Source organism: Hyaena hyaena, unplaced genomic scaffold (assembly GCF_003009895.1).
Source record: "Hyaena hyaena isolate Hyena2069 unplaced genomic scaffold, ASM300989v1 scaffold_359, whole genome shotgun sequence".
Taxonomy (NCBI): domain Eukaryota; kingdom Metazoa; phylum Chordata; class Mammalia; order Carnivora; family Hyaenidae; genus Hyaena; species Hyaena hyaena.
Window position 1 is genome coordinate 857,739 of NW_024080994.1, and position 143,904 is coordinate 1,001,642.

Consider the following 143,904-nt stretch of genomic DNA (forward strand, 5'->3'; position numbering starts at 1 on the left):
TGGTAGCTATTCCCTTGGTTGAGTTGAAATCTCAAATCAAAGGCTTTCACCCATTGATCCTAGTTCTAACCAGGACCATACAGAACAAATCCAAACGGTCTACCACATTATGGTTCTTAAGTATTTCCAGGCAGCTTGCTTGTGTGATCAGAAGTCACTGAGCTCAGGAATATTGTGTACTTAGCCCATGCTGGCGCATGGTAGCACTTCAAAAATGGTAGCTGTATTAGTTGTATTATCAGACTGCCTTTGAGCCATTCTTTTCTTCATAAGTCAAGCCCTTTTAGATTCACTGGTGTCTCAGAATTAACCAAAAACAGATGGACAACTGAAGATGTCCTTCCTTTACCCTCCACTACCTGAACTTTACCTTTGTTAAGTGCCAAATCATTCTTTAAGACTTGATTCAAGGTATTTTCTCTTTGAATCTCTTTTCCCTCCTCTAAGGAGAACTGATCACTCCCATTTCTTCACTTGAATTGACACTTAATACAATCTGTATTTCTTTTAGAACTCCCCCATACCCATACGCACTTCTCCCCCCCCCCCCCATTACCTAGAATGCTGAACTTCTCTTGGTATCTGTATGTCAAGCAGAATGCCTGGAACATAGCATGTGGTAAATATTTGTTAGTGGAATGATAACATTTTTGGGTGTCATGTTATACAATATTTATTTATGCTGTATTATCTCTCATGATACACCAAGACGATTCCATTCATGTCACCTAGAAATCATTTCACCCACTGCTGTGTTTGGCCACCAGTCTCTCATCTCTCTCGTCAGCAGTGGTGAGGTGGAGAGCTTTTTCTTGGGAAAGAGAAATCCATGTCTTGTTGCCTTTGCCAATGACACAAGTGTTGGGGAGCTGGGTGGCAAAGCTATTGCCACTGGCATCTTTCACATGAACCACATCAAAAGAAGCAGAGTGTCTCTATCAGCGATCACACCAGTTCTTCACAGGTTAGCACCTCCAGTCACCATACACAAGTCACCAGTGTCAAACTTGATGAAATTGGTAATCTTGCTGGTGTCCACATCATTCTGAATGGTGTTGTTCACCTTGATGAGGGAATCAAGGTAGTGGATGGGGTGAGAATCATGGGTCACCAGTTGAGGGATTCCTTTGGTTCCCACAAAGATCTTTCTCACTTTACACAACATGTACATGGCCACCCTTGGTATCAAAGATTAGACTGAAATTCTCGACAGTTTTGTCAGTGCTGACGACCTCTATAAACCAGTAGGGTAGGTTATATCAGTTTGGACCTTGCCATCCATCTTGATGAACTGCTGCATGCACATCTTCTTGATTTCATCTTTTGTTAGGGCATACTTAAATCTGTTCCTTAGGAAAATGATGAGAGGGAGACATTCTCTCAGCTTGTAAGGACTGGCAGATGGGCGAGGAGCAAACACAGAATCCAATTTATCCATAATCCAATGCTTTGCAGCTGCTACACACTACGAATGCTTCATGGGACCAAGAGCCATGGTTGCCTAGGCATGAAACGAAGACTGCCAGGTGCCTGGCTGGTTCAGTCAGAGGAGCGTGCGACTCTTGATCTTGGGGTTGTGAGTTTGAGTCCCACACTGGGTGTAGAGATCACTTAAAAAATAAAACATTAAAAAAGAAAAGAAAAGAAAAAGAGACTTCCTTCTTCCAGTGTGCTGATAAAATAGCTAGGTTATACAACTTTTATAGCTGGATGGAAATTTTAAACATTTCTTCTATGCCTCATTCCTCCATTTCAGTGATTTTCGACCTTGACTTCATATTGGAAGGTATTGCAAGTTTAAAAAAGATCCTGAGGGCTGAATTCTAGCTACAAAGATTTCGATGTAATTGGCCTGGGGTGTAGCCTGGGCATCAATATATATATATATATGTAAATTTAATTTAATTTTTTAAATAGTTTATCGTCAAGTTGGTTTCCATATAACACCCAGTGCTCATCCCCACAAGTGCCCTCCTCCATGCCCATCGCCCCCCCCCCCCCCCCCCCCCCCCCCCCTCAAATTTGTTCTCGGCATTCAAGAGTCTCTCATGGTTTGCCTCCCTCCCTTTCTCCCACTATTTTCCCCCTTCTTCTCCCCCACGGTCCTCCATTAAGTTCCTCCTAATCCTCCTATACGTGCAAACATATGGTATCTGTCCTTCTCTGCCTGACTTATTTCGCTCAGCTTAACACCCTCAAGTTCCATCCATGTTGCTACACATGGCCAGATTTCATTCTTTCTCATCTGGGCATCAATATTTTTAAGTACTATATCTTAGGCTGCTAATTCCAGTATGCAATCAAAATATTCCCTTTTTGTTGATAAGGAAATTGACTTCCAGAGGGGCCATGTGTCCTGCCCATGCTACACAGTGGGTAGAAGCGAACAAAGAACTCAGGTCTCCTGATTCCTGTTACAACATACTGTTTATCGCATATGAGCAGTACTATTCATGTTTGCCTCACAGACACCCTTCTCCACTGGGCCACTGGGGAGCAGCCCTTGGTTCATAGGCAAGTGGTGCTTACTAACCTTCCAATTTTAGGACAAAAGACTGAAAGCAGCTTTCACGATTTTGAAATATTATGAAATAGTAATTTTGTTGTGTGGAAAAACAGTATCACTTTCCTCATTGTCATTTTAGCAAAGGGAATAATCTTACCTTTTATGACAATATACTCCTCCTGTGGGACTTAATAAAAGTAACTTCATTTTGAATGAAAACAAAATGCAGTCTGTAAATTTTTTCATTTATGACCGAATTGGCCTTTGTCAGAGAAGGATGTTTACCAGCAACCTAGGATATAATGTTTAAGGCAGATTGTTGTTGCCTCCGCCCTAGGGGAGGGGGACCTGTCCTGCACCACCATTCAAATACTTGTCCAAACCTCCTAAGACTTGACTGAGTGGTATTTTTACTGATACCACTCTCCTAGGTCCAACTGAGGACCTATCAGGTCAACCCACTTACAGACAGTAGAGAGATTATGTTCTGGTTATCTATTGCCACGTGACAGATTAATCTGAAACCTGGCAGCCTAAAACATGTCTCTACTTTTGAGGAGCAGGACTCAGATGACTAATTTCTCAGTTCCAGGTGACACTACTTGAGATCACTCAGAGATGATCAGCTGGCAGTTAGGTTGCTCTGGAAGGCTCAAGATGGCTTCAGTCACACGTTTGGTTCCTGCAGGCTGGCTGGAAGGTCAGGATCATCTGGGTCTGGGGCCTCTCCAATGATGGTCCCAAGGTCTGAGGACTAGGATGACCTTCTTTTTCTTCTCTTTCTCTCCCCCTTACTTCTACTCTTTCTCCTTCCCTTCTTTTTTAATATATGGTTTAGCTTGCCAATTTTTTCTTAGATTTTTTATTGTGGTAATATATACATCACATAACATTTACCACTTTAATCATTTTAAAGTTTCAGTTCAGTAGCATGAATTCAATTCACAATGTAGTAAATCATCCGTCTACTTCCAAAATTTTTTCATTGCCCCAAGTAGAAACTCTGTACCCATTAAGCGATAACTTCCCATTTCTTCTCCTTCCCAGCCCATGGTAACTCTAACCTACTTTCTGCCTCTATGACTTTGCCTATTCTAGATTCATCATATTTTTATGTCTGGCTTAGTTCATTTAGCATACTGTCTTCAAGGTTCATGTATGCTTTTACATGTGTCAGAATCTCATTCTTCTTTAAGGCTGAATAATATTCCATTGCATACGCACCACATTTTGTTCATTGCTGATGGGCACTTGGGTTGTTTCCATCTTTTGGCTATTGTGAATAATGCTGCTGTGAGCACGGGTAGACAAATATCGCTTCAAGTCCCTGCTTTCAATTCCTTTGGGTATATACATAGGAGTAGAAGTACTGGATCATATAGTCATTCTTTTTTTTTTTTTTTTTTTTTAATTTTTAGTTGAGAGGGAGAGTGTGAGTGCCTGCACACACGAGCCAGGGAGAGACAGGGAGAGAGAATCCTAAGCAGGCTCCTTGCTGTCAGCACAGAACCCCACATGCGGCTTGATCTCACCAGCCATGAGATCATGATCTGGGCTGAAATCAAGAGTTGGACGCTTAACCAACTGAGCCACCCAGATACCCCATTTCTTTATGTTGCCTTTTGGGAGCTGCCAAACTGTTTTCCATAGCAGCTGCATCAGTTTTACACTCCTATCAGCAATGCATGAGCGTTCCAATTTCTACACATCTTCACCAACATACTTTATTTTCTGTTTTTTAAAATTAATAATCATCCTAATGGGTGTGAAGTGGTATCTTATTGTGGTTTTGATATGTATTTTCCTAATGGCTAGTGATACTGAGCATCTTTTGATGTTTACTGGACATTTGTATGTTTTATTTGGAGAAAAGTTTATTCAAGTCCTTTGCCCATTTTTAAATTGGGTAATTGTGTTGTTGTTGTTAAGTTGTTTATTTGGACTTCTTACATGACATCTAGTGGTGTTCAGAGAGAGCATTCCAAGAGATCCAGGTGGAAACTCCCTGACTTCTTATGCTTAGCTTCAGAAGCCTCACGACCTCACTTCCACTGTATTTTATAGGTCACGCAGGTTCCTGAGGTCAGCCCACACTCTAGGGGAGGGGTAGCAAAATGTCTGTGGCCATCTTTAATCTACCAGAGTATAATATTAAAATTAACTAAAACAGGGGCACCTGGGTGGCTCAGTCGGTTAAGTGTCCGACTTCGGCTCAGGTCATGATCTCACAGTTCATGGGTTCAAGCCCTGCGTCGGCCTCTGTGCTGACAGCTAGCTCAGAGCCTGGAGCCTGCTTCGGATTCTGTGTCTCCCTCTCTCCCTGACCCTCTCTCTCTTTCAGAAATAAATTTAAAAAATTAAAAAAAATTTTAAAAAAATTTTTAAAAAAATTTTTAAAAATAAAATTAACTAAAACAATCCAAATGTTTGAATAATAGTACTAATAATAAAGACTGGTGCTACAACTTTGGATTAATATGGTTTCTTTTCTCCGGAAGTCTTGAAGGGCTTTCACCCATAAAAGCCTTCACTATGGCATTTCCCCATATTTTAGATTGCTTTACTTATGATATAGAGATGAACACAGTTCCTTGATTTATAAAATCTACCCAGTTTATCTGCTCTATAATGACAGGGTGAGGCAGGAGGCCTGGGTTTCCATCTCGGATCTGCCAATAACTGGATGACGGCCTCTCTGGGAGGATGACCTAGGGTTCCCCAACTTCTGGCTTGGGTCCTTCTAGCTTGAACACATTGATGTTTTAAGAAGGAAGATGAGTTGATCAAGGATTGGGATATAGAAAATGTCTAAGTACGGAACAATTCGTTGCTTAGAAATATTCCCACATGTCATTTATTCCCTGGGACAGAGAAATGACTTCAGCTTAATGGCAATTATTATAAGATTAAAAAGTAGCATTAGTAAACAGACACACACAGTCACCATGGGAGCTGAAGCAGAGCTGAAGACGTGTCTGGAGCATTGAGGCAGAAGGGCAAGAACATAAGAAACAGAGCAGTTCACAGGTCAGCCAGGTGCAAGAGAACAAGGAATATGTTTTTTTTTTTTTTTTTAAATCAATATCTTAGTCCTAAGAGTGGTGTATAGGAACTAGATCTGCAAACAGTGGCTACAGTCGTAAAACAAAATATACAGCAATAGGATGGGGCAGGGCGAGGAGAGAGGGCACCGAACATTTGTAGCATGTGTCTTTCATATGCCCAGTGAAAGGGCCAGTTGTTTTTGCACTGAGCTTATTTGATTTTTGTGGGCAACCATAAGAGTTAGCCTTATTTTCCCTTCCCTCCTGTTTTAGAAATGAGGACACTGATGTGCAGCATTCTGGCCATCATCCCACAGAGAGAGGCCTGGGAGATATCAAAGCTCATTTTTCCTGCATCAAGCTGCCTTCAACAAGCCAAGAAGCCATTGTTCACCAAACAGGAGAACAGCATTTGGAAGGATTCTTATTAGACATTATTTCTCTCAACCTTAACACATAATCACCGGAGCGCCTGGATCGCTCAGTCGGTTAAGCATCTGCCTTCGGCTCAGGTCATGATATCACGGCTCATGGGTTTGAGCCCCGCATCGGGTTCTGTGCTGACAGCTAGCTCAGAGCCTGGAGCCTGTTTCAGATTCTGTGTCTCCCCCTCTCCTTTTGCCACTCCCCTACTCATGCTCTGTCTTTGTCTGTCTCAAAAATAAATAAAACAAAAAAATACATAATCACCATCAATTTTTAGTGATCTGCTAAGTTCTCTTGAAAAACGAGAGGAATGTATCATTTCAAGCTTGATTTGGAGGATCACTCACCAGCTGCTTCTATTTGCAAAATTTTCCACCACCGTCTGTTAATCTCAAGTAGATAAAAATGACCCTTAATGGAAGAGATCATTTTATTTTATTATTATTATTATTATTATTTAAATATTTTATTTTTTAAAAGGTAATCTCTATACTCAACACAGGGCTTGAACTCACAACCCCAAGACCAAGAGTGAAAACTCTACCGACTAAGCCAGCCAGGTGCTCTGTAAGAGATAATTTTAGTAATTTAATTCTTTTTCTTTTTAATAGACTTAAATTTTTTAAAATGTTTTATTTATTTCTGAGAGAGAGAGAGAGGCAGTGTGAGCAGGGGAGGGTCAGAGACAGAGGGAGATACAGAATCCGAAATAGGCTCCAGGCTCTGAGCTGGCAGTCAGCACAGAGCGCAACGCGGGGTTCGAACCCACACACTGTGAGATCATGACCTGGGCTGAAGTCAGACACTTAACCGACTGAGCCACCCAGGTGCCCCCTTAAATTTTTTTTAATGTTTAGTTTAATTCTTTTTTTAAAGTTTTTAAAAAAATTTATTTTGAGAGAGAGAGAGAGCATGAACAAGGGAGGGGCAGAGAGGGAGGGAAAGAGAGAACCCCAAGCAGGCTCCGTGCTGTCGGCACAGAGCCCCATGCAGGGTTTGATCTCATGAACCATGAGATCATGAACTGAGCCGAGATCAAAAGTTGGACACTTAACCGACTGAGTCACCCAGGTGCCCCGGAAAGTTAATTCTTCAAAACACATGCAAGTTATGGATGGACTTCAAGGACATCTATACTGAGATGAAAGTTTCCTGTTTCTTCCCTATCTGGCCAGGACTGCTGCTTTGTATTACTGCAGGATTATAGGCCCTGCAGCTTCTCTTAGCTCTCCCCTAGGGGAAGGGGCTTTCGTTTCTACCCCTTCCACAACAGAAGTAGTTGATCTTTGCCTCTGTCCCTAAATGGGAGACTTTGCTACCCTCTCCTGCCCCTGAGCTGCTCAAAGCTTTTTGTTTTCTATGAGAGAAGGCTTGGGGGAAGTGGACTATATTTCATACCTGTTCCTCAGTGGTACCTGATCATTACCTGCATGCCTGAGCCCCAAAGGGGATTCTCTCTAATCCCTTGCTCTTCCCCCAATCTCCCTTGTGATGATCTGGTGGATAACAGCGTAGGACTAAGTGCGATGTTCCTTATCAAAGTTTGTGATTCCCTCGTTTTCTGAACTGAAACAGCCCTCATTCAGTCTTTAAAATTTTGTTGAAAGTGTAGCGGTTTTCTTCTTACCTACCTTAATGGTGGCCATTCCTTACTTCCATGCTGTGACAAAGGTAGAAATACACGTGTTCGTTTTTTTCTTGGAGCGGTTTGCCACTCTTTGGAATTTAATTCATTCAGTTGCCTTGTGTACTCAGGACCCTAATGGATTCAAGAAAAACTATGATTTTGTAGATTATCTGTTTTTCTTGTTCTTAGGATGGGAACAATATTCTCTTGAAGCTTTCCAGATCCTAAGCAGAAGTGGAACTCTAGGGGTACCTGGTTGGCTCAGTCGATAGAGCATACACCTCTTGATCTTGGGGTTGTAAATTCGAGCCCCATGTTGGGTGTAGAGATTACTTAAAAATAAAATCATAGCTTCAAAGCCTCAAAGGACAGGCTGATTCCTCATTAGGGGCTAATTTGGCTGGTGACTTGAAGATGAGGCCAATACTCATTGACCATTCCAAAAACCCTAGAGCTGTTAAGAATTATGCTCAATCTACTCCGCCTGTGCCCTAATGGAACAACAAAGCCTGTGGGTGAAATCACACCTGTTTACAACATGGTTTACTGATTATTTTCAGCCCATTGTCGAGAACTAGTGCTCAGAAAAAAAAAGATTCCTGCACACGGGCAATGTACTTGGTCACCCAAGAGCTCTGATGGAGATATACAATGAGATTAATGTTGTTTCCATACCTGCTAATACAGCATCCATTCTGCAGCCCAGGGATCAAGGAGTAATTTTGACTTTCAAGTCTTATTATTTAAGATATGCATTTCATAGGTTGCAGATGCCATAGGTAGTGATTCCTCTGATGCATCTGGGCAAAGTAAATTCAAAACCTTCTGGAAAGGGCTTCATTTCACTGTGATTATCTGGGTTCTTTCTTCTCCTGTATGTTGGCTTTATTTTCAAGCTGGCTTTTGTCCTGGTAGAGAGATGGCTGCCGCAAGCAGAGAGGCTTTCCCTGATCTCCCTAACTAAATTAGAGCCTTCCTGTTCTAGCTCAAAGTACCCTACACTTTTCCTTCATAACACTTATCACCTTTAAATTATACACTTATTTGTCCCTGGTTCCTCTACTAGACTCTCAGCCATGTGACAGAAGGGACCACGAATTTTTCTCTGCACAGGTCCTTAGCTGGCACGTAATAGGCACTCTGTGAAAATGTGTGAAATGAATGAATAGATTCATCTCAACTTCTATTCAATAAGAGAAATCTTACTTTGATCAGTTTCAAAATTACTATCGTGCCAGGGGAGAGGAAACATAAATGTGAATACTAAGCTCAGAGCTGTGTTACAATGTGACCCCAAACTGATAAGTACCTTGCACAACAGATTAGGTACTCCAGGAATTCCATGGATTAAAAAACTCACTGTTATTGTAAATGACACTGTCAAATGTTAGTTTTGCATAAAATGTCTTGTCATTTGTAAAAATGTTCATTCCCACTTTTTTATAATATCAAGGTTATATCTCACAGCAGAGCAAAATTTAAATGCACTTACACAGACCAGGACGGTCTTGATTTTCTTATAATAAATTATCTGCATCAGAAATGCACAATCATGGAACCGAAGCTGTAAAGAGGTTTTTATATGGGCTAAAGAAATGATTATAAGGCAGAAGAACTGCTGTCATTCAAAATACACATTTTGACTTCTGGCTGTTCCAAAATTTATTTTTGTATTAATTTTGGCACAGTTTTCAATTGGAGGGATTTAAGAAGGATCAAGTTTAACACATTGACATATTTATGTCATGAAGTGTGAGTCTATCTCAAACCCAAGCATTCTGGTTAAAGATGTTCAGAAAATCCGTCTGTAGAGCACTAATTAAATTTGGTCAAATTATTTGAACAGCCTTAATGTAATTACTTTCTGTGCCTTCAGTGGGAAAAAAAGTCTCATTGTCTCGTTGTTGGATTGGCTCTGAAGTGTTGTAGTGACCATACTAACTAGCTATTGATTTTATGACTTTTTAAAAAAAGATTTTATTTGGAAGCAATCTCTACACCCGACATGGGGCTTGAACTTACAACCCCAAGATCAAGAGTCGTATACTCTACTGACAGCCAGCCAGGTGTCCCTGATTTTATTACTTTTGAAAATAAACATTTTTTTGCATTGTTGTGCAGAAACAACCAAAGTATCATATGTTTTGGTTCCTACTAGAATATGTGAAGAACTTTATATTTAATTTGATTTCATAGCCTTTTATCCAGTCTTAAGTTTTTTGAATTTACAGAGCCTGAAATTTTCAATTCAGTACTACTGATATGGAAATTAAAGATTTAAGCAATATTTGTTCCACTGGGAATCTAAAACCAGCATTTGGCAGGGTGGATGTGGGCTAATCTGTTTAGTAAAATAACTTCACTTTATTAGGAGGGTAAGCATTCATTTGGGAAAATAAATCACTGATTCAAAGGACACTGTCTTCTTCTGCCTTTCACCCATTGTTTGTCCTTATTATTTTCTATATTGTAAATAGTACTGATTAAAAGTTATAAGAATCTCATTATATGAAGAAATAAAGACAATATGTACAATTAAAGAAATAAAAATCTCAGGTCCTTACTTTACAAGGCTTATTTTCTAGGTTGTACCAAGACACAGGTAAAGCACGAGACAGATTTTTGCATGGATCTATTGGTACATTTTAGTGGGTCATCTTTATATTTCAGTCTAATTTTGTTCTGCTTATGAAAGCTTTATAGACATGTTTGAAATCATTATAACCGCACAAAACCAAAATAAGAAATGATCTTTTCATTAAAATGTTCCAGTTTTAGAGAGGCTCCTGGCTGTTTCCCAAATCTAGGTTGGGTTTTTAATATCCCATCTTAACAGAGCCAGCTTAGCCTGGTGAGATAAAAACTGACATTAGGACATCTGTGTCCGGCTGTTGTTTAAACAATAATTTTGATGGGGTGCCTGCGTGGCTCAGTCGGTTAAGCATCCGATTTCGGCTCAGATCATGATCTCACGGCTTATGGGTTCAAGCCCCGCGCTGGGCTCTGTGCTGACAGCCAGCTCAGAGCCTGGATCCTGTTTCAGATTCTGTGTCTCCCTCCCTCCCCTGCTCACGCTGTCTCTCTCTCTCCCTCTCAGAAATAAATAAAACATTAAAAAAAAACCCCAAAAAACTCCCAGTAACTTTGGATGCTGCCCACGATTTTTGTGCCTCACTTCTCCATCCATAAAATGCTTTGCAGTAGGTGTTCAGTGTTTGTTAAATGAATGGATGAAATAATAATAACAAATACTAACGTATTTGCATGCGCTAGGCACTTTACATGCATTGTGACACTTGAAGCTCTATGAAGTAGATGCTGTTATTAATTCTATAGAGGAGAAAGTTAAGCTAACTAACTTGCCCCAAATCATACAGCTAGCAATGTGTGAAATTTGAACCCAGGCCACTTAAACTCCAGGCCAGTGTTCTTAAACATGCTATGGCTGCACAAGGAGAAAGTCAACTAAAACCAGCTACCAATGCGCCAGCTATCCTTTGCCTGGTGAACTCGTGTCTGTACTTTGTCGTTTTACACCGCGTGAAGAAGGAATTCAGCAGGGCTGGAATCTCTCATGTGTAGTGTCAGCAGTTCTGGGTGCAGGAGGACTCTTTTGCCTTTTGTATCTTGAACATTGCATAACTAAGGTCCTTCTAAACAAGAGAGACGGTGTAATTGACCTCAAAATAGATACTGTCCTTTGACCCCGTTGGGGGTAAGTCAGGGGCATAGAGCTAAGTATTACTGCTGCCTTTTTCAGAAATCTAAATATAACACCCTCAGAAAGAAATCTGATATTTGGTAGAACAAATGGCCAATAGATGCTTTAGAACCAGATGGCGGTGGTTGGAGGTCTAGAGGAGGCCCCACCACAGTTTATAAAAGCTACGGAGTATCCTAATTAATATTTAGAAAGTGTATACGTGGACATTGAGGTTGAGTTTGTATGACTCTAAAAGCCTTCATTTCATTTTGAAAACAGCCAGTGCCACATAGTGACCTGATTATGTGAAGTTTGAGATGAGATTCTACGTTCTTCCCTATGGTTGAGAAATGCATTCCATATTTTGGAAACATATTGAAATCTGATTTATATAGTGAACGCATTCGAGGGCATAAACTGAATATTTTATAAAGCTGAAGTGAAGTGAGAGTAAGTCTCTTGTTGCATTGTGGGTGTCGGGGGTGTGCTGAGGCAGAGCTAACCCCGTGTGTCTTAAACAAAATTGGAGACGCATCCCCACATGTGAAAGGTCAAGGGAAACTCGCAACCCAGTAGATCAGGCGTGAACAACTGATATTATAACGAAACAGGTTTAGATCTTCCCTGTATATAAAAAAAATCTTTTAAAAAATGCAGTTTGGCTGAGAGGAGGAGAGCAGAGAGCTTACCCTAGTCAACAACGAGGAGTGGATAGGCACAGAGCAAAGGAGAGAAGTGTGAGAAAACAAACAAAAGAGATGAGATTTCTGAGTGTTTTCTTAACCAGAATCACTTATCTAAGAGAGATGAATGCTTCATGAACTCTCAAAAGTACTTATCAAAACACAGAAGACATTTTAAGTGCCCCCTCTGCCCAAAAAAGCCCTAAGCACCTCACTGCCCCCTTACCACTGCACCTCGCCCCCCCAGACTATTAAGCCTGTGATACAAGCCAGTAGGCAGCAAAATACTCTGTTAATTTTGGAAGTCTACCATATGTCATTGTAACACAACAGAATGCTGTTTTAATGGCCCTCTTAACATACCCTGTGGTATCTGAGTATTGGATGACACAGTATCTTTCTGGTTTAATTGTGCATTTCTTTGCTTCCTTTGGTTTCTGTCTGTTAAAACAGAAATGTTTTAATGTTGATGCATATAAACATAAAAACGTTGAATAGTGAATAATTATGGAACAATATAGGGTGCTCGAAACATTTTAAAAACTCAAAGCAAAGCACGCATAAGATATTTTTAAAATTTTCAGCAGGAACCTCTAAAAATGTTTTTTTGTGTTAATAATTTACCTTCCAAATTAGATTCAGGGAGACACACTTTAAGGTGGTTATTCAATCCATGTACGATGCATAATTATTAAAATGGATGTAAAAAAAAAACCAAAGTAACTAGCTCTGAAAAAACCCCACCAGTAAATAGTATTAAATTGTTAACTTATAAAACTGAGTACCATAAATGTTCAATGTGTCTTTATGATATCTCAGCACAATTACTTGTGTTTACTTAAAGTATTTTTCCTTGTAGAAAATATCTAAAGAGCAGCAATGTAATCATTTGAAATACATCGTATGCATTTAAGGTATTGTGTTTTTGGAATCAAAATCTATTAAGAATCATCTGAATGCTTGATAATGTACCATTGTTATTTATTAGGAAAAACAACAACAAAAGTATAAAATTTCTCAGTCTACTCTAAGGCAATATTAACAATAATGCAGTCAAGAGTGGGAACAAAGGACACACATCTTACTTATGATGCCGTAGAGGTAAGTATCAGCTTTCCTTCTCTCCATGTGTCCTCTTATATCCATGTTAAACTTAGAGGAAACTCCTCTTTTTAAAGAATTTAAGGCTAATGGGGGTGTCTGGGTGGCTCAGTCGGTTAAGTGTCCGACTTTGGCTCAGGTCATGATCTCACAGTTTGTGGGTTGAAGCCCTGTGTCAGGCTCTGTGCTGACAGACAGCTCCGAGCCTAGAGCCTGTTTCAGATTCTGTGTCTTCCTCTCTCTCTGACCCTCCCCTGCTCACACTGTCTCTCTTTCTCTCAGAAATAAATAAAACATTAAAAAAAAAGAATTTAAGGATAATAAATACAGAGTATGATTAATTTAATATTCTGGGTAACAAAACAATTGCCACAGGTATAAAACTCTAAGTTCTGGGGCATACATTTTAAGGAAATAGAATATAGTAAGATGACTTTAATATCAAGACTAAGTCAAATGATTGTGCTGTTTTGTACTTCCGAAGGCACTTGCGTCTTGCAGAGGTTATAGGGCCTTCTATAGAAACACGAGTAATCACTGCCTATGACTACCAAGAATTTCAGTTATTTGGGTCCGGCCAGATAGGAGCTACAGTATACACTGCAATTCTCCTTTGACTTTATACAAATAGCACTTAAGTGAAATGGTTTTCATAACTTTTCTTAACGGTCTTTTTGCAGTACAACGGGCTTTCATGCTAAATATTTTCTTCAAAACTAAAAGTCACAAAATCCTTGCAGTAACTTCTGTTCTATTTGTTAATTTACTTCTGATTCAATATACTACCTTATTAACTAATATTATAAAATGTAATACATAAGATAATAATGTATACTATATTATTAAGGCAGAGGTACATTCTATCTGTCACCTATCATTTATATATTAGGTAAAATCAGTGTAAAATTACATTTACTTTCTACACGACTGCATAGATCCTCCAACTTAAGAACCAAGTTTAAGTGAGAGATCAGTGAGGGGGAACATATCCTCTTAAACTTTAAAACTTTGGAAATTATGTATGTGTCTTACTATTTTAAAAAAACGAAAACAAAATAATTAACATTTTATAAGGGTGAAATGGGGGCAATAACATTCTATTATTTTACCACAGGTAAGAAGGCTTCTTTTTGAAAATATCTTGCAGAGTCAGAATTATAATTTTACTCAATTCTCTCTCCTTGCTTTTTTATGGTAATAACTCTTTGACTTGCAGCTATTATAGTGTGGTTGTGTCTAAAAAATATCAGAGTCATAAAAATCATCTACCTTATAAGGACATTATGACTAAGTTTAGGGAGTCTTGAAGAAGTCCTTCAATGGTTTGGAAAAACCTGTATCATGTAAGAAAATGCATTATTATGTTGATTTTAGGAAAATGTACTCAAGAGCCTAGTTTCACAGTGGTTCTTGTAAGGGAGTTGACGTTTCCTACATCAGAACATGTAGAAAACAGGTGCATGACTTCAGGGGACTTTATTTTCCCAACTGACTTAATAAGACCACGTATATCCACTTATGTTTTATTCATGGGAAGACACAGGACATGTATATTCTTGTTGATTTTAACTCAGGAGAGTTTAGGACAAAAACTAGAACCCAATAGTCTGGTGTTTCTGTGGAATTATGAAGGGAAAATAATACTAAAATTCTTGATTTTTGTGCCAGAATTTGAGACTTGGAAACTGATAACATGTCATCAGTGCTTTGAATTGACCACGGGGTAGCTTGTGCGATGGCAGCCACATCATTCTCATTTGGTTCTGTATCCAAATGTTTTTAGTGGTTTTTAATAAAAATATTTTATATACCTCGCTGGGATAACTTTTTTTTAAAATTTAAAAAAAAAAATTTTTTTTAAATGTTTTATTTATTTCTAGGAGAGAGAGAGAGAGAGAGAGAGAGACAGCGTGAGCAGGGGAGGGTCAGAGAGAGAGGGAGTCACAGACTGAAACAGGCTCCAGGCTCTGAGCTGGCAGTCAGCACAGACCCCGACGCGGGGCCCCAACCCACGAACCGCGAGATCACGACCTAAGCGAAAGTCGGACGCTTAACCGACTAAGCCACCCAGGCGCCCCTGGGATAACTTTTTAAGGTACCTCCCAATCCTCCTAGAGACTTTCTTGCTTCCACATGTTTACTTGAGTATATATCATAGCAAGAGTTCACTTTTATTGGGTGCTTACCACGTGCAAAACCTTTTATATGAGTTATCCCAATTAAACCTCACCAAAATCCTTCTTATGTAGGCCTTACTATTTTTTGTACTTTACCAATAATGAAACTGAGGCTCAGAAACGTTCAGAAACTTGCCTAGGAATCTGTTCATAAACGTCAGAAATGGGATTTATTTAGGTCTGTCTGTCTGGCTCTAAAACCTGACCTCTTTCTACTACCCCATCATCGGACTCCAGACCTTAAATTCATAACCAGTTAGGAAATATTTTGTTAAAAACACATACATTTATTAAAGATTAAACATTTCTAAATGTTTTGACAAATTGTCCTTAATTCATCGTATTAGCTAATGGGCCACCTACTTCTTTTGAGGGGTAGTTTTGTTCCTGTATATGGCGAATTCAGTTTTATTATCTATCATTCCTTTTCTGTTTTACAGATTGGATTCTAATTTGTCCTGTGATGTTCCAGATCTTTTAAAGTGACGTGCATAATAAAGTATTTTACATTTCTAGCTTCCAGTGATTTTTGTGGAAGTCCTTGTCTTTACATCATCACAGAAGATCCCCAATTTTATTTTTATGCCTCTCTGGGGGCAAAGAACTGAATTTCAGGAAATGCTCTGTCTAGAAGATACCACTCATTTAAAAAGAATTGAAATCTGAATTTGTTTTCATAATAAATGTTCAGCAATGCAGAGAAACTGCTTCTGACGAAGAAAGTAAATAAAGACAATAAAACACCAGCTAAGTCTTGGGCAATCATAATTTGCTTTACTTTACATGCTCAGGACAGGTCCCCTTATAATTTCTGCTGATTTGTTTTGCACTTATTTGCTGTTTTGTCGCTACTCTACAATTTCATGCATTCCTCTTTCATCACTCAACTACTTTATAATTTCACCAGCACAGGACCCCCTCTTCTAGCTTTTTGTTTTTGTTTTGCTTTTGTAGATACAATTTTGAAGATCTCAGTATTACAAATAAATCAGTACTCAATAACTACCTACTGAAAGAAAGCTGAAATAATCATTTGTGTGTGAAGGGAAGAATTAACACCATTAACTAGGAAATAAGCTTGCCTTATTTATTTATAAAAATTTTATTTTTAAGTAATCTCTACACCCCACGTGGGGCTCGAACTCACAACCCAAGACCAAGAGTGGAACGTTCCACTGACTGAGCCAGCCAGGCACCCTGAGCTTTATTTATTTTTGAGTCAGAGTAACAAGATGGAATTAAATACCTTTTATAATTCTAAAATCACAGTGTACTTTAAAATATGTGCCTCTTCAAGAGCTCACACCGAAGGATTAAGTTCTCAACAAACTTCTTTTCTTCATGGAAAAATCACAAGGAAGAAAAATGTTCGTTAAATGTTATAAAGGCAAAGTCTTAGGCTGTGGGTGGTGAGTATCTCATGGCTCTCAGTTACAGGTTTTTAAAATGGAAATGGAAAGAGCTAGAAACCTTATTGTCTTTTGGCACAAGGGTATCACACTTTTCCTGAGAAGCTGCTGGGTTTTGGTTTGGGGGCATGTTACCCAGGCTACTGGTCTTTCATTAGAAATCCAAGAGCATTGGTTTTACTATGTAGTTTGTCTTTCTGTATTAAATTTGTTTGTAACTATTTGCCAACTATTATGGACTCATATTATTTGGATCTGGACAATCTGGATAAACCTTTTCCATGAAAGGAACCTAAGGCATAGAGAGAGTTGCGCACCCAGAGCCTTTTGTTCTCTTTATGTCTGATTTTTCCCATCTTGAGCCTGGTTTTGGGGGCACAAGGTAAACACCAGCTTGTAGCTAGCAACAAAATTACCTCTGAAGACCCCAGAAAAGATTCATGGGTTCTCTTGGTACATGTTGGATTTATAATTTAGATACTTTTTTGTTTGTTTTGGACAATGATTGAAGTAAGGTCTTATGAAAAGGGCCCAGGATGTTCCTAAACTCCATAGCTGTCTCCCTCCCACCCCACCAACGTGCTTGCTGAATTTCTCGAAGCTGGGACAGCAATTAGACCCATAAAAATGAAGTTCATTAATGAAAACTAATTGAAAATTAATTCACCATGACTCCAGGGAAAGGGTTCGCATTTAGAATGTTGTGTTGTTAGCGAGTGAGTCTCTAATCATCAGAGCATGGCAAAATACTTCAGAATGACACATAGGTTAATGAGGTGGTGAAACGTCAGAAGAATGAAGTCTTGTAATGTTAAAATAGCCACCACACTTAAAATGGTGCCTTGCCCCTCCCTCCTCACTTCCCTTTCTGCCTTTTTCTGCCTTTTCGCTTACTGTCACTAAATAGCACATGCCACGTTGTTATTCCTTCTCTCAGCAAATCTTTCCTAGGGAAGAAATTCCACAATGATCTCCAAGTTTTGATTACTAAATATGAATTTTGCAAATGTCAACTTATCTAATCTCTAAAACTTAGAGTCCATTTCTTCATTTTTAAAATGTTTATTATGAAAACTATCAAACATATACCAAGGAGAGAATGCCATTATGAAATCCTCTCACCCAACGTCAACAATTATCTACCAGAAACCTATTTTCAACCATATTTTAGTAAACTGGAGAGAGCAAATATTTAGATAGAGTATTTTCTTGCTCACAGAATAGATATTTTGTCACAACGGGCTTGCTTTTCCTCTTTCTTTCTCATTCATTTAAAACATGGTTATTAAAGATATTGTAAGTACCAGAGGGAACTAAGAGAGATGCGACATTTATTTAGAATGTCCACCTATAGCTTTAAAAATTCCATCTCTGTCTCTTCTGAGGGATCATCTAGGATCCTCTTGAATCATTCTTACATGCAGGTAGCTTCTAATTTCATGTGTATATTTACGGGTTTTTCTTTTTCTCTGTTAGATCTCAGCTATCATTGACATTTTACTGTGTCTTTTGGTCACTTCAGGTGGGCTTGTTCTCCACAAAAACACCTATTTTCAGTTTGCTCTTAACGCAATTCATAGTTATGCTGGTATTAAAAATATTGGTAAAGTGGTGTGTGAGGGCCACCTGGCTGGCTCAGTGGGTGGAGTGTGAAACTCTTGATCTCGGGTTTGTGAGTTCGATCCCCTACGTTTAAGTAGAGATTACTTAAAAAAAAAAAAAAAAAAAAAACTTTAAAAAAAAGTGGTATGTGAAAGAATCCGATGGATCACTGCTTTTCCTCTCTATGGCATTACTATTTTTGACAGTGAGAAATTAAGGCAAGAATTTCAAAGATAAATTCTTTTTTTTCCATTTGGTTGTTATCGGCATCAATTTGTATTTCTTTTATCATCAGTCCTTTTAGCAAATCTCATCTCTCAACTTGCCTAAAATTTATTATTCAATTATTATAGCTTCAATCAATCCAAAGAAGATAATAAATACAATCTCTTTGTTATATCTTATAGAAGATTTTAAGAAAGCTATTCAAAACTACTGAACTATCCTGGAAATCTTTAGAACATTCTTTCAAGGTGGGGAATTTCAACTTACCTTCACAGTAGAGCAAGGCTCTCTTAAAATCCCTTCTTTATTTTTCACATGCACCCGTGTCTGTGAGTTTAATATCTCATTTCTCACAAGTCATTTCGGAACAATTCTGCTTCAGTATCTTCTTTAAAATTTTTTTTTAAGAAAACATTTCCTTCCATCTCACGTTATTCTGATTTTTCAACCAAATTATTTAGGTTATATTTATGGTATTGCTGTACTGGTATGTTTTGAAATAGGAACTTTTAAAATGGAAAAAAGGAAACCTGACAGAGTAAAAAGTTAAACAGCCTGTGAAAACGCCAAACACTGCTCCAGGTGGCATAAGAGATTGGTGTTGGGCTCTAACTGTAATTTTGTTATTTCTTTAATTGCTAAGAAGAGTTCTTGCGTAACTCAGGTTCTAAAAGATTTGATGTAATACTCGTCCCCATAACCTTATTAATATTAGCTCCATTTTCAGCGGGGATATGGAGATGTGCAAAAGATGCATGAATTAACTTAATTTTGAATACGTCTATTAAGTTTATCTGATCTGTTTGGTCAGATATTTTCCTCCTCTGACTGAATTTCTTCTGCATTTATAGTTATCGATTTGAAGAAACATTACATAGTCTATCTTGGGTCCTTCCTTGCCCTGCTCTGAGCTATACAAGTATTCTAAGCTTTGTAAGAAGCAGTGGGATGATAACAGAGGAACGAGGACTGGGGAACAGGAAAGAAAATAGACTTTAGTTGAGAAGAGGAGCCCAGGATTGGATGCAAGAAGCACCGCGTAAAGTTGCTTTCTCCTTCACAGTAATATGAGCTTATAAGCAGGACAAGAAACAAATGAAACATATGTACACATTTCTTGAATTTCGGCACCAGTCTTTATTTTCAAAAAGTCATCCCCATTTTCTGTGTGTCAAGTTTCTTGGCAGTGACCAATGAGGGGAATTTTAGGACATGAGCAAAGAATTTCAATGGCAGTATCAAATATAACATGTGGCTGTTGTCCTTTATTAACAACCAGTCAGTTCAGTATCTCTAATTTTCCTTAGATAGCTAACAATGGAACTTAGAGCTGAGACTTGATCTTGTAAAATTTTTTAACCACAAAAAACCCCCCACAAACAAAAAACAAAACCAAACCAAAACAACTACGCAAGAAAGAATCTTTGCCTTAATTTGAGTTTGAGCATTTCAAAGCTGGTATTTGCAAACTCAGAAAAAAGAGCCTTTCATTAATCCATGATTTTGGAAACAGTTACTCTAACCCACAACCACATACAAATACAAAAATCCTAATGGGACTATTTTCTTACTAAGCCTGTAACAGTTTACATTCACCTAATGGCCTGGGGTTATGAGCAAACTACTCAATTAGAGAATTTAGGCTGGTTGCCCACATATTTTAGAGCAAATTATCCTTTCACAAATGCAGAACCCCCTATATAAAACGCCTAACCAGTATTTCCTGTAAAAAAATACTATTCCCTAAATTCCCACCTTGAACCTACTAAGAATTTCTCTTTTTGCTAGGGCAAAGATTTTATGGAAATATTTGTTTTTATATCACATACCTTACTGTTGGTCTTCCTGTGGGCTTGTGTTTTGACCTTAAAGCAGCTACGAAATTATAATCAAGACACTTCTAAATAAGATATTTCTTTTCTGAGTACTTTTGCTAAGTACTTTAGCTAAGAACCTTAAGTTGGAAGGATTAGAGTCCTGCCAATTCTTTGATAACAGACCTTCTGCTTGGGGGATTAAATGAATTTCATGGTTATCCTTAACACTTACTATTTCTTCTTAGGCCTCTTTCATTTAAAAGGGGGTCGGTGCTTCCAATCTATAAACACCCATTAAAAGTTCTCCACCCTTTTATACTCGGCTGCTGGTCTTAATTGTCTGCAGATGGGTGGGTCACTGCATTTTTATTTCAAAGGTAGAGATTTGCAAAATGTAAACGAGCCTATTAAACTTTCTAAATCAAAACTCTCAACATCCATTAAAGGGATCCATGTGTAAACGGAGATAGAATTCAATCTGAAAGTGTCTTTTTGAAACAAACATTTTCACCCACATGTAAGTGAAATTGTATATCACCACCACTACGTTACACATGTATTCGACATGAACACTGTGTTGTTAGAGAGGTATTTAAAAATGTCGTGCGAAACTTGGAACTAAGGAAAATGTGTGTTTGCAAAAGATCATTTTTGTCATTAGAGTGGGTAGATGAGAGATGCCACATAACTTTTCCTGCATCTTCACTGTGTTGAAAAGAAGCCAAAGCATTTTTTACATTTCACACAACAAAATTTAAATTCAGCACAATACCGACCTTTAGTACTAACCAACATATTCGAATGCATGTAATGTAACATCTTAAAGCGTGACTATTTTGGGTTCACCTACTAAATTATTATCTTCCATCCTGATAAAATTCCTTTTTAGAAAGTAAACCTCAATTCGCGGTGTTGCTCTTGACTAAGAACTGAAATCTGAGCCGGTTGCTCTTGGCACTGCGGTGTTCTGGCTTATCTTGCCTCAGGGACTGACAGTTTATCTCAGATTCTACAGTTTCTTCCATCCTTCTTTCACTAGCATTTCCCCTTGGTCTTGCTTTTCATTAGCCCACCCTGATGGCTGACCACTTCGAATCTATAAGTTAAACAGAAGGAAAACACAAAAGTGTGCTTCTTTTATCTCTGGAAATCAAACGCACCACAAACTCAACTGAGTTTGATTTCTCTGGGTCTGAAAGAAAATATCCCGAGTAGCACCCAATGGTTGCTAGAATATCTGCGCTTAAAAACCAGCCTTAAATATTCTTTGCATCCTGCAATGTAGGATGCAGCGGGATGGCTTTGGAATAGTTTAGTCACTTGGGCTCTGATCCCAGTAATCTGTACCCAGTAGTCAAGTCAAGGTCCGGCATCTGACAACTGTATTTCCTTCATCTTTTCTCTAAATGCGATGGACAATTTAATTTTAGGAGAATGGTTTTCCCTAAACTCCAGTTTTAAGATACTGATTATAGTGACAATATTTAAAAGATGCTGCAGTCTTTGAGATTGCATTTGGTTTTTTTTTTTTTTTTTTACTTAATTTTTCTGTGTGACAAAAGGGAAGCAGAGGTTCGGTATCTAGATAAAACAAACAAAAATCCCAATTTAAGCTACTCTCCTTTAGCTTGCAAAAATACATTTACAAGCTCTCAACAAAATTTTACTTTTAAAAGCCATTTTAATATTTGTTATCTTTTTCTGAGTAAAATAAGCTGATGCTTTTACATGTGGATCTTATTACGTGAAAAGCTGTGTAAGCCTGCTATCGAACATAATCATATGAATTACGAACTGTGACTTTATTTCTTTTATAATCTTTGTAGTTCTTGCCATTACTTTTACATGCCTATGTCTGGCATTATGTAGCTTTGAAACTATGCCAAAAATATTTATTGTCGTATATCTGGCATTCTCATACTACGTGGCAGAGCTTGGTTTCCAAGCTGGGCAAAACTTATTAGCAGATACAGTTCTTGGCATTTGTTTGAAAAAAAAAATCATATGTAATTTTAGTACCCTCCTGAAATACAACCTTTTGCACTCTTTGAAACGTGTATGGGGCTGACATTCCAAGGCTTGAACTATCTCTTTTCCCAATTTTGAGTAATTTTTCTGTTATGAAAAATACATAAAATAGAGCAAAATAACAACAAAAGAAACCGAGAAGAATGAATGTAACTGAAAACAAGAGCCATGTGAAAAAGTCATATGGATGGTCTGTGTAAAATATTTCCTTCACATGCGTGTCCCAGGAAGCTGGGGTTGGGTCACAATGATGTAATGCAATGCTAGTACTTTGTGGTTACTTGAAGAAATAAGAATGATAAAAAGCAAAATATGTATGAATACTTTTTTTTACTAAGCTCTTTGCAGCTTGACTCGTAAATTCTTTAAAGAAGTGTTACGAAGATATTCAATTCCTGCACTTGTCTTGTATGCGCAGCCCAGCACACTGCTCTTCATGCAATTCATTTTCAAATTGTTTGTGTGTAGGTAGAGTGAACCATCAGCATTATTAAAGATGTTTTTTTTGGTTTCTTTTTTTTAATGTTTTATTTATATCTGAGAGAGAGACAACATGAGCAGGGAAGAGTCAGAGAGAGAAAGAGATACAGATTCTGAAGCAGCCTCCAGGCTCTGAACTAGCTGTCAGCACAGAGCCCGACACGGGGCTCAAACCCATGAACTGTGAGATCATGACCTGAGCCGAAGTCGGATGCTTAACCAACTGAGCCACCCAGGCGCCCCTATTAAAGATGTTTTTAAGGGATTATTAAGATGTTAAAGGATACTCCTAAAAGAAGGTAAAACCATGACTCACACAAATCTAAAATGTTCATTTTAGATATCAACTATTTTATTTATTGCATAATTAATGAGGGAAACAGTAGAATGTTATAAGGAGAATTCAGAGAACTAAATACATGTGGGTAATATGGGAAGCTAAAATACGTTTACAAAGAGATGCAAAACTGATCTACACATAGAGCAATAATCAATTGCATTCTACTGGATGTAATTTGTTTGCCTTTCTATGGACAAAAATCATTTGTATTATCTACTTTCTTTAATTTACAGATAAATAAATAATAATACTTGAACCATGCACTTTAAATGGTAAAGATGCTATTATTTGATATGTAATAGAAATTATTCTGTATTAATATGTTCATTAATTTTTTCAGTCAAACATGTTTTGAGTGCCTATTTTGTAGCATTGTATTTGATCCTAAGGATATGAAGGTAATCCAAAATTGCTCTCAGAGATCTATAGTTCAGTGTCAGAGACAGACATTCATCAAATAAGCACAAAAATGAATGTACAATTGTAACTGATCAGAGCCACAAAGGTGTCTGAGAGAAGTCTGCAGAATTCCTGGAGGGTAAAATTTATAGAACGGTAATCTCAAAGTAAGTTAGTTTTACTGTAAGTAGCATTTATATTTCCTGATTTTTGTATTTATCAAAGGAGATACTTTAAATTAGAAACCTATTGGGGCGCCTGGGTGGCTCAGTTGGTTAAGCGTCTGACTTCGGCTCAGGTCATGATCTTGCGGTCGGTGGGTTCGAGCCTCGCATCGGGCTCTGTGCTGACAGCTCAGAGCCTGGAGCCTGCTTCATATTCTGTGTCTCCCCCTCTCTCTGCCCCTCCCCAGCTTGTGCTCTGTCTCTCTCTGTCTCAAAAATAAATAGACATTAAAAAAAATACTTAAAAAATTAGAAACCTATTTTTAAAAAATTGAGTCAATTACAATTTCATACAAAAGCTAGTAATTTTGCAATACACAAATAAATCTAATAATTACATACTTCAAGTTTATCTTTCTTTTTTAAAAATATTTTTATTTATTTCTAGGAGAGAGAGAGAGACAGCGTGAGCAGGGGAGGGTCAGAGAGAGAGGGAGACACAGACTCTGAAATAGGCTCCAGGCTCTGAGCTGGCAGTCAGCACAGAGCCCGACGCGGGGCTCGAACCCACGAACCGTGAGATCATGACCTAAGCGAAAGTAGGACGCTTAACCGACTAAGCCACCCAAGAGCCCCTCAGGTTTATCTTTCAGTGTTTATGTATTTATTTTTTGAGAGAGAGAGAGAAGGGGGTGCAGAGAAAAAGGGGGATAGAGGATCTAAAGTGGGCTCTGTACTGATGCAGGGCTCAAACCCATGAACTGTGAGATCATGATCTGAGCTAAAGTCAGACACTTAACCAACTGAACCACTCAGGTGCCCTGCCAATTGTTTCTTCTAAAGTCCTCTCTCCAATTCCCCCACTATGCTCGTCCAAAACAGTTATTTGTGATATATTTGGCCTACAGAAAGATGTCACTCTTCAGTGTTTTGGTTAACTTAGAATCCATACCATCCTGGATTCTGAAATGCTCAAAGTTTCTGCTGGGTTACCCAGGGCTGAGTATTGCTGAACACATTTGTTGCCCATTTCCTCTATTCACTTAAACGTATTCCCTTTGTGTTCAAAGATCCAATTAGAAGATTACTCTAATGAAACTTACTTTGGTAATATAGAGTTAAGATACAAAAGCATTCACTTTTTAAAGTTTGTTTTGAGAGAGACAGAGAGGCAGGGGAGAGGCAGAGAGACAGGGTGAGAGGGAATCCCCAAGCAGGCTCCCCCCTGTCAACACAGAGCCCCAAGTGGGGCTAATCGCACCAAATGTGAGGTCATGACCTGAGCCAAAATCAAGAGTGGGCCGCTTAACATACTGAACCACCTACATGCTCCCATATGCATTTATTTTTTGAACAGGTTATAGATATCCCCATCACAAAAGCTAAATTTATATATATATATATATATGAATGTGACCCTAGCAAAACAACAAAAACAAGCATTTTAGTTTGTTTTTCCATAGTAACAGTGATAGGTACGATCTAAATCATTCATACTTGTCCAAATACTCCTTTTGATCTTATGTGTGAAGCTCCTAAAAATGATCCAGCACCTTTAACCCTTTACCTTGTGTCTTAGGTCGGGTTTCCTAGAAGCGGGTCATCAGATGAGGATTCATATGCAAGTGATTTATTAGGAAAGTACTCCTGGGAAGAAACAAGTAAGGGGATGTGGAAAGCAGGACCGGAAAGGGAAGACAGTCAAACAAGAATGAATGTCAGGCCAACTCCCACAGAGGGCAGCTTCATTTGTGCCTGCGTGGGAGCTCTGGAATGAAGCCATGCCTCAGAATTGTCCTGACCAGAGGGTAAGGGAGCACATCCTTCATACTTGCACCCTTGGGTGAAGCGGGGTACAGGGAAATAAGTTCTTGGGCATTTTCCAGCGTTGGCAGCATGAGATCCAGTTTCCCCAGGGCATCTTCCAAAAAGCAGCCCGTTGTTTGCTGTTCAAAGCAGAAACACACACAGAGGTAAAAAGGGATCTGAAGATATTGGGAAGAAACATTGATAGTGTTTGCAACACCCTATCTGGTCCCCTAAAATCTATTCTCTTCTTCTTTCTGGGTACGTGGAAGGCTACATACAAGGTACGTTAGGCTACATTTCTCAGCCTTCTTCGTCAAGTGTGGGCCCTGCAGCTGTGTTCTCTTCAGTGAACAGAGTGTAGGTGATGTGTGCCACTTCTGGGTCTAGGATGGCTCCATTCATATTGTCCTTTTCCTCCCTGCTGGCTGGAACTCAGAGTGACTCAGCTTATACTATAAAGATAATGACAGTGACCTAAGGTTTGATGATGCAACATGGTAGAAGGACTGCGGTCTCGGAATGACTTCACAGAGCAGAAGATGTTGATGATTCAAAGCAATCACACTGGACAGTTAGGTAAGAAGTAAACCTCTTCTTCAAACCACTTAGCTTTTGTTGGGTCTCTAGCGCAGCAGTCTGACCTTTCTCTAATTACTAGAGGAGACTTTATTCTTATCAAAATGTTATATTATAGAACCATTTTAAATTATTCTTGATTTCTCCTATTAGAATACATATTATAAGAGAGCAGAAGATTTGCCTATGTTTTTCTTGCTGGCAAAAAATGCTCAATAAATACTTATTTTAGGAATAAATAAAAGGGTAGTCACCTTGTCCTACAATAATGAAAATTTATAGAGGCAAACCATGAGAGACTCTTAAATGCTGACAAAAACTGAGGACTGATGGATGTGGGGGGGAGGAGGGATGGGCATGGAGGAGGGCACTTGTGGGGATGAGCACTGAGTGTTATGTGGAAACTAATTTGACAATAAACTATTTGTAAAAAAGAAAAAAAAAAGAAGGAAACATTACAATTGTGATTACTTTCACACAGAAACCATGGTAAAGGCTGAGAATAATGCCCAAAAAATTCAAAACAGAACACTTCTTCTCTGAAAAAAAAAGTAAAAACAAAAAACTCTTGAAAAAAAAATAATGAAAATTTATAAAAGTACATTATAATTCAGGAGCTAACTATAATACTAAGTTAGGAGTGGTATAGAACAAACGGAAAGAGTTTAATGAAAAGTAATGCAAATGATTAATGAGATAAAATAGTGATATTAAAGATGGATAGAAAATAACTTATATAATTTAAAAACGAGGCTGAAGGGCACCTTGGTAAGTGTCGTCTCATATGGGAAAGGTGATTATATAGAGGTCACTGACCAACTGTTTTCCATGCCTGCGGAGGAAAAACTAGCAGAAAAGAGCTTAAACTGACTTGACAGAAACAGTGATTAAACATTAGAAAAGGCTCCAGAGTAATATTGTGGAATCTCTGTCCCTGGTGAATTTTAAGGACAAACCATCTGTCTTAGACATTTCAGGCAGAGCCTTGAGGGAAGAGAGAGGTCTGGATTAAATGACTCCTTGATCTGGTTCCCTTTCAATTCCAGAAGTCTGTGCTACTACACAGGGCATCAGGTCTGGCAGTGACATCTTTCACTCCAGTGACCAGCAGGAGTGATTAACAGGCATCTCCTATCTATAACTTGAGAGAGTTTTTTCTCTGGGTGAGGCTGATGGCATGGAGGTGGGGGATAGGGAGAAGACAGACTAATTTTCCAAAATAACGATATTTAAAAGTGTATTTTCTACCTATACCCCTAAGATACTAATTTCCATATGATCAATACAATCTGGAAAAGTCCCACGATTTTTGACACATTTCAAGTGCTAGGTTTTGTTTAGTGAAATTCACTTTTATAGCAATGATGGAAAGATAATGTTGACTTTGAAATGATACAGAACAGAGAGGAACAATTGGTATCCATTTATGATATTTATTTACATTGGTATTGGAATACTAGCAACAATGGGAAAATGCTATTTATGAACTCTGCATTAAAATTTATACTATATTTGGGGCCCTGGCTGCCTCAGTTGATAGAGCATGTGACTCTTGATCTCAGGCTTGTGAGTTTGAGCCCCATGTTGGGTGTAGAGATTACTAAAAAATAAAATCTTTTTTCTTTAATGTTTATTTATTTTTGAGAGAGAGGTGGAAGGAGGGGCAGAGAGAGAGAGGAACAGAAAATCCAAATGGACTCTGGGCTGACAGCAGGGAGCCCAATGCGGGGCTCAAACCCATGAACTGTGAGATCATGACATGAGCTGAAGCTGGACACTTAACCAACTGAGCCATCCAGGTGCCCTTTAAAAATAAAATCTTAAAAAAAATTTTTTATACTGTGTTTATATTACTTATCAATAATCATATAAGAAAGTTGCTAAAGAAAAGCTTTCATTAGGAAAGATTTAGTCTTGGGAGTTTGGGTTTTCTGTTACTGAATAATATGGCAGCCGTTGTTTTAAAGAAAAATCTTTTTTTCATCAAGGTATATCTTTTTTCACATTTTGGCACTGAATTATAAAAAAAAAACAATTAAACTAAGGATTTATATATTGTGTGGATTTCCAACTTTACTAAGAGATAATTTTAGTGAAAATTTCCATGTTTGTTATAAATCCAAACATAAACTTTTAAATTCTTCCAGAAAAGGTAGAAAAACCTGCTTTTATATTCTAAGATGTTGTAGTGATTACTTATTTATTTAGTAAGTTAGTTAAATAGACAATATAAAGTTACAACCCAATGGCTTTTTTTTTTTTCACTGAGGGAGGAAAATAATCAAATTTAGAAGGAAATACTGACTACTCTTTATATAAAGAATCTTGAAAGTAAATGTTGTTTTTAAACATACGAAGTGACATTCAACCTCCCTCATAATTAGAAAAATGCAAAACTACAAGGAGATACCATTTTTTCAAACCTCTCGTACTGTCAAAAATAAAAATGTGATCATACGTTGCATTGTCTAGGGTGAGGGAAGAAACACATTTCCGGTGGGGATGTAATTCTGTATAGTCTCCAGGGAGAGTAGTGGGAAATATCTATTGAGAATTATAGTTACACATATCCTTTAACCCAACGGTTCCACCTGCAGAAATTCTTTCTTACAGATGTATATTGACACACAAAGAAACGGCACATGCACAAGGTTATAGACTGCGATGCTGATTGTAATTGTACAAGATAAGAAACAACCTAAATGTCCATTAATAGAAGATTAGATGAAGAATGCAGCCACTAAAACCATTGAGAATTAATTCTTAAGATACACGCAGAATAGCATATAGAATGAACTCTCTGTGCCAAAAAAAAAGACAGAAAGAAATATATCTATATATTTACAAAATATATCTGAAAAACTGCCAATAGTGGTTGCCTTCAGGGAGAGGAACTATGAATCCTGAGGCCACGGTGAGAGAGATACTTTTCTGTTTGTCCTTTTGTAACATTTGAATTTTGTATCATACACCTGTATTACCAGTTCAAACATAAACAAAATGAGGGTGTCTAGCTGACTTGGTCCCAGAAGTGTGTGGCTCTTGATCTCAGGATTGTGAGTTTGAGCCCCATAACAGTTGTAGAGATTACTTAAGTTAATAAAACTTAAAAAAAAATAAACAAAATTAGGGTGCCTGGGTGGCTCAGCCGGTTAAGAGTCTGACTTTTGATTTTGGCTCAGGTCATGATCTCACAGTTCATGAGATCCAGCCCGGGGTTGGGTTCTTAGCTGACAGTGCATAGACTGCCTGGGATTCTCTCTATTTCTCTCTCTTCCCCTTCCTTGCTTGCGCATGCACCCTTCTCTCTTTCAAAATAAATAAACATTAAAAAAATAAACGAAATAAATTGAAAAGAAATATTGTGAATAGTATAACAACTCACTTATTCTTAGTTTGAGGAGTTATTTACGTTTAATCGCAGTTATTCCAATTTCAAAAACGTAGGGTTAAGCCAATTCCAAAATTTTGTAGACTGCTCACACTTTCTGTGTGGGTTATAATTGTGGATTATAATTCATATTTAAAATATGAAAATACACCCCCAAATTTAAAAATACGCTCTATGTAAATAAAGAGCACACGTTATCATTCTTTTCTCCTTTCCCCTTAAAGTATGAGGTCCTTGAAGCCAGAGACCCTGTACCCATTCACCCTGAAGGATAAAATGGGAAAAAACCTACTTCTTTAAAAAATTGTTTTAATTGTAAAATTAATATATGTTATACATATTTCAAATTTTGTACTTGTTTTCAAACTGACCTTGGGTAACTGTCAATTTATACCTCCACTAACAGGGTATGAGAGTACACATTACAGATCACATCTCAAGTAGAATATTTGAAACATTTTACTTCACTGTCTCAGAGAAATAGTCATAAATTTGGCTAAATAATTTAGATGGCAAATAAGAACAGTTTACTGATATGTAGGTAGCATTCCTAAAGGAAGCCTAAGGTCTCTGAAGTACTCTGAAATGAGCCATTCTGCAAAGGTTGAGAGTGAAATTTAAATAGCTTCAGTGTATGAAAAAATGGAGTGGCTCATTCTGGAGTGATGTTATATCTCAACAGAAAAAAATTTTAATTTATTTTAGAGAGAGAGAGTATGAGCAGGGGAGGGGCAGAGAGAGAGAGAGAGAGAGGAGAGAGAGAGAGAATCTTAAGCAGGCTCCATGTTTAATGCAGAGTCTGTTTCGCCTTTCCATGTTTTAAGTTCAGTTTTTTTTAAAAAGATATTTTTAGAATTATTATTCTAAATGCAAATGTATCTGCAAGAAAGCATCCCTTTGCAAGCCAAAGATTTAAACTGAAGATTCACAAAAGCCTCAAGATATCAAAAACTACCTTATAAAAAACATCAGGATTTTAACTAAAGCTGTCAAAACTGTGAAGAAAAGAAAGCATTCATGAGAGCCAAGAAAACATAGATTATTAAAATTACAACAGAAGAGATAGAGATTGTGAGAATTAGGACACTTCAAAAGAGGAAACGAAAAAGCAGAAGAAATAGAAAATAGTAAAGCAAGTACAACTTGTGTAGTCAGCAAAGATTGGCAGTAGCTTTAGGTCTATGACTTCATGGACTTTATGCATGTATATATGTGTTTATTTATTGGTTAATATTTTGGAAGAGGTTTTTTTTAAAAAAAGTTTTTATTTAAATTCCAGTTAATATACTGTATGATATTAGTTTCAGGTGTACAATATAGTGACTCAACACTTCCGTACAATACTTTGTGCTCATTACAAGTGCACTTCTTAATCCCCATCACTTACTTCATCCTCCCAACCCTCCGCCTCCCTTCTGGTAACTTTAGTTTGTTCTTCCTAGTTAAGAGTTTGTTTCTTGGTTTGCTTCTTTCTTCTTTTCTCTTCGCTTGTTTGTTTTGTTTCTTAAATTCCACATAGGAGTGAAATCATATGGTATTGATGTTTCTCTTATTTTGCTTAGCATAATACTGTCTAGCTGTACCCACACTGTTGCAAATGGCAAGATTTCATTCTTTTATATGGTTGAGTAATATTCAATTGTATATATACCACATCTTCTTTATCCATTCATCAGTCGATGGACACTTGGGCTGTTTCCATAGCTTGTTTATTGTAGGTAATGCTGCTATAAACATTGGGGTGCATGCATCCCTTTGAATTAATATTTTTGTGTCCTTTGGGTAAATACCTAGTAGTTCAACTGCTGGATCATAGAGTTTTTCATTTTTTAAAACTTTTTGAGTAAACTCCATACTGTTTTCCAGTGAATAAGACATTTTTCCAAAGAAGACATACAGATAGCCAACAGACACATGAAAGATGCCAATATCAGTCATCATTAAGGAAATACAAATTGAAATTACAGTGAGATAACACCTCACAACTGTCAGAATGGTTAAAATCAACAATATAGAAAACAACAGGTGTTGGCAAGAATGTGGAGAAAGGTGAACCCTCCTGCACTGTTGGTGGGAGTGCAAACTGGTGCAGCCGCTCTGGAAAGCAGTATGGAGGTTCCTCACAATGTTAAAAAGAGAACTACCCTATGATTCATTGACTTTAACAAGGATTGTGGTCTTTCATTATGGCCTGTTACTAAAAAGTAATAACGTCATTCAATACATGTCTATTAAAGATTTTTTCCTTCAAAATTGTGATTCTAGTTCATTGCAGCACTCTCAACAATAGCCAAAACATGGAAAGAGCCTAAGTGTCCATCAACGGACAAATGGATCAAGAAGATGTGGTTTATCTATACCATGGAATACTACATGGCAATGAGAAACAATGAAATCTGGCCATGTGTAGCAACGTGGATGGCCCTTGAGGGTGTTATGCTGAGCGAAATAAGTCAAGCAGAGAAGGACAAATATCACATGTTTGCACGTATAGGAGGATTAGGAGGAACTTAACTGAGGACCATGAGGGAGAAGAAGCGGGGAAATGGTGGGGGAAAGAGAGAGAGGCAAACCATGAGAGACTCTTGAAGGCTGAGAAACGAACTGAGGACTGATGGATGTGGGGGAGAGGGGGGAGATGGGCATGGAGGAGGGCACTTGTGGGGATGAGCACTTGGGTGTTATATGGAAACCAATTCGACAATAAACTATTTGTAAAGAAAAAAATAATAAAAAAATAAAATAAAATAAAAAAACAAACTTGTGATTCTAATAATATTTAAAAGATTTTTATTAATGTTTATTTATTTTTGAGGGGTGGGGACAGAAAAAGGGAGACAGAGAAACCAAAGCAGACTCCACACTGTCAGCGTAAAGCCTGACACAGGGCTCGAATCCACAAACCGTGAGATCATGACCTAGGCCAAAGTCAGATGTTCCAACTGACTGAGGCCACTCAGGCACCCTGTTTCTAATAATATTTGTATAGAATCAAAGAGAACAAGCATATAATGGGCAAAAGAGATGTTTCTCAAAAATATTTTAAATAGTCATACTCTTGTGAGTTTATTCTAAGGCAGAAAAAGACTATAGATATTGTTTATAAATTATGTGCAACAATAATTGAATCCAGACTTTACTTACACTGGATGGGTTTTCAGACTTGAGGAATATATTGAAAGCCCTCAAAAGGTGTGATTGTTCTATGCAACACACAACAGCTAGAAATATTATGAAATTATACACATAATGAAAGTGTTAACGAATAAACCAGACACCCAATCCTGCTGCATGGTGGCAGATTCGATGCTAGATGTGTCCAGTGCTAATTAGTTGGCCATTATTGTTCTCTACTGCTGTGATTGAAAACTCTATGTATAGCTTTAAACTTTCTTTTTTTACCAACTCCAAAACGGCCTGTGGTTTTATCTGACAATGGGAAATAACCTTTGGACAATAGTAGCCTGTGGTTGAAAACACTCATGCCGTGTCATCCAGCAACATGGCTGCTATGAAGGGTGAGGAAAAGGGCTCTTAGCACCCTTTAAAGATATTAATAAGTGTGCAGGAGGTACACCATGTGCAGCTCATTCCTTTAATCTGGTAAGAGAAAAAGCTGACTCCACAGTTGTTAACCACATTGGCATTTACAACTTATTTTCCTTTCGGGGTCCTCTCATAAATTGAGTATTTTACATACATGTATCAACTTGGGTTAAAAAAAAGTCTAAGTATAATATAATGAGTTATCCATTATAAAGCTGTTTGAGCTTTGTAACACTGGCCAAAGACGTTTTATACACTCTAAAAAATATTTTTTAAAAGTGTTTGTTTTTTTTGAGAGAGAGTGTGAGCAGAGGAGGGGTAGAGAGAGGGAGAGAAAAATCCCATGCGGGCTCCATGCTGTCTGTGCAGAGCCTGATGTGGGGCTTGATCTCACGTACCGTGAGATCATGAACTAAGCCAAAATTAAGAGTTGGATACTTAACCCACTGAGTCCCCCAGGTGCCCCTAAAACATGTTTTTCAAAGATTTGGAAGAAAAACCTCAACACAAGAAAAGCAAAATCTTATATAAAAAGTTGATAAAAATAAAATAATTTTAACTATAATTCCGTAGGACACTTTGAAATGTTTCCATGAGACATTTAAGAAATTGCAATCACCTTATTTGATTTACACGAAGAGGACCATCTTTTGTCATCTTTAAACCTATTCATGAAGAACTGAGAAATTTTTCAGTTTTAATATAAAATAAGACAAAATAATATGAAACGAAGTAAGAAAAGGTATGCAATTAATCAATAGAAATTATTCTGACAAATAACAAAAAGGATTTCAAATCATCACCAAAAGCAGGAATTCACTAGAAGGAGGAGATGCATTTCAAATGGAAGTATTGCATAGGCTCTAGGATTGTCTGATAATTCAACTCTAACGAGAGGAGGGAACCATAAGAACACACTGAAGAAGGATTTAAAATTCTTGTTGATTTGACATAAAATGATTACTCTGAAAAAAGTAACATAAACTCATACATGCCATTACAACAAGGACATCGATAGTAATAGTAATAGCAATAACTATCATCGATTAAAAGAATAGTTCAAATTAATTAGTGTAAAAGAAAATGTGAAAGTCCCAGACACCTTATAGCACATATTAAAAAAAAACTAACAACCTGATAGCACTTTCTCCACATTTGACAACCATTCAAAAAATTTACATGATATTAACACAAAGCTGAAATATTTGCCAGAACTGTCAACAATGCAAAAAAGTTTTTTAAAAAAATGTTTGTTTATTTTTTTATTTTTATTGAAAATTTTTTTGTTAACTTTTTTAAAAATGTTTTATTTATTTCTAGGAGAGAGAGAGAGACAGCGTGAGCAGGGGAGGGTCAGAGAGAGAGGGAGTCACAGACTGAAACAGGCTCCAGGCTCTGAGCTGGCAGTCAGCACATAGCCCGACGCGGGGCTCGAACCCACGAACCGCGAGATCATGACCTAAGTGAAAGTCGGACGCTTAACCGACTAAGCCACCCAGGCGCCCCTGTTAACATTTATTTATTATTGAGAAACAGAGAGAGACAGAGCATGAGCATGGGAGGGGCAGAGAGAAGGGGAGACACAGTATCTGAAGCAGGCTCCAGCCTCTGAGCTAGCAGCACAGAGCCCGATGCGGGGCTCGAACCCATGAGTGGTGAGATCATGATCTGAGCCAAAGTCGGATGCTTAACTGACTGAGCCACCCAGGCGCCCCCAAAAAATGTTTATTTATTTTGAAAGAGAGAGAAAGTGCGCGTGCAAGTGGGGGAGGAGCAGAGAGAGAGAGAGGGAGAGAGAGAATCCCAAGCAGACTCCTTGCTGTCAGTGCAGACCTTGATGTGGGGCTCAATCTCATGAACCTTGAGATCATGACCTGAGTGGAAATCAAGAGTCAGATGCTTAACAGACTGAGTCACCTAGAAGCCCCACAAAAAATTACTAATCAACCAGAAGACTGAATTATTTATTTATTTATTTTAAAAAAATTTTTTTTAATGTTTTATTTATTTCTAGGAGAGTGAGAGAGAAACAGCAGCAGGGGAGGGTCAGAGAGAGAGGGAGTCACAGATTGAAACAGGCTCCAGGCTCTGAGCCGGCAGTCAGCACAGAGCCCGACGCGGGGCTCGAACCCACGAACCGCGAGATCATGACCTAAGCGAAAGTGGGACGCTTAACCGACTAAGCCACCCTGGCGCCCCGTGAATTATTTATTTTTAAAAACAAAAATGATATTACAAAATCATTGTCACATGGAAAGGTAATTAAAGAGTATGCAGGAAGAACTTCTGATGTGGCCAAGGTAGAGAAAGCCTACTAAAGCCTGTGTTTCTGATGATTACAACTAAAATCCCTTTCTAGACAAAATACAAAATGCGACTATCTGAGGACTTTGAAAAATAAAGGAAAACAGACAGACTGGGGAAGGAAGTAAAAATCCTGGGGAAGGGAGCTGGGGGTGGTTATTTTCCCATTTTCCGCCCTCTTTTTGCTCATGGTCTCAAGCCAAGGGTGGGCCCCTGGCAGAGCTGGGGCATCCATACTGCAGACAGTGAAAACTCAGGGAAATCCTTCCTGTCAAAAAGACCAGGAAAGGGATCCCTGTGGGCCAGGGTATATGGGAGTAATACTTTTTTCCCTCACCTCCTCCCCTTTTTTGTTGTTTGTGACTTAACAGAGAGCTGGCCTACGATGGAGCTGAAGTAGTAGGTTTCCTGTCTTTTTGTCCAGAGGAGTTGAGAAAAGGGATCTGAGGGTAAGAGAAGGTAGAAAGAACTCCTTTGTAAAAAATCTTTTTTTGAGGGGGGCACACCTCAGTCGGCTCAGTTGGCTAAGTGTCTGACTCTTGGTTTCTGTTCGGGTCATGATCTCATGGTTCCGTTGAAATCAAGCTCCAGATTCTCTCTCTCTCCCTCTCTCTCTACCTCCCTTCCCCTTTCTCTCAAAATAAAAAAAAATAAACTTAAAAAATCTTTCTTTTTCTCCTCTCTGCTTTGCCCCATGGGCACCTCCAATTGTAAGAATTGTGCAATAGCATGGGCACGTAGGAATCCAAGAGGAATCCTATCCTTCTGGACAGAAGATCATTAGGTAGGAAGGACCCCTGTGGGCTGGAGAGTGTGGGGAAAGTTTTGGAAGTGAGGGACTTGGAGAAGATGATACCCAAATTCTGTGATAAACCAGCATAATGCCAACCTCATTAATGTGTTGGTGAGGTGCTTTTACAATATTTCTGAGAGTAATTATGTGGGTATTTCATTCACACCAACCAACTGTCCATCTCTCTGGACACCAAATGGGTGTTCTACAATTCAATTCAGTTCTCATGCTACCTACCTGGAGTCAGCGTCAGACTCCACAGATGTAAGGGCTCAGTCACACAGGATTGCCATCACTTTAGATGTCAGTCACAAGTATTGGTTCTCCAGGTTACCCACTCTTTGTCTGACCCAGCTATAAATCAGAGGTTCCCACAACCCATCTCCCTCAGGTTCAGTAATTTGCCCAAACAGCTCACAGAACTAAGGAAATAGTTTACTTACTTTTACTAGTTTATTATAAAGGACACAACTCAGGAGTAGCCAAGTAGTAGAGATGCACAGGGTAAATTATGGGGGAGATGAGATAGCACCGAGCCGCCATTTTTAAGTGTACAGTTCAGTAGTAGTAGGTATTTTCATGATATTATACAACTTTCATCACGATCCATTTTCAAAACTTAAAAGAAATATTTCTAAATAGAAACTCTATAGCATTAAACACTAAGTCCTCATTCCCCCCTCCTACCAGCCCATGGTAACCATTATTCTACATTCTGTCTCCATGAATTTACCTACTCTAGGTACATCATATAAAATGGAATCATCCAATATTTCTTCTTTTTTGTCTGCCTTATCTCACCAAACACGTTTTCAAGGTTGACCTATGTCATAGCATGTGTCAGAATTCAATTCCTTTTTAAGGCTGAATAATATTCCATTCCATGTATGTGCCATATTTTTCTTAATCCATTCAACTGTTGATGAGCACTGGGGTTGTTTCCATTTATTGGCTACTGAGAATAGTGCTGCTATGAACATGGGTGTACAAGTATCGGTCTGAGTCCTGCTTTCATTCTTATGGGTATGTATCTAGTAGTAGTGATAATGTGTTTGTAACCTGGAGTGATAATAGCCATCCTACTAGGTGTGAGGTGGTATCCCATTGTGTTTTAATTTGCATTTCCTTAATGACTAGTGATTGTTGAGCATCTTTTCCTGCCTTTTTTGGACATTTGTATATCTTTTTTGGAGAAATAACTATTTAAGACCTTAGACCCTTCTTTGAATGATGGTTTATGTCTTTTCGTTCTTGAGTTTAGAGGTTCTTTATGTTTTCTATCTATTAGACACTTAAACAATGCATATTGTATAAATAATTTCTCCCATTCTATGGGTTGTTTTTTCACTCTTGTGATACTGTACTTCGACATATGAAAGTTTAATATTTGGACCATAGGTTTTCTTCTAAACTTTTTTTTTTTAATGTTTTATTTATTTTTGAGAGAGAGACAGCATGAGCAGGGGAGGGTCAGAGAGAGAGGGAGACACAGACTCTAAAATAGGCTCCAGGCTCCGAGCCGGCAGTCAGCACAGAGCCCAACGCGGGGCTCGAACCCACGAACCGCGAGATCATGACCTAAGCGAAAGTCGGACGCTTAACCGACTAAGCCACCCAGGCGCCCCGCATAGGTTTTCTTCTAAGCGTTTCATAGTTTTAACCCTTAAGTTCTTCGATCCATTCTGAGTTAATTTTTGGATTGTGGTAAGAAGTGAGAGTCCAAAGAAGGCTCTTTTTTAACCTGATGGAGATTTACAAAATACTTACACTAATATTGCACTAAAACTGGAAGAATGCTTTTCCCTAAGATTGGGAACAAGACAAGGATATCTGATTTTACTATTCTTATTTTCAGTATTGTATTGGAGGTACTAGATAGTGCAAGAAGTCAAGAGAAACAAATGAAAAAAAATACGGTTTGGAAAGGAAGAAATAAAACTTTCTCTGCTTAGACAATATGATTTTCTACATAGAAAATCCCAAGGATTTAAAAAAATCTCCTAGCACTAATAAATCATTTTAGAAAAGTCACAGGATAGAAGGTCAATATAAAAATAAGTTTCATTTCTACATATTACCAACTAATATTTGGAAATTAAATGTTAAAACAGTATCATTTATAATAGTACCAAAAACATGAAATAAATCTCACAAAAGTATGCAGGATCTATATTCTAAAAATTATAAAATAATGATGAAAGAAATCAAAGATCTTAACAAAGGGAAAGAAAGACTGAAAGACTGTGTCTACCGATTGAAGGATTCAATGTTGTTAATATGTCAGTTTTCCTCAAACTGATCTATGCATTCAATGCAATCCTAATAAAAATCCCAGTATGATTTTTTAAAAGAAATTGATGGATTTATTTATGTTTTCATATAGAATATGATAGCTGAAACAAATTTAATTTTTTATTTTTTAATTTTAATTTTTTAAGTTTGAGAGAGAATGAGTGTGCACAGCCAGGGGAGGCACAAAAAGAGAAAGGAAGAGAGAACCCAGTACAGGCTCTGTGCTGTTAGGGCGGAGCCGAACCCGATCCCACGAACCGTGAGATCATGACCAGAGCAGAAATCAGGAGTCAGGTACGTAACTGACTGAGCCACCCAGGCACCTAGTTTCACATTTATATGTAAAGAAAATTAAGAAAATGAACCTCACCTCATACTTTACACCTTATATAAAATTAACTCACAAAGGATCATTGACCTAAAAGCAAAGACTAAAGCATAAAATGTGTAGATGAAAACCTAGGAGAAAATCTTTGTGATCTTGGGTTAAAGATTTCTTATATCTGATACCAAAGACATAACCCATAAAAGAAAAAAAAAGATAAATTCCCTCCATCAAAATTAAGAACTTTTGCTCTTGGAAAGCAGTTAACAGAATGAATAGACGAGTCACAGACTAGAAGAAATATTTGGAAATCACATATCTGAAAATGAACAATATCTGGAGTTTATAAAGAATATTTAAAACTCAATAAAAGACAATGCCATTAAAAATGGATAATTTTTAAAAACAGATAATTCCTTGAGTGTGACCTGTTTGGGGGAATAAAGAGAAGTCTGTACAGCTGCTATACCCACAAACCCTGGAAAAGGTGTGGGTTCTGAACACATTGCTCAGGAAGTTGGTCTTCATCTTGTAGGAAAATATTGGGTCTGATTTTAGTGTTGCTATAGCATTGGGACTTTTCTAGAGTGTATGCATATATAAGGAAAACTAGTGCTTTTAAATATGTCTTCAGAAGTGAAGTTCCTTTTACACTAAAACCCCAAAATGTCAAATGTTTTAAGTTGTTCACAATTCAGCTGCATTCAGACCTGCATGGAATTTTAGTTTATATATTCTGTCTGTTATAGATGGAATAATATGGTTGATTAAGAGGTTTGGTTTAATATCTACTGTTTGGGAAAATTAGGTCTTAAGTTTTTTAAAAAATGAGTTGTGTAGTTAAGATTTCCAGCTGTCTAATATCAGAGGTTTGTCCAAGGAAATCAATTCTACATTCTTTCTCATGTATTGGTTTGTGTCTCACAGGAGCAAGTCTTTTCCTCCATCTTTATCTTCATTTTTCCTCTTTCCTCATTTCTTAGAACTTTCTTTTCCACTCTCTCATCTCTTTTTCATTCTTCCTTCAAGCTTGTGCAATCTCCTCTCCCCCCCTCCCCTGCCTCACCCCGCCCCCAAATCTCTGGCATTTTCCAATTCTCTCTTTTTATATGACATTTTTTTCTATACCCAGTCTTCCATTGGTGATCACTTTGTAATTCACCATGACTTAATATTTTTCCTGTTAGCCACTGCCTACACGTGTTTTACTGAGCTCCTCAGGGCAGAAAATTTGTCTTCCAATATTTTATGCTTTGTAAAATGCCTTGTACTCTTATGACTCCTATTAACAATAAATCTCAGTATAAATTAGCTGAATTTACATCTTCTTTGTTTTAGGTGTAAGCTTTACGTGCTTAAGGGTGATGTTTCACCAGCTACTTGATTTGTCATGTGTATCATTACTTTTTAGGTGGCATTAGAAAGCCGCCTTTTGGAATTACTGGGCACCAAGACCAGAATTTATTTTAACCTGCTTCATTTATATACATTTTGTTCCAGAAAAGCAAAAAAAAAAAAAAATCTCTCCATTGTAAGAAAATGTTCCTGTCTTTTTCAATAACTAGACTGAAATCACACAGAATTGTCTACATGCCAGGATGCCTTGTGTTCCAGTTATAAATCTTGTCTTTCAGAGCAAATAGTCTCTGGAGTTATTATTAATGACAATTGGAATCTTTAACATTAGACTTACTAAGTGTCAATATGAAAATATATTGATGTTTTCAGAGTTATTTCACACCAGTCTAGACTTCATTTCCTCACCTTTTTATCAGAGCATGGGAACCACACTTATTACACAGTTGCTTTAGGAGCATGTGATGAATGAGTCTAACTCTAAAGTGAGCAGAGGTTGGAGGAGCTGCATGGCTAATGCTGTTGTACTCCAAGCTCTTGGCTTTTAGGTCTGTGCTTTCCCTGGTTTGTTGTCCCACTCCTTCCAAGTACTATTATCTTGTCGACCAAGCCCACCTTCAGGAGGTAGCCGAGTAGCATCCAGGGTCACCTCTCTCTCGGGCAGTTTTTAGTTTGGATTCTTAAAGGCGAAACAATCTCGGCCACAGGATTTGAGGAAGGTGACCTTTCTGGTACCATCACCAAGGCTTACTTGATGAGCCCCCAAAAATATTTTCCTTAAGAAGAAAGGCGTATAGTAGTTTCTTTTGCTGCCATTTATTCTCTCACAATTCTGGGAGTCAGAAATCTAGGCACACTGTGGCTCAGCTGGTTCTCTGTTCTGTGTTTAAATCAAGGTATCAGCAGGTTGTATACATTTCTGGAGGCTCAAAGGGAGACTCTGTTTCTAGGTTCATTTAGGTTGCTGACAGAATTCGGTTCCATGAAGCTGTAGGGCTGAGTTCTCAGTTTGCCTGCCAGCTGTCAGCCAGGAGACGTTCTCAGATTCTTGAGCCTGCCTACATTCCTTGGCTTGGGCTCCTTTTTGCTCCATTTGCAAAGTCAGCAGAAATGGGTGGGGTCTTTCTCGTGATCTGAATCTCTCTGACCTCCTCTGCTGCTACTCATCTCTCTTCTCAGCTTCCCTCTTCTGCCAAATCTCACTGACTGACTCCAGCTAGAGAAATTTCCTCTGCAAGGGCTCAGGTGGCTTGACTGGGCCTGCCTAGATTATACAGGATAGTTTTTAAAAAAATGTTTATTTATTTTTGAGAGAGGGAAAGCAGGGGGAGATGCAGAGAGAGAGGAAGAGAGAGAATATCAAGCAAGCTTTGTGCCATCAGTGCAGAGCCTGATGTGGGGCTCGAACCCATGAACTGTGAGATCATGGCCTTAGGTAAAATCAAGAGTTGGATGCTCAGTGAACTGAACCATCCAGGTGCCCTCAGGGTAATTTTTAAAAAAGTAATCTCTATACCCAATGGGGTCTTGAACTCATGATCTTGAGATCAAGAGTTAGATGCTCTACCAACTGAGCCAGCCAGGGGCCCCTGTTCAGGATAATTTATATCCTTAATTACATCTGGAAAATTCCTTCACAGTAGGACCTGGGTAAGTGTTTTACTGACTAATCAGGGGATGAGAATTATGGAGGACATCTAGAATTCTGCCTACTTTAAGGTATGAGACCTGTATGATGAAAATGATAATCTTTTTTGGGGGGGGTAATGTATAAAGACCCTTGAACAAATACAGAATTATACCAAATTCCAGAAAGAAAAAACTCATGTGGAAGGATATAATTGCCCCTTAAATTAATACACACAAAGAAATTTTAATGAAGATCTAAATGGGATTGTGGGGGGGCGGTTTCTTAGTAATCTGGCTTCAAAGACAATAATAAATGAATAAAAATGACATGAGAGTTGGAAAAAAAAGTATATTCCCCAACTTATTTTGTGTCTTGTTAGTGCAATTTTAATGCCAAACCCAAAGAAGGACACTACCAGAAAGAAAAATAGAGATCAATCTCATTCTTTCTCATCTATTGGTTTGTGTCTCACAGCAGATAGTCTTTTCCTGCCTTTATCTTCAATTTTGCCTCTTTTCTTATTTTATTTTATATTGTATTCCATTCCATTCTATTATTTTATTTTATTTAAAATTTTTAAATGTTTATTCATTTTTGAGGGACAGAGAGAGACAGAGCATAAGTGGCAGAGGGCAGAGAGAGAGGGAGACACAGAATCTAAAGCAGGCTCCAGGCTCCGAGCTGTCAGCACAAAGTTGGATGTGTGGCTCAAACTCACGAAATGTGAGATCATGACCTGAGCCGTAGTCAGACACCCAACCGACTGAGCCGCGCAGGTGCCCTAGTATTCTATTTTATTTTTAAGTAGGCTTCATGCCCAGCACAGAGCCCAGTGTGGGGCTTGAACTCAATGAACCTGATATCAAGACCTGAGCTAAGATCAAGAGCCAGATTGTTGCAGGATTCTCGCTCAGAGAGTCGTGACACCGAGACTTTTCTTTCCAGGAAGCAACTTTATTTTGCCGGCACCGCTCAGTTGGGTTCGTACCCAAAAGAACTGAGCGGCCCACATCATATGGCATAGGTTTTTTAATGCATTTTCTATTTCTTTGTCTCCCATATATGGTAACACACATAAACATGCAGTCTGATTAAGTTGTTTCAGTTTACAAGAACATGGGGGATGTAGGCAGCTGGACTCCTATCTAGGTGACCTTGAAGTCTTCTCTCCTCTCTTCTTCATTTTTTTCTTTCTCCTTAGGGAGGGGTTCCTACCACAAGATGCTTAACTGACTGAGCTACCCAGGCGCCCCCTTTTTCCTCATTTCTTAAACAAAATGGGAGAGACTCCCAGATCTTAAACAAAATATTAGCACATCAAATCCAGCAATATATAAAAAGGAAAATAGACCAATGGAATAGAATCTGAAGGCCAGAAACAAATCCACACATACATGACTACTTACCTGGTTTATGACCAAGATAGTACTGCAGGGTAGGATGGAGAGGACCACCTGACAATAAGCGGTGCTGCTTTAATTTTCCACATTGAGGGTGGGGGTAGGTATGAGGATGATAGGTGCCTCCCTTTCTTCATTTATAAAAAGTTAATTTCAGGTATGCTTAGAACTAAATTTGAAAAGCAAAACAACATAAGACAATATAAGAGACTATCTTAATGATCTTTGGGTAGGAAAAGATCTCTTCAACAGGATACAGACACCACTACTCACAAAGGAGAAGAGTGATAAATGACTCCATTATGAATTTTTCATCAAAAGACAGTATTTAAAAATTTTTAAAAATGTTTATTTATTTTTGAGAGAGAGAGAGAGAGAGAGAGCAGGGGAGGGGCAGAGAGAGAAGGAGACACAGAATCCGAAGCAGCCTCCAGGCTCTGAGCTGTCAGCACAGAGCCCGACATGGGGCTTGAACTCACAAACCCTGAGATCATGACCTGAGCTAAAGTCGGACCCTTAACTGACTGAGCCACCCAGGAGCCCCTAAAAGACATTATTAAGAGAGTGAAAAGGTGGAGTGCCTGGGTGGCTTATTTGGTTAAGCATCCCACTTTGGCTCAGATCATGATCTCACGGTTTGTGGGTTCGAGCCCCGTGTCGCGCTCTGTGCTGAGAGCTCAGAGCCTGGAACCTGCTTCGGGATCTTTGGCGCCCATCTAGCTCTTCTTTGTCTCCTCTGCTCCTGGTTCTTCTCCCTCACTTTGCAACAGACCTTGATGGCCCAATTAAAACAAGAGAACAGATCATTAGCAAGTGGAAAACATTTCTTTCCTGTTAGTTTAGGAAAATATATTCTTGAGTTGAGGAGGTATATTTGCATAACTGCATAGGCCTTTAAAAAAACAGACTTTGAAATAGCATAGGATGAAAAACAAAATGGTTAAATTTCCATATTAAAAGAAATGTTTGTTTTCATTTTTTTCAAGTTTGTAAAGCGCCTGACCCAGAGTACACAAGAAGTAAACTCTGGCTCCCTGCCCTTCATCCTTTCAAGCTTAAAATGCTGTAAGTTAGGACAAGGAATTCCACAGTGAATTATCTGGTAGCTTCCAGTATATTATTCTTACCAACTAGGTCCTATGTTCAGCTTTCTACTTCACCTTATTTGCTCGCACTGTCAAAGTTTAAATGTAGCACATTCACACAATTATAGTCTTTAAAATTCACAGAAACATTATTTTAAAACGCCTACGTAACTAAAAATTAAAAAAAAATCCCACAAAAAATGTTCGCACAAAGAGTTAAGACAGGTCACAGAGGTAAAACTTTTGCTTTTGCTTGTTTTTTCTACCCTTCTCCACTGTTGCCTTGTGTGGTTCAAGTATCTTTTGTTTGTCATTTGTTTGACAATGTCATAGACTTATCATTTCCAGTTGACCAGGAAACTGAACGCTCTTTAGCCAATTTTCAAATCTGAGGTGAACGTAGCCTGGGTGGTTTATTCGCGGGCCCACGGATCATAACCTATGAAGGGCGTATTCTCGAGGTAAGAGTTTTGAAATAGAAAACTCAGCTTATGCCATACACGGGTTTGAAATCAACACCATGTTGGCCCTTGAAGCTTACCACACACGGGTGTGGTAAGCGACCTGTCATCAAATGACCCTTTTTGACGTCCCCTGGTGATAAAAGCCTCAAGCACTCTTGGGGCCTAGGCTGAATTTTCTCCACTGGCTTGTTTGGGAACTGGCCTCTTCTAAGCTGTGTGGTACTATTAGCTTGCACTGCTGCCGGCTGGTTGACAGCTGAGCTGGGACTCCTCAAGGCAGAGACCTTCCGGACGCGCTCATTTCCACCTTCAACCGCCCTCGTCTCTCTCGCGGCAGTCTAGGACCATTCTCCAGCGAGACAGGACAGAACAGGCTTGAGAAGAATAGGGGGCAGAGGAAGAGTAAGAAGTAAATGTAATTGGTAAGACTCAGAATAAATGGCAGTGTACCCCTGAAACATAACGAGTAGCACCCTGCTTAGCCGCGGAAGAATGAGACACAGGCACCCCGGGCTAACCGCCCGACTGACCCGCCCCCCACTGTCCGCTCGGGTCACAGTCACGTGACCGGGGAGCGGCGCGCGCGCCGGCCGCGGCGCCCATTGGCGGGCGGCGGAAGCGCGGGGTTTGATGGGAAGGACTTGGCGGGGCCCATCGCTCTGTCAGTGGTGGCTGCTGCCTGCTCGGGAGGCAGGCTGCGCGGTGGCCGCCGAAGCTGGCCGACCGGGACGCAAGCGCCGGGCTTTGCCCGCTTCTTGCAGGTAGAACGCTTAAAATGAGGGCAGTTGGGAGGGGTGCCGGCAAAGGGGAAGCGCGCCCCGCTTTTCCCTGGGAAAGACGCTCCCGGTTCCCCCGCTCGCCTCTCCCAGGCGCCCCCGCCTCATGCCCAGTGGCCTAAGCTCTCTGAGGCGGCGGCGGCGGCGGCGGCGGCTCGTCGAACTCCCGCCGGGCCCCGCGCTAACCAACCTCGCCGCCTGCTCTCCCTTGATTCCCCAGCCAAGTGCCAGGGGGATCTCTGGCGTGCTGAAACCCCCATTCCCCCACCTATCCCCGCGGAGGGGAGGTGGTTTCCCCGCCTTGCTCTCAGGGATTCCGGTGTGGGTGTCCGGGTTGAGCAGAGCACCGGCTCTTTGCCCCACCTATGTCGAGACGAAGGGTCAGAAGGTTCTACGCTAAGCTGTCACTGGAGTGTTCTCCCTATCTTTTTTTTCCCCCCTCCTCTGAGTTGTGCGGAGGCGCCAAGGATTGGGAGGGACCGAAAACTGTCAGTGTCATGCTGCTCGGCCCAGCCGTGTGGGCGTGGATTCCGTGCTGCTAAGAGAAGCCTCTCTTCCACCGTTGTCCTTATTTGAGAGACGGTGGGCGGTGTAAGAGTGGAGGGCAGGGCGAGGTTGCGTAGGTGGCTTGGGACAGCCGAAGGGAGAAGAGCAAATTTAGACTCCATCGATAGTTTATTTCTTTGGGGTGGCTGGGTTCGGTGGAGCATGCGACTCTTGATCTCAGGGTTATCGGTTGGGGCCCCGCATTGAGTGTGGGGATTACTTAAAAATAAAATATTTAAAGAAAATAGTTTAATTTTTTAATATTGTGTATGGGTATTGAGAGTTGGGATTAGTGAACTCCATTTTGCTGATGGTGCCCTCGTGGTAATGAAACTGGTGACTCATTGAATTTTCCTTGTTCTGCTTTTCCCAGTTGGCTTCTGGTTTGTGTCAATTGTTTTTTCCTCTCTATCTGGCTTGGGTGTCACCACTGACAGAAATGACCCCGTTCACAGCAGTATGTGTGCATCTGAGTAAGCTTGGCTTCAGGCATAGGTCCAAACTGGCAGGGAACGCTCATTTCTTGTTCTCTGCAGCCTCCATAGTTCCATTTTAGGAGGAAGTTGATTTTGAACACGTTTTTAAAAGCAAGAATGGTGCATTTAAAATGAGAATTTTAAGTTTCTCTGTCATCTGTTAACATCAGCCCAACACTATTAATAAGCTTACTTAGTGTTTATATGATAACTTGAGAGAGAATGTCAGAAAAGAAGTTCTATGACTATCAAACAGCTATGATTTAATATAGAAACCTTTCTAATTAAATAATCATTTCTTGGAAGTGTTTAGTTCAGAATGAGCATCAGCTTACCATGAAGACCAGAATTAATCAATGTATAGTAAAATTACTTTTAGAGGTGTACTTCTTTTCAGCAGTTTTATTTTTGAGCAATAAATGTGGTTTGGTATATTTCAGAGTTGCCTTTTAGTTAGGATATTTGAAAGTTAGAGTTCTAGAACAAATCACTCTTAAACTTAAATTGAATAGTACAGTATAGAGGTACTGTTGATGGTCACTGAATAGTTTCCACTTAGGTTTGGAAGTTGGTAAATATAAAAGTTAACTTGCTTTGAAAGTTAACTTGCTTTGCTGTTAAAGGCCTGTAGGATTATTTTAATGGAAGAGCCAGCAGAATATTTTGTTTTATTTTTTTAATACTAGAGTAAATGAGAGCAGAACAGTTTCATTTAAAGTACAAACTGTTGGGGCGCCTGGGTGGCTTAGTCGGTTAAGCGTCCGACTTTCGCTTAGGTCATGATCTCGCGGTTCGTGGGTTTGAGCCCCGCGTCGGGCTCTGTGCTGACTGCCGGCTCAGAGCNAGAATTTGATCTAACAAGGACATAAAACAGTTATTCTAACTACATAACTGCATTTGAGATGTTCGAGAAGTTAAGTAGACCCAAATCAGGCTTCTGGAGATGAAAACTACAAATTATTCAATGAAAAATATACTGGATGTGATAAATAGATGATTGGACATGGCAAAAGAAAAAGAGAGGGGCACCTGGGTGGCTTAGTCAGTTAAGCGTCCGACTTTCGCTTAGGTCATGATCTCGCGGTTCGTGGGTTCGAGGCCCACGTCAGGCTCTGTGCTGACTGCCGGCTCAGAGCCTGGAGCCTGTTTCAGAGTCTGTATCTCCCTCTCTCTCTGACCCTCCCCTGCTCATGCTGTCTCTCTCTCTCTCCTAGAAATAAAATAAAATAAAAAAAAATAAAGTACAAACTGTAACTGATTTTTCCAATTTTAAAATTATGAAAACAGGTACTTTATAAGTTTAGAAAGAAAGGCGTCTGTATGAGGAGTATTGTCTGTACTAGGAGAGCTTTCTGATAATAGTAATAATAGTGGCTACAGCTTATTATGTACTCACTACTTGTTGGGCACTGTGTCAAATGATATATAATTTCATTTAATTCATACAATAATTCTGTAAAGGGTAGATATTTTCACCCACTATACAACTGTGAAAACTGAGGCTTAGAGAGTTTAATTTACCCAAGATCACATTGCTAGTATGTGGTTGAGCCATATTTTGAATCCAGACCTTTTTTACTCCTTTATTTTTTTCATTTTATTTTTAAAATTTTTTTGAAATGTTTATTTTTAGGGGGGAGAATGCCAGCGGGGAGAGGCAGAGAGAGAGAGGGGGAGATAGGATCTGAAAAAGGCTTGGCGCTGACAGCAGCGAGCCCAATGTGGGGCTCCAACTCACGAACCAGGAGATGATCACCTGAGCCAAAGTTGGTTGCTTAATCAACTGAGCCACTCAGGTGCCCCTCCATTATTTAAAAAAATGAATACATACATACATACATACATACATACATACATACATACATTCATTTTTGGCATGGGGAGAGGCGCAGAGAGAGAGGGAGAGAGAGAATCCTAAGCAGGCTCCATGCTCAGTACGGAGCCTGAGCGAGGGTCAATTCCATGACCCTGGGATTATGATCTGAGCCAAAATTATGAGTTGGATGCTCAGTTTACTGAGCTACATCCCTAGTCCATTATTTTAATATGACTTGAAGTAAGTCATGAAAATGTAAGAATGAAATGACCCAAGATTTTAAATTTGGAGACCCAAACCTGAGTGTGAATATCAGTTAACGTTGAACATTCAAAACATTGAAATAATATGGTGGGCATAATTATTTATTGGAAAACACATTAGATGCGCCCAGCTCTTAAGGTCATGTCAGGTGCCACTGTGATATCAGAGTGGAAAGAGACTTTACACATTCATGGAAGAATTCTTGGGGACAAGCCACTTGAGACTGAGCCATCTGTCCACTCAAGGGCAGACATTGATTTATGCTTCTCAAAGAAATGGTAGTTATTTGCTTCCTCTTTATTTTGCGTTTGTTGGAAGAGATAGATTAGGAAACAGCAATGACCACAGCAGTAAAAACAATTTGTATTGAGGAATTAGTTATGTGTCAGACACTGCTGTAAATACTTTAGAATACATTATGTCAGTTTAGCCTTTCAATATTAAGATTTTTTTAATGTTTATTTTTATTTTCTTTTAATATTTATTTATTTTTGAGAGACAGAACGTGGGCAGGGGAGGGCAGAGAGAGAGGGGGACACAGAATCTGAAGCAGGCTCCAGGCTCTGGGCTGACAGCCAGAGCTGCGATGCAGGGCTTGAACCCACGAACCGCGAGATCATGACCTGCGCCGAAGTTGGCTGCTTAACTGACTGAGCCACCCAGGTGTCCCAAGCCTTCTGACATTTAAAAGAGGGTCCTTAGCTATCTTTCTGTTACAGATGAAGCTACTGAGAGGTTAAATAACTTATTTAACCAAGGTTTCATAGAAAGTAATGGGCCACAGGAATTGGAGTATGGCAAGGAAGGAAAAATTGTTGGAAAACAGAAGAGATATGAAGTTAAAGCTATAGAGAAAGTTGATTTACTTAATTTTGTTATGCTTTCATTTTTTATTTTTTTAAACGTTTTTTATTTATTTTTGAGAGAGACAGTGCAAGCAGGGGAGGGTCAGAGAAAGGGAGATAGAGAATCTGAAACAGGCTCCAGACTCTGAGCTAGCTGTCAGCATAGAGCCCGAAGTGGGGCTTGACCCCAGGAACCGTGAGATCATGACCTGAGCTGAAGTCGGACGTTTAACCAACTGAGCCACCCAGGCGTCCCGTTATACTTTCATATCTGTTGGAAAGTACTACCATTACTTGTGTATTGTAACCAATCAGCTTCTTAAATACTGGAATTTGATAGGAAAATTGCTGGAACAATGAAAGTTGACTCATTCTTTGATAATGATCCCGAAAGCATGAATATAGCATTTAATGACTATTTACCACAATGTTGTTTTAGAGGACAAATTCTGAAACAGGATAATCTGCTTCAGGAATCTTAAAGGCTAAGGCATAGTTTATTTCATTGACACCATAACAATTCTCCAAGCAAGTAACTGATATCAAGGCTGGTATTAATTGCAACATTATGCATATATTTCATATTATACATACTTAAAAAGTGATATGCAGTAAAAAGTAAAAGCAGTGCTTGCAGACTTCTTGTACCACTTTTTCCCCTAACTGGAGCTAGCTGCCAAAATGATTTGGCAAATCATTTAGCTTCTCTTCCATGCAGATTTAAGCATTCAGATTTAATCAGATGAAGGAATTGGGCTACATGATACACTGTACCAACACTGTCTCTTGTGTTTGTAACTTACTTTCCACTTCAGTAGCTGTTTACCAGCTATTTGAGAATGTCAGAGGTGCTTTCATATTTTTTATATATAAATATTCCAATCTAATTTATATAAAGCAGACTTTATTTCTGATTATGTGTTATTAGGAATAACTAGTTGCTTCATAAAAAGTCAAAAGTAAAATGTTGTGTCTGGCTCTCCTGCTTAGTATTTTTGGGACCAAATCACTTCACTAGCCTCGGTTTCCAACATTTGTAAAATGGGATGATAGTACCTAAATAATAAAATACATGTAAGGCACTTGTTTTAGGGGCTCCAGAGAAATAGTAGTATTTACTATTTAACTGGTGTCTTTATTGTTGTCATTACTTTTTTTTCAATGTTATTTTAAAGAACTATTTTTAAAAAACGTTTATTTATTTTTGAGAGAGATAGACAGAGTGCGAGTGGGGAAGGAGCAGAGAGAGAGGGAGACACAGAATCAATCTGAAACAGGCTCCAGGCTCTGAGCTGGCAGCCTGACATGGGGCTCAAACCCACCAACTGTGAGATCACGACCTGAGCCAAAGTCAGAAGCTTAACCAACCAGGTTAAGAACTATTTATTTTTAAGTCAACTCTACCCTCAACATGGCACTCAAACTCATGACTTCAAGATCAGGAGTCCCATGCTTTACCAACTGAGCCAGCCAGGCACCCCTGTCATTACTTTTACATATTAAAAATCCTGATTTGTGATGGCTACAAACTTAACTTGGAGGCATATAACTGTTATAAACCAAAATGTGTATAGATCAGTTGTATACAAAACACTATGCTAGACACCATATGGTTAATTACCAAATAGTAGAGAATTACTATATACTTTGAGAATACCAAGTTAAGTGGTTCATATAAATCCCCTCCCCCACCCTGTCACCTTTCTTAGTATTTTTAGCATCTTAAGAAGGTTTCGAGATCTATTTAATGTTTTAACCTAGAAAGTTATAGGTTTATTCATTAAAGTTTCAGGATTTCCTATAACTGCATTTTAGAAATTCGAATACTTAGTTAATATTGAAGAATTAATAATACTTAGGTTGCAACTTAAATGTGGCTGTTAACATTCATTATATTTATAAACACCAGAAAATTTCAGGACAGATTATTGGTATATCTGGTCCTAGAAATCACTTTGGAAATGAAAGTATTTAAGCTCTTCTCTACCCAAGAAAGCCCAAGATGAATATGTCTTATGCTAATTCCAATCTATAAATAGTGTTGCAGAGTGAATGTATTTACTCGGTAGTGGTGTTATTTTGTGGTTACATTAATGGTTTAAAAAAATGTAAGAATTATGGCCTAACTTTTTTGTGTGTGGAAATGAAGTAGTTTTATACATTAGCAGTATATAACTATGCCTGGTAAAAGTATATATTCACTATTCAACTTAAAAGAATAAAAACTTATATAGTTATTGACTGGTAAATTGATTTAGAATCTAAGATTACTGATACATTTTCATCCATATGGTAATACTATAATACATTTGAGAATCCTAGAAAAATGGCTAAAATAAGGGCATAGATATACGGACATGGAAGTCAACTGATTTGAGGGACTTAGACCCAATTTCAGAGAGGAATGTTTATTTGGATGTTGGAACAGTAGTGAACAGACCAGAAATCTGAAGATAGAGTGGCTTTGAATCATGTTTCTTCTGAGCTATTGATCAAATTGCTGAATGTCTTCTCACTTAAGTTTCTTATCTGCAAAATGGGAATAATGAAGGCTATCCTGTGAAAAATGGTGGTATAGTAAGTTTAGTTTACAGAAAAAAACTAAAGCTCCAGAAGCATTAAATGATTTGCTCAAGGTCACAGGTAATCTTGTAATCCTTATTTTCCTATTCAAAATCCAGTTGGCTTTCTGTTATTACTTGTAAAATGATGTTATGCTAAACATTGTAAAATGCTCCTAATTCCAAATAACTAGTTTAGTTGGGATATAGCTGAATGATAGAAATATTGTATCTAAGCGGATGGAGTGAAAGTAATATAGTAAAACTTTTCTTACAACATTAGGGGACCTACTTTAAAAAACAGCAAATTACAAAGTAGCATGCATATACACTGCTGAAATACCTTGTCATTTAAAAGCCTTTACAGCTTATTTTTACTTTTAAATATGTCCTGTTTTGGAAGAAGGGATTTCTTGAAGGGTAGCCTCTATCCCAAGACTCTCTGAATTGAAATTCCACATAAGTGGAGTCCAAAGAAATTAGTATTGTATGTTATTTTTTGGCAGTATTGCAACATCTGTATTTTATAGTGGGTATGCTGTGTGTTTAACTTAAAAATTTTAAATACTTGCTTTTTTTCTAGCTGTGAATTCCTTTGAACAATTCATGATATTTATCATTGTGCCCAGTTTCTAAAAATAAAAGATGGGTGGATTATTTTCTCGATGGAAGGTAAGTTATTTTTCTTTATGGCCAGTTCTTAGTCTAATATAAAGTGTCACATAAACCTATTTGTAAAAGTCTCCTTTGTAGTATAGACTTGAGTAAAGCTTGATATTATCCCTAATTCTACTTAATTTTCTTCCTTTTCTTGTGGATTATAAGAATTATAGTTCTTATGAATTATACGTGGACTTTAATAGTTCTACTTGCTATGTAGGTATGTAATGTCTCTGTTTAAAATAGTTATTTCACTTTGACTTATGAATTATTTTTATTTATATATGCATTCATGTGCAGATGGCTATCTTTTCTTGCCTTTTTTCTTTATATTGCCTACATTTTAATCTTATTTGAAAAGTAGTTGAAATTACTGTTGTGGTTGAAATAGTTGAAATTATAGTTGTATGCTATACAATATCTGTTTTTACAGGCTATCTCTTTTTCTTAAACCTTGCCATAAATATTTGCTGAAATTATACTAGATATACTTTTAAGAATTAGAGGCTTAAAACAAAATTTAAAATGTAGTTTGATTTTATTGGTTAAGGCCCTAGAGAAAGTATCTCCAATTTAATGCTATAAAATAGAAAATATATTAATACATGCTCTTTTCTAATCTGAGAGGAGATAATGTAACTCAGACAGACTACTTTGCTTATTTTTAACTCCTTTTTAGTATAATAATGGAGTCTAGCAAAGCTTGGCATAATAATTTTTGGACTGTTACTGGAGCTGCTTTGTTTTGGATTGGTATTCTATGGACTCCTTGCTCTTCCCTTTAAAACTTTACTACAGTTCTGCTTGAGGATCAAATTTGCCTATTTTTTCTTTGTCTTTGTTAGGTTGAACCATATGAAATTACCAATATTCAACAGTTTTGACTTACATAAAAAGCAATTTCATATGGTTCAACCTAATGTTAACAACTCTTATGGGAACTATAATCAATTGATATTCATTACCCTCTTGTATTATTGAGTACATAATTGGTAAATGGTTTCACAAGTGTTGTATGAGACATTTTGGCTGGTTTTTATTCTAGGTGTATAAAAAATATTTTTTAACAAACAAGCTCTGCTATAATGAAGAATTCTTAGATGCCCTTTTAAAATCTAATATTCAGAAAAGTACTCTAGGAATACAGAATGAAGGTCGCCTATTGATTTTGACGTTCAGAGTCCTAAATGACTTTTAGCAACAGTAAATCAGACCATCTTTAGTCTTGAATTTTTAATATATGAGTTCTTTTGAATAATCATATCTAAGAAAATTTTTCTTGGAGGAAAATTTCTTACTCTCTATAAAAGTATGTCCTATTGGGGTTAAGAATGGTAGAAAATGAGCTATCAGAGTTGAAAATACTTCTAGGACTAAAAAAGGCAAGTAGGAAAATGCTTCTTTCTTTAATCTTACATAGTTCCTTTATAATTTTAATTTAAATCTAAATGTTATTTATAAATAAATAGGAATACACATTGTTTAACAACATTTGAAAAAAATTTTGAATAAAAATGTTTTTATGATTTTATAAATCAAAATGTGTCTAAGTTTGCAATAACAAGTTTTAATGTCCCATCTGTTCTTATAACAGACAAAACGTTCAACTGTAGAAGTTCTGGAAAATATAGATAAGGTATGTTTTTTAGCTCTGGGGTGTTTTAATTTGTCTTAGGTATTACATGAATATTAGTATAGTATATGTGTGGAGTATTTTGGAGACTGGATCTGGTTTGGGAATTTAGAGATGATAGAGAGAAAGCCTGAGAACTTTAATGTTACATTATCTCAAAAAAATCCAAAGTGATTGATTCAGTGACTTAAGTCTGTGTCAATAGAACCTGTTAGAATGGAATTAGATGCAGAGCATGGCATAAATCAATCTTACAGATAGGATAAGGTAGATTATAAGCTAGTCTGCAACAATTTTTGTCAGTCCACAAACTTCACAGCTTTTTATACTTTCTATCATTATCAAAAATGGTTATTCCTTAGGAATATTAAGAGTAATGAATAGATTGAGAGAATCTAGTTATGGGTCACTGTTTCAATTTTTATTAATTATTTTTTTTTAAAAGTTCATTCATTTATTTTGAGAGAGACAGAGATAGCCCAAGTGAGTGAAGGGCAGAGAGGGAGACAGAGAATTCCATGCAGGCTCCACACTGTCATCACAGCGCCCGACATGGAGCTTGAACTCATGAAACTGTGAAATCATGAACTGAGCTGAAACTAAGAGTCAGATGCTTAATCAACTGAGCCACCCAGGCACCCCAATTTTTATTAAATTCAGTTTTATTTATTTTATAGCCAGGTTTTTTTAGACCTTATAAAGGGAGAATTATTACTTGTTTAGTTTAATAAACATTATTTATTGATGTCAATTTCATGCTTGATCTTTGCTAATTTGGTAGGTTAAAAATAGTATCTTAATTTTGCATTTAAGAGTAACTTGTCAGAACAAGCATTTTCATGTTTTTAAGCTCATTTTTAATTTTCTTTTTTGTATGTTCTGTTTAAAAATATTAAGGTATTATATTTCATTGACTTTCAACAATTCCTTCTATATAACCTCTCTATAATAAAAGTTTTTGTTAACATTTTGATTTCTGTATGAAATTTGAGATTCATTTCAATAATATAGAATAATTTTCTCTTAACAGGAAATTAAAGCATTGGAAGAATTTAGGGAAAAAAATCAGAGATTACAAAAATTATGGGTTGGAAGATTAATTCTCTACTCTTCAATTCTCTATCTGTTTACATGTTTAATTGTATACTTGTGGTATCTTCCTGATGAATTTACAGCAAGACTTGCGATGACACTTCCATTCTTTGCTTTCCCATTGATGTAAGTAAATTGTTCTTTTAGTTGACTTTTCCTCTTTTTGACCAGGTGGTTTAAATATGTTAAGTCTCTCATTAGTATGAAATAGTAATGTCTCAGTTTGAGTAAATTTTTTTCCTTCATTTTGAAAAGTATTTCTTTAAAAAAGTAAACCAAATGTTTTAAACCTTAATTTATAGCTCAACATATCTGAGGAATATGAGTCAGTGACATTAGTAGTAATGACTCTAGGTGGGAATCTTTTGTGATTCTGTAATAGATGGTCATACTCCCCTAGGGGTTTAGGGCATAGAGTGGAAATCTCAGATTGTGGGTAGTGGTAAGTGAGGAAGGGTTTGTAAAAACAAAAGGAACAACTGACCCAGTAATTCCAAATATATTCTATTCATTCTATCTCTCTTCCCTTCTCTTAGTTACTGCTATAAAGCAATTGATAAATATAAATATTTTATAATATGGGACTTTACTGAAAGTGTGTAATGATTGAGGATTTTGAGAGACAATTGAGTAAAAAATTGGAAACAATTCTTGGTATTTACGGGTACCTGTTTTGTAGGTATTAGATTATAATGGTGTATGGTATACAAAAATAAAAAATCTCTGACTGTGTATCTTAGACTGCATATATCAATTAGTAAGTATGATGAATATTCTGAAAGAGAAGTGTTAAATGCTATGGGAACAGTTAACAGAGGCCCTAACACAGTCAAGGGTGGAGGTGGGGGTCAGGGAAGGGCCTTTGTATTTATTTTCTATTATTGCCACAAATTTAGCAGCTTAGAGCCACGCCCATCTATTGTATCACAGTTTGTGTAGACCCAGGTGGCTTGACTGGAGTCTTGCAGGCCTAAATCAAAGTAATCAATCAGCTGGACTGGGATCTTATTTGGAGTCCTGTGGGGACTTGGGGGGAATCATCAAGGTTTAGTCAGGTTGTTTGCTGACTTGTGCTGTATCTCTCTGACTTCCAATTCTGCCCTCAACTCAGAGAAAGCTCTGCCTTTAAGGGTTTAACTGATTATATTAGACCCACCAGGATAATCCAGGATTATCTCCCTTAAAATCAACTGAGTAATACTTATTTTATTTGCAAAGTCCCTCACAGCAGTACCTAGATTACTGTTTGATTGTATAACTAGAGGATGGGAATCTTGGGGAAGGAGAGAGCTAGAGATAGCTTTAGAACTCTGCTTACTAAAGCCTCCTTGAGAAGTAATCTTTGAGTTTGAGATGCAGAGAATGATTATGTGTATGAAGGGTGGTGTGAGATGGAGTTGCTAGTCTTTTAGGGAGAAGGAACAGCATATATGAAGGCCCTGAGGTGGATAGAACATGGCAGTTTTAAAGAATCAAAAGAAGACCAAAGACTGGATTATAGGGAAAGTCAGGATAGTTAGGCAAGGGATATTTCTTTAGGGCTTCAGAGTCCATGATAAGGACTTCAGGACTTAATCTAAGAGTAATGGGAAGCCATTGAAGATTTTTAAGAAGGGATATGATATGATCATATTATTATTTTGAAAATACTATTGAGGCTATCCCATGGAGAATAAATTAGAGGGGAATAAGGATCGATCTGAAGCAGCAAGTTAGGTTATTATAGTTGTCTGGGGGAAAAATGATTGATGGTGATTTGCAATTGAGTGGTGATAGCAGAGTTGAAGAGAAGCAGATATGCTGAATGAAGTGGATGTATTCAAGAGATTTAGGTAGTAGAATTGAGATAATATGGAGAGGCTCTTTGGTGATTGGATGGATGTGAAATGAATAAATGTAGTAAGGATAAAATTTAAGTTTATAGTTTGGAAAGTTTGGTTGATGGGAGTGTCATTCATTTAAATAGGGAATACCATGAGGAATAGCAGGTTTGGTGACCCACTGAGACTAAAGTACCTGTGTTCTATCTAGATGGAGCTGCCAAGTGGGATGGCTAAGTAGGAGTATGAAGCTCAGGGGAGAAATTTGAATGGGAGATATAAATTTAGGATTCGGCAGCTTATAAATATTAATCAGAGCCATTATCTGTTCATTCAGTAAATATTGGGCACCTGCAATGTGTTAAGTATTGGGCTAGACTCTAGTGATTGAATGAGAAAGTAGTGACAAGGTCTCTGCCTTCATAGAGCTTACATTGGGATTAGATGTTAAAAAATGAGAGACAAGTAAATAAACAGTTAATTTAGAGAGAGATAAGTGCAATGAAGAGAATAAGTGCAATAAACAGGGTGATGCGCTAGAGAGGAACAGGTTTCTTTTGAGAAAGTGGTACTTGAGTTGAGAACTAATATGTGGGCGAGAACCAGCATGTAAAGAGTTGGAATTTATGGAAGATTATTTATGTATACAATGTATATACATATATGCTTCGCTGGGCATGGAGCCTATTAAAAAATATATATGCATATAATATAATGTATAACAGTAGCATATATATCTCCATAGAGAGATATAGGAAAGCCTTATCCTCAAAATTTTAATGGAAATTCTGTCTAGGTGATGGAATTTTAAGTAGTTGTTTCTTTCCATATGCTTTTTAGTATTGTTTGAATTTTTTTACATCAGAGTATTCTTTGGATACTGAAAACAAAAATCCAAGAATCGAGGGAAGATCTTTATAGGAAAAGAGAATAGAAAATACAAAGGCTGGGAAATAGAAGAGAGCATGACTTATTTGAGGGTCTATGATGGAGAGAGTAATAGGAAGTATGCTTGCAGAATCAGATAAGTTCTGGATCATGGGAGGATCCTAGTGCTAGGAGTTTGAATTTCATTTTGGGTGAAATGGGAAGCTTGTAAGGTTTTAGTGGAAGGTTTTAGTGGAAGAATGGCATGATGAGGTTTAAGTTAAGAGGATCATGTGTGTTGCTGTGGAGACTGAGTAGCGGAGGACAGGGGTAGAAACAGATATCGGCTAGGGTGCTGTTATAGTTTAATCTAAAAGTAAAGATGGATTGGACATACCAGTAGCAGTGGAGATGAATAGATGACTTGGCAGTATTTCGGAAGTAAAACTGAGACAACTTGATGGGAGGAAATGGAAGGTAATAGAAAAGGAAGAGTGGGGATATTTAGGTTTTTTGAGGGGTGTAGGATAGCTTTCTTTGGGATTGTTGTAGTAAAAAAAAATTGTAGTTCACAACATATTTTCAAATTGGGACTCCTGGAGATCATAAAATGTTAGCTTTGTATATAGGTAAAAGAACCAAAAATTGAGTGCATGGGTATTATAAATTAACATCTCTGCCATTTTCTTTATTTTTTTTCTCTTTTGAAATCTTTTGGAATGCTTCTTATCCCAGGCATAGTAGTGGATTTTATAATGCTGAGCCCCTTTCCCTTGTTCCTTTCTGGTTTTTCATTAAAAGAGGGGAGAAAAGAAATTTAGAAAGGGAATACATGTGATGTTTAGTTGATTGAAACATCTTTAAAAACCTTAAAAAAACTCACTTGAGTGCCACTTAGGTGGCTAAGTCAGTTGTGTCTGACTCTTGATTTTTTCTCAGGTCAGGATCTCTCAGTTGGTTAGTTCTTATTACCCTGAATGGGGCTCTGTACTGACATTGTGGAGCCTGATTGGGATTCTTTCTTTCTTTCTCTCTCTCTCTCTCTGTCTCTCTCTCTTCTCTGTCTGTCTCTCTCCCCCTCCACCCCTTTCTCCTTGCATACATGCACTTTCTCTCTCTCTCAAAAATAAATAAGCAAACTTAAAAAACCCCTTCAAAAACCCACCTCACTTGACATCCATTTCTATATAAAAATAGATTTTTTAAAAAATTATGAAACATTTGTATCTAGTTGCAAAAGAATGACAGGGAACTTTACTGTGTTAATTATAATGGCTGTTCACAAATTGTGATCTACTGGATCTGCTACTATGCTGCAGAAGACTTTTTTTGGCAAAAAAATCATATACTAATTGTTCCTAAAATTAGAAAAACTTAATTTCTTTAAAAAGCTTATTTCTTCAGTTTGATCTTTCTGCTGTTTTGAATATGAGGCTGTATTATCCTTACCGTGTCCTTCTGCCTGTTCTGCATCACCTGCATCTAGTATTTCTTGGCTTGTTAAGGTTCAGAGCCATTTCTCACTTTGTCTCATTCACATTTGTGACCTGGTTCTTAACTACTGCAGCTTCTATTTCACTGAGCTCTTCACTTTTGGAAGCATAGACCAGTTATCAAACAAAGAATAGCATTGTCCTTCTGATTGATGACAATCAAAAAAGCATGAAATAAAATACAACAACGTGAAAGTGGATGCTGTGGTATAAAGAAAGAAGACTTACCACAGGACATTTTCTTTCAGTGAGCTATTGTCTAAGTTTATTCATGGGCTTTTTTTCCTTTGGAAACAAAAATTTTGAGGTCTGGACCGGGGTTTACTTGAAGAAATGGAAGCAGAATTAGTAATAAAATGTATTGTTTTACTTATCACTGTTTACACTGGTTATAAAGCTTAGAAATCTACCTATAATTGCAAAAAGTGACTCACTTCTGCATTACAAATTTGCCAAATGCTTTTACTAGACAGAGCAGTCATGGATTCGGGACTGAGCATATATTATATAGTCATAACTATCTTAAAATTGTCTTTTATGATAGAATATCAATACTCTGTATAAGATGCCTAGATGTTTTATTATATCTTCTTTTCAGGATGTAATAGGGAGGAGCTTGGTATGATTATCAACCTATTATTTTTCTGCCTTTCAGATTCAATAATATATTTATATCCTTGATGTTTTCAACTATTACTGAAACAAATTATAATCTAAATGCTGAATTTGTTTCATTGGAGTCATTATGGCTGTGGTCCAAAATGAGGGAAGGATGGGGCGCCTGGGTGGTTCAGTCAGTTAAGCTTCCGATTTTGGCTCAGCTCATGGTCTTGCGGTTTGTGAGTTCAAGCCCTGCCTCAGACTCTGTGCTGATAGTTCCGAGCCTGGAGTCTGCTTCGGAATCTGTGTCTCCCCCTCTACCCCTCCCCTGCTCATGCTCTGTCTCTCCATAATAAATAAATGTTAAAAAAAATTAAAAAACAAAATGAGGGAAGGTTTAGATTGCAGTTTAAATTTTGTATTTCTTGATTATGCTGGCAGATATGCATTACCTTGGGAATTGGTTCATTTTCTAAGAGTGAACAGCCATTAAACTTTGTCTCTATCCCTAACTAACTCTACAAGCAATCTTAGACTTTTACTCCTGGATACCTTTTTCTTCCAGATTATAAGTTTCTAGAAATTTCATTCTCTATAAGATCATTTCAGAGGCTTATTAGCATAAAACATTGACCTTCCCGGAGGATTTAGTTATATTTTCTCCCTCCCCCTTCCCTCTTTCTGTCTTCCTTCCTTCCAAGTGTGCACATGCATGAGTTGGGAAGCAGGGCAGAGAGAGAATTTTAAGCAGGCTTTTCTGCTGAGCATGAAGCCCAATGTAGGGCTTGATCCTACAACCCTGGGATAAAAAAAAAGAAAGAAAGAAAAAGGAGAGTTGGATGCTCAGTTGACTGAGCCACCGAGGTACCCCAGCCATATTTTCCTTCTGTTTTTGTTTTGTGTGTGTTTTTTTAAGTTCTTAAAATGGGGCTATAGGGGGAAAAAGTTAAGCAAAGGAACTGAGGAAGGTGGTCTTGCCCCTATTTTTTATGTTTTTTTTTTCCCCTACTTAAATCTAAAGCCATTTGAGGATAGGACTTTGATCTTACACAGTTTTTAACACCTCCTTCCCACTCTCTCTCTTCCCAACTAGCTGGTAAAAGGTATTCCTCAATCCAGCTAGAAGGGTTGGCAAGCATAATTTGTAGCCTTTAAAAAAAATTTTTTTTAATGTTTATTCATTTTTGAGAGACAGAGCCTGAGTGGGGGAGGGGAGAGGAGAGAGAGAGAAGGAGACACAGAATCTGAAGCCCCAGGCTCTAGGCTCTGAGCTGTCAGTACAGAGCCTGATATGGGGCTTGAGCTATTGAACTATGAAATCATGACCTGAGCTGAAGTCAGTCACTACTGAGCCACCCAGGTGCCCCCAAATTTGTAGCCTTTTGAGGAAAGTTTAACATTTCTTTCAAGGTGCTCTAATGAGAATACAAAGTATCTCTTATCAACTATAGTTGGTTCTTAAAGGAGAAGGTATCTGTGACCATCTCTTGATATTTACTCAGGGATAATATTTACTAGGAGGTCTTGGTAGGTAAGAAATCATTTTGCAAGCATCCCTTTTGCAATTGATAGATATTTGAATATTGATAGTTATTCACTTCGTAGATTTTTGTACTTAAAGAATTAAGTACAGAGACGTAATTAAGAGATCCTTTAATGGGAAGATTTAGTGTTGTTATGAGATCAGTTCTCCCTAAATTAATCTAAAAATGTGTGATCACATTAAAAATACCAACAGTACTTTAAAAAATCTTGGCACACTCATTCTATGCTTTTTAGTGGAAAAATAAGCACACAGATAATTCTGTGATAATTTTAAAAAAAGGAGAGGAATGAGAAGCAGAGATCTACCAGGCATCAAATCTGTTATAAAACTTCATTGATTAAAAGTTTGCTATAATGTATAAATAAATAGTATATAAATTAGAAGTTTGGCACAGTGTATAAATAATGTATGAATTAATTAAAAGTTTGGCACAGAGCCAAGAAAAAGACACAAGAATCTAGAAATAAATCCCCAAAGGAATTTTTATATATGCTAGGATATGATATGACCTATATGGTTTTTTTATATATGATAAAGATGACATTTGAAATCATTGAGGGAAAATGGTGTTGAGTTATATCCTCCAAAAAAGTTAGTTCAATTAAAAAAGGCTTGATTCTTGCCTCATTCTTTATACCAAAAGAAAGCACTGTTATTAATTTGTCTGAATGTGAAGGTAATTCTTGCTAAAGCCTTTGATAATTAAATAAGCTGACAAAATAGTCAACATAGTTATAAATATTGACACCTGTGTACCTATTTGCTAAATCTTCTCTAAAAACATTTCAATAAATTGGATAGGTTATGTGGTTGTTGGAAAGATAGCACTTAAGTTTGGCAGAAAGTGGTGAAAAACTTTCACATTTTGGGTGGAGGTTTATGAAATGTTAATCTTTTAGTAAAATTGAGAAAGGTTTGATTTTGTTGATTGAATTTTAACTGTTCTGCTATATTTTAACTTTTAGCATTTTTAATTTTAGTCCAGCAAAACACTGAATATTAAGGATTTAAAATACTTACTATAATTAAAATGTAATTCTTTAAAATTGCGGCTCCAGGTATTTCCTGTTAGTACACCTTTATAATTTTAGAGTGCAAGTCACTATGTTATATATTTTTAAAGTTTATTTTATTTATTTTTATTTTAGAGAGAGAGCACAAGCAGGGGAGAGGGGCAGAGGGAGAAAGAGAGAGAGAGTTCATCTCTAAGCAGGTCCCATGCATCCTTCACCCAGACTTCCCCAGTGGTAACATCTTGCATGAGTACAGTAAAATATCACAACCAGGACATTGACATTGATTCAATTCACAGAACCTGTCAGATTTTACCAGTTTTACATGCACTCTTTTGTGTGTGTCATATATTTCGATGTAATTTTATCATGTGTAGCTTCATGTCACTACCCCACGATTCAGATTCAGAACAGTTCTAAAACCACAAAGCTTGGAGCATTTGGCTGGCTCAGTTGGTGGAGCATGTGGCCCTTGATCTCAGGGTTGGGAGTTCGAGCCCCATGTTGGATGTAGAGATTACTGAAATAAATAAAAAAAAAATAAAACCACTAGGCTCTTTTTGCTACCCCTTTATAGTCATACCAGCCCTCCTCCACCTTCCTCCTTCTTAACCGTTGCCACCCACTAATCTGTTTTATATCTCTATAATTATTTCAAGAATTAGAAAATGAGATCACATAGTATGTAACCTTTTGAAACTGGCCTTTTTCTTTTTCATTCAGCATATTCTTGAGATCCATTCAAGATGTTAAGTGTATCAGTGGTTTCTTTTTTATTGTTGAGTTGTATTCCATAGTAATGACGTATCATGGTTTGTTTAACCATACATTTGTTGAAGGACATTTGGGTAGCTTCCAGTTTTGGGCTATTACAAATAAAGCTTCTATGAACATTTGTATATCGATAGGCATTTGGACATAAGTTTTCATTTTTGGGGGGTATATGCCCAAGAGTGTAATTTCTGGGGCATATGATAAGTACATGTTTAGATTTATAAGAAACTGCTAAACATTTTTTCAGAGTAGATGTACCATTTTACATTTCCACTGGTTGTGTATAAATGATCTAGTTCTGGGACACCTGGGTGGCTCAGTCAGTTAAGCGTCTAACTTCGGCTCAGGTCATGATCTCACAGTCCGTGGTTTCGAGCCCTGCGCTGGGCTCTGTGCTGACAGCTCAGAGCGTGGAGCCTGCTTCAGATTCCGTGTCTCCCTCTCTCTCTGCCCCTCCCCTGCTCACTCTCTGTCTCTCAAAATTATAAAATAAAGACACACAAAAAAAGAAAGCAAATGATCTAGTTTTGGGTGATGGGCATTGAGGAGGGCACTTGTTGGGATGAGCACTGGCTGTTGTATGTAAGCCAGATTGACAATAAATTATATTAAAAAGGTAAAAAAAATAAATGATCTAGTTTCTTTGCATCTTTGCCAGCATTTCATTTTTCACTATTTTCTATTCTGATCATTTTGATGGGTATGTCATGATATTTCATTGTGGTTTTAATTGACATTTCACTAATGGCTAATGATGTTGAATTTCTTTTCATGTGTTTATTTGCCATATATATCCCCTTTTCTTTGAAATACCTGTTCATATCTTCTATTTTCCTGATTGGATTATTAGTCTTTTTGCTGTTGAATTCTGAGAATTCTTTAATTTTTTAAAAAAATGTTTATTCATGGCAAACCATGAGAGGCTCTTGAATGCTGAGAACACACTGAGGACTGATGGGGGTAGGGGAAAGGGGAAGGGGGGTGATGGGCATGGGGAAGGGTACTTGTTGGGATGAGCACTGGGTGTTATATATGTAAACCAACTTGACAATAAACTATTTAAGAAAAAAAATAAAAATGTTTATTCATTTTTGAGAGACAGAGAGAGATAGAGCATGAGACAGTGAGGGGCATAGAAAGAAAGGGAGACACAGGATCCAAAGCAGGCCCCAGGCTCTGAGCTGTCAGCACAGAGCTCGAACTCATGGACTGCGAGATCATGACCCCAGCTGAAGTCCGACGCCTAACCGACAGAGCCACCCAGGTGCCCCATGAATTCTTTATATGTTGTAGATATAAGTTATTTCAAGAACACTTCCCTGGCTATAGGTTCTGAAGATTTTATTTTTTTTTCTATGCTTTTTTTTTTTAAACATTTTACATTTAAGTTCTTAAGTCATTTTGAGTTAATTTTTATATAAGGTGTGAAGTTCATGTTCAGATTCTTCTTTTCTTCTGTCTTTCATTTTGCCCATGGGTGCCCAGTTGCTCCAGAACCTTTTTGTTGGAAAGGAATTGCATCATATTTAACACTATGAAATGACCTTTTTCTGGTTTAAGTTTTTTTGAGGGGGTCTTGAATTTAACCTTGTGGGGCATTAAGATACAGCTCCTGTGTTCTTGGTATTTGTCTAGTTTACTTTTGCCCTTTGTTTTATTTTCTTCATCTTTCAAAAACTCTTAGTTTTAGATTTTAGTTTATGTTACAGAGTTGGTTTTTGTTTTAATGCTCCAGTCTGAAAGTCTTTTGCTCTGGTGAGTTTAGCTCATTTACATTTATTAAGAGGAAGATGTTGGCCTACGTTTTGAAATGTAACTTTGTATTTTGCTTTTGTGTTTTTTTAAACTTAAAAATAAATCTCTAACTATGTGGTATGTTTATTTCACCCAGTTATTTGTAGTGGGTTGTATGAGTATGGGGGCATGCCCTCTTACATGCCATGCTATCTAGAGTTTTCCTTATGATCCAGCATTTAGTGTGCTAATTTGCTCAGCTTTTATTTTTCCTAGCCAATAGTGTTAGGTAACTGTATATTTTTTTCCTAATACGAAACCTCTTTTCTTCTCTGCTGCCATAGAAACAATATTCTTTGTGAACAGAGCATTTCTAATTTTTTTTTTTAGCATTCATCTTTAAGAGACAGAATGTGAGCTGGGGAGGAGCAGAGAGAGAGGGAGACACAGCATCTGAAGCAGGTTTTGGGCTCTGAGCTGTCAGCACAGAGCCCTATGTGGGGCTTGAACTCACAGACTATGAGATCATGACCTGAGCCAAAATCAAGAATCATAGGATTAACTGACTGAGACACCTAGACACCTCTGTAAACGGCATTTCTGAATGATTTCTCTTTAAGTTCTCTGCCTTCTCTGTTTCACTGTTGGACTCAAACAGAGGAGTTTCTGTGTATATAGCATGTGTTTCTTATTCTTTTATTTTTTTGAGAGAGAGTGTAAGTGGGGAAAGGGCAGAGAGAGAGGGGAGAGAGAATCCCAACTGAGCCACCCAGGCACCCCTATCTTTTTCTTGTTATAAACATGGGGTTAGGGCTTTTACACTTTGAGAAATTTGTCTTGCTCCTGCTTTGTGGGATAAGTAGTTTTCCTTCTCTGCTTGCACTCTTGATCTTCATGATCTCCATTGCTTTTGGGAGTTGGATTTTAGCTACATCTTAATTTTATCAGAACAAGAATTTGTGTTTTTTTCTCCTTGTTGTTTGGAGTATTTCTAAGAAGAGAAGAGGGAAAAGGAAATTATGCCACTGTTCTCAAAGGAGGAGTCAGTAGTAATATCTTTAATATTTTCACAAAATATGTTGCTCTGTTTTCATAAGTTATATCTAGTTATTAGAGTAAAAAATCTTTATTGGTTTATAGATTTTTGAAGTGCCTTATTGTTTTTCCTAAATTTCATTTTAAAAATACAAAAGAATTTCATTTAATTTAGCCTTAAAGATTAACTAACTGTATGTGTTCTACCTTCTCAAGTCTTGAAGGAAATGTATTGATAGTTCATTTTCTCCAGCAGTAGTTCTGATAAAAACCAAAAGGAGAATCTATTGTCCACAAAGGGGGATACTGAGTTTTATTTTGAAGCAAGGAAATATATTTCAGTTCTTACAGGTTTTACATTTTGAAAATTATATACGCTTTTAAAAATACATATTTAAGAAAATTTACTGAAAATTTACTGATTACCTACAGAATTCTAGTCACTATCTCTGCAATTCCTTATCCTGTGTTCTCTGTTTTCCTATCCCCTCCTCCCAATTTTCCCTATATCATCTCTCTGCTGCCACTGTTTCAGTGGGTTTGTAATGGACAAATAGTATGAGAGTTTTCTGTTGTAAGATCCTTGAGGATTATGAGCAGTATGTTTAACTTCTTTCCTTTCCTTTGATAAAGACAGTGTTCAGTGTCTTTTTTCATACTTAGGTAGTTGTCTATATCATAAAAATGAATCACCACAATATAAAAGCATGTATTGTTTATAAATGAACCACCACAATATAAAAAACATATATTGGTTATCTATTGCAGTGATAAGTTTTCCCAGAACTTAGTAGCATGAAACGACAAATGTTTATTAACTCTCACAGTTGCTGAGGGGTAGGAATGTGAGAGGAGCTTACTTGGGTTATTCTAGCCTAGGGTCTTTATTCATATATAAATTGCAGTTAAGCTGTTGGCTGGAGCTGCAGTTATCTCAAGGCTTAACTAAGGTTGGAAAATTTACTTCTAAGCTCACACGCGTAGTTGTTGGCAGGCCTCCTCTCTTTGCTGGCTGTTTGCCACAGACCTCTATTTTTTGCCACATGGGCTCTTCCATAGAGTTCCCTGAATTTCCTTATATCATACCAGCTGGCTTCTCTTAGAGCAGGTAATCCAAGAGAAAGATGGTGGGTGGAAGAAGAGGCCTAACATGGATGCTGCAGTGCTTTATAACCTAATCTTGAAGTGACATACTCTTACTTCCGCCATATTCTGTTAGTTACACAGACCAACACTGGTTAAGAGAGTGTTAAGAGGAGACAGGGTTCACTGGTGACTACCTTGCAGGCAAACTCTCAAGAATAGCAGTGATCTATTTCAGAGAGAAGAGGTAACTTAAATTCAGATGCAATGTATTTTTTTAATAAAATTGTGAATAATGTTTATATACTTATTCTGCCATGTTCTATGGAGAAAGAGGTATTTTGCTATATTTACATTGAATTTAAGAGATGATCTTGAAAACTTTGTGATTAGGGTCATTCTTTGATTCACTTTTAATATCATCTGATGTCTTATTCTAATGTAAGTCCTAAAGAATTCTCCTCATAAAAACTTTGAAAAGAGGTGTCTAAGTTTACTTATCAAATATTTATTTGAAGGTAAATTTTCTTTTTCTTCTAGATTGCTTACCCTATTTAGTAGAGAAAATCCTTCCAATGTTAAATAATAGACGAGGAGGAGCAACTTACATTTGTAGAGTGGGCTTGATTTGTAAAACGTGCTTTTCCCTTAGGGCATGGGAATGGACACATATTTGGAGTTGATGCTTACATAATAAGCGATGTATAATTTGTTTTCTTTTGGGGGCTTCATAAACCTCTTTGAGAGTGAAGAACACAATGGTCTCTCCAGAGGGATGCACTTATGCACACAAAGGTAATTTCACAGTTCTGGGGCACCCTCTGAAGGTCCATGGATTTTAGATTGAGAACTCCTCCTTTGAAAGAAGAGGTAGACCTTTGAAGATCTCTGAAAGAAAGGAGTACTTTTTGATTTTCAAAATAAAAAGGGAAGCAATATATTGAACTCTAATTGGAAATGTTTATTTCTTTTCATTTTATAAGACTTCTGATTTACTTATCCTAATGATAGTTTTTGTTTCTGAATTTTGTTTCCTCCGTAGCATCTGGAGCATAAGAACAGTACTTATTTTCTTCTTTTCCAGGAGAACAGAAAGAAATAGTAAGTTTAATTTCTAAGTTTTTATAAACACATTACCAAAAAAACCCTCCATCTTTTAGTGCATTGGTTTCTAATAGAATGGCAGGTTGTAAAACATATATTGAAATGACAATGTGGTAAGTATTAAAGAGTTTTTACTATCAGACATTTTGTATGATCAAGATTGTTCTTTTTTTTTATTTGTGTTATTTTTGTCTTGTTTATTTAGAGTTCTTTTTACACAAAATTATTTATTTAAATCGAGAAATTGTTAATTTTTATATAAAACTTATGTTGTACCATTCTCTTTAATAACCTCACAGCTCCTAGGCTTTTTTTTTTAATTGAAATATGCAAATTATGGTAATATTTGCTTCTGTAATCTATGTACAGATTTTAAAGATTTTTCAGGTCTTAAAAATATGAGTTATAAACAAAGATATGCAAATTTCATTGTAAACGAACTTTATATATGACTTCTTTTTTCTTTTCTTTTAACTTTTCATTTTGGAAAATTGTATATACCTAATTACCTATACAAAAGTAGGGTGAATAATATAATAAGTTCCCATATAACTATCACACAACATAAACAATCACCAATTAATGGTCAGTCTTGTTTCATTTTTACCTCCACCCACTTCTCTACCTACTGTATTATTTTGAAGTATATCTCAGTTATATCTATCCATAATAGGCTTTAAAACATACATTATATAATTCATGTAACATAATACGCAATTATATCTAAAAAAATTTTAATATCATAAAATATATTTTGTTTGACTCAAGATCCAAATAAGGTTCATACAGATATAGGACTTTCAAACTGCAGTCCTCACTTACGACTTCTCTTCAGTCCAGTTTAAGTTCTCTGGTCTAGTCCAATGACCATTCCTTACAGATATCCTTGACTCCTTTGCTCCTTTTTCCCATCCTACTTGGCTGGCAAAAACTGCACCTTGTTTAAATACAGTAATATGCTTAATCTATGACTGGCAAAACTCTGTCCTGGTTAAGAACTTTTATATGCTTAATCCATCCCTACATCAGGAAAGCTAAATTTATTTAAATGTGTCCTCAGTACTGCTACATAGTCCTATTTTATAGTTCCCTAGAAAATTCACGTTTTTCTCTTTGAGAGCATTTTTTGAGATTGTATTTCTCTTCAAATCACTAATATCTGCCTCCCTGCAAAAAAACCCCCAAAAATCAAATCAAAATAAAACCAATTAACCAACCAAATAAAAATTCAAAATCTACAAACAAACAAAATCTCATAAAATTCACCTGACCATTCTCACGTGATAGTCTCACTTTATGGAGAAAATAGATGTAAACAGATGAGAGCTACCTCCACTACCACATGTATGAAGTTAGCTTCATCTGTTAGTATATTGTCATCCTTCAGTGGTAGTCTGGAAGAGTGACCTTGATCCCATTTATGGCTAAGCCCTCCATTAATGTTTTGGATTCTAGATGCTCTGTCCATCTCAAGAACTTTGCTCTTGCAGTTACCTCTTCTTGCAGTTATCCACTTTTGCATTATCTGTTTCTATTGGATTGTCTCTATTGGTGTATAATCCTGTCTCCATACAGTCAGCTGGAGGGGAAAACCCTATCCTGACTCCATATTCCCTTTAATCTACCATTGATTCCTCTCTCTTCTTCAAAGTCTTAATCATCTTTACCTCCACAATTGTCTTGAATCTGCCTACTTCTAACTTGCTTTACCACTACCACTGTTCTAATTCAGGTCATTATCATCCCCTACTTATACTATTGCAGTGGCTTCCTAACTAGTCTATTTTTAAGGTACAAATCAGTTCTATTGATTTTTTCTGCTTACAATCCTCTGATGGCTGCCAGAGTAAATCTGAATTCTTTACCCCTACTTTCTGTCTTATACCTATTTCTCTAACTTCATCTCTTTCTACTCTTTTTTTTCACTTTTGCTCCAGCCCTCTTTTTGTCTTACTGACAAGTTTTAGTTCTCTGCGTGTCAGTTTCCTAATTTGTAAAATGGAAGCATGTATTATTAACATCATTAGTATGAAATATTTGTTTTGGCAAGCTATTGTATTAATTGAAACTATATGCCAAATCATAAAAATTGCAGTGTTGTATTACATGTGGGCTGATGGTACTGGTTTTTCTTTTCCATTCCTTATTCTTTTTTATTTTTGTTGCCTTTTAAATTTTTCTTGTCTTATTTAATGGGTTAGAACTCAGTATAGTGCATTGAAGTGGGAATAGCAGATATCCTTGTCTAGTTTTTGATTTTCAGTGGAGAAGATTTTAATTTTTACCGTTACATGTGATATTTGCTGTGATTTTAAAAAACATCGATACTTTTTATCATATTAAGGAAATTAAGGTTATGGTATTGTTTCCAGTGATGTTTAGTAATATAGTAGATTCCAGGAGGACAGGAAGAAGTTTAAAACAAATATGATCTCTGACTTCATGGAACTAACAAAATAGTGAAAAATATAAGAAAACTTGGGGCGCCTGGGTGGCTTAGTCGGTTAAGCGTCCGACTTTCGCTTAGGTCATGATCTCGCGGTTCGTGGGTTCGAGCCCCGCGTCGGGCTCTGTGTTGACTGCCGGCTCAGGGCCTCGAGCCTGTTTCAATCTGTGACTCCCTCTCTCTCTGACCCTCCCCTGCTCATGCTGTCTCTCTCTCTCCTAGAAATAAATAAAACATTAAAAAAAAATTTTTTTTTTTTAAATAAAAAAAAAGAAAAAAGAACTTATTTTAAAAGAGTGCTTGGAAACTTTTCTCTAAGGAAATTAAATATGTGAATATTTTAACTTACAAATAGGCACGCCAGGGACAGGAGTTGCTTTAAAAATTTATTTCATGGATCCTTTTATTTAAAAAGAATTACTAATATATTTGAATAGGTATTACATGTATATTTAAAATTGACTTCATAAAAGACTGTCTTGTAATCCTGCATGTGTTATTTTTAGCATAAAGTCAGGTACAATATTATTTTTTTTTAAGCCTGAAGCTATTGATTGTGTCTTTACTTTTTACTCTCTTTAGTTTTATATTCTTTGTTTTATACCTAGCATAGATTAAGGGTTGGCAAACTATAGCCTGTGGGTCAAGTCCTGCTCACCCCCTGAAAGTCATGATCTAAGAATGATTTTAACATTTTTAAATCATTGAAAAAATTTGAAAGAATAAAATTTTGTGATATTACATTTATTTGAAACCCAAATGTGTTTTATTAAAGCAAAATACTGTCCATTTATTTACATGGTGTCTGTAGCTGCTTTCATTCAGAGTTAAGTAGTTGTGACAGAGTGTATGTGGTGCTCTCAGTATTTCAGACTGTTGCAGGATGTACAACAAATCACATTGACACAGTTATAACTCACAACACTTCAGATTGTTGCAGAATGTACAAGAATCACATTGACACAATTATAACTCAACATTTCAAGTGCCATATGTATTGTGACAATTTTATTTTTATTAAATTACCAATGCATACTCATCATATAAAAACAATAAAAGAAGATTGGACTTCGAATGTTGCATTTTAGGGACAGCGGACTGTGGATTGTTTTGTTATCAAAAGACAAAGCATTGTGTTTATTACTCAACAACATTATAACTCTGCGAAAAGAATAGAAATATACATTGACATTACCATACTAAGTACTCATTATGATATTCCCAATTCATAGAAAAGCAATGGACAGAAAAATTAGAATATTTAAAAGGGAATATCTCATCATAGCTGAATTTCTTCGTAAAAATAAAAAGTGAAAACGGAGCTTCAACCAAATAAGATTCTGAGTGGCTTATTTGTGAAACAGAGGAAGCTGTTTACCAATGGTGAATTAATTAAATTGTATTTGATTGCAGCAGCTGAAGAAATGTGTTCAGAGAAAGTATACTTTCTTAATTAGTAAGTAGTTTTTTGACAAGAACAACTGCTTGAAGAATTGAGAATATTGGAAGCAAGATAGTTAATTTAAAAACATAGCAAATGATTTTAAGTGGTCTTCCACTTGGCTCTGAACACTGCTCGATTGTAGTTTATTTGAGCAGTCAATACTGAGGTTGAAGTGACTGAATTAACTTCTGTGAAAAGTCTGTGTAAAATAACTTCAGGACAATATTTTTAAAGTTGAAAAAACACCAATTCAGTAGGATCTGAAGTGGAATCTGCTAAGATGTATTGTAAATATTGGTGGTAAAATTATTTCCAAAGAAGACATAGAGATGGCCAACAGACCAATGAAAAGGTACTCAATGTCACTAATCAACAGGAAAACACAAATCAAAACCCACAATGAGATATCACTTCACACCAGTCAGAATGACTAGTATCAAAAAGAGAAGAAACAAGTTTTGCAAGGATATGGAGAAAAAGGAACCCTTGTGCACTGTTAGTGGGAATGAAAATTGGTACAACCACTGTGGAGAATAGTATGGAGGTTCTTCAAAAAATTGAAAACAAATCCTGTATGATCTAATAATTTTATTATTGAGTATTTACCCAGAGAAAATGAAAACACTAACTTAAAAAGGTATATGTACTCCTATGTTTATCTGTTTATTGCAACATTATTTACAATAGCTACAGAAGCAACCTAAGTGTTCATCAATAGACAAATGGATAAGGGAAATGTGGTGTGTGTGTGTATAGATATACAATGGAATATTACCCATAAAAGGATGAGATTGTGCCATTTGAGACAACATGGATGGACTTAGAGGGTATTATGCTAAGTGAAATAAGTCAGACTGAGAAAACATGATTCCGCTAAAATGGAATCTAAAAAATAGAAATAAGCAAAAAGGAGAATCAGACCTATAAATATAGAGAACAAATTGATGGTTGCCAGAGGAGAAGGGAGGGTGGGGGATTGAGAAAAACTGGGTAAAGAGGGGTAGGAGATACAGTCCTCTAGTTACGGAATGAGTAGGTCATGGGAATAAAAAGCATACCATAAGAGATACAGTTAATGATACTGTAATAATGATATAATGGGACAGATGGTAGTTATACTTGTGGCAAATATAGCATAACATGTAAACTTGTCCAATCACTAAGTTATACACCTGAAACTAATGTAGCATTGTGTGTCAAGTGTTACACAAAAAAATGCGAAGCAGAAAAAGGGTTATTTGGATTAATTTACAAAACTTGTGAAACTGTAAGGTGTTTAAATTCTGTTGTTATTCCTTGTGTTAGGCAATAGATACTTTGCAGAGCATAATTGAACCCATCATGTGTTATCAAATTGATCTTTGGGGAACTTTACTCTCATGAACTTAACTATTGTTAGTTATGTGAACTTTACTTTTTTAATGTTCTATTTATTTTTGAGAGAGAGATAGAGACAGCATGAGGAGGGGAGTGTCAAAGAGAGGAGTCACAGAATCTGAAGGTTGTCTCCAGGCTCTGAGCTAGCTTTCAGCACAGAGCCCGACGTGGGGCTCGAACCCACGCACAATGAGATCATGACCTGAGCCGAATTGGACGCTCAACCTACTGAGCCACCCAGGCACCCCAGTTATGTGAACTTTAATCACAAATTGAAGCTGAATATCTTAACCTGCCCAGCCCCTTAGCAGTTTGATGGCTCAGCAATGGTAAAGTTTTATGGTGATACTTTGAGCGTAGGGCCTAGATTGAAATATTTCTGCACGAGATGAACCACCTTCAACCACTGTGATGGAATACTGACTAATTTGGAAAATTAGCTTTTGCTGCAGAGATGATAATGGTTCCTAGTGAATTCAACCTAAGATTGCAAAACAAAACAGTCCTTACATATAAAACCTATAGTGCTGTAAAACAGGTATCATTGTAATGACAAAAAATAATTTTTAAAAAAGGCTATGAAAAGTGAAAACAAGAAGCAGAATCTCCATTCCCACAGAAATTTGTAACAGATACGTTATCTGATCTCGAACTGTAGTTCCAGCAGTGTTTTCCAGAACTCACATAAGTACAAAGGAAATTTCCTGTATTTCAGAATCCATTTAACTGTGTAGTTGAGGGGTTTCCACTTAACTTCAATTGGAAGTGATTAATTTCCAATGTAATGACAAGAAAAGGCAAATATTAATAGAAGAATTAAAGAATTTATAAATGCCTTCCAAACAATGAATATGCTCAATTAAATCATGTGCTTGTGGATTGATTTCAATATTTAGCAGTACCTATCTATGTGATAAAACATTTTCAAAAATCAAGTGTAAAATTTCATCACAGATTAACATTAACATGTTAATATTTGCAACCAATTTTGATGATATGGAACACTAACTTTTCCTTTTCAAATTTTTGTTTAAAGTCTAGGTAGTGAACACACAGTACAATATTGGTTTCAGGATTAGAATTCAGTGATTCATCATTTACATATAAATACCCAGTGGTCATCACAAGTACCCTTCTTCTTTTTTTTTCCTAATATAATTTATTTTCAAATTGGTTAACATATAGTGTGCTCTTGGTTTTTAGGGTAGATTCCTGTGGTTCATCGTTTACGTACAGTACCCAGTGCTCATCCCAACAAGTGCCCTCCTCAGTGCTCATCACCAATTTCCCCCTCTCCCCCACACCCCCACCAACCTTCAGTTCTCTGTATTTAAGAGTCTCTATGGTTTGCTTCTCTCCCTCTCTGTTTGTAACTATTTTTTCTCTTTCCTCTTCCCCCATGGTCTTCTGTTAAGTTTCTTAAGATCCACATATAAGTGAAAACATATGGTATCTGTCTTTTTCTGACTGACTTATTTCACTTAGCATAATACCTTCCAGTTCCATGCACGTTGCTGCAAATGGCCAGATTTCATTCTTTCTCATTGCCAAGTAGTATTCCATTGTATATATAAACCACATCTTTATCCATTCATCAGTTGATGGACATTTAGGCTCTTCCAATAATTTGGCTATTACAAGTGCCCTCCTAATACCCATTACCCATCTAACTCATCCCCTGCTCTCCTCTTCCATCAACCATTAGTTTGTTCTCTTTGAGTCTCTTATGGTTGGTTTCTCTCTCTCCCTCCCCCCCCAATATGTTCCTTTGTTTTGTTTAGGGAACACTACCTTTGAACCTCAATTTAGTGAAATGTTATCTCCCCACCCAAAAGAAAATAATTTAATTCTTTTCATTGATAGGCGTGTGTTACCAAAAATTCAATTACTATTATATTTGAATTTCATCAATAAAGATTTGTGGAAATTTGTTTTTTCTTATGCCTTAAAAGTGCTGACTCAATTTTGCCTTTTGGCCCATAATGCCTAAATATTTACTGTCTATCCCTTTATAGAAAGAAGTTTGGTGACTTCTGGATTAAGGGATAAATATTTGGCTTGGTCTTATTAAGTGTAGATGACTATTCTCTTTAAAGATGTTAGCAGACCTCTCTGCTCTCCATTAAAAACTAAAATGTTTTGGAAAAACTGTATAAAGTCTTTTTATAAGTTTGTATTTGAATTTTTACAGAAAAAATACTTTGATATGGATATTCAGATGCTTGCTACCCCAGAACTTTAATGAAGAAATAATAATTTTATTATAAATTTAATTAAAAATGAAGAATATTTAGGGGCGGCTGGGTGACTCAGTCGGTTAAATATCCGATTTCGGCTCAGGTCACGATTTCACAGTTTGTGAGTTCGAGCCCTATGTGAGGCTCTGTGTTGACAGCTCAGAACCTGGAGCCTGCTTTGGGTTCTGTGTCTCCCTCTCTCTCTCCTCCTGTCTGCTCATGCTCTGTCTCTGTCTCTCTCAAAAATAAACATTAAAAAAATAAAAATAAGAATATTTATTTAAAGATAACATGTTTAAATCTTTTTAAATTTTGAAAGGCGTTTTATTCTATGTAAAGTCGATTTTGCTCTTGTAATATATAGGCAAAAGTATGAAATATATACATGTAAAGCTTGAGATAATTTTCATCTGTACACATCAATGAGAAATCCTAAAATGAGAAAGTATTCTTATGGTTGCTTAATGTATATTATTTGGCTTACTATTTTAAGATATCTAAGTATTTTACTGTCTGACTTAGCTTTGATTTAAATCTTATTTTCTAGATGAAGCATTGGATGATTTAAAATCTCAGAAGAAAAAAATAGTAAGTTATCTAAAATTAATTTATATAAAACAAATACATTAAGAACTGAGTAAGTAATGTTTATCTGTTATAAGTAATGACTCTCCAAGTAACAAGTATGCTTTTAGATAGCATCATTTTAGTGATGAAGCTAAATTATGTATAATTTTATTAGTTAATAATGATTGGCAGGAAAAAGTTGCAGAACCTTTTTGATACTGAGAATCTATGTCAGTTGGAAGCTGAGAAGCAAGTAAATGAATTGTATTGAAGGATTAAATGAGGCAGAAGGGGTAAAAAGGTAGGTGTCCAGTTTGATTATTAGAGTCAAAAAAGGTCAGTTCTCAGGTTTTCTGGACAGTTCTCAGGTTTTCTGGCTGAAGAAAAGAGGAAGGAAAGAATTGTTTTTTCCTTTTCTATCAGCAGCTGTGATCACATGGGTATCTCTTGTGGGGCCAGTTAGATGTGTCCTTCAGACATTTCGTAAAGGGGTTCAAGCATAAGAGATGAAGAGCCCTAGATTTTTAGAGGTTAATATATCATAGACTCTAATAAATGAATTGAACTTGGTGTTTGACTTGAATTTATATATACTTTTTTATATAATTATTTTTGAAGTATGAAAATGATAATTGATAGCAATAGCGTGTTATGTAGAAACTTATTTAATGAAATTTAATCAGATGCAAATGATCAATGTATTTTAGAGTAACATATAATAAGTAACAATTATGTATGAAACTAATAAAAATTATGAAGGTTAAGATTAATGTTAAAAATTATTCTGTGAGGGTGCCTGCCTGGCTTGGTTGGTAGAGCATGTGACTCCTGGTTTTGAAATGGTGAGTTCAAACCACATGTTGGCCTTAGAGCTTATTTAAAAAAAGTTATTCTGTGAATTGGTAATAAAAGACACTGGTCTTGAGGGTTTTAAGTACTTGAAAAATAAAGGAACTTTAATTCTGAAAGAATTTCTTGTTTGAGCTGCTTCAGTGTTCTGTGAGTTATCAACATTGCATTGGCATTTTTAATGGTCCTGAAACATAGAAATGTTACCATTATATCCTATTATATTTCTTGCATTCCATGCATTATGGAACAGCCAGAAATTTAAAGTGAGGAAAAACTGATGGTTCTTAGTAATATACAAGTTGTGATATAATTGATTTGGTTTGCTGATGTGATAAAAAGAAGAGCTGATAGAGATGACCAGAGCCAAAACCCACTTTTACCAAAATGAAGATGTTTTGATTAAAGTAGAAAGTACAAGGAAGAAGACAAAAGAAAAAAGAGAAAAAAAAAATTAAAAATAATTTTAAGTGATGAGGAGTTGACCCAGTGTCGTTGGTATCACGTGACCAGAAAACAGAATGTTGGGGTAATCTTTGAGTAACAGCAGGCTTGGAAAATTCTGTGAAAAGGCAAGCCAAGCTATTTACTTCTTCTTTAATAGCCCTTGAAGGAATCACAACATACGGATACTTCATCTAGATCTGACAGTTGGGAAATTCAGTTCAGGGTTCAACTGTTTTTTATATCTAAATGGTTCAAGAGGCATCAATATTGCAGAATAGTTTGGTATGCCTTATTTCTTGCAGTATGATTAAAGAAAAATAAGTTCAGTTCTCCACCTCATTAATTAAGAACACAATTTGTATTGACTTGACTGCTGTTGGTTATAATACTGTTGCTGCTGGGAACTAGTCCCTGGCCTTTGTTACTCAAGCCCTTAACAGAGCTGTTTTGCTTGAGTTGCATTACATTTTGTTTAGAACAATAGGTGTTAAGGGTGAGTTGGTAAGGAGCATAGTGCTTGCTCATGATTGTGCTGGTAATGAGAGGAAAAAGAAGGGATACTACTTTTTTCTTCCCAGTGTTTATTTTGAGAGAGAGAGATCAAGTGTGCGCAAGCCTGTGCATGCATGCGTAGTGAGGAAGCAGAGAGAGAGAGGGAGAGAGAATCCCAAGCAGGCTCTGCACTGTCAGCGTGGAGCCTGACATGGAGCTCGATTTCACAGATTGTGAGATCATGCCCTAAGCTGAAATCATTAGGACGCTTAACCAATTGGGCTACCCAGGTGCCCCTGAAGGGACACTACTTTTGAACAAAAGCCAAATGTAATAAAAACTGATCTTCATTGATGTTTAAGTTTAAGCTATATATTTATAGCTTTAAAAATACTTTTATTATTGAAACACCTATAAAAAATAACTTTTATCAGTGTACAATTATCTAACACCTATTTCTCCTCTTTTAATAACAAAATGAATATAAACTGTATTTACTACTTGCCATTTTATTAAAGGTGGTTTCCTTAGGGATGTATTTCTTTATTCTGAATAGTTTTGTAATATAATTTATAATTTGTATAAGTGTAATTTGTAAAAATGAACATGGATTATTAATTGATTAAAAAGTTAAATTACTTAGGAAAATTAGTATCTTGACAGTTTTAAATCTTGGAATTTAATGTAAGTATTTACTTATTAAAATAAAGCTAGGAATTAATCTTTAATTATCTAAAAAACTCCATGTCTAGATGTGTACATTTTGATACTCAAAAAAAGAACATTTAGCTTTAAAAAAATTGATAATTCCTCTGTATCCGTGAGCATCCCATGAAAACAGTTCAAAATCAAGATCCATCAAACACATAAGTTAAAATTTAAGTGGCTTCATGAAAATGCTGTACTTTTTCAAGAATAGTATTTCTATGTGGTAATTCCTTTCTGGAATTGTCAGAAAATTTATGGTTTCCTAAATCCTGAGAAAAATCAGTTGAGAATTAGGACTATGGGAGGGAGTGTTATAATTCCCTGAGTAACAAAACTCAACAATCAACTACAAATGTTACTGGTTCAAAGTAATCCACCGATGCCAGCTGAGAGTAAGAACAAGAAATGCTGACTCACTGAGCCATAGGTTAACATGGACATTTCTGGAAATAGGACAGGAACATGCATCTAATTCATCAGTCTTGCTTTTGTGGCCATATTATGTTTTATGGGCCCTGTCTCTTGTTAAAGGTGTTATTCTTGCAAATAAGTAATAATAAGCTTATACATATAGTATGTTTTATATATAATCCTGTGAATGACATTCCATGAAATAAATTTTAGAAGCAAAATACGTCCTTAAATTGGCATGTTTGGCATGTGATTCTATGTAGGGGTGTTGACCTCACTAGAAGTTTCAAATGTTATATTTTTATATTACCAAATGTTTGCTGCCATTTTCCAGTGTTTGAATATTCACTATATATTATATAAATTGACCTGTAGATCTTTGTAAATACCTTAGTAGAAGAAATACAGAGAGAAAAAATGTGACTTTTATTGTGGAATACTCCTATATGAAATCAGAAAATGATTTAAAATCTGAACTAGTAAAAACAATATTGATTTCAGCAGAATAACCAAAATCAGGGTAAGCAGACAGTATTTTCATTGTAAAAGGATGAGTTTAAACAATGCAACATGTACCTTAATGCTCTGAATTGAAGATGCTTTGGGGTACACTCTTAATAATTTGACCGAAGTCCATGTAAAATGAGAAAATTTGCTACGTCTAGAATATTTGTCGTGAAGGAAAGATCAAAATATTGGATAGAGCTATTGATTTTGTTTGCGTGTTTCAAAATTTTATATCATGAACAATAGTTTATATATTAAATATTTGTACGATAACCTTTTAAAATTAAAAAATTTTTCTGACATTTGTGTTAATGTTTTCTTCTTTTAGTGTTGTCTATGCTGAAATGTCTATATCCAGTAGAAGTAATCTTTGCATGTTATTGAAATATATAATAATATTGAATCATAATGAATTATTATTTCTTAAAATAAAAGCCCTGAAACCTTTGGTATAATGTATCACAGAAAAAAAATATATCATTTATTATTATTTAAAATATAAAAAATATTATGAAAAATAGAGAGTAATTTATATTTTAGGGAATTCTGAGAATCTAATTTTTCATTCCTGCATCTTGGGATTAATATGTTAGATATTTGAAAACACTGCTGTTTTCAGATCCATTCTGATTAATTGGGGTATCACTAAAGATTATGTGTTATTGTATTGGTACTGTTGTAGACTCTTTCTCCTACACTATTATATTTATTTTTTAAATTTTTTTTGAGAGAGAGAGCTAGAGTGAGAGAGTACAAATAGGGGAGGGACAGAGAGAGAGAGAGAGACAGAAAGAGAGAGAATGAGAATCCCAGGCCCAACATAGGGCTCAACCCCATGAACTGAGAGATCATGACCTGAGCCAAAACCAAGAATCAGACACTTAACTGACAGCCACCCAGGTCCTTCTAAACTGCCCAATAGTACTGTGAAGAAAGTATTAATGTATCTGCTTTACAAAAAGAGAAACTAAGCCCAGCAGACTTGCTCAAAGTCTTTCTAGGTAATTAAGAATGGTGATGTGCTTTAAACCCTGATTTTTTTCTGACTTCAGAGTTTCAAGTTTATGTTTTTTACACTGATCAGAATGTCTGTATTTAAAATAAGTTATTCACTTAAAATGGTGTATGGATGCATGTGTTAATTAAGATAATATGTGAAAAATTTTTATTAAAAAAGTGCAAAAGAGAAACAGAATGGATTTACATCCTTTAGTGGTTTAAAAATGATTTTGTTGAAGATACTTTACCTGAACATGGACATAAACATGAATACGGGCTGAATGATGCAGCAGGAATTACAATCATTTGATAAAATAGCATTTTGGTTTTGAATTTTTTGTGTTGTTTTAAAGATTAAAATTGTATCTAATCTTCTTTTTAAGCCTAGCAATCATCTTAGTCTAGAACTGTGCTATCCAGATCAGTAGCCAGAGCCACATGTATCTTTTAAATGTACATTGTTTAAAATGGAATAAAACTACAATTCCATTCCTCAGTTGCTCAAGCAATTCCATTCCTCAGTTGCACAAGCAAACACAGTTGTGTTTTAAATGCACATTTGTCACATATGGCTTAGTGGTTACTGTATTGTGAAGATGTAAACCATTTCCATCATCATGTAAAGTTCTATTGCCACAACAATATTGGTCTAAGACATCAAAAATTAATTTGTAGAGATCTGGGATTTAGTTCATTGATATCCCATGTGGATTCCATGTAGGTTATATTGATTTGGGGACGTATAATATGCCCTCTTCCTATCTCAATTCCTAGTTTTTCCTCAACTCTAAGGTGTTACTGCAAACCTTTCCTTTACATCAGAAAATGAAACTTGCTTGTTTTGAGAATTTATCATAATTTTGAAATAATTAGGAAAATTTTTAGTTTCATTAAACCAAGGTTAATAAATCATTCATCTAAGCACTTAGCTTCTTAAATGTTGAATTGAGTTTTTAATGAGGAATTCATTAACAACTATTGGGCAGCATATTTTTAACTGTATTTTTAACTTGGTAAATATGCTTTTCTGTGTTGTAGTCTAAAATAAATGACCTTTGGAATAAATATGACATTTACTGAATCTAAATGGCTATCAGTGGTCACTGAAAAGGAAAAGGTCCTATTCCAATTTTTGCAAGAGCATTTTCTACTACATATTAGCTGTTTGTCATAATATGACTGTCTTGTACTAAAATTAAACTTTCCTGATATTGGGCCATAACTGCTAAAATGATACTTTACTACTTATTGCTTTTTAAATTAAACTCTGTATTAAGCCATACAGTGACTTGAATATATTGTAAATAAAATGCTATAATAATGAACTGTTTTAATTACAGTCCCTAGTGTGAATATAGAACTCGGTAAAGTTTTTATTTACTAAAATTCTTACTATGTTTTTTTCCCTCTCAAGTTGTTTGGATCTAAGTAGAAAGGGGGGAGCTTCAGCTTTTAAAGTCATTTGAGCAAATTCCATGGCTGTTCTCCCAGTTAGTGATTTTTCACTGCATTTGCAGCAAGCTAATTGCTTCTGCTAATAAATAATCTAAAATCGATGCTGACAGCAGTTAATTGGCACAGAGATTTTATTTTGTAAAGCTCTTGGCTAACGACCTTCTTTAAATTAATAGCATTAAGTGCTATGAGGAAATAAATCTGAGGAATTGCCTGTCATTTGCTTGTCATGTCTAATAACTTCCAATAATGATGGCTGATAGATTTTTGCACATTCCATTATTGAAGTTGGTGCATGTAATTATTCTCCTCATTATATGTAAACAATTAGCAGTATTTGGTATTTCCTTCCAGTAAAGCTGTTAAATACAAGTAACATATTAGAGGTTAGAAGCCATTTTAAAATCTGGATTTTAATTATTTGAATGTAGGAAGTCTTTCATGCTCTTTGGATATATTATGTGCTGTTTATTTTAAGCATTGTACTTGAACACTTTTGGAACAGGACATTTAAAAATAAGTAGTGTGTGTTTTAAAGTGTGACAATTTATGGAAATTTTTGTTTGTAGCTCGAAGAGGTCATGGAAAAAGAAACTTATAAAACAGCTAAATTAATTCTTGAAAGATTTGACCCAGACTCAAAGAAAGCAAAGGTAAGGCTGTTATATCACTGCTATTTTATTATAAATAGCGCATTGTAATAGTCACTGTAATAACATTGTTGTAATTGACAGGAGTTTGAGCCGCCATCTGCTGGAGCAGCTGTAACTGCAAGACCTGGACAAGGTAAATAACTTTGTAGAAACTGCTGCTGCTGTTGGAAAGATCCATATTTATCCAAGTGAGTTCAAAAGTGTGCTAGAGGTGTGTAAAAACTTATGTAGAATGCTTTTAATTTATACTTGGTAGTATGGGTTATGACTTGGAGTAGATGGTAATAAGTTTACTTCATTTTGATTTTATAGGAATATGTTGATAAGTAATAATGTTATCTATTGAGATTAATATATAATTGGTTTCAAGCTTTTGAAATTTAAATAATTTCATTAATATTTTGTGAAGTTTTTTCCCCCTTTATTATAATAATCTCTTAGGGGCACCTGGGTGGCTCAGTCAAACGATGGACTCTTGATTTCGGCTCAGGTCATGATTTCAAGGTTTGTGAGATAGATCCCTATGTCAGGCTCTGTGCTGACAGTAGGGAGCTTGCTTGGGATTCTGTCTCTCCCTCCCTCTCTGCCTGTCCCCTGTGCACTCTCTCTCACGGTCTCTCTCTTAAATAAACATTAAAAAAAAAATCTCTTAGAATGCCTTATGAAAATTCTTACATTTTTATGATTTATTTTTGAGAATTTAATGAAGATTTTTGTCAACTTGTAGTTTCTCCCAAAAACACTTTTATTTAGAAAGATAAAATAATTTAGAAATTTGGATTTCTAATAATTTAGAAAAAATAGAATTACTGCTATATAATAACATTAACTCTTTCAAAAGTTGTATTGCCAGATTATTAGTGAAACCATCACTACTATATCATTAAATATTACATAAAATTTAAAAAGTTATTATTTTAAGTGTCTACATAAAGTAATTCTAAGATTGGCATGTGAAAAGATATTTTTGAGTTCGTATTGGCTTTCCTTTTGTTCTCTTCTCTAGAGTATCATTGTTTGTAAGTATCATTGTTTGCAATACAGAATATATTATTTTTTAAAAATTTAACTTTTGGGGCTCCTGGGTGGCTCAGTTAAGCATCCAACTTCAGCTCAGGTCATGATCTCACAGTTCGTGAGTAAGAGCCCCACATTGGGCTCTGTGCAGACAGCTCAGAGCCTGGAGTCTGGAGCCTGCTTTGGATTCTGTTTCTCCTCTCTCTGCTCCTCCCCTGCTTGTGCTCTGTCTCTGTCTCTCTGTCTTAAAAATAAACAAATACTAAAATTTTTTTAAATTTAACTTTTATTATTATAAATCGTCAGAATTGTAGCCTGGTTTATAAAGTTAAGGATGACATTTAGAACTTTGAGAAGTCAATTCTTTTATAAATGTCCAGAGACCATGGGTACTAAATAAGCCATAATAGTTTTAGGTTTTCTCAAAAATAAAGATATTTATTTTTGAGAGAGACAGAGTGTGAGCATGGGAGGGGCAGAGAGAGGGAGACACAGGACTGGAAGTGGGCTCCAGGCTTTGCGCTGTCAGCACAGAGTCTAACGTGGGACTCGAACTCATGAAGTGTATGATCATGACCTAAGCCAAAGTAAGAGGCTTAACCAACTGAGCCACTCAGGTGCCCCAGTTTTAGATTTTCTAATTGACAGAGCTATATGGGAAGAATCCCATCCTCTCCCATTTTCTATAAATATGATTTTGGTTTATAGAAAGTGAAGCCTGATGTTTTGATGAATTGAAAAGTTTACATATGATTAAAATAAATTAGTCATGGATACTTGCACTGAAACTCCTGCCTTCATAATACGTTTAAATTTTTCTACAGCTTACATTTCTTTTTAGTAATTTTAAATGTTTTAAAAAATGGTTTTTTAAAATTAATTAATTATCTGTGAAAGGTAAGGTGTTTATTGGAAGAGAGTTTCAATTAAGTAAAACAACCAAGATTATAGGTTTCTTATTTTTGGCACTTGAAATTTTCATAATGCATAAAATTAACTAAAAAGTACAGCTATAGAAGAATAGTAATCTTTTTAACAGCAAGATGACAGAGCCATAGCAATAATTACATTAAAAAAGTAGACTAGATATAAAAATAAAAGGCAGAAATTCTCAGATAAAAAGATAATGCTAAAATGTGTGTTTTTTGTTGTTATTTATTTATTTTTTATAGTTTATTATCAGTTGGTTTCCATATAAAAGTGCTTATTCCAACAAGTGCCCTCCTCCATGCCCATCACTCATTTTCCCTTTCTCCTCCACCCCCATCAACCCTCAGTTTGTTCTCAATATTTAAGAGTCTCTTACGGTTTCCCTCCCTCCCTCTCCATAACTATTTTTCCCCCCTCCCCACCCCCCATGGTCCTCTGTTTTTATTTATTTTTGAGAGAGAGACAGAGTGCAAGCAGGGGAGGGCTACAGAGAGAGAGAGGGAGACACAGAATCTGAAGCAGGCTCCAGGCTCTGAGCTGTCAACACAGAGCCCAATGTGGGGTTTGAACTCACAAACCATGGGGTGGTGACCTGAGCTGAAGTCAGATGCTTAACTGACTGAGCCACCTAGGTGCTCCCTTTCTAGTAATTTTAAAAAGAGCGTTTGGTCTATAGGCCAGGTTTCTATAAGTTTTACAATATTTTGTATAACTGGTACTAACATTTCAAAAATACTTCCTAAATAAACTTAGGAAATTTAAAAAATGTGATATTTTGCAGAAAGCTGTTGCTGTTACTTAAAAGTAATCTGCTTTTTTCTCTCATTAAAAAAAGACGTATTTCCTTGAAGAATTTAAATTTATTTTTCCTTAAAAGCCTTTGAAACTCAAATACATTTTTTCCTTCTGATGTCATATTGTAGTTATAGAAAAACCATTCCTGGTCTTTGCTGTGGATTCCTGTGGCACTGCTTTTGGATATCCTTTTAGAGAGAATTAACCCTCAGTTAGAAGATAAATGAATTGTTTATTTAAAAGAACTGTTAAATAATTCTTATGTGCAAATACCATGAGGAGTACAGAGATGAATATAATATGGTTTTTGACCTTAAGAAGCTTATAAACTTTTTTTTCTCTTAAAAGTATTTCTTCTGGAGTGTCCTAATATTACTAGTTCTTCATCTGTAGTAATTAATTGCTGTTTGGAATTTTTTCCTTATTTAAAAAAATTCTAAATTATATCTCAACTTCATTCTACTTTTTGAGAATTTTAATTGAGTTTTGTTGTTTAATCCTTTCAAATCTCTTTTAGGTTTCTATCATTGTGTAGGTGACTTAGTCATGTTTTATTTATGTTTAAGTTTTCTGTTCCTGTGATTTAGTCAAATATTTATATCTTTGCTTTTACCATTGTTCGTTCGTTCTTTCCTTCCTTCCCCTCCTTCCCTCTCTCCCTGTTTTTTCCCTCCCTTTCTTTCCTTTTACCTGTTTCTGAACTGAAATATATAGGGGGAAAAAGTACTAAATATATATGTACAAATATAGTGCTTGAATAGATTTGCTTCCAAATCAAATTTAATTGTGATGTTCTTATTTTAATCTAACTCTCTTACATGATTGCTGAATCAGAACTGTGATTCACGTGTAGTAGATATCTTTCTTTTTTTTCTTATTAATTAGTATTAATATATATTATATTGAGATTGATTATAAAATTTGAGAATAGTATTCTTTGGTTTTTTTAGGTTTAGCGCTAGGAGTGTAATATTTACTGGAAGCAATACTAACCTGACCTTCACCTTCTTTTTAATAAAGTCAATCTTTTAGGATATTTTTAGATTTATAAAAAATTGCAAAGCTACTACAAAAAATTCCCATATACCTTTGCACCAAGTTTTCCCTATTAACATCTTACATGAGCATAGTACATTTGTTAAAGTTAATGAGCCAATATTGATTCACTATTATTAACTTAAAGTCCATAGTTTATTCAGATTTCCTTATTTTTTTTTTTTTTATGTTCTTTTTCTGTGTCAAGATCTCATCCAGAATATACCACATTACCTTTAGTTGACATGCTTTCTTAGGCTATTTTGACTGTGCCAGTTTCTCAGATTTCCCTTGTTTTACATGGAAAATGTAATTCCTTGACAGTATAGTTCTGACCTGTTTTTATAAGGAATTTTTATCAGTGGGTGCTTAATATTAGAAAATCAATGTAATCATTTGATATGAAGGAATACATTAACATAAAAGATGTGTATATATACATATTTACATTTAATAGAATGATAACGGTACTTAGATGCTTAGCATTCATTCTAGTTTTGTAGAAATCATAGACTGAGATGGGAAGACTTTGTCCTTAGTAGATTAAAAATAATAAAGTTTGGATTTAATGAAAAATGGTATTTGCAAGTATAATTTTCTGAATAGATTCTATAGGATAAAGAAATCTAGATAAGATATTTGTGTGCTATTGGGAATGGCCTATAAAACATGGAATAATTGATGATGGAGAGAGTGGGGACAATTGATAGATAATTAAGATAATTTAGAGGCAAGAAGGGATGGGATTTAGTGTACAAGTGCAGGAGTTGGCTTTTGATAGGAGTGTGGATAGTTTGTTAATAATAAGGGAAGACAGAGAACATGGGGAGATACAGGTAGGTAGTGGGAATTGTCTTCTGATTTTCTATTTTCTTAATGAGGGTGAGAATGAGGGAGACATTGTTGGGGGCCTGAAGAGAATATGTAAAATAGATCTCTAGGAGACTAAAAGAATAAATGGATTAGGAAAATGTAGGAATGCCAGGGGACACTAATGTCCACTTAAAGTTAACAGTCACAAATTTAAAGCAGGGTTGTGCATGTTTTCCTGTTGTGTTTTGCTGCATGGGTAGAGGTGTGGAGTAGGAAGAGAGTTGGTTTTAACCAAGGTTGGGGTTAAATAAAGTGATAAAAGGGCAGGGAGGTGAAATTGTTTGCAAGGGAGTGGTTATGACAAAGTATTGTAGAATCTAAGATGATCATGAGGGAAATAAGGACATGAGAGGTGAATGATGGACATCAACAGTATTGATAGTATTAATGCAGGGGTCTGTGAACTACAGGGTTTCTTTGATATGGCTCTTGACTTTAGAATTGGTTTTACATTTTTTAAAAGTTTTTAATGTTTATTTATTATTGAGAGACAGAGCATGAGCAGGTGAGGGGCAGAGAGAGGAGGAGACAGAGAATCTGAAGCAGGCTCCAGGCTCTGAGCTAACTGTCAGCACAGAGCCTGACGCGGGGTCCAAATTCACAAACCGCGAGATTGTGACCTGATCCAAAGTCAGACGCTTAACCGACTAAGGCACCCAGGCACCCCGGTTTTACATTTTAAAGTGTTCTAAAAAATAAGAAGAATAAGAATATGTAACAGAAACTGTATGTGGTCCACAGAGATATTTACTAAGATAATTACTATATAACCCTTTACAAAAAAGAGTTTGCTGACCCCTTTAATAACTAATGGATTATAGATCCCCTTGTAGTTGAAAGAATAATAGAGGAATTAAGCTGGAAGGGTAACTGTGCTTTCAGAGTGGGATGCTTGAACTTGAAATGGTGCAGTTATCTTTAATGACAAAGTTCTAAGATTAAGTTATGACCATAAATTCTTAAAAGACTTTCCTATATTTGTTTTAAAAGGAAGCCACGTATACATTCTTTTTTACCTTTGTACATAACCCTTCATCTCTACTGATGAAATTAACAAAAGAGAAGTCAATTGTATTCTGCCACAGCTAAATTTGAAATCAATAAGTATTGCGGAAAAATTTAATGGCTCTAGGAAATGGGTTATAACTTTGTAGGTAGGTTTTTAGAGTTTACTCACTCACTTGTGTTACATGGCATATGTGGAAGATTAAAGTTGAAACCACTATTTTTGATCTTGATAGCAAAGGGAGTGATACTTCATATTTTACTGTTTTTGAGGATGTGTGTTCAGTTAAAAAAATCTGGAAAACACTTGTAAAATAGTAAATTCACTTTTTTGGGTGTTCTTACGTGTCGTATCTATACTGTTGCAGTTATCTATTTTTTTTAATGTTAATTTATTTATTGAGAGAGAGAGAGAGGTGCAGAGAGAGAGGGAGAGTGAGAATCCCAAGCAGGCTCCATGTTGTCAGCACAGAGCCCAATACAGGGCTCAGTCTCACAAACTGTGAGGTCATAACCTGAGCCAAAATCAAGAGTCAGATGCTTAACTGACTGAGCCACCCAGGCACCCCACACAGTTATCTATTGAATAACAAACCACCCCAAAACTTAGTGGCTTAGAACAACATTCATTTATTTTGCTCATGGAATTGCAGTGTTGGCAAGGTTTGGCAAAATGAGCATCTCTGCCTCACATCTTTTGGATCTACCTGATTGGGTCTGGAAGATCTACCCAGATGGCTTGCTTACATGGCTGGCAAGTTGGTGCTGCCTGTTAGTTCCTCTCTGCATGGAGTTATCTCGTGGGGTCACTTGGGCTTGCTCCAACATGGTGGCTGGATTCTAAGACCAAGCAGCCCAAGAGACAGAGAGTAGTTGTGAAAACTGGCACATCTAAATTCTCTTGGTCAAACAGTAACAGATTCAAGGGAGAGAACATGTCCTCTGTCTCCCATTTGATGGGAGGCAAATCAAAGAATTCTGGACTTGTATTTTAAAACTGCCACGTGTACCTTAATACATGTAACAAAGGTATTTATGTCCCCATCCATTTTTCATTGTTCATTTTAATGACCCCATTCCCATGAACCCTTCCTTCATCCCATCACTGATTTTAATCTCCCCATTCTTGGACCTTCTATTGTACTTTGTTGGTTCCTTTTTTATGGCACTTATCTGGTATTTCATGATTTTTGTGTGATTGTTGCTTGCCAGCTGTACATGCAACTCTGCATTCCATTGAGTAGTGCTTTACTCATAGTGGTTGCTTAATAAATGTGCTGAGTTGAAGGAAATAAAAAAAAAACTTTTTCTTAGAATTAACAAATCTTGTTTAAATGTTGTAAAATAATAATTTACCAAATTGGACATTGGTGAGCTGCCAGGTGCAGGTTTTTTAAAGTTGAAAGAGGTAGGAGACAAAGTATCAAGGTGATAAAAAAAAGTAAATGTTGAGATAAAGAATTATAAAGCAAAACATTCTTTAAAAAATTTTTTTAAACGTTTATTTATTATTGAGAGACAGAGACTGAGCATGAGCATGGGAGGGGCAGAGAGAGGGGGGGAAAGAAACCAAAGCAGGCTCCAGGCTCTGAGCTGTCAGCACAGAGCCCTATGTAGGGCTTGAACTCACAAATCATGAGATCATGCCCTGAGCGGAAGTGAGACACTTGACTGACTGAGCCACCCAGGTGCCCCAAAATACTCTTTTAAAAATGTTTATGTATTTTGGGGAAGAGAGAGAGATCAAGCATGAACATGAATGGGGGAGGGGCAGAGAAAGAGGGAGAGAGAATCCCAAATAGGCTCTGTACTGTCAGTACAGAGCCCCAAGCAGGACTTGAACCCATGAACCATGAGATCATGACCTGAGCCAAAATCAAGAGTCAGACACCCAACTGACTAAGCCTCCCAAGTGCCCCCAAACGTATTCTTTTTTCAATTGAAGTACAATTGACATACAACATTATATTAGTTTTAGGTGTACAATACAGTGATTTGACAATTGTATACATTAGCTTTCCAAGTTAAATGTAGCTACCATCTGTCACCATACAAAGTTATTGCAATATTGTTGACTATATTCCCTATGGATGTACTTTTCATCCCAGTGGCTTATTTGTTTTATAATTGTAAAGTTGTATCCCTTAAGCCCCTTCACCTATTTTGTCCATCCCTGTATCCTCCTCTCCTCTCTGGCAACCACCAGTTTGTTGTTCGTATTTATGAGTCTTATTTTTTAAAAATGTTTTTTATTTATTTCTGAGAGAGAGAGACAGTGTGAGCAGGGGAGGGTCAGAGAGAGAGGGAGACACAGAATCTGAAACAGGCTCCAGGCTCTGAGCTGGCTGTCAGCACAGAGCCCAATGCTTGTACCTACGAACTGTGAGATCATGACCTGAGCCAAAGTCAGACGCTCAACTGGCTGAGTCACCCAGGCGCCCCTTATGAGTCTATTTTTTAGTTTGTTTATTTGTTTTATTTTGTTTATTTTTTCTTTCATAATTTATTGTCAAGTTGGTTTCCATATAACACCCAGTGCTCATCCCAACAAGTGCCCTCCTCCATGCCCATCACCCCCTTCCCCTCTCCCCCACCCCATCAGCCCTATTTATTTTATTTTATCTTTTATTTTTGTGCAAGTGGGAGACAAGGAGAGAGACAGAAACAGAGACAGAGACAGAGAATGAATCTTAAGCAGGCTTCACTCTCAGCATGGAGCCCAATGTAGGGCTCAATTCCACAAGCCTGGGATCATGACCTGAGCCAAAATCAAGAGTTGGATTCTCAACTGACTGAGCCACCCAGGGACCCCTGTTTGGTTTTTTTAGATTTCAAATATAAGTGAAATTATATGCTACTTTTCTGTCTGACTTATTTTACTTAGCTTTATACCCTCTAGGCCCATCCATGTTGTTGCTAATGGCAAGTTCTCACCCCTTTTTATGTCTGAGTAATATTCCATTGTATGTATAGATTGTGTGTGTGTGTGTGTGTGTGTGTATGTGTGTGTAAATGGCACATCATCTTGATCCAGTCGTCTGTTGATGGACACTTAGGTTGTGTCCATATCTTGGCTATTGTAAATAATGATTCATTGAACATAAGGGTGCATTTAACTTTTCAAATCCGTGTTTTTGCTTTTCTCTGGTAAGTACTCAGAAGCGGAAGTTGTTTGATATTTCTCCTTTAAACTTTTCAATTTTTAAAGAAGCTCCATACTGTTTTCCATAGTAATTGCATCAATTTACATTCCTACCAATATTGTAGAAAGGTTCCTTTCTTCCACATCCTTGCCAACACCTGTTATTTCTTTTTAGTACTAGCCATTCTGACTAGTGTGTGGTGATATCTCAAGGTGGCATTGATATTCATTTCCCTGATGATTAGTGATGTTGAGTTTCTTTTCATGTGTCTTTTGGCCATCTTTGTGTCTTTTTGGAAAAGCATCTATTTATGTCCTCTGCCTGTTTTTATATTGGATTATTTGTTTATAAAATAAGCAAAATGTATTGTGAATTTAAAAAGCAGAAAAAGAAAAATAGTAAACTAAAGGCTGGCAAGTGGTATATGTGATTAGCAGATTTTCTGTTTGAAGCTAGCTTTTTTGGTATGGTCTTCTGAAGTTAGGCTGAAATTCTCAATGAAGCAGGCAACACAGATTCAGCGGTTTGACAATCTTAATTCTGTCTGCAATCTTAATTCCTCTTTCATGTAACACAACATTTATAGGTTCCAAGGATGAGGATGTGCATATGTTTGGGAGGCTATTATTCTGCCTGCTATACCATCTAAGTTGGATAATAGGCAGTTGGAAATTTAATCGTGAAATGCAAGTGGAAAGTAAATTTATTTCATAGATGTTTATTATGCTCACATTCTGGGCTAGTTACTTTCCAAATCCTGGGGCTACAAAGGTGCAGTTCCTGTTTAGGAGCTCTTGGTTCAAAGAGGTGCACTCATGTAAATAATCTTAACATACTAAGGACCGGAATGAAGGTGATAGGTACAAATCACAATGCATTATAAATTTTAGTAACAATTTATTTTAATAACATGTTGGGAAAGGACTCTTCAGGTCTACTTCACATGCAAAGATTAGAAGAGAGAAACAGTGGGGTACTTAAGAGACTGCAAATGGTGCTACATGCCTGGAAAAGGAGATAGTGTTTATGTGAGGGAAGGATAATTATGAAGCATTTTGTATGCGATACTCTGGAGTTTGGGACTTTACCATATGTACAACATAGAAAGCCACAGGAGGCTTTGCATTTTAGAAAGAACTCCCATCCCTTTTTTTTTTTTTAAATATGGAGAATGGATTAGAGGAAACAAGGCTGAAGACATGGAGATCGATTAGGATATTATCTAATATAGGTAAGAGATAAAGGTCCGTAGGACATAAAGTTGTGGCAAAAGAGTTGAAAAAAAGAGATTTAAGAAATAAGATTTAAGAGTAGATTGACAAGATTTTATGACAATTAGATTTGGAAAGTGGAGAGTGGGAGGAGGGGGTCCAGATATCACTTAGGTTTTTGGCAACTGGTTAGATGTTTTAAACAAGATAAGAAACATAAGACTTGGAGTAGTGTGTGTGTGTAGAAGATAATGGATTTGCTTTTGGATTTGTTGAGTCAAGTGATATCCAGATGGTACGGTTTACAGGTAATTGATTATTTCATATGAAGCTCAGGAAAAAAGTTAAGGTTATAGGTACAGATTAGGAATGATTGGGATGTATAAGATGATAGTTATTTAAACCATGAGATTGAGTGAAATTGCCCAGGGAGAGAAAACAGAGTAAGAAGACCTGTGGCAGAATCCTAGAGAATATTAACATTTAAGGGTAGATGGAAAAAGGAGGAGCCCAGGAAGAAGAACAAATGATTTGAGTTAAAAGTAGAACTAAACTGTCATTTAGAGAGTTGAAGTGTAGTTAGAGATGCATCTGTTGTCATAGTCTGCAAAGAGTCAAGTGAATAGAAGACAAATAAGGCCATTGAATCTGATAAGTTGTATGTATAATAGAGTTCAAGGCATTGTAATAAAAACTGGGATTTGTATCCTGCCTCCATCTCTTATTTTACTGTGAGAATTTGCGAGTTACTTAGCTTTTGAGGTTTGGGTTTTTCTTTTGAAAACTAAGGATAAGAGTTATCTTAAAGAGTTGGTCTAAATATTAGATGAAATTATTAAACTCATATTAATCACCTACTATAGTTCCTAGAAGATAATAGGGATTTGATAAAGAGTAGCTGTTAACAGTAATGGTATAGGTTTGTTGGTAACCAAAGCAATGGTATCTTCAGTGTTAAGTGTTGAGTGATATTATGGTAGCTAAGAAGGACAAAAAAAACAGATTGTGTTGGGTTAAGGAGTGAAATGTAGGGGAAGTTTTTCCTCCCTCCCCAAAGCTTTGCCTCTATGGGAAGGAAAGGTTATGGAGTAATTTTGTTATTAAAGTCATTCACCCGTTGAGAAAACAGTCTTAGTGGAGAAATAGGGCAGAGGCTGAGTTTAACATAGCCTAGCCTTAGTAGGATATGTAGAAGATGATACAGTGAATATAAACTTCAGAAAATTTTGAAAGTAAAAAGAAGAGATGTCAGATCCATGCTCTTTATTATTTTGATTTTTTAAAGGAATTATGTAAATTTAAACAGAGACCAAAATTTATATAAATTTAAAAATGGAAACTCTCCTGAAGTTATATCCCTGTATCTCACCTAACTACATTTAGTAATCACTTATAAAGAGCCTTATTCACACTAAATTTCAAAATCTCCACATTTATATATGTGCATCATGAGGCTTTTTCTTGACACTTTTTCTTATGAGGCTTAGAACTGGACATAGTGTCCGGGAAACCTTTGACTAGTGCTAGGGAAAATATGAGGATTTATTTTTTGACAAATAACTTTAGGAAAACATTTAATGTGTACATTAATGTTTATATTTTATTTTAATTATGGCTTTGGAAGTTCTAGGTTGCTTAGCTTTTGATTTATTATAATTGCTGGCGAGTTTAGATGAATACTACTAAATTTATTACTTATTAAGTACCTGTGTTTGGTTAAGCCCTTTGTGTTGCTTATCCCATTTAATCTTTACAACAACCATAAGAGGTTAGTATTCCTATTATGAGGAAGCTGAACTGAGAGTTGGCATCAACTTGGAAAAGGCTGCATGCACATCTAATAAACAGGGTAGAGCTGAAACTTAAATCCACACAGCTTGATCCCAGAGTCTGTGTGTGTGTGTGTGTGTGTGTGTGTGTGTTTTGAAGTTTCAAGTTTTTATTTAAATTTCACTTAGTTAAAATACAGTGTAATATTAGTTCCAGGTATAGAATTTAGTGATTCATCACTTATGTACAACACCTAGTGCTCATCACAAGTGCCCTCCTTAATACTCATCCCCCATTTAACCCATCCCCCTCTCCCCTCCCCTCCAGCAGCCCTCGGTATGTTCTCCATACTGGTTTTACTGTTTGCCCCTCTCTTTTTTTCACCCCTATGTTCATCTGTTTCTTAAATTCGACATATGAGTGAAGTCATATGGTATTTATCTTTCTCTGACTTACTTCTGGCAGAGTCTATGCTTTTTAACAACTACCTTGTTTTATCATTATTTTAAAATTTGTTTTTTATTGTAATATACTGGTTTTTAATCTCAATCAGATTCTTTTTTTTTTTTTAAATATTTTTATTTCTAGGAGAGAGAGAGAGAGAGACAGCATGAGCAGGGGAGGGTCAGAGAGAGAGGGAGACACAGAATCTGAAATAGGCTCCAGGCTCTGAGCTGGCAGTCAGCACAGAGCCCGACGCGGGGCTCGAACCCACGAACCGCGAGATCATGACCTAAGCGAAAGTCGGACGCTTAACCGACTAAGCCACCCAGGCTCCCCAATCTCAATCAGATTCTATTTGTTTCATTTTGAATTTAAAAATATAGATATGTACTCATACTTGTTGAATGTGATTTTTATTAAATCAGTGATTGATCACTGATAAGGAGGTTGAAACATCTGTAGTGAAGACTTGAATTTATGGAATACTCCTTATGATACTTTACCAGATTGATAAGAAATGCTTGGTAAATCTTTTTGGGGGATGGTATTTTACATCTAATATAATACTTAGTTGAATACCATAAGCTTTTTATTGAAATTATAATACAAAACATTTGTGAATGGCAGGTGACTAAAAGTAGATAAATCTTAGATATTTTAAATTGAGACTATCAGAATATTTCACAACACCTTACGAAATATAGATCGGATATTGTACTACTAGGTACTTTCACCTATTGCTATTCTCTTTGTTATTTGCTTTTCCTTTGAAAACAATGACACTGTGTTTTCTCCTTTTCCTGATTCTCATGTCATTTTTCTCCCTTTTCTGCCTAAATTTAGATTTAGAAATTATTAAGCCAAGGGTCTCTTTCATGGAATGCTAGACATGGTGTCCTTTGTTAACTAGTTAGTTACAGACCTCATCTTTCAGTAGTACATGACTGATGTTAAAAGGGTACTTTAGTTAATTGCCCCAGGGTACATGCACATTCAGAAGTTTCAAGTCTTAATAGCTACTTTTAATATAGTCTAATACATATTAAACTTTTATTTATCTGGTAGAAAAATGTCTTTTTGAGTTATGGTTTATCTGAAAATTGCCTAAAAAATGATTTGCAGTACCTGATACCTTGTTTTTAAAAATTAATTCAAATGAACAAATCTTAATATAATTTCACTGATCTGAGTACATTTTGCAGGATTTTTTTTTTTTTTAAGTAGACTCTACATCCAACGTGGAGCTTGAACTCATGACCTTGAGATCAAGTGTTGCATGCTCTACTGACTGAGCCAGTCAGGTGCCCCTCAGTAGTTTTGGCAGCATTTAATGGCTTTTCTAATGTGTAACCACCTTTTAAGGTGTTCCTTGGGAGTAAAAGATAATTAAGTAACCAGCTACTTTGCAGGAGATATTAGGATACAGTTAGTCCAGGTAAAATCTGAAAATTTCTGAACTGCATGGAAAATTACCAAATACAAAGACGGTTCCATTTATATAATGATGATCTGCTTGTAATTTATTATTTCAGTGGGCTAGGATAGAGACTAAATTAAGAGCCAGAGGAAAATTAGTTAGTCTCAATAATAACAATAATAACAGTCTAACTGGTCATTTGAAAATACTTTGTGTGGGGCGCCTGGGTGGCTTAGTCGGTTAAGCGTCCGACTTTCGCTTAGGTCATGATCTCGCGGTTCGTGGGTTCGAGCCCCGCGTCGGGCTCTGTGCTGACTGCCAGCTCAGAGCCTGGAGCCTGTTTCAGTCTGTGACTCCCTCTCTCTCTGACCCTCCCCTGCTCACGCTGTCTCTCTCTCTCTACTAGAAATAAATAAAACATAAAAAAAGTTTTTAAAAAAAAAAAAAAATGAAAATACTTTGTGTGAAAATACTGTCATCTGAAACATTATTCAATAAATGTGAGCTATCAATACAGACATTATCTTATTTAATCCTTATTAAAATTATATGAGTTAATATTATTATGCTAAATTTACAGATAAAAAAAGAGGTTTAGTGAAGTTATCCAATCTGAGGTCTTAAAAAGCTGTAGGATTCTAACCAGACTTTTCTGATTATAGGGCCCAGGTTCTAAGCTAGTAGGCTAGATTGTAGTTAACTGAAGTCTGATGCTAGAGATATACTTTTTGTTGCAATGAACTTTTAATGAAAATCTGTAACTGCCAAATAGAGTCCAAACTTAAAATATTTTTCTTCTGAAGTATGCATTTTTACCAGTTATGCCAATTAAAATCTAACTTCTTTAGTTTTAGCCTATTGTTTCAGAATTTGTGATAATTTAAGGTGATATGTAGAATTAAAAAGCTATAAGCACTTTTTTACTTGAGATCTTACCATCGACATTTCAGTAAGATATTGGTGGGAAGGGGAAATGATAGAAGTGAGTTTTATGTTATGGAGTAGGGAATCATGAAACTTTCTGTAAAGGGCCAGATAGTAAATATAGTAAATGGCTCTGACAGTCCTATGATCTCTGTTGCAAGTGCTCAGTTCTTCTAAAGCAGTTATAGGCAATATGTAAACAAAAGAGTGTTGTCATGTTTTAAAAAAACGATAAAAAGGAGCAGGAGTCTGGATTTGGCACCTTTACCAACCCCTAAAACAGAAAATCTTGTAATTTTTGCAACTAAAAGATGAGATTTATTTAGATTTATTTGTGATGATACTGTTTATGCAGAGTGGAAGTTTTCCTTTATTGAATGTATTGGCCAAAAAATAAAATTACCAAAAAGATAGTAATAATATAAAGAGGGTGGGAATGGTATCTAATAGTAAAGATTACTTTTTCAGCATTTTTGTGACTATTTAGATTTAGTAACTCATAAATTATTTGAAGATTCTAGAATATACTTATTCATTCATTTCTTAGAGTTATGTTTTCTTATCTTGAAAAAATCTGCCATTTTCATTAGAGTTTTCACTAATTCTAATAAAACTTATTTTCCTTTATCATAAATTAGGAAGGATTACTATAAAAAGACATGACACATAATTGGGGATGGTTTTGTTTTCTTTGAATTTATTTTGAAAAGTGATATCTGTAGATAGATTGAGGCTTTTTGTGTAAATATATGGAGTTGGAAGTACAGGATCAGAAATGGAGTACTCTTGTTATAGTCAGTTTTCAATGTACATTTTATAGATGTCTTATTGCAACAAGTCTTGACCCTAGAGACGCTTTCTGGTGCCACAAAACTTCAATAAATGTGTCATTTGTGGTATTGACTAATACAGATAATAAATTGAAAATACACTTTTTAATTCTTATTCTCAGAGATTCGTCAGCGAACTGCAGCTCAGAGAAACCTTTCTCCAACACCAGCAAGCTCTAGCCAGGGCCCTTCTCCACAAGTTCCAGTGTCTCCTGGACCACCAAAGGATAGTTCAGCCCCTGGTGGACCCCCGGAAAGAACTGTTGCTCCAGCCCTATCATCAAATGTGTTACCAAGACGTCTTGGATCCCCTGCTACTTCATTGCCTGGAATGGGTAAACAGAGCACTTAATGTTATTTACAGTTTATATTGTTTTCTCTGGTTACCAATAAAACGGGCCATTTTCAGGCAGTATGGAAATGGCATTTCATTTGGAAATAGCAGAGCAGTTATCTGATTAAGCAGGAGTTCCATATTCAATTAGCCATAACTCTTTACAGCTGACACCTTGTGATACTGAAACCTATTTCTTGAGCTCATTTAACTGTTATGGCTTCTTTGTTTAAATGGCAATAAAACTTTGTAGTATTCTGTAGTCAACAGTATAGCATATCTTTTTATATTCGGATTTAGAATGGCTCCAGATTTATATAAAATGGGGATAGAAGAGAGCACTTTTGGAATATATTCATGCTTTTTGCTAAACCCTTCACATAATTTTTAAACATGACAACATATTCCAGGAAGACATTTTCTCCATTGTGGTATACAAATACTATTATTTTTAATTATGGGTGGGTAGATTTTCTTTTATTAAGCCTTAGAACCTTAGTATTTTCTGACAGATACTTTAGCATAAAGTTCTATTAAATTAACATACTGCCTTTACTATTTCATTTCTTTGGATTTTCGTTTCTTTGGATTTTCTTTTTTCAGTGTAGGAAGATCCCATTTTTGGAGTGTAATAGTTTATGTTACCCTGATTATTATTTCTTTTGGAGTGTGGTGTACATGGAAATCTGCTTCAGCAAATCACATTATTTTATATAAATTTCCATGTCCGCTTCTTGAATATGATAGTAAATTATTTATCTTATGTTTATTTATTAAAATTTATTTATTTATTTTGAGAGAGAGAGAGAGTACATACACACGTGGGGCAGAGAGAGGGAGGGAGAGAATCTCAAGCAGGATCCATGTTGTCAGTGCAGAGCTGGATATGGGGCTCGATCCCTGAACCGTGAGATCATGACCTGAGCTGAGTTGGACGTTTAACCAACTAAGCTAACCAGGGCCCCTATTTATCTTATTTTAGGATATTGAATTCTAATTTAGATGACTTTGTTATTTCATGACTAATTACCAACCTATAATTTATAATGATTTTGAGGCTAGTCAGTAGTTGATATCAAGTATTCAGGGCACTTACATAATAAGTAATCTAAATGTTACTATGACAGAGTTTTTTCCTGCTTTACCTTCAAAAAAAAGGAGCACAAGATTTTAGAAAAATGTTAATTTATAAGCAAATTAAGAAGCTGGCTGCAAATGAAATGCATATAAATCATAACTTTTAAAGTAGTTACTGAAAAAATACTTTTAAATTTGACATATAATGATGTCACTTAAGACAGCTGTATATTTTGTGAAAGTGAGAAAAATTAAGTTGAATGAAAATTATTTATCTTTCTGTTGTTATCTAATTGATTTGAGATATCCATGATTTGTAAGGTTGTTAGTTATTGAAAAGTTATGAAAGAACTTTTTTGGCCTGAGAATGCATGAATTATATGCATTTGTGTATCTAATTAGTTTTAAGGAAATAAAAGTATATTTACTTATTTTGAGAGAGAGAGCGCGAGCTACCTATATAAAGTAATAAAAACGGTATTGCACATACAAGAATAGGGTTATAGAGGGAACAATGGCCTAAATTTCATGATCATGTAAATAAATCGTATTTTACTAAATTTCTTTGTTTTCCATGTAGAAGACTATTTAAGTTGTACATTGTCAAAAATATGAATGAGTTAAATGATTTCTTATAGAGAAGATTAATAATTCATTTTTTCATTATGGCATATTTGTGGAAGAGAATCAATCTAATGTGTATTACCACAGGGCTCCCATATGTTTGAAAATTAATAACCAGCAGGTACTTGATAATTTGCCAAGCTGTGTAAAAATGACCAGTATTTCTACAGTGATTGCTTTTGATGTTTGTATTAATTACTGTTATCCATAATAGCATGAATATGAAGATGTGTTATTTTAAAAGTTATCAGTATGCATAGCATTTAAGATATTTTTTATGAAGTCTGTTATTTTATGTATCCAAATTCCTTTATGGACATTTTCATTTTAAACATGTAGAAGTAAAATATTCTAGCAAAAGTTAATTTGACTTAAATGATTTCAAGATATAATTTGGCATACTTATTCTAGTTGAAAATTTGATAATGAGTGTGCATTATCTAAGTGTTTACATTCAGGTTTACTTTTTGATAATGATTGAATATTAATACAAGTAAATTAATATCTGATAAAATCTGAAAAATGTTCTTGGTTTGATATATGAAGAACTTATTCTAGAACTTAAATTTCATTTGTTAATTGCTACAATTTTGACAAATTGCTACAATTTGCCCTTTTTTAGATGGTACCAGCCTGTAGGTTTGTGATTATTTACAAAGCAAATCTCTTTTATTATCCTTTAAAATGTTAATAGAGTTAACTTGTTACTCTTAAGCCATTCTTGAATACTTTAAAGTTTTTGTCAGAAAACCTTGTATCCTTGTGTTGCAAGGCTTATTCCAGCAAGGTCTCATTTTGTTGCAAAGTCTTCTGTGAGGTCTTCATGTAAATCTTCATTGCTGCCCATCTATTGTTGTGTTCATCCTGCCTTTCTTTACAAAGGCAAACATCACTTATTTTATTCTCTCACTTTCTTGTTAGTGCTGCTTTCTGTGTTGTCTCTCAGTTCAGAGTATCTCCTACAAATGATTCTCTTTGAGCTTTCAAAGATTGTGGAGTTACAGTTCATAACTCTTCATTTTTGTTGTCAGTGTGTTTATGTGATGTAAATCATTAATTAAAACTAGGTTATTGGGACACCTAGATGGCTCAGTCAGTTGAGCATCTGAATCTTGATTTCTGCTCAGGTCATGATCCCAGCGTTGTGGGATTGAGCCCCACATCAGGCTCTGCACTGAGCGTGGAGCCTGCTTAAGATTCTCTCTCTCCCTGCCTCTCTAGTCTCCTTGCACTTGCTCTCTCTCAAAAAGAAAAGTAATGAAAAAGCCTCCCTCCCCCCTCGCCAAACTGGGTTATTCCTTTACTCTCTACTCTCCATTTATCTCTTCTGATATTGCCTAGTTTATTACATGAACACAGTATATCTATTTGTTTAAATCTTCAGTTTTTCTCAGTAATGTTTTGTACTATTTAGTATATAGACCTTGTATGGTTTTTTGGTCAAATGTATATGTAATTATTTCCAACTTTTGATCCAATGTAAATGGCTTTGTTTTGGTATCTCCAGTTGTTCATTGCTAATATATAGAAATACAATTGAATTTTGTCTTTTGGTCTTATATCCTGTAATCTTGTTAAATGTACGAGTTTTATTAGTTTTTTAATAGATTCTATAGTATTTTCTACATAGACTCTAACATTGTCTGTGACTAACGGTTATTCCACTTCTTGTCTAATCTGGATTTCTTTTATTTCTTACTCTTACCTTATTACACTAGCTAGATAGAACCTTTAGTACAATGTTAAGTAGAAGTGTTTTACCACCTGGTTGGTGCAGATGGAGTGTGTGACTTTTGATCTTGTGATTGTGAGTTCAAGCCCCACGTTGGGTATAAAGATTACTTAAAATATTAAAAAAAAAAAAGTGGTAAAAACAGATTGCTGATCTTAGGAGGAAAGCAGTTACTTTTTTGCCATTTAGCATGATGTTAGCTGTAGGGTTTTTTGTTGTTGTTTTGTTTTATATAGATAGTTTTTATCAGGTTGAGGAAGCACCCTTCCATTTCAAGGTAGCTGAAGATTGTTAGCAATAATGGACAATGGATTTTATCATATTTTTCTGCATCTCTTGAGATGCTAATAATGGGGTTTTAGTTTATTCTTTGTTTATATGTCTGTTCATATAGTGAAATACATTGATTTTTAAATGTTAGACTGTCTTGCTTTCCTAGGGTGTATCTGACCTAGTCATGGTGTTTTATTTTTATATATATTGCTGGGTTTTATTTGCTAAAAGTTTGTTAAAAATGTTTGCATTAATTTTTCTTAGGGATATTGATCAATAGTATTTTTTTTTCCTAGTAATGTCTTTGCCTGGTTTTGCTGTCACAGGTATGAGAAAGTATTCTATCATCTTTAATTTTATAGACAAGTGTGTGGAGAGTTTATATGATTTCTTAAATGGTAGAATTTACAGGTTGAAGCATCTGACTCTGGTGTTTTCTTTGTGGAAGGCTTTTTTTTGTTTTGTTTTTATTTTTAAACTAAAAATTCAGTTGGAAAAAATCTACAGACTAATATCCTTCAGGAACATAGATATAAAAGTTCTGAATAAAATTTTAGCATACTGAATAATTACCTATTTCTTGCTGAGTAAGCTGTGGTATTTTCGTATTCTTTCAAAGGATTTGTCTATTTCACTTAACTTTTGAATTTATTGGCATAAAGCTATGCATTATACTTTTATTATCCTTTTGATATCTTTATAATTTAGATTTATGCCATTTCTTTCATTCCTGATGGTAGTATTTTTTATCTTCCCTTTTTTCCTCTGATTAGTCTGACTTAAGGTTTATCAGTTTTGATCTTCTCAAAAGAACCAGATTTTCTCAAATATTTTTATATTTTCTATTTTATCAATTTACTCTTTTACTTCATTCTGTTTATCTTGGGTTTCATTTGCTCTTCTCTTTTAGTTTCTTAAGGTGAAAGTTGAGTTCATGAATTTTAGATTTACCCGCCTTTGATAGATGTTTAGTGTTATAAATAATCCTCTAAGTACTGCTTTAGCTGCATATCATAAATTTGATATGTTGTTTTTTCATTTTTTTTCAATTAAAAATTCCATTTTTAATTTTTCTTTGAACCCTGGGTTATCTATATGTATGTTATTTAGTTTCCAAATATTTGGAGATTTCCTTGATGTCTTTCTGTTGCTGATTTAATTCTGTTGTGTTCAGAAAACATACTTTGTATTATTTAAATCTTCTTAAATGTACTGAAACTTGTTTTATGTCTCAGAATATTATCTGTCTTGGTAAATGTTTTATATTCACTTGAATACATATTCTGTTCCTGTTGGGTAGAGGAGCTATGAATGTCAGTTAGGTCAAGTTGGTAGCAGGCAGTGTTGTTCATGTCTTTTATGTCATTACTGATTTCTGTGTTTATTCTGTCAATTGTTGAGAGAAAGCTGTTGAAGTCTCCAACTGTATTATTTTGTGTATATAAATAAATAAATACCGTTTTATATGTATATATATATACAGATATACTATTATATGTATATTATGTATACTATTGCATATATATTATGTATACAGTTGTGTATACATATATAGTATACATACATACCCAATGTATATTTATTTCTTTTTGTACTTCTGTTTCTGCTTCATGTGTTTTGAAGCTCTGTTATGATGCACATATATGTTTAGGATTATTGTGTTCTTTTGATAAATTGACTCCTTTATCATTATAAAATTACCCTTTTAATCCCTGATAATGATATTAATACAACTACTCCAGATTTCTTTTGATCAGTGTTAGGGAATTAATATATATTGTTTCTGTTATTTATTTTTAACCGATTTGTGTGTTTGTATTTTAATTTTTTTTTTTTGAAACAACATATATCAGGTCTCGCTTTTTAATCTATTCTTATATCTTTGGCCTATAATGTGGTTATTTGGGCTACATGTATTCAACATGATTGGTATATTTGGGTTTGAGTTTCAGTCTTCTGTTGTGCCATTAATTTTTATTCTGTTTGTCCCTTCTGTTCTCTTACTTCTCTGCCTTCTTTTGAATTGAGTATCTTTTATTATTTTATTTTATCTTTTTTCATTGCCCTACTACCTGTATTGCTTTTTTATGTTATCTTAATGGGTGTTTTGGGATTTACAGTACATATCTTAGCTTAATAGTTCACCTTCAGGTGATATAATACCAGTTCACAAGTAGTTTGAGAATCTAACAACAGTATGTGTACATTTCTCCTCTTCTGGACTTTGTGCTATTATTGCCATATATTTTACTTCCAGATATGTTGTAAACCATAAAAAATAGTTATTTTCCTTTAAGCTATCAATTATCTTATAAAGGGATTTAAATAATAAAATTTTTATATACCTACTCATCTAGTAACCATTTCAGTTATGCTTCTTTCCTTTTGTAGGTCCCACTTTCTATCTGGTGTTATTTTCCTTCTGCCTAAAGGACTCCTTTTAACATCTTCATGGTGCACTTCTGCAAATGATGAATTCTTTCAGTTTTGTATGTCTGAAAAAGTTTTCACTTTGCCTTCATTTTTAAAAGATGTTTTTGCTAATACAGACTTCTAATAGTTTTTCTTTAAAAATATTGTTTTACTATCTTTTGGCTTATTTTCTGATGAGAAATCTGTCATTCTTATCTCTGTTTCTCTGAATATAATGTACCTTTTTCTGACAGTGTTTAAGATTTTCTCCTTATCGCTGGCCTTAAGCAATTTGATCATCTGTCCCTTGGTGCAAAATTATGTTTCTTGTGCTTAGGGTTTGTTAATATTCTTGGATTTGTGGGTTTATAGCTTTCATCAAATTTGGAAAATTTCTGTGCATTATTTTTTGCAGTATTATTTTCTTTTTCCTTTCTTATGAACTCAAATTATATGCACATTAGGCTGCTTGAGGTTGCTTCATGGCTTGTTGATGATTTATTTAAACAATTTGTAGGCTATTCTTTGTGTTTCATTTTGTATGGTTTCCACTGCTATATCTTCAAATTTACTGTTTCTTTTCCCTGTAATGTCCAAAGTGCTACTCGTCCTATCAGCAGACTTTTCATACGAGACATGGTAGTTTTCATTTGTAGAAGTTCATTTTGGATATTCCAAATATTTTCCATTATCTTTACTAAATACATTGAACTTTCCTCTAGATTCTCAAGCAGAGAGAATACAGTCACAATAAGTGTCTTAATATGTTTGTCTACTGGGGCACCTGAGTGGCTCAGTTGGTTAAGCGTCCCACTTCAACTCAGGTCATGATCTCACAGAGCCCTGTGTTGGGGTCTGTGCTGACAACTCAAAGCCAGGACCCTGCTTTGGACTCTGTGTCTCCCTCGCTTTCTGCTCCTCCCCTGCTCATGTTCTGTCTCTGTGTCTCTCAAAAATAAATACACATTAAAAAACAACAACAAAACACAAAACTTAAAAAAATGTTTACATACAAAATACAAGACTTTAATTAATTCGTACTAATTCTATAAACTCTGTCATTTCTAGGTCATTTTTGGTTATTTTTCTCATGATGAGTTGTATTTTCCTGCTTGTTTGCATGCCTAATAATTTTTTTAATGCTTATTTTTTGAGAGAGAGAGAGAGAGAGAGCACAAGTGGGGTAAGGGCATAGGGAGGGAGACACCGAATCCAGAGCAGGCTCCAGGCTCTGAGCTGTAAGCACAGTGCTAGACATGGGGCTCGAACTCATAAACCATGAGATCAAGCTGAAGTCAGACACTTAACCCACTGAGCCACCCAGGCGCCCCAGCATGTGCAATAATTTTTAATCTTAGAGTTCATCTTACTTACTTTTGGTCTCTCAGGAATCTTTATCCTACCTTGCCTGATATTTAATGTTCTTACAACTGTTTCATAATATATTTTGTACAGTATTTTAGTTGTTTTAGGTGGAAGGTAAATCTGACCCATGTTTTACTCTATTATTGCCCCAAATGGAAGTCTCCTAATTTGTTACGACATAAGATTTTAAGAGTCTGGGCATTTTAAAAATTAGTTTGTACAGAGACCAATGTAGTTTCATTTCTTAATAGATTATGTTGATGGTTCTGATATAAAACATAATTCAACACATTTTGTAGTATAATATTTTTAATAAAAACCTGAGTGCTCTGTGAAGATTTATAAGAATTACTATTATTTTTGTTAAAATCTTTCAAAAGTTCTGATAACCATGGATAGTACTTGGTAAGTGAATTAAAATTTAAATGTATTTTATACATATGAATAAATATATGAATAATATATAAATAAATTTTATTTTTTTATTTACTAGGTCTTCATCCTCCGGGTCCACCTTTAGCAAGACCCATTCTCCCCCGAGAACGAGGTGCTCTGGATAGAATTGTTGAATATTTAGTTGGTGATGGTCCACAGAACAGGTAATGTTTGTTAGGGTGGTAGGTAAATGAAAATGAAGTTTATTGGTCAAAAGGGTGTGTGTGTGTGTGTGTGTGTGTACACACATACTAGATGTTCCACAATTTTGTGGCTCCTGTTTCCTGATTTTAGAACATAATAGAATATTTTATACCCATGCAAAAGAGTACATATTGACTTGTTTTCCAGTAAGAGTTTGGATAAAGTATCTAGATAAAATACAGAAAAATATATAGAGAGAGCAAAAAATATTGTAACCCTACTATAAGATTATTTTTAGAGAAACTGAATCATTTCATTGAAACTTCTCAACTTGAAGAGCACACAAATAGTGAAAACTCTATTGTAAGAAATGGAGTTTTATAGATGTCAGTACTGGAGTTGGTGATGGTACTGATTTTAACAGCAATGAGGACAATTTAGATATGTCTGACACAGTTGTCAGAATGGTTTTCCAGTTATTATCTTATTTGATTTTCAGAATAATCCTAGGAAGCTAGGGATGATATGAGCAGAACAACTGTCATAATATAGACTTTTTTTTTTTTTTTTTTTTTTTTTTATTTCTAGGAGAGAGAGAGAGAGACAGCGTGAGCAGGGGAGGGTCAGAGAGGGAGGGAGATACAGACTCTGAAACAGGCTCCAGGCTCTGAGCTGGCAGTCAGCACAGAGCCTGACGCGGGGCTCGAACCCACGAACCGTGAGATCATGACCTAAGCGAAAGTCGGACGCTTAACCGACTAAGCCACCCAGGCGCCCCCATAATATAGACTTTTAAAAAATACTTTATGATAGTAGACTAGAATATTTGACAAGGTTATTGGCTAATATTATTGTTTCAATAAAAGAATAATATTATTTATTATAATTTAAATTTAGAATTTAATGTTAATGTAATAAATTGTATATTATTCAAAACAGACAGGTTGTTGTTTGGTAGGGCCAAGTGTTACACAGAGAGCAGAGAGGGTATGTAAGAAATGAGGATGACGTATAACTAGGATAGACACAGGAATCATGAGGTTTGGAAGTTAACCTTTGGACAGCACTAAACAAATTCATTTCTTGACTACAGACCTCTCAGAAGTTTTAATAACATTCATTGTGACTCACTAAGGGGTTTTTTCTTTTCCAATCTAATCTGACCACAGATTTTGGGTCTGTTATTCTCAGAAATATATGTTAGGAAATACTGAAATTTAGGTGTTCTGTTATCGAATATATTTGTTAACTTAGTAAGGATATATTCATTTCACTGTTGCTTAGTTTGTTTTTAGTTTTGTGTATAAATTATATTTTAGAAAGGTTGAAATTTTGGCTCTTAAGGTTAAAGGCTATTGTTTATTGTTTACTAAGTAACATCTAATCTGTCAGGACATATTTAGCTATGTTAAAATATTAGTTAGCTGTGATGGCTAAAGTAGCCTTTTCATGGGCTTTGTCCACATTTGTAACTGATCTGGTCATTTTTCCTTTTTATGTAGGTATGCCCTTATATGTCAGCAGTGTTTTTCTCATAATGGCATGGCTTTGAAAGAAGAATTTGAATACATTGGTAAGAATTATTGGGTAGTTAGATTAAAATATTTTACTCTTAAATATTTCATTCTATGCCAAGGCTCATGTAATGTCACTTTGTTTTTGGTGCTCTCTCTGTTTGTATTGTTCAGGAGTATTGTCCTTACTTTAGAACACAGAGCAAAGCAGGAACAACAGTGTAGGTTTTTCCCTCATACAGTGTATAACTTCTAGGCCTTTGCAAGCTTCACTGTGCATCAGAATCATCTGAAGAGCAAAAAAAAAAAAAAAATCATCTGAAGAGCTTTTAAAAATACCATGCCCAGGACCCACCAGCCAAGAGTCTGTTTTAATTGATCTGGGGTGGGTTCAGGCTTTTTTTTTTTAAAGCTCCTCAGAGGATTCTCATGTGCAATCACTATTAAAAAATATTACTAAATTAATTATGCTTCTTAAATATGACGCACTATAGTTTCTTGGGCAAATGAGCAAGGGTCTGGATTTTAAAATCCCTAATGATTCTAGTGACTAGAAATGTAATTTCTGTAATACATTTAGATCATTATTAATATTGTTTTGCTGTTAGATAATCTGCTATGTAACTTTCCATCTTTTCTGTTTTATTCATTTATTATTTATTATATTTAGAATAGAATTTATTGTCAAGTTAGCTAACTAACATACAGTGTATATAGTGTGCTCTTGGCTTCTGGAATAGATTCCCACGATTCATCACTTACATACAGTACCCAATGCTCATCCCAACAAGTGCCCTCCTCAATGCCCATTACGCATTCCTCCCTCCCCCATTCAACCCTCACCCCATCAACCCTCATTTTGTTCTCTATATTTAAGAGTCTCTTATGATTTGCCTCCCTCTCTGGTTGAAACTATTTTTTTCTCCTTTCCTTCCCCATGGTCTTCTGTTAAGTTTCTCAAATTCCACATAATAGTGAAAACATATGATATCCGTCTTTCTCTGACTGACTTTTCTGTTTAAAAATTAATATTCTAATAATAATTAGAAAGTGTGCTTTAAAATTAGCTTTTGTTAGAGCACATGCCATTATTATTAAAACCAGATGTAATTTCACAAGGGATAAATAACTTTTGAAGGGTTCTTTGATTATTTGCAAAAATAGTCTGGAGAATGATCTGATTAGTCCTTGAATTTTTTTGGCTTGTGGTTTTGTTTATTTATTTATTTTTAATTCTCTGCAGCTTTTCGATGTGCCTACTGTTTTTTCTTGAATCCTGCAAGAAAAACTAGACCTCAGGCTCCAAGACTTCCAGAATTTAGTTTTGAGAAGAGGCAGGCAGTGGAGAGCTCAAGTTCAATTGGTTCCTTGCCCTCAGGAAGTGTGATTTCATCAGAGAACCAGACCGGTGAAGGTATGAATATGTTAATTAAAAAGTTTTATCTCTTAGTAATGTTTGCTGCTAAACAGTAAAAGCATAATGCTTTTAGATAAGAATGGAGTAATTTATCAGATTTTGCAGCATGCGTATATCAGCTATTGCTCTGATACTCAGCCCTCCTGTGTGATTGGTATGATGTGTTTCAGTTTTAAAATATAGGCTATCCTGTGTTCAGTAGCAGCTAGCAACAGCTAGGTTGCTAAACATACATTGTTTATGGAGTGACATCTTCTAGTAACTGTTGGGAGATTTGACTAGTGATATTTTCATTGAATCATTTTTTCAATTTATTTAAGTGAAGCATGCTATAAGAATTATGCAACTACTTATAAGGGTAAAATTCTGATAAAATTTGTAATTAACATTGATAAAATAGATTTGTACCTACCATTGGAATTGGTAAGGTTACAAGAAGCAAGAAACTTTGGAATTGGAAAGGCATCCTTACATTCTTTGGATTAAATATGTTGATGGGAGTAGTGTTTCTTTGAAACAATTTATTGAAAAAAAAAAGAAACAATTTATTGAGGTGCACAAGATTTAACATTGCTGATGTATGCCTTTATGAAAACAACCTTTTTTTTTTTTAACAGAGATAGATTTTATCAGAATTCATTGGTTTTTAAGTTTTGTCTTGTAATTCTGTTTTAGGACTTCTTGAGGAAGTTTCATAAACAAATCGAAAAGATAAGGTGGAAGATCTGACTACTAATTGCGAACTATTTCTTGTTGTTAATATTAGGTGGGGAGCTGTTATTTAAGCAGCTCCAAATCATGGAGATGCTAACATTATGGCACAGGCCATGATATTTTGGTGCTATGCCTGATGTAGAAAAAAAATCCATATTAGAAGCTTATTCACATAGTGCATTTAGCAGTCAGTATTCATCCTTTTAATTTCTATTCATCCTTTTAATTGCATTTATATATATTTGATTTCTTCTCCATATGAACACTGAGTAGTAAAAAAATTGCTTCAACTGAGAACAATGTATGAAGCAATGAATTTTTGGATTTCAGAAGTTTAATATAAAATTTTGAATATCTTTTTTTTTTTTTTTTTTAACTTTGACGAGTGAACCTAAAATATGTGTGTTGATTTGGGCTTGGCTTTTGGCTTACTAACATATATCAAAATGAATTTGAACACAGATAGCCATGACAAGAAATGTGTATACTTCCAACACTGAATCCATGTTCTCCAAGTCTACAGCATCAACTCCAAACATACCACCACATTGTTTCTTTCGCTTAAGTCATGCTCTGAAGCTGATGATTGCATGCAAATCACCTGTCTTGCTATTGCAGCCTCTTGGAACCAAAAACTAAAGAATTTCATACTGAAGATGCCTAGAGGAAAAATTGAAGTCCTTTCCATAAATAAGTAACCTTGCTTATGAAAGCTAAAGTGAATATTTGAAAGCCAGTAGTTGGGACAAAAAAGGAAAGAAAGAAAAAAAGAAAGAAAGAAAGGCAAGAAAGAAAAGAAGAGAAAAAACAGCCAACAAAATAAAAATTTTGATAACGAGTCCCATGCTTTATATCTTCTGCTAGGGTTGAGATGGATGGTTAGCAAACAACACCCAGCTATACCTTTCCTTCTCATCAAATCTAGGAGGAGCAAAATTCCAGATGTCTCATTTTCTATCTGAAATCCCAAGAACGAAGTCTGGCTCAAATTCAAACCTAATAAGGTAATGTTTATAGGTGAAGACAAAACTTGAGGCAGGATCTGACAACTCTAGTGCTGGAAACTGAAGCAACAATTCCATTTGGTTAAGATAGTCTTTGGAGGAGTAACTTTTTCATACTTCTCTTTGGATTCATTGAAATGGCTATGAGAATTTTTTACATTTTTGGCTCTCCAGAAGATTGAAACTTTTCTCCAAGACTCTGTCTCAACACTGTGATATACAGTTATCATTTCTAAGCTGCAGTCCATTAGTAAACAACTAGGAAGTATTCTGATGAAAGATGAAGCTGCATTTGTTGTGAATGCTGGTGGCATACCCTTATGTTTAAATTGAACTATTAAGTAACACCATATCGTCTCAATCATCTATTCTCTGCGCCGACAGCCAGTATAATGAGTATAATGGAGGTCTTAATAGTTTTGAGTTCCACATTCTTGATGTGAAAACTTGAGGTCTAAAAGAAAAAGAAAGCCTTTCCTGCTTTAATTTTTATATTTTTTAAAAGTAGTAAAATAGCTCCTTAGTAATTGCAGAAACTGCAGAGATTAGGTTATTGAATTCACAGATGGAACCAAAAGGTGACTTTTTACCATCTGAATTTCCCTTTCAACAAATATTCTATAACCATTTATGTGAATAATCTTGAATCATTAGAAGCTTTTTTTCCATCCCCAATCTATGATGCAAGACTTTGAAATTAAGTTTTGTCTTTATTCTGCTACTGGAAGATTTTGCATTTAGGATGAGACACAAGGCTTTTGAAAAATTTTTGGATTACCCTTTAAAACAGCATGAAATCTTGGAAAGTTTTCATCAAAGAAGGAGACCTGGAAGGAATTTCTCCCATTAATTACTCATTTGGATTCCTAGAATATTTTTCTAGAACTGTGTGTCCAGATGCTTTGGAAATAGAATATTAAAGAAACACAAGAAATTAGGACTGTGGATTTTCTTTTTATCTAGGAGCATACTAGATGTGGTATGCCAAAGTAATGGACTACTTTTAGGTTACTCGGTTTCTTTTATGGCTAAACTAGTAGTGCAGTAATACTTGAATCTCTGCTAAGCCACAGTAAAGTGGTTTACCAGATTTGCTTTTTTGAAGTGTGCTTTTCAGAATACTTGATATATAGCATTCTTTTTTGTTAACTATGATAATAATTAGAACAAGAGATTTCTATATTGTTAGTGTACCAGTATAGTGATTTTAGGTTAGCATGTTTGAAAAATGTTAATATTGTTCTGATTGCTCAGTTGTATCTGTCTAGATCTTATGTAATTATTTTAATAAGAAATAGCTTTTATTCAAACTGGAAGTAACTTGCTAATAATAAAACTCATGGCCTTTAATCAATAATATAAAAAATAGTAAAATTCATATAAGGTGAAATTTATTTTGGTAATTGATTTCTGCTTTTTCTTTTAAGCCATATACTGTTACTGTTAGGTATGTTAAACTAGAGAACATTCTATTTTTAGTGTGGTTTGTAAAGATGCTCTAGGAAATTGAACTATTTGATAATGTAAACTTTGAATTCTGTTTATTAGATCCAAAAAGCTTGTACCTTTGTTGATGTTTAATTATGTACAGCTTCCTCAAAGTGTATATTGCCTATAGGATGTTTTTGCATGTTTATTTTAGACATAGAGATCTTATGCCCTTCTGATTCTCTTTTCTAAAACACTTTCACCTAATAGTTTTACATTATTCCCGAATAATGACACTTCTTACTCATCTAATGGATTTGTTCACCGATGGTAAATAATAGTACTACTACTAAACGGTATTCTGTTGCTCAATATGAGTTATTTTCTCCCAGGTGGTTTTTATTTAATTGAGTTTTATTCATTGAACTGTTGGGTTAAATTTTGAGATGAGATGAGATGAGATGAGATCCATGTCTTTGTTGCTTAATGTAAGTTGGCCATTTTCCTCAAGGCAGAAAAATCTTGTAAAAACTGCTTTGTTTAAAACCTATGAGTTCAAAGACAAACTGTCCATTTTATTTGAACAGATTCTCCTTTGGGTAAGTTTTATAGTCTACACATACAGTGGGTACTGATGTGTCAGCAAAACAAGTTTGATGCATTAGCAAGACAAATTTTTGTTATTGTAAAAGGAATAAAAAGTAAGAATCTAAATGAATTCACTAAAATATGAAGAGTTTTCAAAGGCATAAACTACAAAGAATTATGGTTTTTTTTCCCCTGTGGAAATTATATACTTCTAAAGGAAATATATGAATTTGTTTTGCTAGACTATTCTTTAATTTTCTTAGAAAATTATTCTTTCAAGAGCTAAAGTAAAAACCTAAAAGTAAGGTAATATCACCTTATTTATTTTTGCGTGTGTGTGGTTTATAGATGAGGCAGTGGAATTCGTTATACAGTATACTCAGTTTTATGAGTTTGAGTTATCTAGCTGAGTTGAGGCTTTGCCCAAGCCAGGAAGCCAATTGTACCAACTGTTACAATTTGGTAGAAAAAGTTTCTCTCTCAAGAGTACTGAGGTGAGAGTAGAAGATGGGATAGGAGTGGGGAAAGGAAGAAATTCCATGGGTCATTTTTATTTTATCACATTGTGATATATTGTTTTCTTAACATTATGGATGCCACCGCTGATATTTAAAATTTTCTTACATATAGTATTAGGTCATTCAGGCAACTTTGTTTTAATTGTAGTCTTAAACTGGTTTTGCACAAGGGAGAAGAGGCCTGTTTAATTAGTGTGAGCACAACAGGCTGGTTGCTTTTTTAGTATTTTATGCCCAGATAGTGACATCTTTTGTAATGTATTTTTTACCACCAAGCTATTTTAAACTATAACTTCACAGAAAAAATTTGCTGTTTTTATTAGAATAGGCAAATGATACTCTCCTATAGAAATAAAGTAAATTTAGAATACACTTAATGATCTTATTATAAAGCTCTGTGGTTTAGTTATTAAACATGCAATTCTCTGTTAATCTTGTATACCTAATTCACTTAAATCTTGTTTGGATGACTTTGGATGACTTTTCACAAGATGGCATTGGCACCTAAAAGTCAAATATTTATGTCATTTAGACTGATGTCTGCATTATAGGCATCATGACACATGCCAGTTTTTCTGTGGTATTACTGCTCTTAAAATGACTTTTCTGCAAATTAACCTGGGAGAAGAGAAGTAGTCATTAATAGCTTTATGCTTATTTTCAAGCCCTACCCATCATTTCACCAATTTTTAGTCTTTTGTATATTTTTTGAAATACAATATTGACAAGCACACTTTTTGTATGATGTCATTTTCTAATTATGATAGCCCATGGTATTTCTTAGAATTCATCTTCATAGACATTTAAAAATTTAAGTATTATAGCACTTCTTTTTGTATTATCTGCTTTAAGACCCCAGAATTTTAAAATTAAATTAGATTTGACCAATGATGAGTCTGCTTCTGAAAATAGTTACATCCCAAACCTTTAAGATGATAAACTATCAACTTGAGTACTTCTCCTGTTTAAGTTCAGCACTGAGGCAATTGGTCAGACAGAATGTGACAAATTACATGGGCCTATATTCACTTAAACACATTTATTGGTGAGTCCTGGATTCTGAGCTTTTTCTTTTCATTTTGTGTGGCTTTATTTTTTTTTTTTCCCAGAAGGCTTTCTAATATATAATAAATTGTAAAGTTGTTGGCAAGTAAGAACTCTCAATGGCCAGAGAGTTGTAGAAAACCATGACTCTTACAATTCTACCCTGGATAAATTCTGAGAGGGTAGAATTACAAATGGTTGGCAACTTCTGAAGTTTTCCACTGAAGAACTTGCTTTCCCTTGTGGCAGAAATGATCTGTACATGTTCCGAGAGTTTCATATGTACTTTCTGCTTTTCCTTTATGCACTGGAACATTGAAATAACAAAACTCTAATGACCTACTGCTTCTCTACCTTGAGTTTTGTGAGATTCCAAGTGGTACAGCAAAGCCATTTTCACTTCCTTTTAAGATAAAATGGCATTTTTGTAACATTTGACACAAATAGGATTTGTAAACATTCCTCACTACTTTTTGTGATCATGTGAATTTTCATACAGTAAAACCTCATTAATTTGGATGTCCCTGATTGTGGAATTTTGGCCTATCATTCTATATATGAAAGAGGTTGTAATGAATTCTGTAAACTATAGTCCAAGATCTGTTTAAAGAAATAATTACTTTTTAATATTTTTGTAAAGTCTTGGCATAAAGTGTGTGAGATATAAATAATTTGTATTTATTAAAACATAATGGTAAACCATGAATTTGTAAGACCCCCACATTTCCATGTGTCCGTACAGCACGTCATTTCTTTGTAAAACTATTAACTGATTTTATTTATTTAGCAAGACTCTGACCTGTACTGTAAAGGAACTAAACTTGATCTTTTTACTAATGTAGACTGGTTTTTCCTCTGGATTTTTTAAATAAATAACATTCGTAGTATATCATAAGGGATCTTGTATGAGCATAGTAAAATATGCTTATTTGTTTAGCTGATGTGATTTAACAATATTTCTCCTAGCAAGGATATTTGTTACTATTTATTACAAAAACAAAAGCTAGGATTTTTATTTTTGACTTGGAAAATAGGAACCCAAAGCTTTTGGCTTCTGACATTCCCATCTACCCTTTCAAGAATTAAAGGGACTCTATTGAATAAAGTTATTATTACTATTAGGGATTTGAATTTAATGAAACTCAAAAGAGAATTTAAAGGGAGTAAATTTTTAGATAGGAACCAAGACCCTCACTTAGCTTCTACTATGGAGAAAGGAGCAAAAGACCCTTTCCTTCTCTTAGTATTCAGTCTATAGCATATGCTGACTCAGAGGTTTAAATCCTGAGAACTTGTCTTGCAGAGGGTTGAAGGGAGACTTGTCATGCTTTGGAAAAGCTAGATCCAGAATATGTGTTGGATAATAGAGATGTAAATCAGTGTGGGAAATAGCACAGCCTACACACACACACACACACACACACACACACACACATACACACACACACACACACTGTTTACAGGGTTGCCTGTGTGCAAGGGACATAGTTCCTTCAGGTCTGGGACTTAATACATTGGCTTTGTTTGCTGTACTGTTTTCTTATGGCACATAAATCTGTTGGAACTTCATTTGCCATATTTGGACATTTAACTTTCAAATACATCTTTAGGAAGGTTCCTGAATATTGTGAAAGTTGCTCAATTTTAGGAAAATATCAGGCTTTGGGTAAAAGTATATTTATGGGTTTGTTTTCCCCAAATTATTTTTTCTTTTGTCCTTCATTCATACCAATTCATATATGGTCTGCTATAGGGAGCCAAGTACATATTTTAAAGGGTTTAATATTATCCTTAAGGATAATATTAGACCATTCTCCTGTTTCTTAGTCCATGTATGTGTGTGCTTATCTTTTGTTTATCTTCTTTAGCAGTTTTAACATTTGGATATGCCTAAAGTCTTGACTCTTTATCTTTTCAGAATCTTTAGAAGAACAAGATATTCTTGATAACAGTACAGAGCAGACAGATGAGAAAATATCAGATACAGAGCAGACAAACCAAGGGATTGAAAAAGTGTTTGGCACAGAGGACCCAGAGGAGAGACAAGAGACCGAGAATGAGGAGACCTCAGTGAATGAAGCCAAATCAACAGTTCCCAGAGCGGATTCTATTCCGAATCCTGAACTCAGTGGAGAATCTCTCGTGGCAGTGTAGTAAATGCTTCCACGTGCCTTTCACTGGACATTTGTAGTCTTGATGTCAGTTACTGCTTTGTAGGTGTTGCTTTCTTTCCCCCCTTCCCCTCAAAGGATGTGCTTGATATCATTTGAATTCAGATTGCTTAGCTCTTTTAACATGTCAGAGGTGTAGCTACTGGGTATTAAATTAAAGGCAAGTGATACCAGTAAAGTAAGATCCTTTGGAATGTACAAAGATCCACACCGTTTAATCAGCTTTTAGATGTTTTCTAAAAGTAAACAAACATAGCATTCTTGTTTTCTCTATGTGTGACCTGACCTGTAAATAATATCCATTTTGACATAGGAAGAACTTTGGTTATGAGTAAGTTCTAATAGTGTTCGTTTTAAGGAATGAAGCCCAATTAAGATTTTTAATAATTCATCATTAAAAATGGATAAAATTTTAATTCTTGAGATATTTGCCAGGAGGAGAAATGTCTATTTAAGCATTTGCATTAAGTGGTATGAAAGTTACAAATAACTATATAGACATTGGTACGAATTCTCAGTAAGAATGCAATTGAACAGTCAAGTGCAGTGTTTCTTTTTGATGTGTCTTATTTTGCAGCTGGGCCAAAGGCACATGATGTATATAATTAGCTTACGTTTACATATTAACCTATAGGAAATATCTCTGCACTTGACTGTACTTGAATTCTGAACATTATTTATACTTGTAAAATATTGGTGATATTATAAGTGAATTTTGTGCTCTGTGTATTGTTAAAGAAAATAAAGATGATCTGGCAGCAGTTTCTTTTTGTTAAATATCTAGACTTCTTCAGTCAGTGTCTTGGTAGATGACTTGGCTTCTGAAAAATCTTAGTAAGAGGAGCTCACTAATACAATTAGTCTATAGACTCTCCTGAGAGCAAATTTTGATGCTTCTGTTCAGACCAATTGCCTTTCAAAACCAGAGAAATAGGGAGATGTAGAGGTTCTAATCAGAGATTAGAGTTTCCTGATTCAGGAAAACCTTAAGCCATTTGCAATTTTTTATTTTGAGAGACAAATAAGTATTGTGAGAATAGGTAGGTAGTTACTAGTAGTTCATTGGATTTAATATATGTATTAACTGGGAGAAAATTTGACCCAGAATGGTAATTCTCGTACCTTTCATACAGTGTGGTTATCTTACCTTCCTCTGTGCCAGGCAACATGCTAATTATTCAAAAAATTGAAATCAAGTTATGCCAAAGGAAGAGATATACAAAATGGTATATATAGCAAATATTTCTAAATTGTATATAGTTTATTAAAAATTTAATAAAATAATATTTGTTATTTAAAAATTCATATTTATATTTTAATATCTTATAGCTGATAGGTATTTTAATGAACCCAGTCTGTTAATAGTCTGAGGCATTATGGTATAGGGACCAGAGTTTTTGATTACAAAACTGGGTTTAAATTTCAGCTCTGCAGTCTTGGGCAAGTAACTCAACCTCTCTGAGACTGGTTTTTCACCTGTACATTGGGAAGTATAATATCTACTTGTTGATGTATAGGGATGATGAAAAATAATTTGTATAATATACCTATTAATAGATAACTAGGCAAATGGTAGCATTTTATATTGATATCCTTGTGAAATATGGAAGGGCTATAAATTCTTCCTCTTGCAAATAAGGAAATAAAAGAAATGTGAACATATAGTTCAGCTGCTCAGAATCAAGCTAGAGTTCTCTGTACCAACTTTTCTCTATCTTATATATGTGTATAAACACACAGATTAAGGAAATTGAAACCTGAAGCTGTGGAATGTAATCTCTGAATATAATCCTTTTATTTGGGGTGTGTGTGTAGTGAACCCATCAGGCTTTGTACATTATGGGCTCATAAACATTTTAGTAACATCTTGTTGAGTCTTCATGTTTTAAAACCTTCAAATTCTGATATACATTGCTTGAAAATGAGGAGTATTTCAGAGAAATATAATTTAATGATAGAATCAAGCAAATATGAGGAATAACAATGTGGAAGAAGGTTAAAAGGGGATTAGTAAAACTAATGCAATGGGTAACGTGCTATGATTGTATAGTACCCTTTAAAATAGAAAAGGTTATTCTGATATTGTAATAATGGTTTTAAAGAGTGGTAAAATGTTCCGATTGTTAAGACTAGTATAACAAACTACTATTAAGACGAGGAAAAACAAACTACTGAGCGTTAGTAGCTAGCGTGATCTTCCCTACTTAGAAATGCTCAACAGAAATTTTCTAAACTCTTCTCATTGTATCCTCAGCATGATCTACAAACGTGATCTGGCTTCTACCGCTCCATGCCTCCTCCACCATTATGCTGCAGCCTCAGGGCCCTTCCAGTTCTGTGACCATGCTAAACCCATCCTACATTAGGTCTCAGCTTAAATGGTCCCTTCTCAGAGAGGTACGCTTTTAAATTCCTGGTCTAAAGCTGGCCTCTGCCTGTTACTCTCTCATGTCCCTTAATCTCTACTATCGATCCTTATCACAATTTTAGTATTTTATTTGTTTACAGTTTACTTCACAACATGAAGTTTGTGTGCAAGGCTCTTTTTTATCTTATTTACTGCTGTATCTCCAGGTCTAACCAGTGTTTAATACATGTTTATTATGTAAATGAATACCTTTGTTGCTAAATCCTGTGAAAACTTTCAGTCCTTAACTTAGTCCACTGCCTGGCAGTATTGACATTGTTGAGCATTCCCCGTGTTTTGAAACTTTCTTTTTTTCTTTTGGCTTTTGAGCTCTCACACTCTGGCCCCTTTCTCTCAGCATCATTTGAAGGCTTCTCGTTTCCTGCCCATCCATTAAATACTGGTGTTCTGTAGCTTCTACTTAGTGCCAGCATTTTTTCACTCTGCATATTCAGCCTCTGGAGGATCTCATCAACCCCATGGATTTAATTAACACCTGTCTCTCTGATTCTCAGATCTCCAGGCTTGATCTGTTTGTTTCACTTCAGAGAGATACATTCACTTGCTTTCTAAATGTCTCTTACAATCAGTATATTAAAAACTGCTATTTTCTCCTTCAGATCTTCAAAACTTTCAGACATTATGTGTTTCAACTATCATGTCCATTCAACCCTTTCACACTTTTTCCTTTATCTTCACTGTCTGTTTCGGTCTCCAAAACATCTTCTAGTTATTTTCTCATTTCTCCATCCCATTAACATTACATTAATAATGATAATACACATTTGCAGCCTTACTCTGTGCCAGGAAACATGCTAAGTGTTGTATGTGTCTTGTCTTATTTGTTCTTTGGCATAACTCTGTGAGGATTTTTATTTCTGGATTATAGATGAGAGACCTGAGCTGTAGAGAGAGTAAGCAACTTGGGCAGTGGAAAATCTGGGATTTGAATGCAGGCAAACAACCTCAGATGTCTTGCTCTTAATTATTGTTGTGCTGCCTTCTAATTCAGGCCTCCGTTATCTCAAAACCATGTCTTCACTGGTTTCTGTCTCTAGTCTTGCCCACTTGCTGTTTATTTTGTGCACTATAGCCTAACGAGTTTTCAGAATTGGAAAAGGAATTGCTTAAACCCTTCAATGATTCCTCATTGTTCTTGAGATGAAGTTCAAACTTACTGATAGGGTGTACAGGGCCTTGTGTAATTTTGGTTCTAGACCACAACTATCGCCATTATTCTCTGCTCCCCCTGACCCTCCCCCTGCCTTACCCCACTGTTAATGTAGCTATCCTAACGTTTTCTCTGGGTTGCATATGCAAAGTGTTTTATAATCCCCTAGGTTCCTCTTCCCTTGCTTCAGATATCCTCCCACTCACACTGACATGCGGGCCCTCAATAAATAGTTAACAAATTGCATCGAAATAGTAATAGAATCCACATTTGGAAATTTTGCTAGTTGTTGTTAACCTATGCCTTTTATTGCTGAAATTGGTCTTTCTCATTTTACGCATTAGATACACAATATTATTATGGAGAACATGATTGAGTCATGAGAGTTATAGCTTTGCACATGCGTGCGCGTGCGTGTGTGTGTTGTGTGTGTGTGAGAGAAAGGGAGAACGGGAGAGATATTCTAATTACATAATGATTTTCATTAAGTATTATATGCTGAGTGTCAGAAAAACTAAATGACTTAATGTCATAGGACTAGCTAGCATCTGAACCAAGCTGGAAATCAGATCTTAACTCTTAATGCAGGACACTTTTTATTGAACCATCAATTTTACACTGCCAATCAATATTACTGTTAAAGATTATTTTAAAAATGTAACATATTTTCTTATTTTTTTCAAATATTACTTTGCATAATTGCAACATTACCTGTTAGATTGTGTGCAAATCAAAGGGTCAAATGGGATGACTTACGGAATTATGAATAGCTATTTTAAAACAATTATGGAGAACAGAGCTGCCTTAGAAAATCAGAAGAAAATAATGTGGTACATTATTATATAGTATAACTTCAATTCACTGTAAAAATTGTGGAAGAGATTTAGATACAGTTTATGGACTCCTAAAGAGCTACTAAAAATATAAATACGATTGTGAATTGATGATCTGCTAAATCTTAGCTTGTAATTTGACTTGTTTCAAAGTGTTTTTTCATGCTTGTTTATTTTGAGAGAGTGAGAGGGTGTATGGGTGCCTGCGAGTGAACAGGGAAGGGGCAGAGATAATCCCAGGGAGGCTCCAAGGGTAGCATGGAGGGGCCTGACATGGGGCTTAGTCTCATGACTGTGAGATCATGACCTGAGCCAAAATCAAGAGTCAGACACTCAAGCACTCAACTGATTGAGCCATCCAGGCACTCCTGTTTCAAACTTATTGAAGATCTAAATATATTAACTCCACCCAGATAATAAATAAATGTATTCAGGCTCTGAATTTAGAAAAATTTATAAATAGAGCAAAGTACATTTATTAGAATACAAACATAAGAATAAAAATTAAAAAGAATAAAAACTCCTAAATTCTACTGGTCCATAAACTTAATTTGTCTCAACCTTCTTTATTTCTGTTTTTTAAAAAATTTATTTCTGAGAGAGAGAGACAGTGTGAGCAGGGGAGGGGCAGAGAGAGAGGGAGACACAGAATCCGAAGCAGGCTCCAGGCTCTGAGCTGTCAGCACAGAGCCCCACGTGGGACTCGAACCCACAAACCATGAGATCATGACCTGAGCCAAAGTCGGACACTTTCCTCCTCAGAAGTGAATCTATATTTTCTACCTTGATATTATTTTAAAAAGTCTTTTTAAAAATTGTTGAATTTATTGGATAATAGGTGTCCCCCCAAGTGCCTTTTAGTTTGCCTTTGTGTGAAACTTAGATTACACTTAATTTTCAGTTCATTCTCCTCCAGAGGGTCTGCTGTGTGGCTTAATTTATACTACTTGTAGACTTTAGAAGAAGAAAATACTATCCACTTATATAGTTCTATATTGTTTGATGTATTTTACAATCTAGATTGTCTGCTTTATACATTTTTCTCTAGTTTTTTAAAAAATATTTATACCTTCCTTTTTTCTTTGGCAGCAAAAATGGTAGAAGTTGGAAGAGCTCTGAGAAGATTAAAATGTATTCTCGAAAATCTCCTTCATAAATTAGTTTTTTAAAGTTCTTATTCCAAGATTATATGGGAACAGGCCAAATTTTCAGCTGCCAAAGACTTTTACCAGATCCCTGGCACTTGATTTAGGAAAACTAGGGAAAATAATTTATTTTTGTGAAAATAAATATTTTTATCTTAGTCTGATTTTGAAGGGTGAAGGATGTGGGGAATTAAATGGACCTTTTTTGAACACCTGCTCCTGGTCAGGCCCTTCCTGTGTGCTAGATACTTTCACATACATCTCTTACAACCATGTGAGGAGGTGGAATCCTATCAAGTAGGAGTTAAATTAATTCTCCAAGACCTCTTAGTTTATAGATGTTGTAAATGGAATCAGAACCTAGGAGTTTTTAAATCCTTTTTTTAAAGTTTGTGTATTTTGAAAGAGTACAAGGTGGGGGCGGGGAGGGGCGGAGAGCGAGGTCAGGGAAAGAATCCCAAGCAGTCTCACCACTGTCTGTGTACAGCCCAGTGCAGGGCTTGAACCCATGAATGGCGAGATCATGACCCGAGCCAACCAGGTGCCCCAGAACATAGGATCCTTAAGTCCTTATCCTATTCCCTCTCTGTGAGTCTTCTCTTGCTGGCTGAAAGAATAAAGTTCTTTTGGATTTCTCCTATTTTTGTGATGATTCAAGTACTGCTCCTTCAGGGCAATCTTCTCAGCTGAACACGTGTCAGACTCTGTACTCACACACCCTCCCCTTGAAATTCCTTCATAACATTATCTCCTACGCCAGACTATGAACTCCTTGAAGGCGGGCCCATATCTGTTTTTACTTGTCAGTATATTCCTAGTGGCTTGCATGTAAGTTAGCTGTTGAGTTGGTAGTATGTGAACCCAGGTGCGTGCACACACACACACACACACACACACACACACACTCACACACAGTGGGAAATAACCACTGTAAGTCTTTGTGCAGACTTTATAGTGTGAGCAATTCTGTAAATCTCAAATTTGAATTACTGAGTAGGGAAGGGCCAGATAATTTGATCCTTACAATTTAGGTGAATTCCAATAGTCTCCTTTGTCTTTTTTGTTTGTTTGTTTTTCTGTTTTGGTTCATCCATCCATATTGCTGTAGGAGGTTTCTAAAACACAAGTTAAAAATATTCTAAGGTTCATTTGTATATGGCTGACTCCTTAGGTGTCTTGTAAGGGTACCCTATTCCAGCTTTCTCTCCCACTACTCTCCCTTATGCACTGACCACAGATGAGTACTTGGTGCTTCTGAGAGATGCTCAGCACTGAGCTTACATGATGCTATTCTTGTTAAAGTCTCTTTTCTTTAAGCCCCAGTTTTATCCATAATCTTCTGAGTGACCTCTTCCTCAGCTTTCCTAAGCAGTTACTTTTTGTTCTCATTGTACCTTACACCTCATATGTAACTTGTAGTCTCCTGACCTCTTGTTATTGCCTGCCTTCCTCATTTGATTATGAATGCTGAAGACAGGCTGTGTTCCTCATTTTTTGTTTTCTCACCCTTGCTCTCCTCAAACAAAACAACACAAAACCTGGTATGATGTCTGCTACATACATGTTTAGAGAGAAGATTCATGTAAGTAAGTGATAGGCCTGACCGGATCTGCCCTAGTGGCTGGTGTGCTCCTTCTATTTGAAATACCTATAAATAAAGTGATTGCGGCTGGAAAGTGAGAAGCACTAGCTCAAGATTTGAGGATATGGAAATTGTGAGCACACTGAGGGTGGGGAGGATTCATTTGTCTTTGTATTCTGAGTGCCCAACATAGATGCTCAATAACTGAATGAACTGATACCGGTGTGCTAGGGAGGGATTACGGTGTGGCAGCTGTTCCCTAATTCACATGAATCCATTATTTAGGCAAGGTTTCTAAACCGTATATAAAATAATTTGGTTTAACAAACCCCCCTTCTTGACGATCTCTACATTCCCACTCTATGATCTCATATTTAACTTCAAATGATGTGTTTTGAAATTTGTTTTGTTTTTCTGTTTATTTTTATTATCTCATTTCTGATCCACTTAATGTTATGATTGATGTTAATTTAGGAATTTTCTGGAGTAAGTAGGTGCTTTTTTGATACTGTTTCTGGTGGAGTCTGGATATACACACTCACAAAATACAATTTAGGAATATTTCCTCTTTCATTATATAGGTCATTGGAATTGAGACCTTAAAGCTGAGTACTTGCCTCAAAAAAAAACATTAAAAGGTATTGGGGTGCCTGGGTGGCTTAGTCGGTTAAGCGTCCGACTTTCGCTTAGGTCATGATCTCGCAGTTCGTGGGTTCGAGCCCCGCGTCGGGCTCGAACAGTCGTGCTGACTGTCGGCTCAGAGCCTGGAGCCTATTTCGGAGTCTGTGTCTCCCTCTCTCTCTCTGACCCTCCCCTGCTCACGCTGTCTCTCCCTCTCTCTCCTAGAAATAAATAAAAAATATTAAAAAAAAAATTGGAAAAAAAGGTATTGTATACTGCACATGGCAAGTATAACTACACCTTGCACTCATATGATATATTTTGTTAATTACAGTTAGCCTAAGTTATTTATTTTTTTTCTAAAAATAAAATAGGCTATTTGTGCCTTATTGTTTATAGCAAGAATTCTAAAGCTTTTGCTTACTGTTCAAGAGTTGACACATTTTATTAAATTATAGTGGCTTGCTTTTTAAAAATATATTTTTTCCTAGGAACCAAAAGCAATCAAAGTTTGGAATGAGCTTGTATTCTTGATTATGACTGTTCACACAACGAAATAATACGTGAATTTTTAGAATAGGATGCTGAATTTTATAAACTGAGTACAGGCTGAAATAAAATTGATATGTTTGGAACATGTTTTGGGTGGATGTTGTGAATTCTTTTTACCACATTCTTTTTCTTTTAGTTTTTAAAGACCTGGATTCTTTCTGTGGGTTTGTATGATCTTTTCAGTAGGCAATCTCGTGTAGTTGGGCTTGATGAAATTAAATAGTGTTTTATGTATTTAAAGACAAGCACAATCATTACTAAAGGGTGGGGATTTTCTCCTTCCTGTCGCTCCCCAACTCTCCCTACCCTTCCACACACACCCCCAACTACCAACGGGGAGAGCAGCAGGTTTTAGTAGATTTGGGTATGAGCAATTTATCTGCCAGCAAAGTTGTAAGCAATAGTTTGACACAAGTGTGAATGTCCAGCATTCCTTTAGCGTAGGAGGAAACAAGACAACTACATTGTATGTTGGGCCAGTCGTGCTATGTATTTGGAGTTGGAAGAGAAGTGGGGAGCAGATGACTTGCCTTAATAAAGAAACTGAATTCAGGGCTGCTGTGTTCCAGATGAGTAACAAGAGGTATGGCAGTCGCCACTTCTGTTTTTAACAGTGCCTCCAATAGACATGTAAACAATTCAATTTGTTCATTATAGGTTTTATTGTCGCTAAAGAGTGATTTATGTCCTCATTTCTGCATTATCGCCCACAAGGTACTGCCCTCCGTCAGAGGGCCTGTGCTATCTAATTTTTTAGACCTTTGTCTTCATTAGTACAGCAATTTTAGCTTGTGATCATTGTACTAGACCTCATTGATAAGATAAGACAGTATGAGATTCATAGTGCTGACATCTAACCTTGCCACTGGCTTCTTGACCCTTCTGCTTCCGAAACATGGGTTCATTTAAAAAAAAAAAAAAACAACAACACCCAAGGTAAAACTCCATCTATTTTTCACACACATTGTGGGCAGTTTAAAGGTTGGTCAGAATCAAATACTGTGCTTTCAAATTTGATAATGTATGAGTACCGAAGGATGACCTTTGATACATAGTCATACATCAACATGACATGAGCAGTAAATGCTGCAATTACCTTTAGTACGTTGAAATGGTGCTTTAGTTTTCATCTTTAGAGCAATTATTGCAGAAGCAAAAAAATGCATTGGAGCTTTTATTGTGAATTTTGTAAAATTAAGTATCTTTAGAAATAGTCCTAATTTATGCACTTATTTTCAACACGAGTTTGGTTTTTATACGATGTAGTAGTTCATTCACTACCAGAGGATGTTAATTGCTGACCTGATGATTTTAGGCAGATTGTTGTAAAGCTATTTCGTGCTTTATGAGTCGGTTATTTTTCAAAAGGATTAAATGCCATTTCTTTACAAAAGCTTTTTACCACGTGTGTTTTCAAATATATTAAAGTCTGCTCCCAGCGGTCATCTAAAGGAGTATTTAGTGATGACAGAGACCTTTCTGTTGCAGCAACACACGGCTGTGTATAGCGTCTGCCGTTCTCTATGGGATTGTTTCCCCAGTGTGTTCATTTATACATTAATTTCTCCTTTAATGAGTGCCTTCTGTGTGACAGGCACCTGAGAAGGAAAATGAGTGAGGCGCGGCCCCTGCTCTCAGGGAGTTCCCAGTCTAGTGGATGAGTTTGGGCTAATAGTTCAGTTATCTTCTGAGAAGTCCCAAGATGGGAAAGCAGTAAGCTGACTCAGTTAAGTACTAAGTGAAATGATGCTGGACTTAAAAAGGCAGGAGACCAGGTTTGCATTTTGATTCTGCCACTTTCCAGCAGTCTGACCTTGGAGACGTTACATAACCTCTCTGAACCTTAGTTTCCGTAGCTATAGAAAAATCATATGTAGTGCACAGAGCTGCTGTGAAAAGTAGAGAATAGGGATTTCTAGGCTAAGTGTGGCCCAGAACAGAAACCCCCTTTTTCAACGTCCTACCCTTCTTCTGTCTCCACCTACACTTATTTCTCTATAAACTCATTTTTATTTTCTGTTTCAGAGGTGAATAACAGGGTCCAAGGACCTCCAGAGATTCCCTCCATAATTTTGTATACGTGCATGCACATGTTTCCAGGGAGAGAATACGTAGCCCTTATGTCATTTTCAAAGTTGGACCATGAGTCGATAGAACAGGCAGCTATGGCTCTCTTCTAGGAGAATAGCCATCAAAGATATTACTTAACATTACTGTAATATTTGGATTAATGATGTAAAAAAATCAATTGAATTGCAAGTACTTTTTTCTCTGGGCATTAAAGAATCCTTTAAATGATCCCTACAGCCAGAAGCTGTATGCCAGGTGCAAAGCAGCAATGCCACGCTGGTGGCAAAATTAATATAAAAATGGAACCCTAGTTCAGTGTTTAGGTCTTGCATGCTTTTCAACTGCTAATAGCTTTATCAGTGATCACTTTCAGACATGTGAATTGTTTAAAATTTGTCAGGTTAGTGAAGGTGAATATTGAAAATGAGATGCAGGCATTGTAAGGGATCACAGGTATCTTACTGGATTTTGATATTATAAATATTATAGGCCCATCCCCTTAGATTGTTCTTTAATTGTCCCTGCTCTCCCCCCCGCCCCCAACCTCCGGCTCATGCAAAGATGTCATGAAGTTAGAGTTTTTTTCATCAATACCTGCTTATTTTTTTCTCTCTCGGTTTTTAATATTAGAAATGTAAAGCACAATGGTAAGAGAGAAATTTAAAAAGCTCTTTACCACATTCTATTGTGGTAGAATGCACTGTTTTTCTTCCTTAGGTTTCCTCTTAGTCATTAATCCTTTTAGCTTGTATGTTTTACAAACTGGTATGTATATGTTTTTAATGTTTATTTTTGAGAAGAGAGAGAGAGAGAGAGAGAGACAGAGAGACAGATGTGAGCTGGGGAGGGGCAGAGAGAGAGGGAGACATAGAATCTGAAGCAGGCTCCAGGCTCTGAGCTGTCAGCACAGAGCTTGGCTTCAGCACAGAGCTGGATGTGGGGCTTGAACCCACAAACCGTAAGATCATGACCTGAGCCAAAGTCAGATACTTAACCGAATGAGCCACCCAGGCGCCCCTGTACACAGTTGTATCCTTAAAACAGAGTGAGGTGCACTGTGTGGGGTTCCACTTGCCTCTTGTAGCTTCCTTCACATGGGCTATTGTCAAACTCGTGAGTCACTCACTGTCCATTCTGAAGCATCTGAAGCCATTGACCCCTGATACGTGAGAAGAGGCTTGAACCCTCAACTTTTTTGTAGACCACAGAGCAGCTGTCAAGGGATAATGAGTTTTTTCCCCTTGTACTCAGGCAAACATGGCCTGAGGGCTTGGGTGCCTGGTTTTACTCCTCCCTGTAATATCTCCCCTTGCATTTCTCCTTCAGAATAGAGTTTAAGTTTGTACATTTGCTTTGTAGATCTAAACATAACTGCATTGTAAAATGAGGTTCATCACAGAATTATTTTTGATAGTGAAAAAAATAGGTCGTCAAAATGTTCAGGAATGGGAGAGTGTTTAATGCATTTAAATATTTTTGATGTATTTTTAATAATGCAAGAAAATGTTCATGATTTAATATTGAGAGAAAAGTGAATATAAGTTTGCACAGTCTTATAGTCTGGTCTTGCATGGAAGGATATATGTAATGTATGTAAAGAGACTGGAAAGAAAGAAAACAAATTTTAACTAATTATGTTTGGGTTTTAGTATATGACTTACTTTTTTTCTCTTTACCTTCTTTTTCCTGCATTTTCCAAATTGAATATCAAGAATGTATATTACTTTCAGCAATTCTAACTTTTCAAGTAAAATATTTTTAAAAATCTGGAATAATGATCTATAACAAATCACTGTATTACAGAAAGACTTTTAAATTTAAGTTGACAATTCAGTTATTCCCAAATCCAAAACATTTTCACATGTGCAAAGTCAGGGGAAAGAGTTGATTTTAGTTTAAACTAAAATCTAAACTAAACTAAAATTCTCTTCCTTCAAAAGGAAGAGAAAAAAATGAGTTTATCTGAGCAGTAAAAATATAAAGACCTTGGTAACCTTGGAATAAAGGAAAGAGATGAATGCTTTATGAATGATACAGACTTAAAAATGAGGAAGGAATCTGAGAAGCTTGGATAATTTTCTTTTTTTAGAACTAGCAGCTTAAATGAAGCGCTCTCAGCTTATAGAGTGGAATGAGAGCCCCCCCACCCACATTAACATATTTTCTCTACCTACCTTTATGTGCACATATATAGACATACACAGATCATTAATTCCTTTAATTAAGAAGAATGAATCAAAGGTTTTGTCTTCTAATAAGTAGTTGCTTTGTTATATGCAATGTGGCATACATAATCTTTGATCTTCCCTTAAAACATTTCTTTTGAAATCTCACAACTACCCGGACTGCTTTTTATGGACGTTCAAATAATTTCCTAAATCTGGGTTCTGATAAACATTCAATGCAGACACAGGACTGCATCCTAGTGCAGTTTGGTCTACATTTGCCTTGTGATAGCAATTATAGCAACATCTGATGATAACATCCCAAACTGAGAATTTGTGGTACTTTAGAAGATTAGATAAGCTGGGGCGCCTGGGTGGCACAGTCAGTTAAGTGTCCGACTTCAGCTCAGGTCATGATCTCCCGGTTCGTGGGTTCGAGCCCCACATCAGGCTCTGTGCTGACAGATAGCTCAGAGCCTGGAGCCTGCTTCAAATTCTGTGTCTCCCTCTCTCTCTGACCCTCCCCTACTCATGCTGTCTCTAGCTCTCTCAACAAATAAATAAAACTAAAAAAAGATTAGGTAAATTTATGCTATCTGTAAGATTTTAGAGAAATACTGACTTTGTGGGCACTTATTTTACATGTCTGTGTATAGCAGTGTACCTGGCACACACTCTGATGTGCTGGATTCCTACTTGAGAAACCAGAATTGACTGAATGCTTAATCTACACCGAAGCTGTTAGGAGGTATCTTATATACACAGTGTCATTTGATCCTTAAAAGGATTCTTTGAAAGAGATCTAATTTTCATCTCCATCCTATAGATAAGCAAACAGAAATCCAAAGCAATTGAGTAATTCACCTAAGGTCACACACTTAGCAAGTGGCAGAGGCAGCATTTGAAGCTAGGCTTATTCATACATGTTTCACTGTAGCACACCATCTCCCCTCTTATCTATTTGTTAAAGTTGGCTTTTTATTAGCCACACTTTCTTTACCTTATATACTTTAAGGTGATGAAAATATCCTGTAAAAATGTTCCATAATTGTGTTTGATATTCTGAAGAGTATCTTCAAGTATCCATTTTTAAAATTTATTTTTGAAGGGGGGGGGGTGGAGAGAGAGTGCCAGCATGAGTGGGAGAGGGGCAAAGAAGAAGGCACAGAGTCAGAAGCAGGCTCCAGGCTCTGAGCTGTCAGCATAGATCCAGATGGGGGGCTGGAACCTACGACCTGTGAGATCATGACCTGAGCTAAAGTTGGACGCTCAACCGCCTGAGCCATCCAGGCTCCCCTTCAAGTACCCCTTTAAGGAAGACAGCCACTCCTTAGGTTGCCTTGATTTTGCAAAACACTGTTGGGGTTGTCATTATTGTTTTAGAAGCTGGAAAAGAATATTATAGTGCTTGCTGGCTTCCCCTCCCCTTTATAAGGGGCAGTGTGCATGTTTTCTTCTTTTGTCATTGGCTGTCTTTCTGTGATGCCACACAGAGTTGAGTTGATTTTTGACAACAGAAATGATGATTTTGAGTTACTCTGTATATAAATTACATTTCTACTCTTAGTACTAAGTGAACGTCTAAAACCAACATCTAAATTCTTTGATACTGTGTTGCTTAAAACATTGTCTTTCCAATGAGATTTTTACTGAGAGCACTCTAATATGTTTTTTAGTATTTTTATTTATTTCTGAGAGAGAGAGATAGGCAGCGTGAGCAGGAGAGGGTCAGAGAGAGAGGGAGATACAGAATCTGAAGCAGGCTCCAGGCTCCAAGCTAGCTGTCAGCACAGAGCCCGATGTGGGGCCTGATCCCACGAACCGTGAGATCATGACCTGAGCTGAAGTCGGACACTTAACCGACTGAGCCACCCAGGTGCCCCCTAATATTTTTTTGTCTATCAAAATGTTTTTCTGTGCACATGTCAAATGCCGGTTTGGTTTATACAAAGGATGCAAACTTCTTCCTGCACTTCACATTCACTGAGGGATTAATTGTTCTCTTAGGTACCTTCAACTCTCCACTTAGAACAGTGCTTGGCAGATAGTATATTCTCCAGGCATGTTTGTTAAATTGTTTCTTAGCAAAATATCGTGCCCCTGATACAGATGTATATCTTTGAAATTTGGGACTCCAGAATTGGCTGAAGAAGCTGTAATTTTGGATTTTGTTGTACCTCCACATCTTCTCCTGAAGCCAGAGAGGGAAGGATCCGGACTATTGCTCTCCACAGCTCCCATTCCCTTGGGCTTTACCTGGAGGTTCAGGCATCGATGACCAGCTGCCTTTCTCCACTTAACCTTTGGTTAGAGGCGCTGGCCCTAGAAAGGGCCCCACTCTAGTCAACTGGCTTGCCTGGACCCTCTCCCCTTCCTCTTACATCCTTCCTTGGCAGTCACCCTGTGTTCGCCTAGCATCAGCACCTCTGTACTTGGAATGTCCTGCTAATGAATTTGGGGTGGGTATCAGCCTTGACCTTAGTCCTCGATAGCTTTTCCATGTAGTTTTCATGACTCTTGTTTATTATATGTAACTCACATGTTGTGATAGGTCTATTCATAAAGAGCATGCTTTCTACAAACTTCTACTAAGACATTTTGTTGTCAAACATTATTGCCAGTTGTTTGGTAAGGCAGGGAAGGAAATAGTTCAGGGCTATGATCCCCAGGCCCTCTGAAGAGAGTGATGGGGAAGTGAGTTGTCTGTCCTATTGTTTTTAAGCACTTCAACAGCCTTTACCTCTCCTGACACCTCCAGAGAGCAGCCTGGGACCACCTTCATTGGTCTTCATAGCACGTGGCATCTTTCCTAGCAGCTCAGGGAGTTCTAGTTTTCATGCTGTGTTCCTTAAAGGAAATTTTAAGGGTCCATATGGATTGTACATCCATGAATTTCATTAGCACACATAATTGATAGCAACACCAGTGTATTAGAAATGATATTCTTTGGGGCGCCTGGGTGGCTCAGTTGGTTGAGCGTCTGACTCTTGGTTTCGGCTCAGGTCATGATCTCACAGTTCATGAGTTCAAGCCCCACACTGAGAACATTAGAGCCTGCTTGGGATTCTCTCTGCCCCTCCCCTGCTCACTCTCTTTGTCTCTTTCTTTCAAAATAAATAAATAAACTTAAAAATTTTTTAAAAAAGAAATGATATTCTTTACTTTCCAGTTTGCTTTATTAGCACGCATGTATTTCATTAACACACATAAGCAAGAACAATATACATGTAGTAACAAATGAATTTTCTTTACTAGCCATTTTGCAAAGTTAGTGAGTGACGATTTTTAAGGCTGATCTACTACTATATATAAATGTAAACACCTCTGTATGCTATGGCGACATCTTTAAGTAATTGAAAGCTCAGCATGAAAGTTGTGTCCAGCCTTAAGACTACTCTCAGTTAATAGGTTAATCCTTTTAATAGTTGAATAGGCTGCCCTCTCAGACATATCTCAGAGAAGAGAATTTATTATATAAGGTACAATCTCATTGGGTATGCGAGGTAAATAACCTCATTAAGAATGGAACGTGAAGGAGACACAGTACTATTCAAATAGGGCAAAAGGGGTCCAACAAGGTAAAACGAAAGGCAGTTATGGAAGTCAACCACTGCTTTTACTTTGTGTTTTGTATTTTGTGCTGAATAAAGCAGATTAAAAGGGCAAGCTGCTTAGCATTGAGAAGGGCCTAAAAGAAAGGAGGGCTGGGTAAATTCTTTTGGTGAAAAGCAGTAGAGTAGAACATAGGCTGTTGGTCATGGATTAATTGAGGCATACCAAAGGGTAGAAAATGTTGACTACTGTGAGGGCTGTCAATAAAGAGATCCTTCTGGATCTAAAAACTCTGATGGACCTTGGGCACTTGTTTCCCAGAGACATGGATATCTTCTGATTGATGGCTTGATTAGCTCTCCTCTTGTTTGACTGAGCTTTCTTGTTATGCTGGATTGTCAAAATCATTCCCTCTCTATGAAAAATTCCTCTCTACTTTGAGGTACTGGGCAATGGTCTCTTGCCAGTTAGGATCTACGTTTATTGTCATCGACATCTATATCATCTACAGTTGTTGTCATTTACCTATCATCAAAAAAGTTAAATTGCTCTTAGGCCTCCAGAATTAAATATTCCTAAAATGGAAGAGTAGATGGGTCTTGGAGGTTGCTTGGTTCAAGCTTCTGCCTTTAGGTTGTTAAAGAAGTAATGGATATAGAACACTTTGATATTTACTATTTTCTAAAAAAAAAAAAAAATACCATGTCAACACTTGAGCAACACCTTTTCCAGTGGGGTCTGCAGTATGTTTGTATGACATGAATTAGCTCTTATGCAACCAGCTTTTAGGAGAATGAGGTCAGTATAACTCAGAAGTTGTGTTGGTCAGACGTGATTTTTCTCAGATCGTTAATGCTTTCCATCATCAGACAGCAGGTGAATACAGCAAGCTGTGGAAGAACACAGAATATAGAACCTACAGCCAAACTAAAGAAAAAGACTGTCCTGTGAATAGTTGGCTATGTGTTTTGTCTTGGAAATGTTTCGTGTGTGGTTCTTTCTGATCTTTGGTATTTTGTTCTTGTTTCCACTAATCAGCAGCCCCAATCCTTTGTTATATCCCTTCTTATGTAAGCTATCTTCTCTCTCTCTCTCTCTCTCTCTCTCTCTCTTTCTTTTATTGTGCTAAAATGCACATTTTTTTAAAGGTAAAAATTCCTGTGCTTACCATAGTATTTTCAAGTCAGGAAGTTAACTTGATTTTTTTTTAACTGTGAGAATATTTTTATTAAGTTTATACTTCTTTTTGTTGGTGTTTTTGTCACAAAGTTGCTTAAGTTTTGAGTGGTCTGCTTCTAACTCTATTTCTCCTGTAGGTCCTGTGATTTTGCAGAATGCAAGTATTTTTTGAAACACATATATATCTTTTAACAGAAGAGCCTGGGTTGCATTTTCTTAATGCTTGTTATATGACTATTATAACTGATCATCTTCAAGGTTGTGATAGGAAGCTAAGCTCAGGTTGGAGCAGGATTATCTATAAATAGTAAGAGATTTCAAGAGTAGCGAGGAAACTTGCTGAAAGTTTTGTAGCTCATTAGTGTCAAAGTTCAGAAGTCTCACAACCTATCAATCTTATTGCAATGTTCTTATTCCTCAAGTCTCTCCTACCTTCAGTGAGTGAGGATATATAAAATGCTGTCCTAACTTATTATGGTGATTTCTCTGAACTTTCTTGAAACCACCAGAAACAATTTTTGGTGTCAAGAATATGGTTTACTCAGCACATAAGGAAGTCCTTTTCTCAACCTTTTTGGTTACGTAAGGATTCTGAGTTTTCAGATGGGATATTTATTTTCTGCTCACTCCTCTGCTCCCCACCTAGCACTTAGGACTCTTACCCTGTTCTCTGATGCTTCTGCTCATCATCAGTTGGACAAATCATATGAACTTGATCTTAAGGGTCCTATTTCAGTCCAATAAGCATGTATTAAATGCATACTGTACATAGGGAACTCTGCTAATGAGTTTCTGTTAACTCTCCCAGATCAGAAATTGGTGTCTTACCAGAGAACTTCTTGAGGCTATGTCTTAACCCAAGACAGCAATCAGAATGCAATAGGGACTCAAGTCTTCTCTAAATGGCTCTTACATCCCTTAAGGAACTTATCCTGATATTTTGCTGGGTGACCTATTTGCTCTGATATCTGCAAACAAGCTGGGAGGCAAGAGAAGGAAAGTTGGAGGCCAATGGGCATTTATGTTTCAGAAGCAACCTTATTTTGTAACACGTTTCATCCCTGGAATTAGTTTAATGACGAGAGTATGGTGTGTACGTGTGTGTGTGTGTGTCTTCAAATTACTCCACAAAAGACCTTGAAACCTGAAGTGTCTCAACAGCTAAATTTCTCTATGTCACAAGGCCATAAAGCTGGCCTGGAATAGTGAAATTCCCATGAAATTGAACTGATCCTCAAATTATTGCTTAAATGATAGGACAGTAGAAACTTAAGACCATATTAATGCTAATGGGAATTGCTCGGCTAATGCTGCGTAAGACTGGTTGCGAACTGCACTAGACATGCTACAAAAGGGCCATTATGCTCATCTTTTCATAGATGCATGATTTGTTTTATTCTTAAAACATTTGAAGTTTAAGGTTTTTATACGATGCTTTATGAATAGGAGTGTAATGAGGTTGAAAACCAAAATAGTGCTCACCACTCTGCATAGAAATAGGAAAAATAAAAAAAAAGAAAGAAAGCGTTAGCTGAATGTTGCCCATTTGAATCCCTATTTCTAAAAACCCAATTTAATTTTTTTTATCACTTCTCTCATTAACCCCAAGATGTAGAAAACTGCATGCTACCTGAGTAAAAGAAGAGTGACAATGCAAAAATACTTTTAAAAGACTTAGTTCTTCTATTGCTCTTCTCTTAAGCATCTTAAAATGAAAATATTCTTATATTATAAAACTATTTGTACAAAACATATGTGATTTATCCCCAAGTTTGAATCCACCTGTCTGAAATGTACACTGGGCCTTTATTTATGCTTTGAAAATATAGTAGATAAAAAGCATAAGTGTTTCTGATATTATGTTTTGTCATCTCCAGCTAAGAAGATTGAAATCTTGAGAAACAATTTTCTGAAGAAATGAAATCGTATGCCCTCCTGAACCCTTGGGGGAAAATAGCCTCTCCGTTTGCTCAGAATATGAAACAGTAAAACAGTACAAGTAAAGCAGACAGCCATGCCATGCATGTCACATTTCTATTTGTATCGTTTGAAATGATGTTTTAAGATTTTCTGGGGTTTTTATTTATTTATTTAAGAAATAACTGGAACAAATAATATTTGCACAATCTCACTGATATAAGACTTTCCAAAGCAGCTGTATTTATTTTCTGGGAAATGTGAAAGATTGGTTTATAACCCTTCATAATCCTTATGTTCTATAACTTCACAGAAAATACGGAAAAGAGAAGATTTGGGAAGTGCTATCGTGGTAACATTTTTGAAAATGTGAAGAGAATCCTTCAATGTCTTTGTTTCCTGGATCCTAAGAGAGTCCTCAGTAGATTGGCTCCACAGGGTAAGTGGAAGGACTCCTTATAGAGGAGGAGAACCTTCTAAAAGGCAAAAATTGAAAAACATTGTTTATATTCGAGCTGCTATTTGTTTTTCAAAGGAAAGTGATCACATTTAAAAGTAAGCTTTTCTGGATATTGTCATTTCTCATTGCTCAAGGTAATAAACATCCCCCTTGGGTTAGATGATAGTCCAGATAATTCAGTATTGTTGAAGTTGGAATATAAGATTCTGTAAAACCCGAAGTAATCTCTCTCTCTCTCTTTCTCTCTCTCTCTCTTTTTACAAGTTGACATAGTACATCCAAACACTTTCGATAGCACTTCTTGTGCTCTTGTTGGAAGACTCTGGACTTTAGGAGAAGAGATTTTCCTTCTCCTCATTTATGAATCTGATTAGGTAAATCATATAAATAAGATTTTTAAATTTTACTTTGCAGGTAAAATTGTAACAGTACATAACTAAGCAAAATCACCTGTCAGAGGCAGTTTGTAAATAATGAAATAAAAATCTATCTCCATATTTATAGTCAAATGTTATTTCTGATGCCAAGTGATTTTCTAAGCTTGATTACTCGCTTTAATCAACAGCCTTGGCTCCAAATAGTTTGGCTCACTCTGAATAGTCTAGACTTGTTTCCAAAGATAAAAAACAAGATTGGTAGCGCTAAGACATTCAGAGGCACAGGCAGTGAGTAACCACCAAAATGGAGGTCCAATGCTGCTTTGAGGAATGGCAGCCTCACACTCCTGGGCTAACGGCCTCTGAGGAAAAGCACATACTTGGCATATTTATTTAAAAATCAGTTGCTTTACTGTGGAGTCATATCTTGTTTACCATTTTGACTCAGAAATAGATCTTTTCCTGATTCCTTAAGGACTCAGGAAACTGTTGGGAGCTGCCATGCTTTACAGCACATGGGATCACTGAGCCCTAAAATTTTGGTGATCGGAGAAGAGGGATGATCTCAAGAACTGTGGAGGAAGTTGAGCCACTTGACAACATTAATTAGATTGTTGGTTGCTGATCACTACCTTCAGGAAAGGGTTCCCTGACCTCTCCCTCTGTATATTTATGTGCTATTAATATACATACATCACACATTTGTTTATTTAGAAAACACAGTAAGGTATAAAATAATTAGAATATATATTATAAAGTACATATTTGAATAGAGTTGATACACAATGTTATATTAGTTTCAGGTATACAACAGTAATGATTCACCATCTTTATATATTACATTATGCTCACCACAGGTGTGGTTACCATCTGTCACCATACAGTGCGACTACAATATCATTGCTTCTATTCCCTGTGTGGTGCCTTCTATCCCCATGACTTATACATTCCATAACTGAAAGACTGTATCTCCCACTCCCCTTCAACCCTCTGCCCATCCCTTCCAGACCCCTTCCGTCTGGCAGCCATCAACATATTCTCTGCATTTGCAGCCATCAACGTATTCTCTGCATTTATGGGTCTGAATCTGCTTTTTGTTTATCTATTCATTTGTTTTGTTTTGGTTTAGATTTCACATATGAATGAAATAATACGGTTATTTGTCTTCGCCAGTCTAACTTATTTCATTGTGTCACAATATCCTCTAGGTCCATCCCTGTTGTCACAAATAGCAAGACCTCATCCTTTCTTACAGCCGTGTAATTATTTACGTGCTATCTAAAATAGTGATACAACAGCCCTTGTTCTCAGGTGGCTTTATAAAAAATTTTGGAGGGGATTTTTATGTGCATTAATTCTTGTGTTAGAATTTTTTTTGACTGCAAGTAGCAGAAATCCAACTAGTTTAAGAAAGAGGGGATTATTTTAATTAATTAATTAATTTTTAATGTTTTATTTATTTTTGAGAGAGAGAGAGAGAGACAGTATGAGCAAGGGAGGGTCAGAGAGAGAGGGAGACACAGAATCCGAAGACAGGTTTCAGGCTCTAAGATGTCAGCAAAGAGCCCGATGTGGGGCTCATACCCATGAACCGTGAGATTGAGACCTCAGCTGAAGCAAGACACTTGACTGACTGAGCCACCCAGGTGCCCCACGGGGGTAGTATTTTAGAAGTTTATAGGTTTGTCTTATATGATCTAAAGTTAGGCAAAGGAGGCATGCAGCCAGCCCCTGGAGACAAAGGGATCTAGACATTCAAATGCCCGCAGAACTGCTGCTCCATCCAAGTCTCAACCATGGTTCACTCTGCTTGTTTGTTTTGCCCCCGACCACTGTAGAGCAACGTTCTTTGTGTGGTGGAGAACACACGCCCAGAGATGCCAAGCCTTGCATATTACAGCTACTGCCCCTGGATCTGCCAGTTGTCATTTCCAAGTTCTAGCTCTGTCAAGCCCAGACAGGCATACCTTTAGACCCAACAAGCATGGCCAAGGAGGTCATGCAGCACCACAGGAATCATGGGGCTGGAGAGAAAGGGGCTGGAGAGGGGAGATGTTCTCAAGAGAAGGGAGGTTCGGGGCAGAAAAACAAACATCCATCCACCACGATTTCCACCCAGACATACTAGTACTCCAGGAATAGAAGTGAGAGTGTGTTGAGCAGAATGGTCTGAATGCTCAATCCGTGTTTACGAGTGACTGCCTTCCAGATGATTTTTAGGGCTTGAAAAATATAACTGCCCTCCAAACTGCAGAATTGGGAACAGCAAATCTCCCACATACTTGACCTCACCACAGAGCTTACCCATGGTGACACTACTTTTAAGGATGTGGGTTCTGGAGCCAGACTCCTGAGCTGCACTCCACCTTGCTGGCTGTGTGACTTTTGGCAAGTTCCTCAACCCCCCATATCTCTACTTCTTCATCTGTTAAGTGGAGATAATACCTGCTTTGGAGGGATGTCTGAGGTTTCAACACCTGTACCTGATGAATACTTAAGAGCTTAATAAATGTTAGCCATTATTACTAGTATTATTCTTCTCATAGTTACATAATAAGAAAAAGAAACTCTACTGGAAAAATAGCTAGGCGTCTTTGCATGAGCTGCTCCTTCTGCTGGGATGGCCCGCTTCCTACTCTCCCGGCATGCAAAGCTCCAACCATACCACATATCCAGTTTGCCCTTCCGGTTGCTCAAAGCATTGTACAGGCAGAAAACACGGACACACCCCTGTTGGGCGGCTGATACTGTTCTCCTGGTGTCCTGTGAGAACTCTGAGAGTATGGACCATATCTGGTTTGTTTCTATATTTTTAGACTTTAGCAGATGGGTGGAGATCAATTTTTGGTGGGATGACTAAAAGCATGCACTTTTTTTAAATTAAAAAAATGTTTAATATCTGTTTATTTTTGAGAGAGAGGCAGAGTGTGAGCAGGAGAGGGGCAGAGACAGAGGGGAGGCACAGAATCAGAAGCAGGTTCTGGGCTCCGAGCCGTCAGCACAGAGCCGGACATGGGGCTTGAACTCAGGAACCATGAGATCATGACCTGAGCTGAAGTTGGATGCTTAACCGACTGAGCCATCCAGGCAGCCCTAAAAGCATGCACTTTTCAATTTTCTTATGTATTTGTAGCCTCTGCCATTCCACCTGGCATTTCTTCCTTCAGTCCTTGCCATACTGAAATCCTACTAACCCTTCAAACCCAGTCCAAATGCCGTATTTTTGGCAGGCATTCTCTGAACAGCTAGCCAACTTTCTGCAATCTCTCAGCACACTTTCCTTCCCAGTCACATAACACTGTCATGGATGTGGTACTGGCTTACCTAAAAATAAATGGGACATAGAGGTTTTCATTTTTATAGCTACATAAAGAAACTATGTAGTCAAATGAATGCACCTCTTTGCTTATAGGTAGGACATATGTAACTAATCCTGTTTTTAAAAAATATTAGTTTAATGCGTTTATAAACATAGTTCTGTTGGCCCTACAGCCAGCAAAAGGCCTACTCAGTTCCTAAATTTTTATACTTAATTTTAAAATGATTATCATATTCTTGGTAAAAAGATTGCACCTATTAAAAGATTTTTTTCTATTATAAGATAAATCGGGAATTCTGATTCCTGATTCCATTAGATTTTAATTTAATTCAAATTGTTAAGCATAGAAAAGCCAAGTAATCCTAAGAAGCCAAAAAAAACTTTGCAAAGAGGGAAGAAGAAACAGGTGGGATTTATGCTATTTCCTAGAAGGTTTCAGGGATCAGATTAAAAAGTAGTGAGTAATCTATGGAGAAAAGACCTGCTGCCAATTTAAAAAATGTGAATTACAACCAAAGGTAACTAATGTCCTAGGCGCTCTTAGTTGTGAGAAATTATGGTACTCCCAACCTCAAGTTCTATACAAGTGCTTGTTTCTCTGCTCTTTTTGCAGTTTAGGTGGCCATCTTGTTCTCTAAGAGGAGCTGCCGTACTCTACAGAGATGGGACAGCTTGCGTTTGGTTGTAGTTTCAGCTGGAGACCCTTATCTCTACAGACAGGGGCCATAATACCTGTGTCAGTAATGATCCAAAGGCATGAGATCTGGGAGCACTTGTACGTGAGCCACAATGTCCCTTCTGTTTCACTGTTGGCAAGCCTTTAGCTTCCCATTCCACAGATAGCAAGTATTCACTCATGGGATATTTTAGTATTCATTAAAAACAATACACTTTGAATACTTCAATGGCTGTATCAACACCATTAAATTTTTTTTTAAAAAGGGGGTGGTAGTTGGGGGAGGGGGGAAAGATTTTCTGGGTGATTTACTTAAAAAATTCCATTGCTTAAAAAAAATCACTATTTCTATTGACTGGCTTCTATGTAGGTCACCATGGCTCTGTCCTCAAAAGCCCAACTGAACAGGCTGGACTATTTTAAGAATGTATGAGCGCCATATCAAATAATTTGCTAGACTGGTCTTTTTCCCCAGTGACTTGTTGGATTTCCAGAGCTGATCATTTCACCTGATTACGTCTCCCAGCTTCCATCTCAAGATCGGCATCATCTGTTTTTCTCTTCCTAATTCCCTCTCCCATGTCTCTTCTCCTCTCCGATCTCCTCTTCACGGACACTTTCCCACCAGGCCAGATACTCAAGCTTTTGCCATCCCCAAGGAATCTTCCCCATATCCTGCCTCTCTGATGCTTAGCCTGTTCCCTCCTCTTCTGAACCAAGTATCTGAAGAAGAAAAGTCTATTCCTGCTGCCTCTACTTTAACCCCAGAGTCTAGCTTCTGCCTCCAGTGTTTATTGCAGCTACCTTGCAAAAGTCACCAATGTCTGGCTAATGTCTTGCTCAGTGGCTTTTCTTTGTTAGGCACTGTTGACATCTCCTTCTCCATGATCTTTCTGCAACTTCACTTTCCTTGTTCAAGATCATTGCTAGTTCTGGCCTCCTTTCTCAGTCTCCTTCAGTGTCTGGCCTTTCCCCACCTACTCCGTCATTCATTAATGGTTGACATTATGTTTGAGTCTCTTCTTGCTACATTATACTTGTTTCCAGGCGAGCTCATTCATACCCATTGCTTTAACTGTAGAGTGTGCCTACACGCTGGTGACTCCAAATTTGGCATTTCCAGAGCTGAGATGGTCATAAATGACATCTGATCCCACAACTTTATACTTCTAACTGTTCATTCCTTGTTTCGTTATCATTTATCTTTTTAAAAATATAATTCTGATTACGTTACTTGCTTATGCTTAAATTCCCTAACAGCTCCTTGCCATGTCTAGGATAAAGGTCACCCCCCTAAATGTGACATGGTCATGTAAAGTTCTTCCCTACCTTCAATCATGTCACACACCAGGCTGTCCCTTGAACCTGCTAGGTCTTGTATTCTTCTAAGCCTCTGTGCTAGCTGATCCCTCTCCCCGGTCTCTCTTTGGTTTGCTGCTTGAAGACCCCTTATTTCTAAGATCCAATTCAAATCTCAGTTCCTCTATGGAAATTGTTTGATTCTCTTTTACCCCAAGCCTCAGCTAGAACCAATACACTCCTCTGTTGTGCTTTTACTATACTTGGTTCATACTGTTAGAGATACAGTGTTGTTTATCGTTCTTAATGTGTCTACAGTGTAGGCGCCCTGGGGGTCTCATTTCTCTGTCCACCTCATATCCTTAGTTCTAACACATCTACATGTGTAAATGCTCAATAAATGTATATTGACTGACGGGTGACTAAACTGGCTAAACCCACTGATGGTTTGGGTGAAGTGTATCCCCTGCCCATAATTATGTCATGTGTCAAGGAACCCAAATAAGAAGATAACTTCCAAAAAACTATAATCACTCTGATATTTTCACAGTATAATAGCAGCTTTTCTACTGCTAGTAAGAAGAGGAAAAATCTGATAAGCTATGTAAGTCATGATATGTATAAGTGAAAGCAAAATCAATTTCCCCACACAGCTATTCCTTGTGCTAAGATCTGAAACACATCTCATGAAGTGGATCTTGAGTAATGTGCTGACTGACACTCTTTATCATAGATGAGTATTTGTCTTTCTTTTTAAAATAACATTTGCAGGATGGGGTATGATATAATTATTCAGATTGAGCATCATTTCAGGCTATGGAAGTATTGTGAACTAATCAGAATTTCATTTCTATTGCCTGTAATTTGGGCTTTTCTTCCTGGACCCCTAGTGAGTTTTCTTGAAGGAGGCTAGATCTGAAGTAGTTTCAGGACATGGTATGAAGAAGTACAGGGGCAGAGTTTTCTAACTTCAGAATCTGTTGACGACGGGTAGGATAACTTTGTACAATAAATAATGCACACATTCAGTGAGGCTGGTTGCCCAGTTGGGATGAAAGGGCTCATGCCGCTGCCTTAGGAACGGTGGATGACGAAGCATGGGAATGATAGAGTACAGGAAGCATATGGTTCATACACAGGCTCTCGTTTTCCTTAAATAGCAGAGTAGGATAACATGTTCCTACTATATCTGTCCTCCACACAGAAAGGGCACCATACCTTCCTGTTGGCCAATATTAGGAGGCCTCTTCTGTTCTCCATGCCACCGTCCCTCTGCCTTCTGTTATTCATAAGTCTGATGGCAAAGACCATCCCTGGGTGGCTTCTTGGTCCCTCTTGTGTTTCTTGCTCTCACTTCCT

General features: G+C 36.4%; 1 protein-coding gene, 1 long non-coding RNA gene and 1 pseudogene across 4 annotated transcripts; 2 read left to right on the forward strand and 1 right to left on the reverse strand.

Annotated features, from left to right (window-relative positions):
* Positions 1-740: 740 nt before the first annotated feature.
* On the reverse strand, positions 741-1,495 carry LOC120243897 (annotated as a pseudogene).
* An 11,486-nt stretch (positions 1,496-12,981) lies between these two features.
* On the forward strand, positions 12,982-16,013 carry LOC120243892. Of its 2 annotated transcripts, none has more exons than XR_005531421.1 (2): positions 12,982-13,090; positions 15,708-16,013. It is a non-coding gene; the product is annotated as an uncharacterized LOC120243892 (long non-coding RNA). The 2 variants fall into 2 exon arrangements; XR_005531422.1 differs by lacking the exon at positions 12,982-13,090 and adding an exon at positions 15,145-15,185.
* Positions 16,014-44,864: 28,851 nt separating this feature from the next.
* On the forward strand, positions 44,865-117,476 carry LNPK (lunapark, ER junction formation factor). 2 transcript variants are annotated; one of them, XM_039250138.1, is made up of 13 exons: positions 44,865-45,124; positions 52,570-52,658; positions 54,241-54,282; positions 55,310-55,497; positions 68,379-68,437; positions 76,492-76,532; positions 82,949-83,032; positions 83,114-83,165; positions 98,549-98,761; positions 106,737-106,842; positions 108,325-108,395; positions 109,580-109,750; positions 116,968-117,476. In XM_039250138.1, the coding sequence occupies exons 2-13, from the start codon at positions 52,632-52,634 to the stop codon at positions 117,201-117,203; spliced, it is 1,290 nt and encodes a 429-aa protein (XP_039106069.1). In that variant the 5' UTR covers positions 44,865-45,124; positions 52,570-52,631; the 3' UTR covers positions 117,204-117,476. The 2 variants fall into 2 exon arrangements, with proteins under 2 accessions (XP_039106069.1, XP_039106066.1); XM_039250135.1 differs by lacking the exon at positions 44,865-45,124 and adding an exon at positions 45,350-45,463.
* The last annotated feature ends 26,428 nt before the right edge of the window (positions 117,477-143,904 follow it).

Coding starts and splice junctions, on each gene's coding strand:
- LNPK (XM_039250138.1), top strand. CDS start 52,632: ATGGGTGGATTATTTTCTCGATGGAAG. Junction 83,033..83,113: donor CAGACTCAAAGAAAGCAAAG/GTAAGGCTGTTA, acceptor TGTAATTGACAG/GAGTTTGAGCCGCCATCTGC. Junction 98,762..106,736: donor TACTTCATTGCCTGGAATGG/GTAAACAGAGCA, acceptor TTTATTTACTAG/GTCTTCATCCTCCGGGTCCA.